The sequence below is a fragment of the Loxodonta africana genome, chromosome 11 (assembly GCF_030014295.1).
Source record: "Loxodonta africana isolate mLoxAfr1 chromosome 11, mLoxAfr1.hap2, whole genome shotgun sequence".
Taxonomy (NCBI): Eukaryota; Metazoa; Chordata; class Mammalia; order Proboscidea; family Elephantidae; genus Loxodonta; species Loxodonta africana.
Window position 1 is genome coordinate 45,777,242 of NC_087352.1, and position 144,179 is coordinate 45,921,420.

At 41.9% G+C, this 144,179-nt stretch overlaps 1 protein-coding gene across 1 annotated transcript; it reads left to right on the plus strand.

The window, feature by feature from the left end:
* Positions 1-45,683: 45,683 nt before the first annotated feature.
* Positions 45,684-108,328, plus strand: RNF152 (ring finger protein 152). Its single transcript, XM_064294452.1, has 2 exons — positions 45,684-48,247; positions 99,732-108,328. The coding sequence occupies exon 2, from the start codon at positions 99,887-99,889 to the stop codon at positions 100,496-100,498; it is 612 nt and encodes a 203-aa protein (XP_064150522.1). The 5' UTR covers positions 45,684-48,247; positions 99,732-99,886; the 3' UTR covers positions 100,499-108,328.
* The last annotated feature ends 35,851 nt before the right edge of the window (positions 108,329-144,179 follow it).

Sequence of the window (144,179 nt, forward strand, 5' to 3'; positions counted from 1 at the left end):
GGACGGAGTAGAACCGCCCCATAGAGTTTCCAAGGAGTGCCTGGTGGATTTGAACTGCTTACCTTTTGGTTAGCAGCTGTAGCTCTTAACCGCTATGTCACCAGGGTTTCCATACTCAGCTTGGGCTACTGTTATTTTACATGTTGGGGCCTAGAGGGTTGAGTGTCTTCTTATCTCCTTCTTGCACATGATAAAATGACATTGATGTCCACATTGACTCAGTGGGTCCCCATTTGGCAGATGATGAATTGGGGACATTTGTCTTCTCTTGCTATCACACCTGTGGTAATGGGCGTCCTGAATAGTATGAGAGAAGTCCAAGCTTTGTGCATCTCTATTTTAATTTGTTTATATTTTCATTTTACTATTCTCTTGGGAACATTAAATCAATGTGGGTGATTTTTTGAAGGCTGTAATCTAGAAAATTCAATTATTTAGTGCCTAGAAGGGTTTAAAAGATTAAAATCCTGCATAAAAATTGTGTAAGTATTTATTATTAAAATTAAATAAATGCTTCACGAAATTAAATTGTGTTGTCAAAATTGTTGGTATAACTCCTCAAAACACATTTTGTGTTATTTTTGTTTGTCTTTTCCTAATTCCCCCAGGCTGAGTTAGGAACTGCTTTCCAATGTTGCTCCCACAGGTTTGCCCTTTTATCTCTATTTTAACTAGATTTAATTTTATTTGATGTTATTTAGTTTTAAGTAACAGTTATTAAGTGTAAACTATGTGCTAGATACTATGGTAGACCCTGAGGAACAAAAAGTTGAATCGCACCTTCCATCAAGCATCTAGAGTGTGTGTGTGTGTGTATGTCTGTGTGTCTGCGTGTCCATGCATATGTGAGTGAAATAACTAATGCAATTAATTCGGTGGTAAGAACAGAATTCAATGGGGGCAGAGAAGAGGGAACACCTATCATTGTTCTGGGTGCTGAAGAGTTTAAAGGTGAATGATTTGCGTTGCACTGAATTAACTATGATGGCTTTTAGCAAAACTGTGTCCTTTCCTTTTGGGCAGGATTGAAACCCCTGTGGGAGGAAGCGTTTCCCATCGCTTCCTCGGAAAAGGCACAACAGAAAACTATGGCAGCAAAATTTTCCTTTCACTAGTTTTGCCCTTGAACTTGGTAGACACAGTTCTGCAAACTGGAAATATTTCTTAGGTTCCAGGTTGTTCAAATTTCCAACAAGTGTGCCAAGTGTGATAGCAATCTTTTTCCTGTGGTCAAGCAGTTTTCTTCACTTGCTCATAACGCTGGCTCATTTACTGAGGAACTGATCTTGAGCATTAAGACATTGGTATTAAAAAAAAAAATTGGTAAAGAATGGCACAAATCATTATAAAGTCATTGCAAATATAAGTATTAGAATGTCGAGATTTTGGCCTAGACTTAAGGAGTATTATAAGAGATTTTAATGGGGAAGGACATTAAACTAAACCAAAAATAAAAATTAATTAATTAAAATTAAAATACAGAAAGGCAAGATGACAACACAAACTGTTTGCCTTTATTAAAAAAAAAACAGATACCACATTCTATAAAACAGAATTACCCACATTATAGATACATATTGGAACTGTGGCTTCTGAGAAGGATGAGAAAAGACCTTCCTGTTTACTTCTGATCTATAAACATGATTCACAACCTACTAAAATCTCCTTAGAAGCATGTCCTGGGTTGAATGTTGTTGTTGTTAGGTGCCATCGAGTCAGTTCCAGCTCATAGCGACCCCATGCACAACAAAACAAAACGTTGTCTGGTTCTGCACCATCCTCACATTGTTGCTATGTTTGAGCCCATTGTTGTAGCCACTATGTTAACACAACTCATTGAGGGCCTTCTTCTGTTTTGCTGACCCTCTACTTTACCAGGTATGATGTCCTTCCCCCTGATAACATGTCCAAAGTACATGAGATGAAGTCTCGCCATTCTCACTTCTAAGGAACACTCTGGCTGTACTTCTTCCAAGACAGATTTGTTCATTCTCCTGGCACTCCATGGTATAGTCAATATTCTTTGCCAACACCAAAATTCAAAGGCAGGCATCAATTCTTCTTCAGTCTTCCTTATTCATTGTCCAGCTTTCACGTGGATATGAGGTGATTGAAAATACCATGGCTTGGGTGCGGTGCACGTTGGTCCTCAAAGTGACATCTTTGCTTTTTAACACTTTGAAGAGGTCTTTTGCAGCAGGTTTGCCCAACACAATACATTGTTTAATTTCTTGACTATTGCTTCCATGGGCATTGATTGTGAATCCAAGTAAAATGAAATCCCTGACAACTTCAATCTTTTCTCTGTTTATCATGATTTTGCTTAATGGTCCAGTTATGAGTATTTTTGTTTTCTTTATATTGAGATATAAAAACCCAAAAACCAAACCCGTTGTTGTCGAGTCGATTCCAACTCATAGAGACCCAATAGGACAGAATAGGACTGCCCCAAAGGGTTTCCAAGGAGCAGACAGTGAATTTGAACTGCCAACCTTTTGGTTAGCAGGGGAGCTCTTAACCACTGTACCACCAGGGTTTCATATTGAGGTATAATCCATATTAAATGCTGCAGTCTTTGGTTTTCATCAGTAAGTGCTTCAAGTCCTGGACTGGATAGTGTTCTCCAAATTTTATGACCTTCCTGGAACCTCAGAATGCAATCTTATTTGGACATGGGATCTTAGCAGATACAATTAGTGAAAAACAGGTCACACTGGAGTAAGGTAAAGCATAAATCCAATGTGACTTGTGTCCGTATAAGGAGAAAAGATGAGACACAGGCACACAGGGAGAATGCCATGTGATGAAAGAAGCAGAGACTGGAGCAGTGTGTTTCCAAGCCAAGGAACACCAAGGATTGACTGCTAAGCAAAGGCATGGAACAGATTCTCCTCTGGAGCCTTGGAGGGAACATGGCCCTGCCAACACCTTGATTTCAGACTTCTAGCTTCCTGAACTGTGAGAATAAATTTGCCTTCTTTTAAGTCGCTTGGTTTATGGTAATTTCCTATGGCAGCCTTAGGAAACTGATAGTATACAAAACAAAAACATTTTTCAAACTATTTTGGTGCAGTAGCACATTGAATTAGAATAAGGTTAACTGGGTGTAAAAGAGCCATAAAATAAATAAATGATGACAGATTGGGGCAAAAGAAAGTGAAGAGAAGGTTTTAAAAATAAACAGAGTCATTTATATTTTTTACATGTGCTAGAACAAATTAGAACAAATAGTGGCCCTATAGGGGTCGCTATGAGTTGGAATCAACTTGACAGCAGTGGGTTTGGAACAAAGAATTAAAAAGAAACAAACTTGTTGTTGTAGACTAGATACTGACTCATGGTGACTCCATGTGTTTCAGAGTAGAGCTACTCTATAGGGTTTTCTTGGCTATGATCTTTGTGGAAGTAGATCGCAGGCCTTTCTGTCACGGAGTAGCTGTGTAAATTTGAACCACTAGCTTTAGGTTAACAGCCTAGAGCAAGCCATTTGTGTTACTTAGGAATCTTGGCATAAACTGTAGTGGATGTGAATTTTCATTCTTTGAGAATTTAAAAGAACATATTAGCAAAAAGATCTGATTCTAGGTCTTTTTTGGGAACTAGTCCTTTGACTGTTTTTTTTTTAAAGTTTATTTTATTGCTCTTACTGTAGCATATTTTTCTATTTCTGGTTTCAATTTTGGAAATTTATACTTCTCAGAAAATTGCCAGATTTTGAAATTTATTAGCGTAGAGTTGAACATGGTATGTGAATTGCATATACAAATCTATGTAATATATTTAAATTTCCCTCCACGTTAGTTTTTCGTACTTTACATTTCTAAATTTGTTTCTGCTATTTCTATTTTTCCTTAATTTAATTTTTCAGACATGGCCTATTTCATCAATTTTTCCTCAAATACTAAGCTCTTGAATTTGTTGAGCAATCCCTAATCTTCTTATTTTGAGATTTTACTTCTACTATTGTTTTCTTTCTCTTTGTTTTAGGTATCTATGGTCTTTTTCTAGCTTTGTGTGTGTCTGTGTGTGTGTGTGTGTGTGTGTGATAAAAATGTATATAACAAAATATTTGCTATTTCAACATTTTTTACATGTACAATTCACTGACATTATGTTTATCATGTCGTGCAACCATCACCACTATCCATTTCCAGATTTTTCATCGCCCTTAACAGAAACTCAGTGACCCTTAAGTAATAACTCTCCCCTTTTTCCTCACTCCTACCCTTGGTAACCACTAATAAACTTTGGTCTCTATACATTTGTCTCTTCGAGGTATTTCATGTATGTGGGATAATATGTGTCCTTTTGTGACTGACTTATTTCACTCAGCATAATCTTTACAAGGTTTATTCAGGTTGTAGCATGTGTCAGGACTTGATTTATCTTTATGACTGAGTAATATTTCATTGTACAGATGTACCACGTTTTGTTTATCCATTCATCTGTTGATGGACATTTTGGTTGTTTCCACACAACCTTTCTTGAATTACAGTGGAGGTTTTCGAAACAAACTATGAATTTGTTTCTGGGTATAATTTTGGCCAAACTCCTTAAGTTTTAATATGTTAGGTTCTAATAACTGTTACTTCTAAGTAGTTTGTATTATTATGGTAATATAGTAGCATGTGTACCAGTCGTCAAGTGTTTAGTAGAAGTGTTTTTTTTTCTTATTTGTATTAATTGTAATTATAAGAGAATGTGACCTACACATTTCTTGCTGTCTTGAATTTATTACAGTTATCCTTTTCTGCTTATAGACATATTAGTCAAATATGTAGCTCCTAGACTTCTTTCTTAACTCTAGTGTCTCCTTCCTTCTCAGTATACAAATACAGCCTTACAAATTCTTCTCTCAGTGTCACTCCTCCCTTCAAGTAGTCCTGGCTTGGTCTTGCAGATTGAGTAGAAGTTTGCCAGGTATAGATGGAGACAGGCTTTAAGGACATGTCAGGGAGGAAGAAAATGTGCAAACGCATAGAATCATATGAGCTAGCACTCGTGAGAAGTCTCCCTAGCAAGATCAAAGACTACTTAGGATGGAGGAGGAAAAGGAGTGGAGCCTGGATGTTGAAGAGCTTGAACACCAAACAGCAGGAATGTGGGGGTGTAGCAGTGGGGTTTAAGGGGAGAAAATCCCACTTTTTCTAGTCACAATATTTTATAATAACACATCTCTACTTGAGGAGGGCTAGAGAAATAAATGTTGTATTATAGACTGTTGTATTTGCTGATCATAAATTAGAAAAATCTTTGAATTACATATGGGAGAGTTCCGTAGTCACTTAAAATATTTGGGATCACGTAGGGGCTGCAAGACCAAGCTCCATTCAATCTCCTGTAGGAGTCAGGCCTCTTTTGAATAACACAGGTAGACACCAATCTCAAACTAGCTTTACAAAAAAAAGTAACTAAAAATTCCCAAGATACCATGGCTTTAGACACAGCTGAATCCTGGGGCTCAGGAGGGGTCATAAGGACAGGTTTGCTCCCCATTTCCACTCCCTGTTGTTTCAGCCTCTTCAGGTCATGGTAAAGATGGTGGCTGGCAGCTCCAGGCTTCCATGTCCATCTCAGGAGGAGAGAGGAACGCTTTCCTATTAATTCTACCAAATGTCTCTTAGGGATGGCTCACATTGGCCTAGCTTGTGTCGTATGACCCTCCCTGAGACGGTTACTGTGGCCAGAGAGATGCAATTCTGTGGTGGGGGGAAGAAATGACTTCCACCAAACAACACAGAAAGAGGTGCTCTGTCACCATAAGAGAGGGGAATGGGTGGTGGGTACAGAAGCACCAAAGATGAAACCTTCTCTGACTCCCTTTGACTTAGTTACTTCCATCTCTGGTCTCCCATTTTGCCTTCTTCATTTCTTTATTATGGCACTTACTGCATGGTATGTTGGGTGCTGTCGAGTCAATGAATAGCAACATCTATTTGCTTGTCTTTTTTTGCCCTTTGTTGAATTAAGTACCGGTTGTCCATATTATGTGTAGCCAGCATAGTGCAGCACACGTGGTAGATGCTCCATAAAGGCTTACCAAATAAAAACATAAATTAAAAGACATGAGTTTGAAGATAGGGAAGATTATGGTAAATTGCAGGTAGTGGTTTAAAATATATCCACAAATTCTTCAACGCTCTTCCCTAATTCCCCTCCCCTGGGGGCTGGACTTAGTGACATACTTCAAATGAGACTAGGTCATAACAGACTCTGTGGACGTGAAGACCATGTTCAGGGAACAGTGATTTGCATCTACTGGTACAAGTAAACTGGTGGGGGATGAGGCAGAAAAGAATTTGAGAGCAAAGTACCTTGTATGGTTCTTTCTCGCCAAAACTCTTAAGTACAGCTATTCTTCAAGTCTTTGTCCTTGGACTTCTCTTTCTTCACTGTGTTCTTCGGTGATCTCATCTACATCTAATATTTTAATTAATTCCTACTTGGATTGCTTTAAAATCCAACCTGGACCTAATATCAGTGATTCAGTCTCACGTCTTCACTTGCTTGCTGATCTTCTCCATCTGGATATGCTACCAGCATTGCAAATACTTTGTCTCCTAAATTTATCTTCCCTCCAGCCACCCTCCCTTAAGTTCCTTAAATCTCAGTCATGGCACTGCCACCATTGGCATCACGCAGGTTGTTTTCCCATGGGGACTGTTGGAGGAATCCATGAGGAAAACTCTCTCATCGAATTATCCAAGGACGTAATTTATGACTGAATGGAATCCAGAGGAAGCATTGCCTATATTGCTACCTTCAGAGTTAGCCATTCCCCCACATACAAGTGTCATACACATACTTGTTACTGCCTATGGGATGACTCTCTTAGGTCACACTGAAAGCATTAATATTCCTTTTATTCTAACCCTGAAAGCAGTTGCTCCCAGGTGTACTTAATCTATTCTCCTCCGATGAGATGAGCTTGTTAGGGCAGTTGTCTGTAGGCTAATAACTTTGCCCTCACAGTCACATCTCTATGCAATTAGCTATCAAGTCTTATCAGTTCTGTCTGGGTCTTGTTTTCAGCCTCTCCCGTGCAGTCAGGATTATGGCACAGCCCAGCGGTTTCCAACCTGGCTGCAAAGTAGAATCCCCAGGAGCTTTTAGGTCCCTGGGTGGTGTATACTGCTTGTGCTCTGACTTCTAATGTAAATGTTGGCAGTTTGAACATACCCAGTAGTGTCCTGGAAGGAAGGTTTGGCAATCAGCTTCCATAAAGATTACAGCGAAGAAAACTCTGTGAAGCAGTTCCACTCTGTAACACATAGGGTCACCATGAATCAGAATCAACTCAACAACAATGCAACAGTTTTCTTTTTGTTTGTTTTGGGGAGCTTCTAAAAACTCCCTTGTCTGGGCCTCACCCAAGACAGATGAAACCAGAGTATCTAGGGTAGAACCTAGACATCAGTATTGTTTCAAAGTTTATCAGCCCAGCAATTCCCCTTCTAGGTATTTACCCAAAACACTTGAAAGCAGGGACTCAAATAGAGACTTGTACTCCAATGTTCTTAGCAGCATTACTTAGAACAGCCAAGAGGTAGAAACAACCCAAGTGTCCATCAACAAATGAATGGATAAACAAAATGTGGCATATCCATACAATAAAATATTATTCAGCCATAAAAAAGAAAAGAAACTCTGATACATGCTATGACATGGATGAACCTGGAAAACATTATGCTGAGTGAAATTAAGTCAGACACAGAAGGGCAACTATTGTATTATCCCCATAATATGAAATATCTAGAATAGGCAAGTGCGTAGAGACATATTTATTAGTGGTTCTCAGAGGCTGGGGAGGACGGGGAAGGGGGGAGGTTATTACTTAAGGGTTACAGAGTGTCTGTCTGGGGTGATGAAAAACATTTGAAAATGGATAGTGGTGATGGTTATACAACATGGTGAATATAATTAAATGTCATTGAGTTGTACACTTAAAAATGGTTAAAATGGCAAATTTTTTGTTATATATTACCATCAAAAAAAAGTTCCTGAGGTAATTCTAATGTATAGTCTGGTGACACTCCACTGGTGGATGACAGCGTTGCCAGTGGGATCTGATGATGACCTGGTCTGGCTATAATCTTTAATTACTGTGACCTGGGAAAATAGTTCACACTTTATGGGAATCAATTTTCAATTCTATAAAATGTGATAACACTTTCTTAGCAGGATTACTGAAGGAGCAAATGAAACAGTGGTGTGAAAAGCTGTGATAACTCTAAAGAATTGGGTTTTATTTTGAGATGAGCACACCCTTACTGCTACCAGTTTAATTCTTTTCAAGGACCAGAGTAATAGCTCTTTAGCTGGGCTCCTGGCCTCCAGCATCTCTGCTCTCCAGTTCATCCTCTACACCGTGGCATTTCAGCTCTGCTAAATCACTCTTTTTTTTTTCCACTACTATTCTGCTTTTCATTTCATTCCAAATTAAGTCCACTCTAAAACTAAACCAAACCAAACCAAACCCATTGCCACTGAGTCGATTCCGAGTCACAGTAACCCTATAGGACAGAGTAGAACTGCCGCATAGGGTTTCCAAGGCTGTTTAAGGAAGCAGACTGCCATATCTTTCTCGCACGTAGCGTCTGGCTGGTGTGTTCAAACCTTCAACTTTTCAGTTAGCAGCTGAGTGCTTAACAACTGCACCACCAGGGCTCCTCTAAGTCAGCTCTAGACCTCCTAAAGTTGGAACCTAGACTGCTTTTTGAGGCTTATCTTCTATTTCCTAAGTACAGTCCATAGGCATCCAACCGTTACCCACCTAGCCTGTCAACCAACAAATGTTCGAGGTCCTATCATGTGAAAGCATTGTGCTAGAGGAGAAAATGCAAAGATGAGTCAAATGTGCATGATCCAAGAAAGCGACTAGCTAGAAGGATGTAGAAATGATTCATTTTAGTTCAGTTTAATCCCTGAAGACACCTTTAATTTCCCCATCTCTTTACCTCTGTATTCTCTAATGCAAAGATGTGCAGAGTGGACATTAGTCCTCAAATAGTTCTTGGGTAAACTTTAAAAGAGGACTGAACACAATGTCATTATTAATCAGTAGAATAACTCATGTCTATTTCCCATGTTTTTGGGGATTGCAGTACTTGGCAGGGCTTGCTTCAGGGGTGTGTAACCTGTGCAGTCGGTCACACAGGTCCCCATGCTCAGGAGCTTCCCATACTTGGTTTAAGGCTGTGTTGTCACCATCTTGAAATTCTTAATAATTTTTAGGCAGGGGTACCCAATTTTGCATTTTGTACTGGGCCATGCAAATTATGTAGCCAGTACACTTATAGTGGGTGATAAAGTTTGATAATTCATTTATTTTTGTTTTAAAAAAGATTTTAGGCAGCATAAAAGATAACTACAATGGAGAAAGATTAAATAAAATTTAAAAGTAGCTTTATAATGAGGCAAAGGGAGAATAAGTTCAGAAAGGTCAGATGGAGCCAAGGCTGAGTTTATTACACTAGAAGGCATGTCAACAGGTCCAATTCACCTGTAGAAATAGCAGCCATTGTGAGGAGGAAGAAACCACAAGATTTAAGATTGACAGTATTCATGATTAGTAGCTAAGGAAGAAATACAAATATCCCCAGTAGGAGACTAGAGGGAAATGTCTCTCATGGGTCCTCATGATTGGTGAACTGTACAATGTTCTTTAGGGAACCATGCCACTGATGACACCTCCCAGTGAACCCAGCAACATGAGTCACAGGGCCAGTTCTTTTCATGTTCCTCACACCAGTGGTAACACAGAATTCACTAACATTGTTTAGTGCAGGGGCTTGCACACAGAAGGGGCTCAGTACATCTGTGTCGAATGAATGAATATAGGCAGATAACATGAATCAGAACAGGCATCTAGCTTTAGTGATCTGACTTAATTCAGGGATACACAGATTTTAGAGTATTTTGGAGACTGGATGGGCTCCATATTCAGAGAATTCTCCAAAAGAAATATTGTTTCTATCTGTTGGGTCTTTGAAACTCTGCATGGCAGTAAATTCGATGTTATTAGTTTCTAATAATATGATATTGAAAGACTACTCTTATTGCAGAAAATCAAAGCATATTTATAGCTGGTATATCAGGATGATTTCAGCTCCAAATAGCAGAAAACAAAGCAAAATGGCTTAGGCAATAAGGAGACGTATTACCTCCCAAGATGAGAAGAATGGAGGAAAGTGCTTTAGGGGTTGGTTAACTCTAAGGCAATGATGTCATCAGGCCTGGTTCCTTTAACCTTCTCATCTGCCTTTAGCGTGTCCTCAGGGAATCTTCCCTCCTTGTTACAAGATGGTTGCCACCATTTTGACATTATATGCAGATTAGGTAACATCCAGCAAAAGAAAAGGAACTCCTTTTTTTTTTTTTTTAATAATTTTTATTGTGCTTTAAGTGAAAGTCTACAAATCAAGTCAGTTTCTCACACAAAAACTTATATATACCTTGCTACATACTCCCAGTTCCTCTTCCCCTAATGAGACAGGCTGCTCTCTCCCTCCACTTTCTCTTTTCGTGTACATTTTGCCAGCTTCTAACCCCCTCTACCCTCTCATCTCCCCTCTAGACAGGAGATGCCAACATAGTCTCAAGTGTCCACCTGATGCAAGAAGGTCACTCCTTACCAGCATCCCTCTCCAACCCATTGTCCAGTCCAATCCATGTCTGAAGAGTTGGTTTCGGGAATGTTTCCTGTCCTGGGCCAACAGAAGGTCTGGGGACCATGACCACCGGGGTCCTTCTAGTCTCAGTCAGAACATTAAGTCTGGTCTTTTTATGAGAATTTGGGGTCTGCATCCCACTGCTCTCCTGCTCCCTCAGGGGTTCTCTGTTGTGTTCCCTGTCAGGGCAGTCATCGGTTGTAGCTGGGCACCATCTAGTTCTTCTGGTCTCAGGATGATGTAGTCTCCAGTTCATGTGGCCCTTTCTCTTTCTTGGGCTTGTCATTACCTTGTGTCCTTGGTGTTCTTCGTTCTCCTTTGATCCAAGTGGGTTGAGACCAATTGATGCATCTTAGATGGCCGCTTGCTAGCGTTTAAGACCCCAGATGCCACTCTTCAAAGTGGGATGCAGATTGTTTTCTTAATAGATTTTATTAAGCCAATTGACTTAGATGTTCCCTGAAACCATGGTCACCAAACCCCTGGCCCTGCTACACTGGCCTTCAAAGCATTCAGTTTATTCAGGAAACTTCTTTGCTTTTGGTTTAGTCCAATTGTGCTGACCTTCCCTGTATTGTGTGTTGTCTTTCCCTTCACCTAAAGTACTTCTTATCTACTATCTAATTAGTGAATACCCCTCTCCCACCCTCCTTCCCTCCCCCTTCTAGTAACCACAAAAGAATATTTTCTTCTCAGTTTAAACTATTTCTCAAGTTCTTATAATAGTGGTCTTATACAACGTTTGTCCTTTTGCAACTGACTTTCACTCAGCATAATGCCTTCCAGGTTCCTCCATGTTATGAAATGTTTCACAGATTCGTCACTGTTCTTTATCGATGCATATTATTCCATCGTGTGAAATACCATAATTTATTTATCTATTCATCCGTTGATGGGCACCTTGGCTGCGTCCATCTTTTTGCTATTGTAAACAGTGCTGCAATAAACATGGGTGTGCATATATCTGTTCGTATAAAGGCTCTTATTTCTCTAGGATATATTCCAAGGAGTGGGATTGCTGGATCGTATGGTAGTTCTATTTCTAGCTTTTTAAGGAAGCTCCAAATCAATTTCCAAAGTGGTTGTACCACTTTACATTCCCACCAGCAGTGTAGAAGTGTTCCAATCTCTCCACAGCCTCTCCAACATTTATTATTTTGTGTTTTTTGGATTAATGCCAACCTTGTTGGAATGAGCTGGAATCTCATTGTAGTTTTGATCTGCATTTCTCTAATGGCTAATGATCGTGAACATTTCCTCATGTATCTGTTAGCTTCCTGAATGTCTTCTTTAGTGAAGTGTCTATTCATATCTTTTGCCCATTTTTTAATTGGGTTATTTGTCTTTTTGCAGTTGAGTTTTTGCAGTATCATGTAGATTTTAGAGATCAGGCGCTGATCGGAAACGCCATAGCTAAAAACATTTTCCCAGTCTTTTATAGGTAGTCTTTTTACTCTTTTGGTGAAGTCTTTGGATGAGCATAGGTGTTTGATTTTTAGGAGCTCCCAGTTACCTAGTTTTTCTTCTGCATTCTTAATGTTTTGTATACTGTTTATGCCATGTGTTAGGGCTCCTAAAATTGTCCCTGATTTTCTTCTATGATCTTTATCATTTTAGATTTTATATTTAGGTCTTTAATCCATTTTGAGCTCATTTTTTGTGCATGGAGTGAAGTATGAGTCTTGTTTCATTTTTTTGCAGATGGATATCCAGTTATGCCAGCACTATTTGCTAAAAAGACTGTCTTTTCCCCATTTAACTGTTTTGGGGCCTTTGTCAAATATCAGCTGCTCATATGTGGATGGACTTATGTCTGGATTCTCAATTCTGTTCCATTGGTCTATGTATCTGTTGTTGTACCAGTACCAGGCTGTTTTGACTACTGTGGTGGTATAATAGGTTCTAAAATCAGGTAAAGGAAGGCCTCCCACTTTGTTCTCCTTTTTCGGTAATGCCTTATTTGTCCGGGGCCTCTTTCCCTTCCATATGAAGTTGGTGATTTGTTTCTCCATCTCATTAAAGAATGTCCCTGGGATTTGGATCAGAATTGCATTAAATGTATAGATCGCTTTTGGTAGAATAAATATTTTTATAATGTTAAGTCTTCCTATCCATGAACAAGGTATGTTTTCCCACTTAGGTCTCTTTCCGTTTCTTGCAGAAGTGTACTGTTGTTTTCTTTGTATGAGTCTTTGACATCTCTGGTAAGATTTATTCCTAAGTATTTTATCTTCTTGGAGGCTACTGTAAATGGCATTGATTTGGTGATTTCCTCTTCAATGTTCCTTTTGTTGGTGTAGAGGAAGCCAACTGATTTTTGTATGTTTATCTTGTATCCCAATACTCTACTGAACTCTTCTATTAGTTTCAGTAGTTTTCTGGAAGAGGGCTTTCTGTGTATAAGATCATGTCACCTGCAAATAGAGATACTTTTACTTCTTCCTTGCCAATCTGGATGCACTTTATCTCTTTATCTAGCCTAATTGCTCTGGCTAGGACCTCCAGCACAATGTTGAATAAGAGCAGTGATAAAGGGCATCCTTGTCTGGTTCCTGATCTCAGGGGAATGCTTTTCAGCCTCTCTCCATTTAGGGTGATGTTGGCTGTTGGCTTTGTATAAATGCCCTTTATTATGTTGAGGAATTTTCCTTCTATTCCCATTTTGCTGAGAGTTTTTATCATGAATGGGTGTTGAACTTTGTCAAATGCCTTTTCTGCATCAGTTGATAAAATCATGTGATTCTTGTCTTTTGTTTTATTTATGTGGTGGATTACATGAATTGTTTTTCTAATGTTGAACCATCCCTGCATACCTGGTATGAATCCCACTTGGTCATGGTGAATTATTTTTTTGATATGTTGTTGAATTCTACTGGCTAGAATTTTGTTGAGGATTTTTGCATCTACATTCATGAGGGATATAGGTCTATAATTTTCTTTTCTTGTGGTGTCTTTACCTGGTTTTGGTATCAGGGATATACGGTGGCTTCATAGAATGAGTTTGGTAGTATTCCGTCCTTTTCTATGCTCTGAAATACCTTTAGTAGTAGCGTTGTTAACTCTTCTCTGAAAGTTTGGTAGAACTCTGTAGTGAAGCCGTCTGGACCAGGGCTTTTTTTTGTTGGGAGTTTTTTGATTACCTTTTCTTTTGTTATGGGTCTATTTAGTTGTTCTACCTCTGTTTGTGTTAGTTTAGGTAGGTAGTGTGTTTCTAGGAATTCATCCATTTCTTCTACATTTTCAAATTTGTTAGAGTACAATTTTTCATAATAATCTGATATGATTCTTTTAATTTCAGTTGGGTCTGTTGTAATATTGCCCATCTCATTTCTTATTTGGGTTATTTGCTTCCTCTCCTGTTTTTCTTTTGTCAGCTTGGCCAGTGGTTTGTCAATTTTGTTAATTTTTTCAAAAAACCAGTTTTTGGTCTTGTTAATTCTTTCAATTGCTTTTCTGTTTTCTATTTCATTTAGTTCAGCTCTAATTTTTATTATTTGTTTTCTTCTGGTGCCTGTGGGTTTCTTTTGTTGCTCTCTTTCTATTTGTTCAAGCTGTAGGGATAATTAATTGATTTTGGCCCTTTCTTCTTTTTGGATGTGTGCATTTATTGATATAAATTGCCCTCTGGGCACTGCTTTTGCTGTGTCCCGAAGGTTCTGATAGAAAGTGTTATTTTCATTGGCTTCTCTGAAATTTTTTATTCCATCCTTAATGTCTTCTATAATCCAGTCTTTTTGAAGCAGGGTGTTGTTCAGTTTCCAAGTGTTTGATTTCTTTTCCCTGCTTTTCCTGTGATTGATTTCCACTTTTATGGCCTTATGGTCAGAGAAGATGCTTTGTAATATTTCAATGTTTTGCATTCTGCTAAGGCTTGCTTTATGACCTAATATGTGGTCTCTTCTAGAGAATGTTCCATGTGCACTAGAAAAGAAAGCATACTTGGTTGCTTTTGGATAGAGTGTTCTGTACATGTCTATGAGGTCAAGTTGGTGGATTGTGGCATTTAGATCTTCCTTGTCTTTTTTGAGCTTCTTTCTGGATGTCCTGTCCTTCACTGAAAGTGGTACATTGAAGTCTCCTACTATTATTTTGGAGCTGTCTTTCTCACTTTTCAATGCTGATAGAGTTTGTTTTATGTATCTTGTGGCCCTGTCATTGGGTGCATGAATATTTAATATGGTTATATCTTCTTGGTGTATTGTCCCTTTAATCATTGTATAGTGTCCTTCCTTATCCTTTATGATGGATTTAACTTTAAAGCCTATTTTGTCAGAAACTAATATTGCCACTCCTGCTCTTTTTTGATTGTTGTTTGCTCGATATATTTTTTTCCATCCTTTGAGTTTTAGTTTGTTTGTGTCTCTAAATCTAAGGTGTGTGTCTTGTCAACAGCATATAGACAGAACTTGGTTTTTAATCTATTCTACCACTCTCTGTCTCTTTATTGGTGCATTTAGTCCATTTACATTCAGGGTAATTATGGATAGGTATGAATTTTTTTTTATTTTTTATTTTTTTTTATTTTTATGAATTTAGTGCTATCATTTTGATGCCTTTTTTTGTGTTTTGTTGACAGTTTCTTTTGCTCACTTAATTTTATGTGCTGAGTAGATTATATTGTCCTTTCCTCATATTTGTTGTTGATGATTTTGTTTCCGCTGAGCCTCTATTTTTTTCTCATATTTTATTTTGATGAGTAGGATAGTTTGTCTCCTTTGTGGTTACCTTATTATTTACCCCTATTTTTTTAATTTAAACCTAACTTTTATTTCTTTGTATTGCCGTATCTTCCTCTCCATATGGAAGGTGTATGATTACATTTCTTCGTCCCTCTTTATTATTTTAATGTTGTCTTCTTTTTTATAACATCGCTGGTACCCTGTTCTGAGCCTTTGAAACTCAGAGCTTCCAGCTTGTCACAAATATACTCGTTTCACTTGTTTTTTTGGGTCTTTGTTGTAAAGAGGGCTTGCCGGAAACGTCTGTCTATTCTGCCATCTTGGCTCCACCTTAAGGAACTCCTTCTTTGTGCACTTCTTTTTGATAGTGAAGAACCTTTTCTAGAAGCCCTCCAGGTTTCTGCCCTTATATTTCATGCCCTGAAGTGGGCCACATACTCACCCCTAAGCCAATCACACGCTAGAGAAATAGTACCACCGTGAGTGATTGCAGGCATAATCAGGATTTGTGCAAGTCATGAATGATGGAATAAAAGAAGGGATATGCCCACATGGAAAAAGAGTAAAATGGCTGTTTTTATATGTGACCAGTAGGTCACAGCAAAGCCTTGAATCTTATTAAAAGTATGACCTAAGCAAAGCAAATAATATCTCTGAGCCTCAATTTCCACAGCGGTGAACTTCAGGTAACAATACCCACCTCGACTGGGTGCCTGTGAGGATTAAGTGAGATATTTGCAAAGTACCTGTTGGTGGTGTTAGGTGCCCTCAGGTAGGTTCCAATTTATAGCAACTCTACGTACAACAGAATGAAACACTGCTTGGTCCTGCACCATCCTCAAAATCGTTACTACGTTTGAGCCCATTGTTGTAGCCACTGTGTCAATCCATTTCATTAAAAGTCTTCCTCTGTTTCACTAACGCTCTACTTTACCGAGCATGATGTCCTTCTCCAAGGATTGGTCCCTTTGAGGGTTGGATTAACCAGCAAGCAAGGTACACACTCTTAATTGTGTTTACTTACTAAGCTGTAGTCCACAATTTCACATGGGTTTCACCACATCTTTAATTTTTGATGTGGCGAAAAACAGGTGAAACTGTGCACTACAGGTTAGTAAGCGCAAGTAAGCCTGTGCATACCTTGCTTATTGCGTAATCTGTATATCGTCCTTTTGATAAGGAGCGTTCTGGCTATACTTCTTCCAAGACAGATTTGCTCATTCTGCTGGCAGTCCTGGTTAAAAAACAATGTTGTCACTTTGAGGCCTAAGGTCCACCTGACCCAAGCCATGGCATTTTCAATTGCCTCATACGCGTGTGAAAGCTGGACAATGAAAAAGGAAGGCTGAAGAAGAATTGACATATTTGAGTTGTGGTGTTGGCAAAGATTATCGAATATACCGTGGACTGCCAGAAGAATTCAAAGCACCTAGTATACTGCTTTATACATATTACTGCAATTAACATTTTCTTATTAGTGACATACGTAATACATGCTTCATAAGTGGTAGCTATTTTGAGTATTTTTCTTTTCCCAAATGTATAAATGCACAATGGCTCAATTACCTTGTGTTATGGATTGAATTGTGTCTCCCCAAAATGTGTGTCAACCTGCCTAGGCCATGATTCCCAGTATTGTGTGATTATCCTCCATTTTGTGATCTAATTTTCCTATGTGTTAAAAAGCCTCTATAATGTTAATGAGGCAGGATTAGAGGCAGTTATGTTAACAAGGCAGGACTCAATCTACAGGATTAGGTTGTATCTTGAGTCAATCTCTTTTGAGATATAAAAGAGAGAATGGAGCAGAGAGGAGAGGGACTTCATGCCACCAAGAAAGGAGCACCAGGAGCAGAGCAAATCCTTTGGACTCAGGGTCCCTGTGATGAGAAGCTCCTAGACCAGAGGAAGACTGAAGACAAAGACCTTCCCGCAGAACCTACAGAGAGAGAAAGCATTCCCTAGTAGCTTGTTCCTTGAATTTGGACTTCTAGCCTCCTAGTTTCTGAGAGAATAAATTTGTTTATTAAAGCCATTCACTTGTAGTATTTCTGTTACAGCAGCACTGAGGCACCTTTTTTAGTTTATCCATGCAGATAAGCACTTAGGAAATATAAGTATATAGATAAGCCACCATGGGTTGAGGAATCCAATTCTATGTGAACAGAGGTCCTAAGGTAGGGAACCCTTGGGTAAGGATCCATACTGGAAAGTCCATATTCTTTAAAGCTCAGAGTGAGAATTCTCATGTCACATATCATAAGCCTTTACTCCATCCACACCCGCTCTTCCCAACGTTTTATTTGCAATGGTTTTGGAAATAATCCTAAATCCTACTCTGGCTGCGTTGAAGTAACTGGGTTTGTAACAGATTTGTGAAGAAATGACTTAGAGATAATTCCCTGAGAGGGGAAAAGGAAGTATGACCCTGGAAAGGAAAATAGAAATCCCTGATTGATTATTTCAAATGAAAATTAATTAAGCACTGGTTGTGTGCAGGGCATGAGCACGTTATTATGCAAGACTGTGTGGATATGGGTGTGGGTATGTGTGTAGGAGGTGGGCGAGGTGAAAAAACAACAGTGTTAGCTTTTAGACACGTATTGATATCACAGGTATGTGAACAGCTAGCTATGACATAAGGCAGAATGCAGTAAGTGCAAAATGAAAGAACCACCAATGGGTGATAATAGTGCAAAGAAGGTAAAAATGGACTGGCTAGGGAAACGTGAGTGAGCTTCTCAGGGAGAGAAGTTCAGGGTGAGAGGCAGAGATGTAGATGCCTTTGGAAGCTTTGAAAGTACCAAGTCTGTGGGGAATGACAATTATAAATGTACATCATGTAGCTGCATAAGGTATAAAGAAACCATGAGAGCAAGGATTGGGGAGTAGATTCAGATGAAATCTTGGGGGAGATCTGTGACCCTACAGAACTGTGAGCCACAACGTCAGACTTAGAGGACACTTTCTGGGCTAAAATAGGAAAGGTTTGGGAGAGACTGAGATGTGCTTTAAACCAAATCAAGCTGAATTACCTGGATACTGAGGCCTATGGGAGGAATCTTAGAGCAGTGATGAAGGGGAAGTGCTTTGGGTTCGGTGACCTAGGTCAAGTCCATGTCCACCATTGACTGATCCTGTAAAATTGGGCATGTTGGTTAAATTCTCTAGGCATCAGTTTCCTCATCTGTAAAATGGGGATGATAATATTACTTCTAGAGTTCTTCTGAGGACACATGAAATAGTGCAGGTAATGGTTAGCAACACTATTTGGTAGACAGCCTCAATAAATGTTCACTAATAAAAAAGAAATTATTCTCATTTATTCATTTTGATCATAGTTGATATCCTGACATCCCCTTGTCCTGTAGTAGAATGATTTGTGTTTGTTAAAAGTCCAATATATGAGCATGCCAAACTACTCTGGACACGCAGATGAGGAGTTATGAAGAAGTTGTGAATCGAGTGGGAGAAATTTTACTCCATCCCCCCTCTCAGTACACTCCACCACCTGGGAAGGGAGGGAAGATATTCAAGCAAGAAAAGGTGGAAAATATATGGAGAGCCTCCTGTTTTCTGCTGCCCCAGCAAAATCTTCTACAAGGGCCTGACCTTAGATGACTGCCAGAGGTTGTCACCTCTCCTCCTGACCACCAGAGTGTGCCCTGACTTGATCCTCTAGATCCAGAAGCAACAGAAACAGATGTTTGGTTCCTTTGAGTTTGAATGATTAGGGCAGATGGTTCTGAGAGCAGAGACAGTGGCGAGAAAAGGTTGGATTAAGCCAGGTCTGGACCAGGGGCAGGGACAGGGGTACAAGATCATCTTGTCTAAGGTGCAGACTAGGGATGGAGTATAGAAGAATGAATCCTGGAGAGACTGGGGCCAGCTTCTGGGCAAAGCATTGGATTCTCAACCCAGGTCTTAAAAAAAGGCTGTGGTACCTCCTTGTTCTTTTGTTCCTTCTCTCCTGTCTCTCTTTGGCAGCTAGGTCAGTAGGTTTAGTGGTCAAATAGGAGAGAAGCCAAGTACATGCTAGGACTCTGACATCTGATGGGAAGGAAAGATAGCGAGGGCAGTAGGAACTGGATGGGTGAATAAGAAGGTAAGAGCACACTGGAAGGAAAGAGAGTAGGAAGGTTAATTCAGGTAAGGGCTATACATTCCAGTCCTTCCCTGGCTGATCAAAATGTGGTCACAATTGTACAAGGAATGAAGTTCAGTTCATAATGATTTCCCTCTACCATACTTACAGCAAAGACACCGGCAATGTGCAGACGGATGCGAAGCTGTTACTCAACTCCGAAATGTACAAATTTGATGAGAATACAACAGATAGCTGCTGTTGAGAAGGATGTCCAGAGGAATTCGGCGTTATAGTCTAAGCTGATTTGCATCCAGGACTCACCAGAATGGCCATACTGATTGTTGAGAGCCATCATCCAAACTGAGGGCGGGATGCCCATGCCTACAAGATGTTAAGTGGTGTTGACTATCATCCCTGACTATGATCACATAATTCTAACCAGCTGTTTCAGAATGTGTGTTGTGCTTATCAAAGATAAGTTACAAAAGTTTGAGATGGTTTTGGTCAATCCATCCCCACTGTTAGCAGTATGGATACAGTTCCTATTAAAATCCTAAGGGGCACATGGATGAACCTCAAAAGCATTATGCTGAATGACATAAGTCAGATACAAAAGGGTAAATATTGTATGATTCCACTTATATGAAATCTCTAGAATAGGTAAATACATAGAGATAAAAGGTTATTAGTGGTTACCAGGGGCTGGCAGAATGGGGAGCTGTTGCATTTAAGGGGTACTAAGTTCCTGTTAGGGGTAATGAAAAACTTTTGGAAAATAGATACTGATGATGGCTGTACAACATAGTGAATATAATCAGTGTTACGGAATTATACTTAAAAATGGCTAAAATGGCAATTTTCTGTTATATATATTAAAAATCATTGAATTTATCACCATAATTTAGCTTTACCATGCAGTTTTATGTAAAATCCAAACATGTTAAACAGAAAACACATCTGCATTATGGGGCTAGATTAAGATCTTTTGGGGGTCTTAAGCGCTGAGCAGGGTTTGCTTAGTTTCCCTATCCCGTTTTCCTTGTCTCTTCCTTCCTGCTCCCTCCTCTCCTCTCCTCCCTTTTATTGGGGTGAGATGCTAAGGGTGCAGAGTTGAAAGATGATCTCTGCCCTCATGATCTAATAAGAAAGACAGTCACAAAAAGAGAAAGGAGATCATTACATCCTTTAGTAGAAGTGTCATCTCTGCTAGGGGGGCTGCCCTGTATTATGGGATCACATTTATCTCAGCCCCACCCCAGGCTCTCCAGGTTTAACAGGGCTCAGCTCAATAAACATTCACTGGGCATCTGTGTGTGATGGTTCGGGTACAAAGATGAATAATAACTCATCCCTGCCCTGATCTAAGCAGCTTTCATTCAACCTCAGGTGACTCGGTGTCAATGTTGTTGGTCTAACTGACCCTGTGATCCAATTCCAGTATCTGGAACTTTGGCCCTGGTTAAGTACAGATGCCCCTCTTGTACCCTCTCCTGATAATTAGGGTGTTCCTTCCTTATTTGTTGAGATTACATGCTCCCTCACTTCCTTCAGGTCTACTCAAAAGGTACCTTCTCAATGAGGCCCATCCGGGCCACCAATCTAGAATTTCAACCCTCCCCCAACACACAGACTTCATAGCCTTCTTCCCTGCTTTATTTTTAATCCTAAGCATTTGCTATTCCCTAACATATGATTTATTTTGTCTATTGTTGACTTCCTTCATTAGAATGTAAATTCTGTGAGGGCAGAAATTTGGGTTTGTTTTCCTCTCTGTCATAACCCTAGGGCCAGGTTCCCAGTAGACAGTCCATATCAATGAATATTTGTTGAATGAATTCATGAACATCTGGATCTTTATCTTGTTCCCCAGTGCCAGGGGCCCACCCTGATAACCTGGTTCTTCAAAAGCTAGAATGTTCTATCTCATTCCCACATAAGTGACTGCACCTCAGTCCCTGGAGGTGGTGACCGATTTGGGTACACCATCTTGCATCTCTAAACACCACCTGGTCTTAGCTGCTGTGCTCCTGGAACTGCCTCACTCAAGAGAGTCAGTTCCTACTTGTTATCACCTATTCTTCCACCGACTCAGACTGTTTCTACCATCCCCAGCACTGTTCCCCAAATGGTCTTAAGAACTGGCCTATCCCAGTCTGCCCTAGTTAATTAACCTTCTCTGTGTGACAGCTTTACGAGACAGGACAGAAAGTAGAACACCCATAATGTGACGTGAATAAAACACCAGCCAATGGAAATGAATGACTAAGTATGGGAGAGTTTATCCCACACCATAAAAAAAACTGATGCTCAAATCCCCCAGAGAGGTGCTTTGAAAGCAGCTGAAAGACAGTTTAAACATTTGGAATAATTACTAAACCCTGAAATTAGCTTCTTAAAAGTAATCTTTGAAGTCACTGTTTTTGCATAATCATAATATCCAAGGCTAAACTTTCTGAGTAAAATGGTGGAGTGTTATAACTCATTTCCCTTACTCCAAGTTCCTGACTAACATCAGAGTTTTTAATGATCCCATGAGCTTCTCGATTAAAAAAAAAAAAAAGTTTTTCTCGCCCTAAAGTTATGACTGAAAACAGAGAATCTTGAAGTAACCACTGCAAGATTATCTTAGGCTTTTTAAACACAAAATTCTGAGACAGCTTTTACTCCTGTCACATGTACAATGGAGGCTGTAACTTTGGGGGAACAAAGGGACAGAGATTAGCCAAATGACTACAGGAGGCAACGCTTTAATTGGGATCCCAGAGAAGACTGACACCCATCAAGCTTTATCTGTCACCTGGTGACTGATTTTCTGTATATGCTTAGTGACAGCATCTTTGGAAACACCGCCAACAGGTTGTATTGGGGGAGGGGGCAGGACAAGAAAGGTCAGCTGAGAATGCTCTGGAGTTCGGTAGGTCATCCTGAGCCCCTAGGGTTCATAGGGCTGCCTTGTTCTTTTAATTATCTTGGCAGAAGCATTTCAATAAACTATTGGGGTAGGGAGAAGGGGAGTTCGTGCCTTGTGGATCCAAGACGTAGGCCATAAAGAGAGCTCAGTCCCAGCAGGCAGTAAGTACTGTATGCTGTGCTGGATAACTTGGGGTTCATTCCATTGAACCCTCATCCCGGAGGCCCTGGGAAGCTGGCAGGCTTACCTTTACTAGAGTCACAACAGGGTTATAGGTTTACATTCTGCATCACTGCCTTGGAGTCGACTCCGACTCATAGGTTCCCTATAGGGCAGAGGGTTCCCCCATTCCAAGGCTGTAATCTTTATGGAAGCAGACTGCCACATCTTTCCCCTGCAGGGCGGCTGTTGGGTTCGAACCGCCAACTCTCGGGATATATCCGTTGCGGTGGAATCGATTCCGACTCATGATCTTCTGCATAAGAATCCTTATAAAGGCACCCAAGGGCACGGGCACCAGCCTTCGCCAGCGACATTTCTCCTCCATTCTCTTGTTCTGCAGTTAACTCAAGAGGCAGGAAACCGTTTCTTTAGATTTTCTTGGGGGAATCAGACATTCTAAGCTGTCCATAAGGTTAGAATTAGGTTTTACTGTGGTGAATGAAATGGGGCGCGAGACCCCGGTGGTTCGCACTCGCACTTAATCTCGAGGACTTACACCTCCCTGCCCCCCTCTTTCCCGCACCGCGTACGAGAGAGCAGGTGGTGGGGATGTCCGTTTAGGCCTCTTTGGGTGCACCCTCCCCTCCAAAAACGCTGGACCCCGCCCTGGCTGGGCTGCGTGAACTCTGAGGGGCAGCCGAAAAGTCTCTGCTGTGACGCGGCCCCAGGGCCCTTTCTGTAAAGGTGGCGATCTAAACTCCTCCCTCGCTGGGTCCTGGGTCCAGAGCCACGGCGTTCCCCCGCCCCTCCTCCAGCCTCCTTTCACACCTGGTTGCAGCGCAGGTCCGATTCCCGCGCTGCAGGCACAGCACGGCCGGGACGGCCGAGGACCGGCGCCTGGGGTTGGGCCGCGGGAGCGCGCGGGAGGTCGGCTCTTCGGGGCCGACAGACCGACAGACCGACAGCTGAGGCTAGCGGGGCGGGGGGGTGGGGGACTAGGAGGTGGAGCCCCGGGAGGGCGGGGCCGGGAGCCGGGCCAGCCTCTGTCTGCGCCCCTTGGTGCTCCGCTCGGCGGTGACACACGCTCCCGCTCGCGGCCGAGCGCAGGGCGAGGGCTCCACCGGAGCGCGGCGGGCAAGTGGCGGCGCTGCCCGCGGCTGGCAGGAGCGGGGCTGCAGGCCGACTGCCCGCGGCGGCACTCGGGGCACCCCGCCCTGCGACGCTGCCGTCGCTGCCGCGGTGGGGGCAGGTCGGTGAGTTTCGGGTCGCGACCGGGAGAGTGGGGATGTCTGCGCCCCCAGAGTGGCTCCACCGGAGCAGAGGACTTGGGACAGGGAGCTAACGCCGGCTTCACTGGGGCGGCTTTGGGATTGTGGATGGGGTGGCGGGTCCCGGGGAGCCGGGGCAGTGGCCCCCGGAGTTGCGTGCCCCTGGAGTTGCGTACCCCCGGAGTTGGCGGGCGGCGCGTCGCGGAGTCCTCGGATGGCCCCTGGAGCTCTGGTCCCGGGAGCCAGCCCACGCCCGCGCAGCGCGCACCCGCGGCACTCCCACCTGCGCCCTTTGCGAATCTGCTCCTGGCCCTGGTCGCTAGCCTCCCTGACGCCAGAAGTGGCCTGCACGCCCCTCTGCAGCCCCGGACACCCCCGGGAGGAGGTGGCGCAGCGGCGGGCCAGATGCTGGGGGTCTCTGTGAGGCCACGCGCGCCTGGGGCGCTTGCTCCGGGAAGGACAGGGCAGGACAAAGCGGGCTGGACTCGTGGGGCGCTGCTGGGGCAGCGGCAGTCCCCAGGTCCCGCCCAGGGTGGGGGCGGGGTGGGGGCGCGCCGCCTGTTTCAGAAAGAGTAGAGACGTCTGCAGAACACAGTGATGGTGACTTGATGAGGCGGAGGACAGAGGCAAAGCAGAGAAGGATGCCGCCGAATGCAGCGCCGGCGTGTGTCTCTAGGCGAGGAACCAAGGGCCCCGCTTTTCCATCTAACCGGCTTCACCTAGGCTACCTCGCTGGTGTATATTTGTCCCCAAGGTGTGATTCTCCACCTTCTCCGCTCTCTTTTTGAAGGATTTCAGTCCTTAGCAGAGACTCTACCACCAGAGGAGAATTTAGGGGCGGAGGAGACTGCGGAGGAGGGGGAGGTGGCTATTTATCCGATTGAGACAATTAGCAAGCGTTCCGCCCCCTGCTCGGCAGCCAGCCCTCCGCCCCCCGCCGTCCCCTCCAGCTCGCCCAGTGCAGCCGCTCGCCAGCGAGGCTACCTTGGTTTCCTTTTCTGCTGCGCGTGTCTAACTCTTACTGCATGTGTCTCACTGCAGGCTGAACAAAGCTCAGTCTCAATTGTGTTTCCTGCTTGTCAGCCTCTTGCCTCCCAAAAGCGTTCCGTTTCCACTTGATGACATCACGCAGAAGGGGGTGAAAGGGACACGATGACAGATTCAGGTAACCCCTAATAATCTGGGTAGTCTTCTGGGTGTCTCTCGGTCATTTGGGCAAACAGTGCTTGCACCGGGCTGTTTGGGTGGCGTCTGCATCGACACCGTTCCTGTTTGTGTGAAGAAGGGATGCGGGCTGCCCAAACTCCCGGCTCCGAGAAAGAAATTGCAAATGACTTTAGACCTCCCTTTTGAGGAAGTCATTGGGGGCAGGGTGACCTCGGGGTTGTATAAATTCCGGCTGGGAATTTTAATATCATCAATACATAGGCAAATGTGAGTTTGGATAGATGCCTGCTTTCTTATCTGTAATGTATTTTGGCTTCCGTTTGTAGGAGGGTTATTGTTTGTTGAAAAAGGTATCATGTTAAGGCTGCTTATAAATTTGACCAGTGCTCAGTTAGGGCATTGATCAAATAAGCGACCTTCTTATGAAATAATATGTCTCCCCCATCTCTTCATTGTAATAGTGTTTGCAATCTTAAGAGAGCCGTGCTAGGGTAAGTTAATGGGAGGTGGAAGGGAGGGTTTACCAGGAGCAGAAAGAGACTGAACAGAGCTTTAGTTAAGTTTCCATTTATATAGCCATGAGCCATTAGGCTCTCATTCTGCATTTTATCTTTAGGTTGGTTCTTTTCCAAAAACTCTGGCTTACTCTTTTCTTTCCAAGGATAGTTCTTTTTTGATGTCAGCTAGATCTGGGATTATCTTGATAGGCAGGGCTCAATGAAAATGTAACCTTGAGACTTATCAGGACACTGGCATTGACATTTTGTCTTGGAGGGCAGAGTCCTATGCATCCTACACAAGTAGCAGGGAATAAGAATGGTTATGGAAATGGCCCCAACGTTTTTCTTGTGTGAAGACCAGGAATGCTGAGGGCCAAAGGTTCCTGGTGCTATCTCGCACTGCCGCAGCTGCATCACACACAGGGTCTGTGGCAGATTTCTGACCATTTCTTTTTTCCTCCAAATTCTTGCATAATAAGTTTAACAACTTGAAAGATTGGTCATTCACCTCTAGGGTTGTTTTCTCTTGAAAGACGTCTTTAAAAAACATGACACTAGCATTTCTCCTAGGATTCAAGAATCGCTAGAAGTAGATGAGTTATCTAGTCCCAGCCGAAACAAAGGCCAGTGCTCTGGAAAGATCAGATTTGCTATGTGAATAGAGGTATAGCATAGAAGTATCTGGACAAGTAATTTTTTATATCAGCAATAATGCAGGGTGTACACTGTGTTGCTGCAAGAAGAAAAGCCACGTGATGGGATAATAGGGAGTGTATTTTTTTTAGTAATGCCATAGAAATAAAGGGTGTGGTTTTTTTTTTTTTAATAGAAAAAAAAAAATACCTCACACAAAATTCCACATGGAAAAACAGCTGCCTGCACATGTAAATGCACGTCCAAAACACAAGGATAGCCACAGTGCAGGGTTAGGTTTCGTTGTGGGTTTAAACAGTGTACAGTAATAAATCATAATAAAGTGTTGTAGTGCATTATATTCTTTTTTTCTTTTTTTTTTTTTGAGAAGGAAGCTCCCCACCCCCTGATGTCTCCTCCAGTGTGTTTGGTTGGAGAAGACCTTGAGGTGATTTAGACGGACCTTTGCCTCCAGTGGCTGAGTCCTTTCTGCAGTGTTCATTCTGCAGATGTTTATCGGACACCTGCTAGACAATGGGCTCTGTGATAGGTGTTAAGGTGTGCGTGGGTGGGGTGTGGGTGTGGGGAGAATGACATGAAAATGAACCACCTTCAGGGCACTTACATGGTGACGGGGAAGTGAGGACCTGATCTAATTCAGTTCAGTGGAAGCCAGAGAGAGGACAAAGAGTGACATTGGACTTCTGAGAGGGAGACACACCTGCCATATATGGTCACCCAGCCTCAACTTGAATGCCTCTGTCATCAGGGAGCTCATTATTTTGTAAATAGCCAGGCCTGTGGTCAGAAGGGGGCCTTTTCTTCATCCTCTTTAAACTTTCAGCTGAGGCTTGAACTAAATTGCATATGAATGGTCAGATTCCACCATTGTTGAGGTCATTCTGTTTTCCTTCTTCCCTCAGAGTTGTTTGAACCTATCTATCCTCCGCACTCTCCACTTAGAAACTACTGGGCGGCTCATACTTGCCCTTCAATGTTATGTAAATTTGCTCTCTCTGTGAAATGATCACAACAAATTCTTCATCTTGAAAAGGCCTTTTCTGGCACTAAAAACCCGGTCCCAGTGCCATTGAGCACTAAAGTAAGGCTAAATAAGATCCGTGTGCACCTGTTCTGACTTACCTACAAATTCCACTTAAAGACACACTTAGGAATGGATCTCTTTTGTAACCTGGGGACTGCCTGTATTATCAGACTTAAAAAACAGTTGTGGGAGAGACTTGTGTAGCCTTCTCTCTTTTTGAACAGTGATGTGTCAGCAAGCTAGGTTAGGGTATGCTGCAGTAACAAATAACCTCCACGTCTCAGTGGTGAGATGCAGTTAATTTATTTCCCGTGCTGCATGTCCAACGTGGTGGGCCCTACCTAATCTAGTCACTGAAGGACCCAGGTTGGTGGAAGCTTGGTCTTGACCTGTGCTTACAAGATGACAGGGGCGTGGAAAGGAAGCTCTGGAGGCTTTTGCTTTAGCAGTTACATGATCTGTTCCAGAATTGACTTATGTCGCTTTGGCCAAAAATCATCATATAACCCCATTTAGCCACAATTCAACATTTCTTGTGCTGAAAAAGGAGAAACAGATGTAGGTGAGGAGCACTAATGACTTCCACAAGTGATGAGGCCTAGATGAGGTTACCAAGTGTGTTCCTACAAGGCCTAGTTCAGTGCTTTATAGGTATTAGGTGTGTTGCGTGAGTATTTATTGAATGAATGATTTATATCTTAAGGAATCTGGTCTTACTCCAACCTTTCACATACTAATATATCAGTATTACGTTTGCTAATGTGATTGTGAAGTCCCTGGGTAACACAAATGGTTAATTGCTCGACTAGCTGAAAAGTTGGTGGTTTGAACCCACCCAGGGGCACCGTGGAAGACAGGCCTGGCAATCTGCTTCTGAAAGGTCACAGCCTTGAAAACCCTACTCTGTACACGTGGTGTCACCATGAGTTGGAATCGACGTGACGACAACTAAACAACAAAAGTATGATTGTACACTGGTCATCAAATAAAAAAAATATAATTCCATCTCTTTCTGCCTGTTTTGAATTCTTGTTTACTTTAAAGTGATAAAAAAATCAAACCCTTTGCCGACGAGTTTATCCTGACTCATAGTGACCCTATAGGACAGAGTAGAACTGCCCCATAGAGTTTTCAAGGAGCAGCTGGTGGATTCAAATTGCCAACCTTTTGGGTAGCTCTTAACTACTGTGCCACCAGGACCCCTCTAAAGTGATAGGCAGTAGATATTACCAAGGCTGATTCCAGGAGGCTCCATGGTCAGTATTATGTAACGGAGAGGTATTACTGACAGAACTTCTGTCCTTCGCCCTCTCCTTGTCTTGGATTTTCTGAGCTTGTTTGGGATGGCCCAGGGTAGGAGAAGAGTAGCAGTGGCCCTAGAGTCACTCAATAGATGGCACCCTGCAGCAAAGACGGTAGACTAACAGATGAGTTCTAGAGGGGACAGGGATTTAGGTAGCCTTGGGTCACCTGCTTGCTCCTTTGCCGTTTAGGTAAAGGAACTTAGACCAGAGCCTTTTCTGATCACAGAACTAATACAACACCCAGAGAATTGTGGGACATTTGTGCTTTTTTAAATAGATTTTACTTTTTTTATGGATTCTATTTTTTTTTAATCATTGTAGAAATATGCATAACAACATTTGCCAATTCAACATTTGACATTTATGCTTTTATAACAACCATATTGGCCACCAGGGTGGTGAGTTATAAAGCCTGCCTTGCTGTACTTCCCCTAAAAGCAGTTGGTGGCTCATAGAGAGATTTTGCTTTGGGAAGTGCTGGTCACTCAGATATCTTCGTTCACTGTGTGATCAGTGCAGACATACATGACTTCAAATTTTAGGATTTGATAAGTACTTTAAGCCTGAGTATGAAATTTAACAAAATGGTATTGCTTCTGGCTGAATAATCATCTTCTAGAAGCCATTATTATAAAGACAGCTGTCCATATGTAGAGGCGACGTGGTAAACTGTGTTAGTTCCCAGGTCACAGGGACTGAAAAGTCATCAGTATTGGCCAAAGAATGAGCTTTGGTGGTGCAGTGGTTAAGTGTTCAGCTGCTAACTGAAAAGTCAGTGGTTCAAGCCCACAAGCTGTTCTGCAAGAGAAAGGTGTGGCAGTCTGCTTCCGTAAAGATGACAGCCTTGGAAACCCAGTGAGGTAATTCTACGGTGTCTTGACTCAACGACGCACAACAACAGCATTGGCCTAAGAACATAGAGGCTGCCTTTGGGTCCAGCTTCACTCGAGTGATAAGATGTTGTACCTAGAGGGGTCCTGAACTGGGTGATGAGCAGCTGGGACCACCCAAGATGTACAAAGTTAGGGTGCCTGGCGTTGGGCTGACACTGAGGGCCAGACATAGATGGAGGGAGAGGGAAATTTAAGCCCCAGGGGTTGGTCTTGAAATATATTTGGGAAGCTCCAAAATACATTTTATGGATTTTGTTTGGCCTCTGAGTCCCTACGGCTTTACTTCCCCAGCGAAGTTGTCACTTCAGGTACAGGACACTTGTGAAGTGAATGGTTCCTGGCACTGCTCATTACAGTGTCATAGAAACTGGAAAGTAGGAGTGCGTTGGCTTTCCTGCTCCTTCCCCCCAGCTTTGTGAGTTTCACTGTGTGTTCCAGCAGCCTGGCTCAGTGACTGAACTCACATTGGGATAAAATAAGTACTTATTTTATGTTTAAGGATATTCTATGGTGATTGATTTACTGCCCTCAAAAGATTTAAAGAGAGGAGGACTCAGGTAGTATATGTGACTTGCATTTTCTTCAACTGGCTCTCGAGGCCTGTATTTCCTGCCTGGATCAGATATGACTGCTAAGACCTGGAGTACCTTGTTTGTGGGGTCATGGGGGGCTGCTTGTGATCTGAAAAACAAGTTGCCATTGAGCTGATTCAGTTCTGGCTGATGTGAACTTCGTGTGTGTCAGGGTAGACTGTGCTCCATAAGTTTTTCAGTGGCTGATTTTTCAGAAGTTGTTGGCCAGACCTTTCTTCTGAGGTGCCTCTGAATGGATGTAAACCTCCAACCTTTAGGTTAGCAGCCGAGTGCTTTAATTGTTTGCACCATTCAAAGACTACACTTGTGATTTGCTGTCTAATCTCAGGAATGGAGAGATGAGTAGGAAAAGACACCTTATTTACCACTTGATTTAGTAATTTCTGCATAGAGAAAACTCACTGCAGACATGATAACAGTTATTCTAACTTCACATGAGCTTCCTGGGCTATCAGACTTTCAAACAAAGAAAGGATTGATGGAATGAAGGTCTGCCACTGGTAGAGGCAAAGTTAGGATGAAGTGGAATCTACTTTGTTCTGTGTATGTATTCTCTTTCCTCTTTCTCCCTCATATTTACCTACCAAGGAAATGTCACTTTCCTGGCTCCATTCTCATTTATAAATCCAGATAAATACACTCATGCCTTGCTGAGGTTCTACAAAATTGACGAGATTTTGGTAAAAGCTTTGACAGATACTGTGGAAATAGGCAACGTTATTACTGCCATGGATTGAATTGTGTCCCCCCAAAATATGTGTCCACTTGGCTAGACTGTGATTCCCAGTAAATCCTAATCTCTATGTGTTAATAAGGCAGAATTAGTGTGGGGTGTGACTTGTTTACAAGAGATAAAAGGAGAGAAAAGTGAGCAGAGAGGTAAGAGACCTCATTACCACCAAGAAAGAAGAGCCGGGAGCAGAGCTTATCCTTTGAACTCAGAGTCCTTGTGCTAGAACCTCCTAGATCTAGGGAATATTGATGCTAAAACACATGGAGATCTCCAAGGAACGTCAGGTCCACAGATGTTGAAGGGAGAAAAGGACCTTGCCCGGAGCCGACAGAGAGAGAAAGCCTTCCGCTAGAGCTGGCGCCCTGAATTCTAGCCTCCTAAACTGTGAGAATAAATTTCTGTTTGTTTAAGCCATTCACTTGTGGTATTTCTGTTATAGCAACACTAGATAACTAAGACAATTACTGTTTCTGTTCTTCTTATTAACAGGTTAAGTGTCCCTCCTTAGTGATGGTTCCCACATCTTAGTTTCCATCCCCACTGTCACATCCTGGCTAAGAATCTTATTTTTCACCTGTGGCCACTTCACCTCCTGGCTTTACCATCCCCAAGCCATATTACAAAATACTGACCCTCATAGGACAGTTGGCTATTTTAATTATTCATTCCCTTGCTTAATATACTTCAGTGGATCCTGCTTTTTAGGGGGTGGAGTTCATATTTTTAAAACTTCCTTTTAAAGTTTTCTCCAGCTTGACTCCAAACTTCCTTTCCAACCTTGACTTTTGCTCTGCCTGACTTTAAAACTCCACATTAGGTGGGATGGTTCACATACTATTCCTAAAATGCTTTGCATAGCCTCTTTCTTAGTTCTTGCACATTCTGTGGGTTAGAATCCCTTTGTGCCCCAACGTTAAAGACTGAGCTCATCTCTGAACGCTTCTAAAATATTTAACTCAATTGTTTTAGCCCATAACAATCCTTCACTTCTCCTAAGTTCTCTGGCAAAATTGCCTCCATTTCTCATTTCATTTAACAGTCATTCATTCATTCCTTAAGGGCACTTATTGTTTTGTATCATCACCTAAGATTGAAGTCTTTTTCTTTTTAATTGCAAAGAACAGAAACCCACGCAAGCTAGTTCACATAAACGGAGGTGTACTGTAAAGACGTCCTAGCACGTCTCTTGTCATCAAGCCATAGGGTCCCTCCCAGTGAATGAAATCCTTACAGGCAGGTGCTTACTCTGGACCTGCTTAGCTGGCGGGGGTTAGGGCTGGAGGTACAGTTCCCTCAAGGGGGTCTGTGGGCTGGCAGATGTAGCAACTGACACCTCTTGGTACTCTTGCAAACTCCTTAAATATGAGGACTGGCGGAGGTTTGACTTCTGAGTTTTATTCCCCACTGTAGTACTCATCCACTGATGAATCTTTTTTTTTTTTGTACTTTAGATGAAGGTTTACAGAACAAACTAGTTTCTCATCAAACAGTTAAGTACACACATTGTTCTATGACATTGGTTAACAACCCCACGACATGTCAACACTCTCCCTTCTCAGCCCTGGGTTCCCTATTGCCAGCTCACTGATGAATCTTTGACTACACAAATGATTTTTAGCTACTGTGATAAAGGAATTATAGATGCTTTGGCCTGCATTCTTAAAGGAAAGTAAGAGACTCATTTTTAAGACCTTCTTCTACTTGTAGTATAATTAAATCTTTTAAAAGTGGAATAAAACTGGAGTTGCCAGACAGTACTTCATACCCGCGAATGAGAGGTAAACCTTGCCACTGAAGGTCATCATTGTAACAAAATCAGCTGTTTTGTCAGTCTTTTCTGTTTTTCAATTTCTATGTTTCAGCTACTTCTAAAAAAAATTAATAATAAATTTCTCCTTGGTGATATTTAACAAGCAGCATTAGAAATTCCCATCCCACCAGGCCACCCCACAATCTAATGAAGTAGGGCTGTGCTATTTGTATTTAGCAAGTCTGGGTGACCACTGCCCATCTCCCTCATAATTGCGGCCCCAAATGCCTCTGTGGCAGAAACCTGTTTTACCTCACCTCTTTTGATTTTGGAATATTCAGTGACACGATAGAAACTCTTCTTCGACACTGGAACACGCTTTATCGTTATGGATGGTGTTATTATGAAACAGAGAAATGGCTTTAGTTGCTTGTAGAAAATGGCCAGGAATACATTAACATTGAAATAATCCGCTCATTTCGACTGAGAGGGAACTGAAGCTGAGAGAATCATCTCAAAAACAAAGTATTTGGTGTTATATTCTTTTGCAATTGTGTTGCTCTGAGGTAGGTTTGCAAATTGCTTCTTTACAGGTCAATGTTACAAGCAGTCCATGGATTGTGAATGAGTTCTATTCCAAAGTCTGTCTTTAAGTCAAATTCATAGGTGACAACTCATCAGACATGGAAGGGACTGGACGATGAGTAGGAGAGAGATGCTGATGAAGAGTGAGCTACTTGTATGAGGTGGACACTTAAGACTGAGTTGGCATCTCCTGTCTGGAGAGGAGATAGGAGGGTAGAGAGGGTTAGAAACTGGCAAAATTGTCATGAAAGGAGAGACTGGAAGGGCTGACTCATTGGGGGAGAGTAAGTGAGAGTATGGAGTAAGGTGTATATAAGCTTATAAGTGACAGACTGACTTGATTTGTAAATGTTCACTTAAAGTTCAATAAAAATTATTATAAAAAAAACTCATAGGTGAGTCAGGACAGTTAGGTACGGGTTTGTATCTAACGTCAGTCAACTGTCTTGATATATAGTGTATCTTTTTATGCAAAAAAATAAAGCACTTCCAGATACACTAAAATATCTTTAACATAATAATACAGTAATTATAATAATGTTTTGATGTGCCCTGTCACCCGTTTGTTATTATGAACCATTGAGTGTACCTTGAATTTTTAATATAACAGGCTTTACAGGGGTTGGTTCATAACTACGGGTCGTACGTAAGTTGGACATTCACAACCCGGGGACTGCCAGTATATTAAAAGCAGTTGGAGAGTTTGCCCCTTTGCTGCATGAGACAAGAAGCCCTATGGCACACAGGTTAAGCTTGTGGCTGATGAACTTAATGGTCGGTGGTTCGATCCTACTAGTTGCTTCACCGTGGAAAGACGTGGCAGCCTGCTCCCATAAAGATTGATAGCTTTGGAAACCCTATGGGGCAGTTCTGCTCTATCCTATAGGGTCAGTATAAGTCAGAATCGACGCCACGGCAATGGGTTTGGTTTTCTGATTTGCAGGAAATAGATGGATCACTGTCAAAAATGAATGATTGCTCATTCAACCATGCAGGTAGAGAGCCATCCTTGACCAGGGTGAGTTACCTCTCCATTCACCCCTCCCTCACCCTGACAGCCTCAGAAACATAAGATAGCAAGCAGTCCATCCACCTACTTATGGTGGTAGGTAAGAGAGCATTTGCAACACTGAGCAACCGTATTCTAAACTGTATATTGGGTTTAAGCCAAAAAAAAAAAAAAGCATTTATTAAATTTATTGAACAAATATTGAATGCCTACTATATGCCAGGCACAATTCTAACAAAAATCACAGCCTTGTTGTAGCTTATAGCCTAACGAAGGTTAACGTATGTACTTCCACTACCACCACGATCAGTTGCCGTTGAGTTGATTCTGACTCTTGGTGACCCATGTGTGTCAGAGTAGGACTGTGCTCCACAGGATTTTCAGTGGCTGATTTTTTTCAGCTGTAGATTGCCAGGTCTTTCTTCCGAGGTGCCTCTGGGTAGACTTGAACATTCAATCACTGGTTAGTAACAGAGGACATTAACCACCCAGGGACTCCAAAGTATATTCTTAACTCATACTTAATTTAATTTTTTGCTTTTTTGGTAAGAGAAAAGCTAAAAAGGAAGAGAATAACAGAAATGTATTTGATACTCTTTTCTCAATTCCTGACCCCATACCATATGCCCACTTTACTTGGTCCTTATTCATTCGAGTGGTTAAAAACATAAAATTTTTGAAGTGAGGCAGGTTTGGGTTCAAATCTCAAATCTGCTGTATCACCTCGAGTAGATAACATTTGACTGTGCCTTGGTTTCTTTATTTGTAAAATGGGAGAGAAACAACCTTATTGGGTTATCATGAGAGTAAAAGATACTTTATATAGTGTGTAGCATGTTGCCCTACACCCCAAAACCACCAAATGCATGGCTGTCGAGCCAATTCCGACTTATAGTGACCCTATGAGGTTCCCAGAGCCCTGGTGGTGCAGTGGTTAAGAATTCAGGCTGCTAACCAAAAGGTTGGCAGTTTGAATTCACCAGCCGCTCCTTGGAAGCCCTATGGGGCGGTTCAGATCTGTCCTATAGGGTCGCTATGAGTCAGAATCGACTTGATGGCACACAACAACAACAACATAGGGGTTCCAAGCTGGTAAATCTTTATGAAAGCAGGCTGCCACGTCTTTCTCCCACAGAGCGACTGGTGGGTTCCAACACCAACTCTTTTGGTTAACAGCTGATCATTTTAACCATTGTGCCATCAGGGCTTCTTACCCTACACACACAGTAAACACTAAATAAATGACTAAACACCCATTTTACTTAGCATTTACCATCCAGCAGTCATTGTGTCAGAACTACAAGGATGAACAGGTGTGGTGTAACTTGAAGAAGCTTCTCAGCTAGCCAAGGAGATTAACAACAGAACCAAATCAGTTGCTGTTGAGTCGATTCCCATCACGGCAACCCCGGCAACCCCGTGTGTTAAAGAGTAGAACTGCTCCACAGGGTGTTCGTGGCTGTATTTTAATCTTCTCAGAGGCCAAAGAGATATCCACAAATCACTGTAGCCTTGAGGATTTTTTTTTTGTCATTGTAATTGGGGTCTTACCATTGGAAAGTCTTTGTAAAGCTTCGCCTAAGTGGTCTGAAGTTTAAGATTACAGGCCTTAAGAGGAAGTCAGATGTAGCTGAAGGAAAGGAGTCTGAGAGGGTCTGAGATAGCCCAGGGGCACCCTGAGCCTCCGCAAAAAACCGGTACCAGATTACTTTCTCCTACGGCCTCACCCTTCCCAGGACATCTTGTAATACAGCTCTCTTTCCTAGGGCCTGGTTTCTTTGGAGTAGGGTAACCAGCCCACTCAGTTTGCCCAGGACTATGAGGATACCTGGTTTGTGAGACTTGTAGTTTAAAAACCAGAACAGTCCCAGGGAAACCAGGATGAGCTGGTCACCCTACTCAGGGGTCCTGTTCTTATTCTGTGATCATTGTTTGGCATCCAGAAGCAGGCTTTGTTGACATTTAACATGGTCAGAGATACAGCCATCCTAACAGAGGCAGGAGAGAGCAGGGCCACATCAAACGAGAGAAGGCAACTTGGCTTTGTCTATCCCTTTATTTCTGAATCTTTTTTTTGGAATGAGATCTTATTTTAATTTTCCTTAAACAGTTGTGGTTGCTATGCTTGGTATGTAGTAGGCACTCAGTAAATATTTGTCAAAGGAACGGTGTTATCAATTTATTTAAAAAAACAAAAAAAAAAACACTGAGAACTGCGCAGAGAACTGGGAGAATCTGAGACCTGGGTTCCCACTGAGGGCGGGTCACTGGCCATTGTAGGATTTGAACCAGTCTCTGCTTTAGTCTCTCTGGGCCCTTCCGTAGCTAATTTGATGACTTATAAATCTAGGTAGGCTCTAGGTTCCTTGTTGTGCTGGTATATGGAGCATGTTTATGCATGCCCTTACTACATAATCTTCTTGACTTTTTATCCTTCTTGGCAGATTTACATGACACTAGCAGATGAGGTACCTTGTCCTTTGTACATAGCCATAATGCTTTGGAAAATGTCCATGTTGTAAAGCATGACTGTAGTGTGGGTGGTGGAGGAGGTTATTTGTGTACATACAGTACTCAGGGCTTTCCTCCCAAAAATTCCAGAGGGATTTAGTGAGGAGTCTGGGAATCCAGAATGGGGTAGGGAGAGGAAGCGTCCTGGCTCCACACGCCACAGTGTGTGTCTCATGGGCCTCAGCTCCCTCTCTGAGTCTCAATTACTGAAACGTGGGGTTGATGGAAAAGATAAGGCCCAGGGTTTGTTCTGGTTAGAACCCCCGCTGAGAATTTTTGTTTCCACCCCAGATGTACTGAATCAGAATCTACATTTTAACAAGATCCCCAGGTGATTCTTATGTATACTAAATTTTGAGAACCAGTGCTCTACTAATGGGTCTCAGAATTGTTCCCTAACTAGCAGTATTAGTATCTGGGAACTTGTTAGAAGTGCAAATACTTAGCAGGGGTTCCAGCCTGAAGGAATGGATTCTAAGCCCTGATAAGGCCCTTAGAGAAATTACAGATTCTTACAGTCTTTTAGCTAATGCTTCACATGATAACCCTTTGTGTTCTCTTTCTCCCTGGGAAGGGTAGCTGTGGATCTATGAATGTTAGGTTGGTGCAGGCAGGGCCTGCACCAAATCCCCAGAAACGGTCATTGGTTTCCTGGTTGCCTACTTTGCAAATCCATGGCAGGCATTTATGTCCCCCTTCCAAGTTGATTCCCATGTAATCATTATGTACACCAAGATAGCGTCTTCACTTACATTCCTGATCAGCCAGACCTCTTCGTGGTCTATTCACCTAAGGAAAAGGTGAATAGCTTCTCTGCAGAACAGTAACCTTGTAGGTAACCAAATTTCATTTAATAAATTGCCCATTTTTCAGCACACAGAATGTTGGATTTTAGCTCAAAGAATTAGTGTTTCTCCCTTAGAGTTAGTACTTCACTTTTTTTTTTTTTTTTTCCAACAGTGGAGTCAGATCTATTAAAAAATCATCTGGCTTTGCAGGTTTATAACCATAAATACAGTATTTGAGAATTATATTTCAAGGTGGTCATGGTTCCCTTCCAGAAGTTTGTTAGTTTATAAGGAAGAATGTTTTTCCTAAGAAGGAAGAAAGAGCATGCCACATTTCACTGCAGACTTATTTTGCCTTATTTGTAAAACCTGTCCAGGGAGATGCCCAACGTTCTCTTTAATGTGTTCCTTAAAATAACATCCAGTTGGTGTCAAGGCCAAACCGTAGTGAAAATTGAAAAAAGGGACACCGTCCAGACAATTTAGACTTCCCAGTAAATTAGGGGCTGCAGTGATAATCAAGTTTGAAGTCTAAACCTGATTTGCCTCAAGCTTTCGTCTTGTTCTGTGCATTATGGATAAGGGCAGTGCCATTAGACTCTGTTACACTGTTAGTAAAGGTGACCATGGTTTTGCTTCGATTCACACCCCAGCACTGGGTGGTTTGCCCAAAACTGGAGTTTGTGCGCACCCACAGGAGGAAGCGGTTTTGAGCAGACTGTCTGGTTCCGGAGTCTGCTTCCCTCATTTTAAGTTCTCCCTTGAGTTCCTGACTTGTAAAGAAATAAACTTCTTCCTTTTATGAGGCTTTCTAGTGCTTAGGTGACTGGTGTTGTTTAATATAATCTACAGTACTTAACAGCTAAATGCACCTTGTTTTCCCAAAGCCGATCAAAATGTAAAAGTGAAAAGTAGAGAGAGACACTGAATTGAAGGAGGAAAAGTGAGTATGGAGAACAAAGGGGTGGATGGTATTTTCTAAATTCAACTGTAGCTTCAAAATCAAGAAGAACTGTTGTTTACATGGTGATTTTGGCTTCTTAATTAAAAACATCTTGCCCAGAGCAAATTGAAGCAAATTATTAACAATGTTCTACAAAATGACATAGAGATCTATCAGACATTTTTCTTCCCAAACTATGCCTTATTCAGGACTTCAAACCCTGCTGAGAATGTGCATTTCTAATAAATTCCCAGGAAGTTATACATAAGAATCACCCGAGGATCTTGTTAAATGGTAGATTCTGATTCAGTATATCTGCAGTGGATATGTAAATTCTCAGTAGGGAACTTGCCTCAGTAGGGAATTTGCATGTCCACTGCAGATATACTGAATCAGAATCTACCATTTAACAAGATCCTCAGGTGATTCTTATGTATAACTTCCTGGGAATTTGTTAGAAATGCACATTCTCATCAGGGGTTAAAATTGGAATGAACTGGTTTGAAGCCCTGGTCTTATTACACAATGTATTTCATGACAACTGAAAGATGATTTTTTGGGTGTGGAGAGATAAGTGTAGTTCAAAGATGATGTTGTTAGCTGCCATTCAGTTGACCCCCAACTTATGGCAACCCCGTGCATAACAGAATCAGACAGTTGTGATTCATAGGGTTCACTGGCTGGTTTTCAGAAGTAGATCACAGGGCTTTCTTTCTAGTCTTAGTCCAGAGACTCCACTGAAGCCTGTTCAGCATCATAGCAACATACAAACCTCCACTGACAGGTGATAGCTGTGCTTGAGGTGCATTGGCTGGGAATCAAACCCAGGTCTCCCTCATGGAAGGTGAGAATTCTACCAATGAACCACCAATGCCCACACTCAAATATGATAAGTAGCATTTATTATGTGCTTCGGGTGCTGTGCTTTAGGTTCACTGTCTGAGGAGGCAGGAGAAGCTGGAGAGGTTAGGTGACATGTCCAGGACCCTTGACATGAGCCACATCCACATCTGGGATTAGGAATCGAAAGAAGTGAAAAAAAGTATTTTAAGAAGCCATTCAGGATAATACGATTTAGGAAGAGGTATGACTTCTACATGGTCTAGTCTTTGGGAATAAAGATGGATAACATCTGCCTCAATCAGTTTTAATGTTGACTTTGCGGCAGCATTGTTTGAAAGAGCTGATGATGAATTGTTTGAGAAATTTGCACTGAGATTTCATGCTATTACCCGAGTCCTGGGTGAAAGCTTTGCCTTGTGCTAATGTAGGTTTCTGTGAAGTCTGGTTGTGTGAATTGTTTACTGAAGAGCTGTATGACCAAAAGCCAGGGTCTGTAGCTGCATGAGAGATTTGGCGAGATGCTGAGGGTTTGGCTTTCATGAACACATTCCTAAAAAGCTATGTTTCAACAAAAGCATTTTTACACCCCTCCTCCTTCAGTTATTGTTTTCTCTGCATCAGAAAGTGGGATAAATCATATCCTTTCATATTCTCATTCTTTTGTTTGTGCAGTTCCGTTTTCCTGGGACACTTTTTCTTCCTGCTCCTCCCCACAAAACAAACAAAAACAAAAAACCCACAACATCTTGATGAAAAGCTGTATTTGCTGCCTCTAAGACTTCATTCCCATTTCAACTCTTCTATGGATCCTCCCCCAGTTATTTCAGGCAGAATTCCTCTTTGTTCCATTTGTTCTTTTTAATCCCATTTACACCTGTGTATTATGATCCTCTAAGAGCCCCCATGGCACAGTGGTTAAGTGCTTGGCTGCTAACCAAAAGGTTGGTGGTTCAAACCCACCAGCCATGCTGCAGGAGGGAGATCCAGCAGTCTGCTTCCGTGAAGGTTACAGCCTCGGAAACCCTGTGGGCAGTTCTGCTCTGCCCTGTAGGGTTGCTGTGAGATGGAATTGACTCAACAGCAATGGGTTATATGACTGTATATATGGTTACCTCCCTTGCTCCATTGTGAGTTCTTTGACTGTAGGGACCTTGTCTTGTTCAGGAGTTTGGATGAATGACTAGGTGAACAAATAAGCAAATGAATGAGTAAACTGTGGATACATGGGTGTATTGGTGTTTATTAGCATGGGTGTTATTGTGCAGTAAAGTTAGGCCAAGCATTAACATGCTGTGTGATTGTGGCAGAGACTGGCTAGATGCTCACCCAAACCTCAGCATTATTGACATTTGGGGCCAGACATATTCTGTGTTGTGGGGGCTGTCCTGTGCACTGTAGGATGTTTAGCAGTATCCCTGGCCTTTGCCCACTAGATGCCCACAGTTATAGCGATCAAAACTATCTCCAGACATGCCCCCCCGCCCCGGGGTGGGCAACCACTGCATTCAACAACCACTGCACTAGACCACTTTCTGCATTTTGGTGGTACCATGTGACTAGTTCTCACAAATGGGATGTGAGTGGAAATGAGAGGCAGTAAACTTTCAGATCAGCAGTATATATAGCTACCACTTACTTTTTTTTGTACCTTTGGGGTTCAATGGGAAGCTCCTGTCCCACTGACAGGACATGCTGCTGGCAAGCAGGGCCCTGCATAACAATTTGAAACAGAAAAAACAGACATGTGCCTCAAATTACTGTTTTTACAGGGCATTATCTGAGGTGGTGCCAAATCATTGAATTTTTGGTAGAAAAACATGAATTTAATTTGGTATACATAGGTACCTCTGGACTGGGGGTAGAATTTTGTGTTCACAGAGGATATACATATATACCTCTAGACTCTGAGGGTATGATTTGTGGAATAAGGTATAAAACAAAAACCATATTACCTATCAAAAATTCTGAAACACTCAATGATTCAGCATGCCCTCCGTTACTGAAAACATATAGTATCAACAAAAAATTAAAAGGGAAAATATAATTGGGTCATGAAAGGGTTAAGAGTGAGTGTGCCTTTTCCACATTCTGCTGCTCAGCTGGAGGGGAGGGGGTCTAGTGGAGAGCTCTGAAGCCCTAGGGTATAATGGAGCCACAGGGTGGAAGGAGCCTAGGTCCTTGAGTGATCATGTGGAGCAGAATCTCCCCTACCAAATTGCATTGGACTGTAACATGAAGAGATAATATGCATTAGGCCACTGAGATTTAGGGTTGTTTCAGCAGTCGCCTAACCTTGCCTGACATTTGGGGTGAAAAGACCTTGCTGAAGTTGCCGTGCCCCTATTCCAGGTAGTGAGTAAAAATACATATTCCAGCCATGGAAAAAAGAGACTTTTTTGTTAGTTGTTGTATAGCATCCAACAGTCTTATTGCTATAATTCTTGTAATTTCTATATTTTACCAGAAAATAAGATGATGATTTGTAATTCCTACCACTCTGATAGTGTTGACATGTGAATAATGAGCAGCTTTGAGCCATAAATAACTTTGGCAAAAAGTAATAAAACGTCAAGTGTCCCAGCAGTTTTCATTTCACCGTGTATGTATATGTACTCTGTAACACAAGCTCAAGTTGAGATATTTGTGGCAATTTATGTTTTAATGCATTTTAACATTTTCGGGGCAAAAAATGACAGATGTTGATCCCCTGCAGTCACAGCTGCACACCATTAATGAATAAATCATTATATGCTATGATGGCTATTGAAACACTCACATATGCTTAGCCCAGCTGCATGCATGGATTAGTGTCCTTTAAAAAGCTGAACCCAAAAGCTTGCTTATCACACTAAATTCATGGCATAGTTCTAGGTTTCTTTTGCAGGCATCAATTGTGTTTGAGATTGTGTCGATGCAGAGCCACTGACCAAAATGCGTAAGTCGTACGGTTTTGTTTGGCGCCCATCTGGATGACAACAGCAGAGTTGTTTGTGGGAGACAATGGCTGTTTGTGGATGAGCCCTTGGTGGCTGGAAGCTTTTTGTTTGACTCAGTGGTCTTGTGTGCCAGCTCTGTTTGCCCAGGCATCAACCCGTTGTTCAAAGAGCCATGCCCAGTGAATGTCACCCTACCTGCCACTCATTCAGAGAGTCCATGTTAGGAAATCTAGCCAATTTAGCTTAATGACTATAAGATGGCAAAGTTTCTTTTTCTGGTAAAAATCGTGCTAGGCATTTTAACTGCCAAGTATTTGATTCTAGTGATTTTTTTTTTCCATGTAAAACCTTTTCACAATTATAAGATTGGTTAACACATTGCACTGATTATGTGCCAGATTTTAAGTGTTTTGCATATTATAAATTTTAGTCCTCACAACAATCCTGGGGGAAAATAAAAAACTAAAATACTATTAATACCTCGATTTTACAGGTGAAGATATTGAGGCACAGAGAGAGGTTAAAAATGGCTTGCCTAAGGTCACACAGCAAGTAAGTGCCAGAGCTAGGATTTGACCTCAGCCATAAATGGCTCCAGATTTTATACAATAAACCACAGCAGTGTGCTGCCTCAGATTTTTCTTTCTGCTAACGATATTCACTCTCTCCGAAATCTCCTGTGTTTTCATGCCTTTAGCTAACATCTGTATGTGATGATTTAAAAGAGTTATTGATATCATTTCTTTATTTTTGCGTGGGTTGAATCTATCCTTTTCTCCAACTATAAGCTGTCGGCTGATGCTCTTTTGGGTCTTCCATAACTGTTGGCACAACGCTTCCATGGAAGAAGGTACTAAATTAATGTGCTGATTTGGTTATTTTTATACAGAGACGCTCCTAAGAGGTTACCTCTTGTAGGAGAGAGAACACAAGGAACTCAAATGCCAGGTATTTGTATTGGATGAAGTGGTATTGGAGTTCTGAGAGGGAGAGATTACTTCCTGCTAGAGTATCTAGGGAGTGCCTGGGTGGTGCAAACAGTTAACATGCTTGACTGCTAATTGAAAGGCTGAAAGTTCAAGTCCAGCCAGAGGGACCTCTGAAGAAATGCCAGGTGATCTGCTTTGGAAAAATCAAAAATTGAAAACCTTTCGGAGCACAATTCTACTCCAACATATATGAGTTTGCATGAGTTGGAATAGACTTAGAGGCAACTGGTTTAGAATATTTAGAATGGCTTTACAGGAAAAGTAGCAATTAACAATGTCCTCTAAGGCTAGGCAGTAATTATCTGGATTTGTGGGCAGGTGGGAATGGCATTCCAGTGCAGTAACCAGATCAGTAAGTGCATGGTGGTAGGGAAGGGCAGATCTTGTCTTATGGATTGCAAACAACGGTTATGGCTGAAGTATGGAGCATTTGAGCAAGAGTAGACAGAAGAAGGACTATAAAAGTTGGTTGCAGCCAGATCGTGGAAGGCCTTAAAGCCCAGGCAAAGGACTTGGGGATTTATTTGTCAGGAAGCCATTGGTGGTTTGGAATTGGGGAATGACGTGAATATAAAGCTCTGCTTTGGGAAGCTTAATGTGGCACTGGTCAATTTGGACTGGAGCAGGAGGGAACAAAGGTGGGGAGACCAGAGGAGACGAAGCAAAGACCTGAGCCCTAGGGGAAAGTAGCAGGAATGGAAAGAATGAATGCAGGCAGAAGACATTGCAGAGACAGAATAAGTAGAATTTTGGTGACTTATTGAATGAGGGCTGGGAAGTAATCGAGTTTTTATTGTCCAAAGTATTGGGTGAATAATGGTAACAAATATGAAAATGACCAGACTTGGGAAAAATCTAGAGTTCACTTTGGAAATGGCATTTAGCATGCCCAAGTGGTCATTATGAATCTGAGTTGAACCATGTTGCCAAGAGGGTGAGAGAGCCTCCAAAGATCTGGCTGTGAATGGATGTATGTTGAAACGTGGTAGGAACAAAGGAAAAAAAATGTCTTCAGGAGAAGAGAGCACTTGCATATATTGAAAATGAAAAACATGTTACTTAATACTAAAGTATAGCTTAGCTCCTTATTATTCCCAAATTGGTAATGAATTCTTCGAGATTTAACATCTTTAAAGATCTTTCAATATTAAAAAATATTGGAACATTTTAATTTTATGATATTTATAAATATTTTTATATTTTATATTCATGACCTAAGTGTGTGAGATATATCTGAAGACTGTTCCATATGAGATCCTGTCTGGAATATTGGGAATCTGCTTGGAAGAACCCTTCCTCTCAACCAAACTGGTTAACTGAGCAGCTCCCAGATGTGCCTTGGGGCTGGCCTGCCTCCCTGACTTTTTCCAGGTTGTTGCCTAGCTTAGAATGCCTGCCTTCCCTTTCTTCCTTCTGTCCTCCTATTCAAATCCTACTCCTTCTTCAGTATCCCACTCAAATCCCATCTCTGAATCTCTGGTAATCTCCGCTGAAAATGACCTCTCCTGGATTGGCCAGCTGCCTGCCCTTGGTAATAGATAAGGGCTTTTTGAAGGCTAGGCCCCGCCTTGCTCATCTTTATATCCCCAGAGTATTTTGGATATGGTAGCTCTTCAATGGTACTGGCTGGTTGATTAAGGGCTGCGTGAGCAGGAAACTTTCTCTCTTTGTGCACTGCATCTTGGTAGTGGAATCCTGTACCTGCAGTCATAAGTGTAGCATGTTGGTCATCACCATTAACTCAGTGTATAATTGCCTACTATTCCAAAGTCATGTTGACTGTCTTGACTGGAGTCTTTTCTTTGATCAATTAATGTGCTGTTGAACAGTGTGGTAACAAGGAAATGGCACTGAGGCAAATTTCCATCAAGGTTTTGCCTTTGGCTTTGTGTAAGATCTTGGGTTAGTTTTTCAGGAACCAAAATAAACTCAGAGCCCAAATGGGTGAAACAGTAGTAGGAGCCTGAAATTAGTTTTTGTGTTTCTAAAATTAAATCAATTAGACAAAATTCACTTAGTATGGTATGAAGAATGATAATGAATAAATAGAATGAAACTACAATTAAGATGGATTAGGAAAATACTTTGGGGAGTGCAGCAGCTTTCATTTTTCTTTCATGAGGTTGTTTACTAATATAATCTCAGCTCCATCAGCCTAAAAAAACTCACGGTCATTAGTACCAATTAGTTAGGATTCATTGTTCTAGGCTGAGGCCTGTTGCATTTTTTTTTTTTTTCCAGAAAAACAAGTCTACTTCCTTTGGGTGGCTGTTGTTAGGTGCCTTTGAATCAGTTTCAATTCATAGCGACCCTATAGGACAGAGTAGAACTGCTCCAAAGGGTTTCCAAGGAGTGGCTGGTGGATTTGAACTGCCAGCCTTTTGGTGAGCAGCCAAGCTCTTAACCAGTATGCCACCAGGGCTCCTTCTTTGGGTTATGGAGAAAGAGTTGTATTCCTTCAGAGAATGTGTTAAGTAGACTGATGTTCGTGACTGACTTGAATTATCAGAATTTAGTATGTTAGCAGAACAAAAAAGCAAATGGTGGTGGTAGCTTAGGGTACTGTATGGTACAAGAGCAGCTAGTTTTTAAGTATGGAGATTGCAGAATTTTGAGTAAAACTTTAAATATTCAATACCTTTCCATTGGCCTTGCACTTTTTTTTTGTTAAAAAAAAATGCTTGCACTTTTTAACTTGCACTTTTATATGTTAAAAAAAAAATTGCTAACATATGTTTGGCAGTAACTACCAGAAGGAGCCCTGATGGCACAGTGGTTAACGCACTTGGCTGCTAACCCAAAGGTCAGCAGTTCAAATCCGACAGCTGCTCCTTGGAAACCCTATGGGGCAGTTCTACTCATCGTATAGGGTCACTGAGTCAGAATCAACTGGACGAGTTTGGTTTAAATACCAGCAGAAGTCACCGGGTGGTGCAAATGTTTAACACGCTCAGCTGCTAACTGAAAGGTTGGCAGTTTGAGTCTACCCAGAGGCGCCTTGGAAGAAACACCTGGTGATCTACTTCTGAAAAATCAACCACTGAAAACCCTATGGAGCATTTCTACTCTGACACACATGGGGTTGCCATGTGTCGGAATCCAGTATTTTGTGAAACCCCTTACCCAATTTAATTCTCACAATAATCTAGGAGTAGGTTTTGGGGTTTTTTTCTTAAATTTTGTTGTTGCTGAGAATATATACAGCAAAACATACACCAATTCAACAGTTTCTACATGTGCAATTTAGTGATATTGATTACGTTCTTTGAGTTGTGCACTCATTCTCCCCCTACTTTTCTGAGTTGTTCCTCCCTCATTAACATACACTCACTACCCCCTAAAGTTCCTGTCTAATCTTTGGACCTGCTGTAGTCAATCTGATCCCACACAGATAGTTCTTAAAAGAACATAATGCTCAAGGCAAACCTTTTTAAGCTAAGCTATTGTTCGGTTTTAAAATGACTTCAGGGGGTATTTTTCGTTTAAGGTTAAAAATTATCTCGGGGAAATACTGTCAGAGGTAGGTTCTATTTTGATCCCCATTTTTTGGATGACCAGTCGGAGACACAGAAAAGTTTATTAACTTGCTCAAGAGTACACTGTTACCAAGGACCGCAATCCAGAATTGGACTAATACTGGCGTGAATTGGTCAGTCCATTACGATGCAATGGTTTCCCAGAACTTTGTAGTAGTAGTTACTGAAAACTACTAATAAAAAGAACAAGCTGCTCTCAGAAACAAAATATACTAACAATAAGCATCTTACTATAGTGATTACTAACTGCAAAGATGAACATGGCTTTAAAAACGAAATACTAAAAAATTTTGTGTTTTAATGTCAACTATTCTATGCGTTAGTCATAATAGAGTTGTAATTAATTCCTTATTGTGGCTATTTTGTTTCTACATCAGAAATTTGTCTGGAAGTTATAGTTCAACAAATAGCTGCTGAAATCACGATGATGGTAATTGTATCAATGACATAATTTTGGAAGTAGATAATAATGAGGTTATGTTGAGGGAAGTCCCTGCTTTAATAGAATAGCGAATGCTTTTAAAATGTAGGGCAAGGCAGAAAGAAGGCATAATTAGAGATTTATTATGTATAATGGGAATGGGTGGGTTTTAGGAACATTGTGAAGATTAAAAATTGGACTACTCAGAGTTAATTCTGAATTTTTAACCAGACATTATCAAAGTCATTAGCAACAGTTTTGGCTCTGATCGTAAGTTTTCTTTATAAACATCATTAGTTTCTAGGCTATTGTTCTATGAAGTCTCCATTTATAGTATTGCAAGGGGCGTAAAACATTCAAACCCTCCCTAATGCAGAGTTCCCTTTGGCAGCCTCCCTTATGAGAGGTTGTAGATTTTGCCATGAACGTGTCTAGGTATCAAGAGCTTGTTGTTGTTGTGTGCTGTCGAGTTGATTCTGACTCATAGTGACCTTATAGGCAGAGTAGAACTGATCCATAGGGTTTCCTAGTATATAATCTTTATAGGTGCAGATCGCCGGGTCTTTTTTTCCCGCAGAGCTGCTGGGTGGGTTCAAACTGTCGACCTTTAGTTTAGCAGCTGAGTGCTCAATCACTGTGCCACCACGGCTCCTTGTCAAGAGCTTACCACCTCCCAAATAAATTGCCCCTCATTTCAGAGTTGGAAAAATCTGGGCATGAAGAGGTGACTTGCACTCAGTGGTGAGCCTGGAGTTAGCCCTGATGGAACATGCTGTCCTGTTCAACCTGGGTCATGCTCCAAGAATCGCCTTTGCCCACTGAGCCATCTAGCCTTCCCTTCTGAAGGTATGCCATCAGAATACTATGGGACCCTTCAACGCAACCTCACTGTGCAGGCCTGCAGTGTCCCTGGTTTACCGTTAGAGATTCATTCCTTTGGGAGGCAAGGCAGCGTAGCGAAAACAGCATGCATTTGGGCGCTTGGACTGAAGCCTGTATCCCTACTTTGCTTCTTTCTTATCAGCCTTGTGATCTCAAGCAGGTTACACAGCCTTTCTGAGCCTCCTTGTCCTCGCTTAAGATGAGCCCATCCATCCCTATTTCGAGAGGTCATGGCCAAGGTTAATGATGACTGATGTGTGTGCAGCACTTGCAGTGTGCTATTTTAAGTATTATATATGTGTTGTCTTATTTAATTCCAGAACAATGCTCTGAGGTAGGAACCGGAGGCAGGCCCAGAGAAGTTATGTGAGTTGTCCGAGGTCCAAAGCCAGTGCATTGATACTTCAGTGTAAGTTCATTCCCTTCCCTTTTCCTTTTTGAGTTGTATGTTCTTGAGTCTTATGTTAAAATGTGAGTGGCCTTGTGAAGGGTATGTTCTAACCTCCATAAGGTTGTAGTGGCTGGTCATTTTCATTAGGGGTCTAACAGCCCCTGGGAAGCAGGTATAGGGCCTTGGGGTAATGGAATCCAGAATGGGGGTAAGGTTGATAGAGGGAATGTGAAAACGAGAAAATCAGAAGTTGTAACACTATCTAGATAATTATCTTGTTGTGTGCGTCGAGTCAATTCCAAATCATAGCAACCCTATAGGACATAGTAGAACTGCCCCATAGGGTTCCTAGGCTGTAATCTTTACGGAAGGAGGTTGCCAGGGCTTTTCTTCCGTGGAACCGCTGATACTGCTGATGGGTTTGAACTGTTGACCTTTCAATTTACAACTGAGCACTAAACCATTGCACCACTAGGGCTTATTTAGATAGTGCATTTCCTCTCACTAAAGTTCTTGGTGCTAAACTTGGCTGCATCATTTATTGAAAGTGTGAAGGTAAAGTAAACCCAAAAGAAATGAGAATAGTGCAGACTAGTTTGTGTTTTTATTCAGTGCCTCTGCAACGATGGGTTTAACTCAGTTACTTTGTAAAGCAGGTCTCTCTACACATTCACTTCCAGTGAGGACGACAGTGACAATTCCACATTTAGTTCCTTCCATTGATGAAATCTCTAGCAAGGGTGAGGAGACAGTATCTCCATGGGCCTCGTGTGTTTGGAGGGTAGGGGTTGTTCTTCTGTATCCCAAAGGCTGTATTCTTACTGGCGACCAGTTTTCTTCCAACTCTTTAGTTAGAAATGTGTGCCGAAGAAAGCCCCTGACACCTTTTGGCGCTAACTAGTAATTGCTTGTATAGTTAAATCAGTTGCTGTTGAGTCGAATTCTACTCGTGGAGACTTCCTGTGTGTCAGAGTAGAACTGTGCTCCATGGGGTTTTTGATGGCTGATTTTTTTTGGAAGTAGAGCACCAGGCCTTTCTTCAAGACTCCTCTGGGTATACTCGAATTGCCAACTTTTCAGTTAGCAGCCAAGCACATTAACCATTTGCGCTGCCCAGGGACTCTGCTTGCATAGTTAGCAGCTGGAATTTCCTGTTTCTTTAGATTTCACTGATTAGGATTTTGTGGTAATTAAAATCGTTGAGACTGGAGTTTACTTTGGTTAGTCCTATGTAAAAAGGAAGAGTGCGTTTAGGAAACTCATGGAGCAAACAAGATTGCTGGCAAGATGTCAAAGGAATGTTGTACAAGTCTTCACTGAGAACCTCAAATGCTTGTGAAAGACCTGTGTTCTTACAAATGATGAATACTCTTTAGCTGTTCTATTTAATCTATTTAGGAAACACTAAGAACCTCAGGAAACCCTGGTGGCACAGTGGTTAAGTGCTACGCCTGCTAACCAAAGTGTCGGCAGTTAGAATCCGCCAGGCACTCCTTGGAAACTCTATGGGGCAGTTCTACTCTGTCCTATAGGGTCACTATGAGTCAGAATCGACTCGAAGGCACTGGGTTTGGTTTTTAAGAACCTCAGGTATAGGCAGTTCTTTATCAACATGGTTTAAGTAATGTGTGATTAATTGTGTATGTTGTTGACGTTTTTATACCCCATCTGGGCTATCCTACACACTTTTCTGCTCTGCCTCTTACCTCCACATAACTGAAAGATAACCCACTGCTTTGTGCTTTTTATTCATTTAGTGAATGACTTTGAAGTTCCTTCTAAAGCCCATACTTACTCTAGTGACTTGTGGTGGCCTTTCTGGATACTCAATGCAATGTGAGTGCCCTTTTGGGTCAGCTGTGGGAATGACTAGGCTAGACAGACCCCTTTCCTGTGGTTGCTGATACTGTGCAAGGGCGGCTTGTTGAAACTTTGACTAAACTGAGAGGAAAAGAGAAATATTGGGTCAGCCGGCCTTTTCAGGATGCTTTTCCACTGAGCGTACCACAGATACGCGTCATAAGCCTCCAGCAACACTCGAAGGCCAGCCTCTGGAGTCAGCAACTTGTTCTGACTGGAAAAGTGTGGGAGGGAGAGGAAAACCCAGCTCCTCATGCTCCCATCTGTTTCCTTGGAGGGTTTTGTAAAAGAGGAGCTGGGGCACCCCAATCTCCCTAGAAGGTACGGTAAGTTCCAAGGAGGTGAGCAAAACGGATTTAATCTATTTCCTTAGCTAGCGTATTCGTTTAAGGTGAAATTTACGCAGTAGTAGAGTTGTGTTTTTATGTGTGTTTTGTATATTTTTACAGGATGGTGGGGGGTCCTCATAGATTTTGTGTGCACTGGACATTTGTGACATTTGTTTCTGTTTTATAGGATTTAGGAGCATTATTTTACATCTTTAATGCTTTTTGTGAGTTAGGTGTTATCTGTTTTTCATGCTGCTTTGTTGATGGCATCTGGGCTTATTTGAGGCTGAGTTTATGGTCAGTGGTATACCCCCTGATTGTAAGATCCGGTGCTATGGGAAAGTCCAGTTTGGCTTGTATACAGTTCACCCAGAGTTAGTTAGGGCTGCCAGACAGTTGCTGCGATAGTGGGTACAGCCTTCTTTAAAATAAAAACCCTGACTTCTTTCAAATGTCTTTGTGCCCCTCCCCCTGCCAAGAAAAAAAAGGACAATGAAAACCCAGTCTGAGCTGAAGATTCCCTTTGGCATCTCTCTGCTTTTGTGAGGCATCGGTAACTCTTGAGTTCCCACTCAGGATTCACTCTTGCCGATTTTAAATCGGAAACAGTCTTGCTTCATAAACCCAGTAGCTGGGGAGCATCTAGGTATTCTCCCCCTTGCTTTGTTGCAATTTTTGATTGCTTGATTGAAAAAAATCCCAGACCGGCAGAGCTGTGAAAGCAGCCACCCTTCCTGGTCTCCGCCCAGCGCCTCCTTCCCCAGAGGAACCTAAGGGAATCAGCCTGGAGCCACTCCTAAGTCTGTCTTTTGTTTTTGTTTTTATTTTTAGTTTCACTGATGATTTGTTCTCGTGCATTCATTAGTTCAGAAGATTATGGACCATCTAGCCACCCCTTCTAAGCAGTGGGGATACAAGCGGAATAGTTAAAAAGCCGTTGCCTTGGAGACGGTCACAGACTCAAGGAGGAGGCACGCCTACACCCAAATTCCAGGAAAAAATTATAAGGAATTGAATAAAGGAATAAACGTGGTACTTCAGGAGCACCCAGGAGGAAGAGACACCTGGGAGTCATCCTGGAGAGGGGAGGGAGAGGAGAGGAGCAGCATTGCAAAGGGAGAGACAGCAAACAGTTTGGCGAATGGTTTGAAAACGCTTGAGTCGGGGTGGATGGAGAAGAATGTGTGGTCATGTGGGGCTGGAAATGTTACCAAATTATGAAAGGACCGGTAGACGCTGGTGGAGTGTGTGGGACTCATGATCATCAGATGGTGCAAAGCATGGGCACTTGGCAGAATGTTTGGGTTTGAACCAGGCCTCTGGCACTTACTTGCTCTGTAATGCAGGGCATGGGCCCATGCAGTGATTCTAGCAAGTGACTTGAGAGAATTTGTAGGAGGACCTGGGCTTGGTGAAATTTGGGAAGCATTCTATTATCCTGTCTTCTGGACAACGTGGTTCCTCTAGTGCCCAGTTGGTTCAGAAGGGAAACATGTGATTGAACCTAAGCCAGCTATCATTCCTTGCAAATAAAAGAAAATGGCTGTTTTTAGAGTTTTATGCAGGATTCTTTGCAGGGGGTGGCAAGGTTGAGGACAGATATCATAGGGAGATTTGCCTTCCACCATTTAAAATTAGTTTCCTTGAAAGTCCACTGGTCTAGACGTCTAAATCTGATGTTGACAAAGCTCTTTTCTGTGGCTATGGTGTGATGATCACTTTTTCTGGCCTTTCTTGCCATGGTCTTTTAACTCCCATCCTAGCGATTGGGTGGAACTGAGCAAATAAGGTAGTTGTGGCCCACCAAGTGGTTGGTCAGTTTTGCCATCCCGCTAGGCTTAAAATGAGCCATTCCAGAGGTGGGAAGAGAAGAAGAAGAGCAAGCGCGGACCTGAGATTCCTGTACTGACAAACTCCTGGAACCAGGAGACTGAAAGAGAGAGAGAGTTGTAATACTAAAGATGGCAAGAAGCCGTGGCAGGAGACAGTGTAGTGGGTTTCCCAGCCCATGGAATAAGAAAGCTGAGTGCCTTTGCAGAAGGCTTGCTGGCAGAGTAGGGTGCCTCTGGGCTTTTGGTGGAGCTAGGTTTGTGGACCCGGGAAGCTACGGCTGAGCGTGCCTTCAGACTGAGGCTTACTGGTGGAGTGGGGTACCTCTGGGCACTTACCTGCAGAGGTAAAAGAGTTTTGTAACACTTGCCTGAGCAGCTCAGAGGCTGAGGGGCTAGAGAGAGGTGTGCCTGTGGCCATGGTTGAAGAGTCTGTTCTAATGCAAGAAGTGTATCTTGAGCTTTCCTGAACCTGAATTGTAACCTGTTACAATTCCCTAATAAACCCAGTAATCGTGAGTATTGTCTGTGAGTTCTGTGTGGCCACTGCAATGAATTATCAAACTCAGCAGAGAAGTAGAGAGTGTCGTGGGAGGGGCAGTTGGTGTCAGAATTGGTAAAGATGGTGGAGAGAGGAGGCATGCCTGACCTCCGCCTCATAGCAACCAGCTTTGGGCTGTTGATTTTCCTTCCTTGTGAAGTTAGAGGTCAGACGCCTCTGCCATGCCATTTTTACAGTGGTAGAAAGTATTAGTCCATTGTGAACCTCTATGTGGAAACAGAGACTCTAAGTACTAAATTCACAATGGAATGGAGGCTGCTAGTAGGGGATTATCTAGGACTTTGGTTTAGGCAGTTTGCAAAACAATTCAGCAAAGCATTTAAAGGTACATGGAGGAAAATAGTAATGCTTTTTTGTGCTGCCAACCAGGTTTGTCACATGCATTAGTAATTTAAGTAGGAATAGCCATGAATCACACTGCTTAGAGTTTTGCATTTAATTTTATCCTGGAAGCAATTTCCTTTCAAATTCTAGAGCTGTAGTTATCATTAATGAATTAAACATTACTAAACCCAGACAACTACTAATTCATTTTGAAACAAGTAGATGTTTAAATCTGAAAAAAGAAACCTTAAAGTTTTTTTCAGTGTCGTTTAATATTTTCAAGCTGATAAAATCTAGAGTGTCATCTCAGAGATGTAAATTCCCAGAATGGTTAGTGTAAGGCATAGCGGCTTGTGTGCCCCTATGCCTTACACTAACTTCTTGGCCACAGGTTTTAGGGGTATGAAAGATTAAGCGAGGGTCAAGTTTTCTTGGTGACCAGTAACTGGGCGTTTTTCAGAAGGGGAAAGATTAAAATGTATGGAAAAGGTAGCTGATTAGAGCTGGAGCTCTCCACCCAGGTTTCTTATCTTCAGTACTTTTCCATTTAACCCCTTTGGCTCCATTCTTTCCTGGGACACCTACCACCCCTCCCTAGCTCTGCCCTCTTTCCTCTTATCAGATGTTGCTTCTGGGAAAGGATTTATTGAGTCTTCAGAGGTTTGTCAAGCATGTCTATAGATGCTCCAGCCTCTCAACCACACACTAAAGACCAGCTCTGGGAAAACGCACCCTTCTACACCATGACACTTGTGAAAGAGCCATTTGGTGACATGGACACTGCTTGAAGATTTGGAAGTCCAAAATGAGATAATAGAATAGAAAACGTGTTCAACTTTTTTCCCAAAGATACTTTAGTAAAAAAGCTGGTAGGAGAATCTGCAGATTGCTACTGCACGGCAACATTGCCTGGGTGGACAAAAAAGGTAAAAACAAAAAAAAAGCCCATTGCCATTGAGCGGATTCTGACTCATAGTGACCCGATAGGACAGAGTAGAACTGCCCTGTAGAGTTGAAAATGGTAAAGGGGCTATTTTTGAAGAGCCAGTTTTCAAATGCCAACAGATATAGTTTGTTTTGGACATGGATGACTTCTATAACTTTCATTCAACCTTTTTTTTTTTTTTTAGACAATATTTAGGGCTGTTTTTTATACATACACACACAGCCCACTTTTTAAAAGTGTCTTACCTTTTCAATCACCAGAAGTTCCTTTCATGGTGGTCAGCTACGAGCAGCCTCTTACCCTGTCTGAATCTCAGTTTCCTGGCCTATATAGTGGGATGGTAATCCCTGCCCTCCCTGCCTGCCATGCAGATTTTGAAGATTAAATGAGATCGTGGACATGAAAACACCGTACCTATTATGGTAAAACCTGTGAAAGCTGGGACCTGTGTAAGGCGGAAACTTATCAGAGAAGGAAAACTCAAATATTTTCCACTAACAGACCGCACCCTGTCAAAGGTGGAAAACTTGCCGGACCTGGAAAAACGAGACGGTCCTGTCAAGTTCCAGCTCTCACAGGTCTCACTGTACCTTCCTGTAAACTCATGAGGCAGAAAGAAAATAGGGGAATCAGGATGGAAGAGGCAGGAATTTATATAAGAAGGCCTCCATTCCTACTACTCCCACCTCCATCCCTTCCCTACATAGGATACGAATTAATTAAATGAATTAATTAATCCAGCTTCTTGCAGGGAAGAAGATTCTTTTTGAGGGGCTCAGGGCCTCGCTTTCTTCCTCCAGTCAAACCAGGTTGGAGGCTAACTGGTGTGGAAGATACTCCTGAGCATGATATAGATTTTCTCTGTCCTATCTGTTCATTCTTCTCCCAAATGGAGAGGTTTTGGTGACTCCTCAGTTCCTCATTTTCCCCTCACCGCAGGTGGTTTGATACTCATTCACAGGGTAGCTTCAAGCCCATTTTTAGAGGAGTGATCTATGCGTCCCTATTCCTGTCTACAGGAAGCTGCCCCCCTCTTCCCAGAATGCTTTGCTGTGCCATGGTGTCTCTAATGCATGTATCACAGAGCGGCTGGAAACGTGGTATGTTAAAGTTATGCAGACCTCACAATAGCCAGTAAGTGGAAACAATCTAAATGTTCATCTAGATATAAATGGATAAACAAAATATGGTATATCCATACAATGGAATATTTTTTAACTAATAAATAGATCACAGCCTTCAGTATGAATTACACCTCAACATAAAGAGAACAAAAATCCTCACAGCTGGACCAATAAGCAACATCATGATAAACAGAGAAAAGATTTAAGTTGTTAAGGATTTCATTTTACTATTATCCACAATCAACACCCACGGAAGCAGCAGTCAAGAAATCAAACAACACATTGCATTGGGCAAATCTCCTGCAAAAGACCTCTTTAAAGTGTTGGAAAGATGTCACCTTGAAGACTAAGGTGCATCTGATCCAAGCCATGGTATTTTCAATCGTGTCATATACATGTGAAAGCTGGACAATGAATAAGGAAGACCGAAGAGGAATTGACGCCTTTGAATCGTGGTGTTGGCGAAGAATATTGACTATACCACGGACTGCCAAAAGAACGAACAAATCTGTCTTGGAGGAAGTACAACCAAAATGCTCCTGAGAAGCAGGGATGGCGAGACTACGGCTCACATACTTTGGACATGTTGTCAGGAGGGACCAGTCCCCGGAGAAGGACATCATGCTTGGCAAAGTAGAGGGTCAGCGAAAAAGAGGAAGAGCCTCAACAAGATGGATTGACACAATGGCAAGAACAATGGGCTCAAGCATAATAACGATTGTGGGGATGATGCAGGACTGGGCGGTGTTTTCATTCTGTTGTGCATAGGGTCGCTATGAGTCAGAAGTGACTTGACAGCACCGAACAACAACAGCAATAAAGAGATACATGCTACAACATGGATGAAACTTGAAAATATTATGCTGCGTAAAATAAGTAAAAGGGGAAGTCTCATCTTATCCCACTTATATGAAAAGGCAAATGTAAAGAGAGCAGTGTTGATTAGTGGTTTCCGGAAGGTGTGGGGGGGGAAGGAAGAGTCATTGTCTAGGGGGCACTGAGTTTCTGTAAACAGTAGTGGAATAATTTGGAAAAGGGTAGTGGTGATGGTTGCACAACATGATGAACGTAATTGATGTCAATGAATTGTTCATATAAAAAATGTCGAACTGGCAAATGTTTTGTTAGATGTATTTATCACAATTAAAAAAAAAAGTTATGCACCCCTTTTGGAGCAACAGAGTTCAAATTTGCACCAACACAGTTCCCTCATGATTTGTTGCCTGTTTCACTTATGCCAACTAAGCCTGAAACCAAGATGCTTAGATGGGGCTGGGGAAGTACAAAAGTCCTTCCAGTTTTATTTGAAACAATTGGTTTTATCAGAAGTACTGAGGTGGGAATTTGAGCCAATGTGTACTCTGGCCTATTCTGCGAGGTGGAATGAGTACTTAGTGGCTTCTGAGTGGTGAGTACACAGTGTCGATGACTGGATCTTGGAGAGCCACTGGCACCCCTCCATCTACAGGACAGCCACAGCCAAGCCCAGACAGTGGCTGAGGGAGACTAGATTAGCCCATGTGCCCCCTCCATCCTCCTGTAGTTGACAGCTGGTATAACCAGTGCATGAGAAGCATGGAGTACCCCCAAATATGATTCCTAGAGTCAGAAGGAAGCCAACACATAGGAGACTCAGAGTTTAGTCCTGGTTTTGCCTCAATCTTGCTGAGTAAACTTAAGCACATTTCTTATTAAAATAGCATCTTGGTTTGCCTCGTCTCTGTATAAAAATCATGAAATTTGCTGCATCATGATGTCTGCAAGGCAATTAATAGGTTGCTGTATGCAAGCTGCTGGCAGACCTCATGTAAATAGTGAAGGCTGATAAATGAAGACAGCCACTCACTTGTTTCATCTCCCTGGAATGAGGAGATTTTAGGCTCGGACAGAGATATTTAGAGGAGAATAAGGGCTAAAATAAGAAGGGTCAGTTGAGCTGCTGGCCGTCTTCTCGAGGCCGGCCACGCCTAGGCTGAACCCTGGGTGGAGACCCACCTGCCAGGTAGATGGAGGGGCTGCAGGAAGGTTGGGCCACCACCCACGAGTAGCATCCGAAAGGCCCCTTGTTGAGAAGTGGTGCATCTCCCTGAGTGACAGGTTGCAATGGGAAGTCTAGGGAGACGGTATCAGGAATTGTTCTAGAGGTGACTGAGTTGCAGGGATAGACTCATGCTAGGTATGTATTGTAAGTGAGGCAGGTCCAGGTGGTCTGGGGGAGGGGCTGGCAGGAGTACAGCTGAGCCTAGACCTGGAGGACTAAGGAACTAAGCAAGGACTGAAGTGTAGAAGTCACAGTTAGCCAGGTTGGTGACACTTGGCCTGGAGTTCAGAGGGTTGCACTGGGACTATATAAATGTCTCTCCCTAAATTTGGGCTAAAGAAGCCCTGGTGGAGCAATAGTTAAGCACTTAGCTGCTAACCAAAAGGTTGGTGGTTCGAACCCACCCAACGGCCTTACAGGGTCTTAGCCCTGCTTCATCTATTTCTATAGTACCAGAGAAGTTCCAGAAACAAAGCTAACCTCATCCCCACTATCTCAGCATAAGCTAGAGTCTTTATGGTTGTTGTTGTTTTAGTTAGCCGATTTGTCCTGATAATCACAGGACAAATGCATTTTATGGAAAACACTTTTGGGTGTAGGTGATTATACACTTCCATGACAAATTTACTTTAAACGACGATTGTTTAACAGGGCTGAGGCTGAAAGGTGTTTTGTGATAAGAGATCATCTAAAAATAGAATGTACAAAGGCCTACAGTCATGGTTTTGATTGCTGGCCAGGCCTTGGGAAGATGTGGGACTCAAGAACGGAATGATTTGCTACTGATGTGCCCCCATATGATCAGAATATGGCCAGGAAACATAAGCTTGGTTTGGTATTTAAAAGAAGTACAGTAGGTTAGGAGAAGTATAGTTGTAACAACAGACTGGGGGACATTCTTTTGCCTGTTGCTGATTGTAGAGCAAACATGGTTGTTGTGGCTATTGAAAATTTGCTTCATTTTGCCAGGATTCAAAGCAAAAGTCTTCTGAGGCCTTAAGAGTTCAAAAGCAAGTCCTAGGCAAAATGTATGACAGCTTTTGATATAAAAAATACTTTAGTCTTACCATGAAAATTGTATCGCGTGGGTAGTGTGGTGGCCTGGAGAAGGCATTGAATATAGATTTTGGTGATCTGGAATTTTATCCTTACTTGATTTTGGGCAAATCATTTAATTTCCTTAAGTCTCAGTTTTCGCATCTGCAAAATAGATTAGTTTCTACACTTTGTCCCTCTTACAGTATTGTTGTCTGACAATGTCGTTGGTACCATTGAGTCGATTCCGACCCATAGCAACCCTATAGGACAGAGTAGAACTGTCTCATAGGGTTTTCAAGGCTATAATCTTTATGGGATCAGGTTGCCAAGTCTTTCTCCTGCTGAGCTGCTGGTGGGTTCCAACCACTGACCTTTCAGTTAGCAGCCAAGCACTTAACCACGCACTACTAGGGCTCCATTCCCCACATCAGAGAGACCTTAAAACCTTTGTAGGGCCCTTGGTGGGCAGAAGGACCTCAGCTATGACACTCTGTGTGGGATCTTGAGTCCCAAGACTGTCCTTCCTCCCCCATCCCTGCTGCACTCTGAGTGCCAGTGGTGGGAGGAATGGAGAGGACTCTCTTGTAGATAAGTGATAGCACCCAATATTGTTAGTTGCCATCAAGTCAGCTTCGACTCATGGCAACCTTAAGTATAACAGAATGAAACATTGCCCAGACCTGTGCCATCTCCACGATCTTTGGTATATTTGAGCCCATTATTGAGGCTATTGTATCAATCCATCTCATTGAGGGTTTAAAATAAGTCCTCACATGTTACTAGTGAGCACCTCAGTGGTGGGACCCCAAGCCTTTATAGCTTTCTCAGGAGAGAGACCTGCTGTGCATTTCCCCATGTTGTTCTGCAGCTTTTAGTTTATAAGAGTCTTGAATGTAGGCTACATAGTTGTCACTTTTACTCACCAACTCAATTAGAGCCTAGTTTCAGATAAAAGTCAGCCGGTAAATTTTGTTAATGGATCTTCTGGAAGCTTCTAGAGTCAAAATTGGAAGAGATCTTGGAGGTCATCCCATCCAGCCCTCTTACCTTACAAATGAGAAACCTGAGGCTCAGAGAAGTTGAGTGGCAGCTTATTAGTGGAGGAGCTAGGACTAGAACCCAGGGCCCTTTAAATATGTGGATTTAGGGAAACACCTAGGGGTCACATTAAAGGTCATGGGGTAATGAATGCTTAGCAGGTATATCTTCTTTTAATTTAGCCATGTAATTTTTGAGGCTGTGATTTTGCCAAAAGAGTGAATTTCATGGAACAGAACATCCTACTTTTATCACACTTTTGTGGTTGAGTCTTGGTAAACCAGAATTCCTTTTTGATGCCACCCTTGTTTAAAAACTTTATAAAATGTATTGGTTTACTTTTCTGAGTTAGGGGTTGTCTCTGGCTGGATTCTCTAGAGCAACAAAACCTATGAAATACGCATGTATGAATGTATGTGTAGAGAGAAGGATGGAGAGAAGAAGAGATTTAATTCAAGGAAATGACTCACGCAGTTGTGGAGGCTGACAAGTCCCAAATTTGTGGGTTAGACATCAGGCTGGAGGCTTCTCCTGACTCACATGGTTGCAGGGGCTGACGAACCCAAAATCAACAGGTCAGTTGACAGGCTGCTGGCTCACGGGGCTGCAGGAGCTGGCAAATTCCCAAATCTGCAGATCAGATGGCAGGCTCGTGTCCCAAAAACTGGAGGTCAGAGGATGACAGGCCAGGTGCAGGATCAAGAGTGAGCAGGTGTTGCCAGAACATCTATATATATTGAGTGCAGGGCACACCCCCAAGGAAACTCCCTTTTCAACTGATTGGCTGCTCACATCAGATCACAAAATAGGGGATGATTATATCAGATTCCAAAATGAAGGATGATTGCATCATTTTATAACTGCGAAATTACATCATTACGTAACTACCAAACTATATCATTACATAACTGCCAACCCACTGAGAATCATGACCCAACCAAGTTGACATACAACATTAACCATCACAGTCCATCCCTTGTCAACTTGGTACCTGTACACATTTCCTTAAATCATACGTAATCTTTAAATCAAGATGATTACAAAGTCATACTTGTGCCTAACATGATACAACTAACATGCATACAACTGAAAATGCACTAGCCCCATTTACATCTTATATTTTATAATTAAAAAAAAACCAAACCCGTTGCCATTGAGTCGATTATAACTCATAGCGGCCCTATAGGACAGAGTAGAACTGCCCCCATAGAGTTTCCAAGGAGTGCCTGGTGGATTCAAACTGCCAACACTTTGGTTAGCAGCCACAGCACCTAACCACTACTCCACCAGGGTTTCCATATTTTATAATAAGTAATGGAATAAGGGGGGAAAGAAAACAAAGATATTTGCTATACATATGCAGACACACACAAATACATGTATAACAAAGCAAGGAAGAAATACTGAAAACAATTACAGTCTTCATTTCTACAACTGGTCATGTGGTCATAGCTTGTATTTAGAACTGTCTTCTTTCACCATCCATTCCATATTCCCTCTGACCTCAGCAGGCTCCTCAACTGGTTGTGGTTCTTTGCCTGATGGGATGACCCAAACCTTCATTCCGAAGGATCTGGGCCATTAGTAGTCATGTTGGAATTGAGTTGTTGTAATTTTCCATTGACTTTAATCACAGGGCATGGTAATACTAAGAAATATCCTAAGAGATAACCCTGTATTCCAGACATCCTCTTCTTTACCTCCATTATGTAATATCAGTCCTATTTTCCCTTGGTAATCAGGATCAATCACACCAGCCAATATGGTAACTCCCTTCTTTGTCTGTTGATCCAAAGGTATGAGGAGCCCAAAGTGCCCAAGTAACATTCTTAACTTCTAGTTCAATGGAATCAGTGTTGTGTCTCCTAGTGGGAACATTTTTCCCTTTAGAATTAAGAACTCTAGATACTCAGAGCATAAGATTGCGGGGACAGGAAGCAGAAATTTTGTGAGTGGGTCACTAGGGGTAATAGTGAGTGGTGCCACTCCCATTTCCACCCCTTGAATCCTGAACCCATGAATCCCTGGTATGGAAGAAGCACCACTATACTGGTTTATAGGATATACAGCCTCCTGGAGAACATTGCCCCAACCCTGCAAAATATTGCCACCTCCCTGGCACCACAGTTGTGTCTTTAGAAGGCCATTCCATCATTCTGTCAAGCCAGCTGCTTCAGGATGATGGGAAATGTGGTAAGACCAATGAATTCCATGAGTGTTGGCCCATTGCCACACTTCATTTGCTGTGAAGTGAGTTTCTGGATCCAAGAGAATGCTGTGTAGGATGCCATGACAGTGGATAAGGCATTCTATAAGTCCATGAATGGCAGAACCATTGTATGTAGGGAAGACAAATCTGTATCCAGAGTTAAGTGTCTGTCCCAATATAAACAAAACAGTACCCTTTCCATGGTGGAAGCAGTCAAATGTAATCAACCTGCCACCTGGTTGTTGGCTGATCACCCCTAGGAATGGTGCCAGTTTGGGGACTCCATCTTGGTCTCTGCTGCTGGTAGATTGGGCACTCAGCCTAATCTAAGTGCCCAATCTGTGGCTGTAGCCAGGTCAGCCTTGGTGAGTGGAAGCCCATGTTGCCGAACCCATGTATAAACCTCCATTCCTGCCACTGTGGCCCTATTGAGCAATGACAGGAGTGGCTGGGGAAAGAGGATGGCTGGTTTCCACAGAAAGCATCATCTTATCCACTTGATTTTTAAAACCCTCTGCTGAGGTCATGCTTCAGTGAGCATTCACATGAGACACAGATATCATCACTTCTTTGGTTCATTCAGAGAGGTCTATCCACATAGCTTTTCCCTATACCTCCTCATCACCAATTTTCCAATCATGTTCCTTCCAAGTTCCTGACCATCCAGCCAAACCATTGGCCACAGCCCGTGGATCAGTATACAGTAATGTATTTGGCCATTTTTCCTTCCAAGCAAAGTGAAGAACCAGGTGCACTGTTTGAAATTCTGCCCATTGGGAGAATTTCCCTTCACCACTGTCCTTCAGGGAGGCTCCAGAAAGGGTCTGCAGCACTGCCTCCGTCTACTTCTGAGTAGTGGTGCCTGCATATCACGCAGAACCATCTGTAAAGCAGGCATGAGTTTTCCTCAGTCAGCTAATCATAAAGAATTCCCATGAGGCCATAGGTACAGACTGAGAGAGGGAATGTAATGTGACAGGAGTAGAGACCACGGGCATCTGGGTCAGTTCCTTGTGTAACTTGTGCCTTCAGGTCCTACTCGAGCCTAATCTCGTATATACCACTTCCATTTAATGATGTAATGTTGCTGTGCACATCCAACTTTTGACTCTGTGGGTCAGACAACACCCATATCATGATGGGGAGATTGGATTATCAGCTCATGAAAGTTTCCTGATGCGGAAGATTAAATTACTGGAAGGAGTGTGGAGAGCAACACACATTCAAAGCAGCGTATTGGTCTCCATCTTTGAGCAGGGTACCGCTGTTTCTACTTTGTGCAAAAGGCGATGCACAAGAGATTTGATTGCAAATCTCTTGTATGCTGCCCTTGTTTCTGTCACCTATGACTGAACCCCTTCGAACCAGTTCCAAGCCCTGCCTTATTTCCGTGGGCCATGACTGAGCTGCTTAGAATCAGTTCCAAGCGCTGGTGACCTTACTAGTAAAAGGGATTTTTTTAGAGGTATTAAGGGTCCTGAGATGGGGAGATTATCTGAGATTGTCCAGGTGAGCCCAATGTAATACAAGGGTCCTTATAAGGGGGAGGCAGGAGAATTGAAGACAGTTACAGGGTTTGTGATGATGGAAGCAAGAAATTGGAATAAGGTAAAGAATGGGATGAGCCAAGAAATTCAGGAGGCCTCTTGAAACTGAAAAAGGCAAGAAATAGATTCTCAGACCCTCAGAGCCTCCAGAAGGAACCAGTCCTGCCAGCACCTTGACTTTAGCCCAGACAGATTAATTTTGGACTTCCTGGTCTGAAAGGTAATACATTCATGTTGTTTTAAGCCAGTAAATTTGTGGTAAGGCATCTTGGCGGAACAATGGTTAAGTGCTTAGCTGCTAACTGAAAGGTTGGCGGTTTGAACCCATCAGCTGCTCAGTGGGAGAAAAGACCTGGTGATCTGCTCTCCTAAAGATTTCAGTCTAGGAAGCCCTATGGGGCAGTTCTCCTCCACCTTATAAGGTCACTATGAGTTGGAATCAACTTGACTGCACACAACAAACAATAACAAGTTGTTACAGCAGCAGTATACTCACCCACCTCACTGTTTTTGTAATGGTTAAATGTGACATTACATCTTACATATTTTTAAGTCTCAAAGTACTGTTTAGATGTTATTACTCTTAACGTGGATTTTTATGTTCATGTGGATTTCCAGGGTAAGATGTGTCAGCAAGACAAGCAAAACAATGAAAAGGATTTCTCAGTTATGCAGTGACAGACTGTCTGAAAATGTTAACAGCGATTGCAGTGGACAGCCGAGGCTGAGAACCATTGTAGAGGTGTGGCGTGTGCTCAGCAAGTTTATAAATGAATTCTCTTTGGAGACTCTGGCAATGTAGATTTTCTATTGAGTTTTTTTCAAAAATGCCTTTGTCTCCTTTCAGTGATACACACAGCAGTTCATGAGCTATGGTATATTTCTGGCAAGAAATCAGGGCTTTGAACCAGTTCATTCTGATTGAAACCCCTGCTGAGAACTTTCATTTCCACCCCAGATATACCTCATCAAAATCTACATTTTAAGGAGATCTCCAGGTGATTCTTAGGTAGAACTTGTTGATATGCAAATTCTCAGCAGGGGTTCAAACTGAAAGGAACAGGTTCTAGAAGCCCTGCAAAAAATGCCAATTTAAAATATGGATGCAACGTGTTAGTTAGCCAGCACTCCTCAGCATGGCTAGCAAATTAAAGTGCCCTGACCACCAGTGTGATTTACTGCCCAAAGCTTGTCAATAGCCATAGCGAGGCAGAGTGAAGGACAATGTTGAGGAGGACTTCCTCTACAAATGGTTGAGCCCCTTGAAAACTGACAATTCTTGTTTTTACTTAGACAGTGGAGGAGCAAACGATCGTTTTGAAATTTCTTCCTTTGGGACCACTCTTGCCAGAAGCTTTGGTCTTTGAAAATCGCTGCTTGCTGCCTTCCTTGTAGTTCTGTGGCCAGGCCTGTGTGCTTGGAGCTAAGGCTGGCTCTGGGATATGTATCATCGAAGGGCCTTGGGCCCTGGATGGCAGGTGATGGTATCTGCCTTATATATGTTACAGGGAGGGCAGTGTGGGTGAAATTGTTTTTCTAAATCACAAGGTGCTATGCAGATGTTGTTAATATATTTTCATGGGGAATTGTGGGCCGAGGTTGGAAAGATGTGGTAAAAAGCCTGTAGACTTAGCTTGTTATAGTCAAGCATAAGAACAGATGCGGGTACTTATGTTCTAGGTTTCTGAGGGAGAAACCAAGAGCTACTGGCTCTAGCACCATGTGACTTCTTACTGGTCATTTAACCAACTGAGTTTAATTTTCTCATCTTTATTAAATAGATACATTAGTACTTGGCTTTCTTAAGATCACCCTAGTTGTACTTGAGTGTAGCTCTGGATTATGTTGTCTAGTTAAATCCTGGCTCTGAAACTTACTGTAAGGGGGATGCTTGGGAAGTTATTTATTAACCTGTCTGTGCCTCAGTTTCCTCATCTGTAAAATGGACGGATATCTTCCCACAGGCTTGTTGTAAGGATTAGACAAGGCCCACTCTCCCACTTCCTCATGCCTAGGAGCTTGGGTAAGTGTTCCCTCCTCTTCTTTCCTCTCTCTCTTTCCTCCTCCCCACTCTTTCAATAAATATTTATTGGGCACTTTCTAGTCATAGAAATTATGCTGTGGATACAGTGTTCATGCAAAGTAGACACTTTTGTCAAGAATTTGAATAGTTTGGAAGTTTGATATAAAATATGGAGGCAATGTGGTGACGGGGAGAGTTTGGGTGAGGAAAGCATTGCTGTTTCTGATAGACCAAAAATGTATGATGGAATTTCAAATGGTTTCTTTGCAGCAACCAGAATAAGAGTGTAAAATGTTTCATATAATTGTGGATAGGTGGTCATTGGGACCAGGCAGAGAAAGGTCCTTGGCATGTCGCTGATGCATCGAATGGCATCCCAGGGTTGTGGACGGAGTTCCCTGATCTTGACTGGCAAATACAGTCCATCACGTGTAAAGCGAATGTTTATTGCATGTGTCCCTATGCCCGGTGCTGTGCTGGCTGTCCCTGCCCAGGTGGAGCTTACTGAGTCCTGGAGGCCTCCCAGTCTAAGAGTTAGGTACTCACAGTGCCCATGCTGGGTAGGACCAGATCCCTGAACTCAAAAACCCATTTTGGGTAAACCATAATATTGTATACTTTTTAAACCTCCCTGTTTTTAGAGTGGAAGCCCTGGTGGTGTTGTGGATAAGTGCTACTGCTGCTAACCAAGAGGTCCGCAGCTGGGACCCGCCAGGCACTCCTTGGAAACTCTATGAGGCAGTTCTACCCTGTCCTGTAGGGTTGCTATGAGTCGGAATCAACTCAACAGCAGTGGGTTTGGTTTTTGGTTTTATTTTTAGAGTAGCATTCATGAACAGGTTTACTTTGCTGTACCATCATGAATTTATACCTTTTCATAGGAAATGACCCCAATTGAAGTCCCCTTTCTCCAAGATTTCCTTGGTCTAAATTTCTTATACTTGTTTTATATTTATGTATATATTCATTTATATTTGGCTTGGGTCTGCCTTTCAGTAACTTCAGCTTTATAAGCAATTAGAACTATTCCCAAGTTTTGTGGTGGTCATAACAGTCATTTGTGTTATTTTTAACTGTACTTTTCAAGATGAAAAAGAATTCTATGTCCTTAAAATAATTCTAGGCATTGCTCAAAGAAATTTTGTTCTTTCACCAGTTTCACTTAAAGCTGCATATGAGAAGTGACAGTGAGGATTATAATGATGATAATTATAGCAGTTTGCTTTCAGTGGTTATTCTCTGCCAGTGTGCTAAGGGCATCGGGTGCATATTTTCATTTTATCACTCAGCAGCTGTGTGAGGTAGTGCTCTTTTGGTTTTCACATTTCACAGATGAGGCACACAATGCACAGAGAGGTTAAATAACTCACCCAAGTTCACACAACTGTCTACCACTTGAGATTCTGGATAATTCTGACCTGTGCCTGCTTTTAACAATGCTGTATTGTTGCTTTGGGCCAAATCCACAGTCAGGAGGTTGAGAGAGAAGAACCCCCAAAAGAGCCAGAGGAAGACTATATTAGCTAATTCATCCCAACCTGTCCCTGACAGATTTGGATGAGGAGGCATTATATTTATTTTAGGGACAGGGACAGTGAGCTGCTAAGACATTGAGATTTGCCTTGGGTCCCAAAGTAAGTTCTTGATAGAGCTTAATCCAGAAGCCAGGTGCTTCTTAAACTCATTTGACGGAGACTCCATCAATAACACTGCATACTTCCAAATCAGTCGATGAAGAGAAAGTCATTGTGCATTGTCATTGTTAGCTGCCATCACGGCAACCCCATGCGCAGTGGAACCATCCTGCACCATCCCCATGCTCAGTTGCAGATCAGACCATTGTGATCCATAGGGTTTTCATTAGCTGATTTTCAGAAGTAGATTGCCAGGTCTTTCTTCCTAGTCCATCTTAGTTTAGAAGCTCCACTGAAGTCTGTTCAACATCACAGCAACACCCAAGCCTCTACTGACAGAAGGGTGGTGGCTGCACATGAGATACATTGCCAGGAATTGAACCCGGCTCTCCCGCATGGAAGGCAAGAATTGTACCACTGAACCACCAAGGCTTCCAATTGTGCTTTAGGCAATCTGAAACCATAGGTTTATGAACTTTTGATTTTGATTAAATTCTAAAATTTCTTTTTACGTGTCTTAGAAAACTGCAGAGGCTTTAGCATCAGCTCTTTGGTCATGTTCGAGAGATTACTTCTATTTACTACAATTGCTATAACTACAATTCCTCTTTGTGTGCCATTGGGAGCAATGATGCTAAGGCACCTAAATTTGATAGATATATTAGCTATAATAACTCAATGCTTGGTCACTTATTATATATTTGAAATAACTTTAGAAAAGGGAGCCAGGTTCTAAAAATTGTAATTATGGGTTGAGGGAAAATACCTCAAGGTCAACTTCAAAGTAGCAAAAGTGGAGATTTCACAAAAAGGGAGACTCTCTGGCCATACAATATAGCAATCGAATCCCAGATTTTATATATGTTAGAGACTGGAGGCTTTGTGCTTTGGAGAAAGGAGTTAGTACTTAGGTTGTTGTTGTTCTTTGCTGTCTAGTTGACTCTGACTCATGGTGACCTTATGTATAAGAGAATAAAACGTTGCCTGGTCCTGCACCATCTTCACAATTTTTGATATGTTTGAGTCCATTTATGTGGCTATTGTATCATTCCATCTCGTCAAGGATTTCCCTCCTTTTCATTGGCCCTCTAGATTAAGAGTTTACTTAAGGTATGTGATGGTTAAGATTGTGTGTCAACTTGGCTGGGTCATGATTCTCAGTAGTTTGGCAGTTATGTAATGATGTAGTTATCCTCCATTTTGTGATATAATGTGATCACTTCCATGTTGTGATCTGATGTGATCAGCCAATCAGTTGCAAGGAGAGTTTCCTCAGAGGTGTGGCCTGCATCCAGTATATATGGATATTCTAGCAAAGCTTGCTGGTTTTTGCTTGCTCTGGATCCTGCATCTGGCTCATCGTCATCTGACCTCTGGTTCTTGGGACTTGAGCCAGTGGCCTGTTGTACTGGCTGCCAATCTTGGGATTCATCCAACTCCGGAGCAGCATACCGCCTGACCTACCAATTTTGGGTTCGTCAGCTCCTGTAGCTACGTGAGTAAGGAGAAACCTCCAGCCTGATGCCTGACTCACAGACTTGAGACTTGCTAGCCTCTACAACTATGTGAGCCATTAAAAAAAAAAATGTGAGCCATTACTTTGAGATAAATCAACGTCTCTCTATCTATCCATCTATATACACACATCACTGGTTTTGCTTCTCTAAGGAACCCAGCCTAAGACAGGGTGAAAGCTGTTAAGCCCCTTTGGGGAGGACTTCCTTGATGTTTCATCTGTCTCCTGTCAACAGAGTGAGGTGGTCTTAGCACGGGCCAACACAGACAACTCTGAATCCCAGGGGATTAACAGCTAACAAGGAACAAGTGGAAGAAAACACACTGTCCTCTCCATGCTCTCCTCCCAGGTGCTTCCTGGGTCTGACCAAGATTCCAGATGACCACTGACTAACAGGGTTGCTAGATACCCTCCATTCATCCCACCACATCCATTCATTCTCTAGTCTTTAGACCCCTGTGGCCTGCATCATCTAGGCTCCCTTGTCCTCTTGCTTCAGGCTTGGTTTGGCCACTGGCAGGAGATTAAAGAATAAGAGAAGAGAGAGCACAGAGTATTCCCCTCCTCCCTTACCCCTACTGCTTCCCTGCTGAGCCACATGTCCTTACCTATCAGCCCTGTTGGGCAGACCCTCTTCTGTGGGCATAGGTTTTCACTGACTCTGGTGACAGTGTCCTTCTCTTGGCCCTTCAGCCTGGTGTTTGTAAGGGCTTTCCACTGTTGTTAGTCCTTTAGTGCACTTGTAATACCTTAACCATGTGCACACAGCCCCTTCCTTAGACTCTCTTCAAATGCTCCTGTGGATGTAACTTTCCAGCTTGGACCAAGTACAGAATGGTAAGCACATGGTTGCTGCTTGCGATTCTCTTACTGACTTCCAAGCTTTTGTTGGGGGAAAGTCCATGGTAGAGGAGTAGTATTAAATTTTTTTCTATGACCATATCCGATTTGTAATCTTATAGCTTCTCTCTTAGGGTATTGAATTGCTCAAATATGTGGTGTAGGTATTACATCAGAAAAGTTGTAGAAGCATTGATAACACTTGCAAAAGTATTGAGAAATCTGGAAGACTTGAGTGGGACAGAGAGAGACATGGAGGACAGTGTTAATAGCGCCCTTTTTTCCTACTATGCCGTAGGGCTTCAGCTGGCTGATGTGATAGAAGCCCAGAAGCAGTGCTTACCTCAAGTGTCTACTGTGTGCCAGGCATAGTTCTAGATGCTGGGGATATAGCACTGGATAAAATATACATGGGCCTTATGTTCTTGAGAGGTAGGAGGTGACACTAAGCAAAATAAAATAGGTAAATTGTAAGGGTATTAGAAGATGATATGTATCTGGAGAAAAATAAGAAGGGGAAGAGGAGGGGTGCTGGGGAGGTGTTACAATTTTTTTAAAGGCAGTTAAGGAAGGCCTTCTTAAGAAAGTGACATTCGAGCACAGATTCGAAGAAGAAAGATACATAAATATCCAAGAGAAGAGCATTCCAGGCAGAGAGAACAGTGAGTACGAAGGCCATAACTTGGGAGGGTGCCAGTGTGGCTGGAGCGGAGGGAGCAAGGGGGAAGCAGCAAGTAGTGGAGGCCGAGAAGCCCAATGGTGCCAGATGGTGTGGGTTTTGTGAAGCGGGTTCGAGAGGGGCAGCATGCTCTGACATGGTCACTCTGGCTGCTGTGCTGGGAGTAGACTGTAGAGGGATAAAAGAGCGGGAGCAAGGCCCTAGGTAGCAAGGATCTTGCCTTTAATCCTGGTGAGAGGAATGGTGGCTTGGACCAGTCTGGGGGCAGTGGAGTAGGGAGAAGTGGCGGGACTCCAGACGTTCCTAAGGTGCAGTGGTGGAAGAGATTGACCACAAGGTGTGAGAGAAGGAGGAGCGACAGGTGATTCTGCAGTTCCTGCCTAAGCAGCTGGAAGGATGAAGTTATGGCTAACTGAGATGGAGAGGACTGTGGAAAGAACAGGTTTGGCAGTGGGTTGTGGGAGACCAGGGTTCCATTTTGGACATGTTCACTTAGAGAAATCTGTTAGAAACCCAAGTGGTAGTCTCAAATGGGTGACTATTGTCAAAGTTTCAAGCTTCCAATTATATCACCCTGAGTGACTTGCTTTCTCTGAGATGTATGTTTTAAGAACAAGAAATGTTTACACCATGGTTGTTGCAGTGATTTTGAAAGTAAGCCTCAAGGCAGAATACACAATGCCTATATTTTCCACTGATTGAGAACCACCTTTGCATAGTTAACAGATTCAAGGACACTTGTGGGAATTTTTCTGAGCTAAGAGACTTTCACCACTGTTTTACCAGCTCTGAATGTGATTACACCAAACCTTTTTTAGAGCAGAGCTGCGTGTTGTGGCATCATGCAATGAAGGTTTCAAATCACCCACAAACTCAGACCCTTTGCAAACAGAAATATCACATTTAGCAAAGCCCTGATTTGCTTGTGATAAAACTTTGCTCCCCTTTTTATATATTTTTTGCTTTTACACTTTATTCTGTTACCTCTTTCTTATGCTTTTTCTTCTTTATTTTTATTTTTTTCTGAAAGTTGTTTTCTTGTTGGCAATGTCATAGTTGCTCCCAAGAATGAAGATAAACTATGTATGGGGAAGGAACACCAGTGTTGATTGAGCGACCGTCACAGCCATCGTGTGCTGGTTACTGGGCTAGATACCTTACTAGTCCCAGGAAACTGACACTTACTAAGATTAAATAGCTTGCCTAGAACCACAGAGCTAATCAGTGATAGGAGTCAAGATTCATATCCAGGCTAATCTGTTTCCGAGCTCCAGGGACTTGGCTCTGCTCAAATAAAGCTCTCCAGGCAGTTTAATGCTTCTAGATGTGAGTTCATCAGTTTGCCTGGTTTTCTTACTATTGAAAGAGAGCATTATTAATATTTCCATGCTTGGTATTTCTTTCATAGACACTTCTACAAGTTTACCAGAATATGTACATGAAGGAGTCCTGGTGGTACAATGGCTAAGCACTCAGCTACTAACTGAAAGGTCAGCAGTTCAAACCCACCAGCTGCTCTGCGAGAGAAAAGACCTGGCAATCTGCTCCCATAAAGATTACAGCCTAGGAAACCCTATGGGGCAGTTTTACTCTGTCCTATAGGGTCATTATGAGTCAGAATTGACTCAACCGGCACAGGCAACAACAACATCTGGAATATATAGAACGCCTATTGTGTGCCGAAGGTGCCCTAGTGGTGTAGTGGTTAAATGTTTGGCTGCTAGTCAAAAGGTTGGTGGTTTGAACTCACCAGCTTCCATAAAGATTACAGCTTCGGAAACCCTACGGGACAGTTCTGCTTTGCCCTATAGGGTCACTATGAGTTGGAATTGACTCATGGCAACAGATTATTGTGCGTCAGGTATTTGCTCAGTGTTGAGGCAGACAGCAGCAAGTACTCATGGGGCTTACACACTCTAAAAAAAAAAAAAAAAAAAAACACACTCTAGCAAACATTAAATAAAGAATGACAAGTGAAAAGAGTGTGAGGAAAAAGAAGGGCCAAGTGCTCTGCAAGCATGCATCAGTGGGCATGGGATCGCATTTCACTCTACCTCAACCTCTAAGCCAAAGAATTGTCCAGGCCAAGGAGCAGGGAACTGCTCTTGGCAGCAGGAACATGAAAAAAGTTCTGAGGTAGAGATGTGACTGAATTAGATGAGTTTGCATAGGTGTGGTGGGTAGAATGAGAAGTGGGCCTAGGATAGCGTTCCACTGGGTTAACAAACAACTGCTGTACCTTGTCTTTTTATTTTGTGATACCATAGCAGCTCTCCAAGATAGTTTTTTATAGAGATTGTTTAAAAAAAAAAAAAAAGGAGAGCATGGTTGAATTGAGAATTAAGAATTATAAACTGCTTTGGCTAAATTTTGGAGCATGCTTACTGTCAGGTTCATCAAATGAACGTGATTACAGGGAGGAAGGTTTTAATTGCGAGAGCTGTCCGCTAAACTGGCTGTGCTTTGGGAAGTCTGTTTCTTGAAGAGTGTGGAGTGTGAGTGCATTAAACCAAAAACCAAATCCACTGCCATCCAGTTGATTCTGACTCATAGTGATCCTATAGGGCAGAGTAGAACTGCCTATAGGGTTTCTAAGGAGCAACTGGTGGATTTGAACTGCTGACCTTTTGGTTAGCAGCCAATTGCTTAACTACTGTGCCACTAGGGCTCCAGTGAGTGCGTTCAAAACCCAAACCACACCCATTGTCTTTGAGTCAATTCCGACTCATAGCGACCCTTTAGGGCAGAGTAGAACTGCCCCATATGGTTTCCAAGGAGCACCTGGTGGATTCAAACTGCTGACCTTTTGGTTAGCAGCCGTAACTCTTAATCACTATGCTACCAAGGTTTCCAGTGAGTGCATTAGAGGAGAGTAATCCATAGCCTTATTTTGGTGGAAGATTGACTTGACATAAACTCAACACAGTTTTAAGGTACAAATGTATCTACCCATTCAAAATGAAATGATTTAAAAAACAAACAAACCTTAACACCTGCTGTTATGATTGAATTTTGTCCTCCAAAAAGATGTGTTGAAGTACCTGTGAATGTGACTTTGTTTAGAAACAGGGTCTTTGAAGATGTTAGCAGTTAACAGGAGATTTTACCCAAGTACGGTGGGTCCTAATCCCATCTGAGTGGCATCTTATAAAAGGGAATGCTGTCGCTGTTAGGTGCCATCAAGTCGATTCCGACTCATAGCAGTCCTACAAAAACCTGAGGCCGTGGAGTCCATTCTGTCTGACTCACAGGGACTGTATAGAACAGAGCAGAACTGTCCCATAGGGTTTCCAAGGAGTGCCTGGTGGATTTGAACTGCTGAACTTTTGTTTAGCAGCTGTAGCTCTTAACCACTATGCCACCAGGGTTTCCATAGTGACCCTAAAAGGGAATACAGACACAGAAATAGAAGACACCATATCATATGAAGATTCCATCTCTAAGCCAGGGAATGCCAAGAAATGCCCAGGGCAGCCAGAGCTGAAAGAAAGGGTCTTTCCCTAGAGCCTGGAAAAAGAGTGTGGCCCTGCCAACACCCAAATTCCGAATTCAGCCTCTAGAACTGTGAGACAATAAATTTCTGTTCTTTACAGCCACCAATTTTGTGATATTTTGTTACTACAGCCCTATGAAACCTGCTTTCAGAGAATAAACCTTTCCGACTATAAACTTTAAGCATCAGCAACTAACCAGAAGAAACATTGATGTTTCCTAGCACCACAGCCCCCAGATGGTCGAGTTGTTTGGACTGGTGACCTGAGGGACAGCTGGTGTGGGCCAGTGCATGGAGCTGGCTAAAGTCTAGCACTGAGCAGCGGCCTTTCTTCAGAAAATAGCACCTATGGCAATGTTTAAATAGCTGAGTGATCTCTCATACCTGAGGCTGGAAACTGCGATGGCCAGTAGAAACTGCTTATTAGCGCCCCGCCTCAAGCAGCGCCCAGGGCACGCGCCCTACCTGCCATACCTTAGTTACACCCCTGACTGGGCCGTCTTCATCGTTGAGCCATGTTTTATTGGAGATCCCTGACATTTTCCGTCCTACACAGCACAGCCAAAACTGCCGCCTCTACAAGTGAGTAAGAAAATCATCTTAGGCCAGCCTCCCTACTAGTATACAAATCTTACGATGTCGCTGCCATTTTTCATGTCCTCATGCCCACATGTCCACTTATGACCCTTGGGAGAAACCGTGGGAATAGAATGAAATAGGCCCTTTGTTACTTGCCCTACATAAATTTTAATCACTAGGGTGAGTAGGTGAATAAATGCCTTTTTGCAAGGCCACTGTGAATATCTAAATGTCATCAGAGCCTTTATAAATTGGGTTAAAATGCATTTTGCACATTCTCTTGAGAAATCAAGTTCACTGCATCTTATTCCCTTCCTTGGAGATAGAAATTTAAAGCACATACCACCTACCAAAACCAAACCCACTGCAGTCTAGTCAATCCGGACTCATAGCGTCTCTATAGGACAAAGTGGAACTGCCCTATAGGGTTTTCAAGGCTGTAATCTTTCCAGAAGCAGACTACCACATCTTTCTTCCACGGAGTGTCTGGTGGGTTCAAACTGCAGACTTTTCAGTTTTAACTTAGCCTCTCTAAGCACTTTAACCACTGTGCCACCAGGGCTCTTTATACTACCTACAGACCTATAGTATTGTTACTTTTATTTTTTCATAACCCCCAGTTACTGAATTGAAATAAGATGAATAATTTATTGGCCTGTTGCAGCTAACGATTTAGGAATGGAAACTTACCTTCTAGATCACAAACGCTCCTGTGAATCCTCTACAGCCCTAAACATATTTCTCACACACAAGCAACACTAAAAACAAGCACACAAAAACACCACCCAGTGTGGCCGACTGCTTGTGATTGAAGGTAATGAATGGTTTCTTTTTGCCATGATGAGGGATGGAGGTTGTTGTTAGGTGCTGTCAAGTTGATTTCAACTCATAGCTACCCCATGAGACAGAGTAGAACTGCCCCATAGGGCTTCCTAGGCTATAATCTTTACGGGACCTGACTGCCAGGTCTTTCTCCTGCAGAGCTACCAGGTGGGTTCCAACCATCAACCTTTCAGTTTGCAGCCAAGTGCTTAACTATTACACTACCAGGGCTCCTTAGGATGCAGGTAGGGTTTTTGTTTGTTTGTTTGTTTTTTCTGATTTCCTAACATATAACTCAGGTTAGTTGTGTAAGACTTCATAAAAAAAAAAAAAAAGTTCATGAATTTGACTTTTGGCTGTTGTACAAAATGATTAGCATGATTTGTACTCTGTAGAATTTAAACTTGGTACTTTTCTAAACACCTAGGTACTATATGTTTTTAAGCAATAGCAGACAATCCTGAGGAGTCCCTGGGTGGTCCAAATGGTTCACGCATTTGGCTGCTAACCAGAATGGTTGGAGGTGCCTCAGAAGAAAGGCCAGGTGATCTACTTCTGAAAAATCAGCCGTTGAAAACCCTATGCATCACAGCTCTCCTCTGACACACAGGGGTCTCCATGAGTTGGAACTTACTTAACAGCAACCAGTTTAGGCAATCCTGAAAAAAGTTAATATCTAATTTGGTGAGACTGGACTTGAGAAACCAATGAAAATGGCTAGAAACATACTATCAATCTAAATCATTTCTATCAATAGGTGGTCTTTTTGTTAGGACATTCATGAGTTTCAAAGAAAATAGATGGCTCGCTCCTCAGGTGTTCCTGAACCTCCCTGCATGGGGCATCGAACCCGTTCCCACAGGGCAGGTTGGCAGGTACCTGACCAGGTCTTAAGTTTAAACTGCAGTACACTTGGGAGGAAAAGTGCATCTTCACCACTTCCAATTCTGTGGAGTCAGGTTGCTGTGGTTGAATGGGGCTGCCACAGCCAGCCGTGAAATAAGAAGTGACTTGGTGAAGCTCACCAGGGAAAGCACTCAGTATTCAAGCGTTTGACCTTTTACCATGGAGGAAGGCACAGGCCAGGGTAGAGCCTGGTGAGGGTCCTAATTTTTGTGAAAACACGTCTCCAGCGATACAAAGCCCTTGTGATTGTTGGCCTGAGTCTGACAGCTGCCAGGCTTGTTAGAGAAATGATGGGCTGGCTCCAGAAGAGAAACTGGCCTCTTGGGAGAGGAAAGAATGCGTTCTGTTTTTATGTCTGGTATTATGTGGTCAGCTGTCAGTTAATAGAACTGTGCTATGAGTGAGAAAACTAGGCCACAAAGGATCTTTCAGGAAATGTTTGTAATGTGCAATGATTCTGACCCTCATTGTGTTGACTAGAAAATGCAACAATGGCTTCTTCATAACAAATTGTTCAGTAGGAAAAAATGTAATAAAAGGAACTGCTGCCTGTGTAAATAACAAAGTGAACAGGATAAACTTGTGGTAAAAATAAATGTGACCCCTTTAAAAAAATCAGAACTGAGTCGAGTGTTGTGATTTGATGTTCCATTCTATGTGCTAGCTTAAAAATGATAACCTTTCTGGTACAGTCCTCGGGCCAAACCCAGCCCGCCATCTGGCTTTGTAAAAAGCTTTATTGGAACACAGCTACATCTATTTGTTTACATGTTTTTCATGGCTGCTTTCTGCTACAATGGCAGAGTTGAGTAGTTGTGACAGATACCGTGTGCCCATAAAACCTTAAATATTTACTATTTGTCCCTTTAGAGAAAAAGCGTGTTGACCCCTGTACTAGTACCTTGCCACTCAGAGCAGCATTGATATCACCGAGGAGCTTGTTAGATATCACCGAGGAGCTTGTTAGTAGGGCCCACCAGACCTACTCAGTCAGAATCTGCATTTTAAGAACTCATGAACACATTAAAGTTTGAGGAGCACTGACCTAAGACAAGGGTTCTTACCTTGGAATTTCATGGAGAGGCTTCAGTGATTGAACTCCATGAAATTATATATGAAATTGTGTATATATGTGCATTTTTCTGGGTAGAGTTTTCATACCCCTCATTTCTTCCTCGGAATGGTTTGTAACCTCAACAAGTTGACAATCACTAGGCTAGAAAATAGAAGCCTTGATTCGGAATGGATTCATGCTTGAAACAGAGGTCGCCAAGATCTCACTACAAGAAAAAGCCAGACCAAGCTCATGCTCATTTATTTATTCTTAAATAAAGAATACAGGATTTGCAGTACACCACAACTGTAGAATGTAACACTTTGTAAGTATTATTAATGGATAAGGGACTGTTTCATGGATATTCGTTCCTTGAGCCTTAATAGCTACTGTCATATCACGTTGCGGGTCTGGAGATATTTATTACACGCCTCTCCCACCTTGGGAAAATGAAAGCGCTAAGGTCCAAAATTTGTAGTGGCTTTGTAACGACCTTTTATGGTCACCCACTAGAAATTACTGCTAGTTAGCCTGACATCATTATTAAACATCCATCATGTATGGAACCTATAGGGATTTCTAAAAGGCAGAAGATGGAGACTAAAATGGGCTGAGTCTGGCTTTGATCACCTGCCCCAGGAATGATTCCATATGTCCTCCGTGAGCCTTTCCCACCACATACCAGTCTCCTGTACTAGGTGGTAGCAACCAGAAGATTTATATGTGATCTCTGCGTTCCCTAGGTGGATACAGGATTCTGGGAGTGGAAGCTGGGTAGAACAGTAAAGGGAAGAATAAATTTAGAAACTGTGGTTTCAGAGGCAGAGATAGGAAGAAGCTCAGGAATGCAGGACTAGCTGAGGAGGACCACCCTTGGGTCCAGAAACCTAAAAGGGTCCACATCACTTTGCTACACAACCTAAAAGACATATTTCATCCATTAGAGATTGATGTGTAGGGTAAGATGGGCTATCACTGTTAAAAATGTAAATACTTTTTGGTGCTATTTCTCAAGGGGAGAATTCCCCTTGGGCACAGACAGAAGCCAGGGGTGCTAGGCCTGTACCATCCTGGGTCCTGGGTTCTGGAGCTGGGATGGAGTTGTACGAGGGGCAGGACTGAACTGTTGGACCGCCTGGAACCCAGGAGTTCTGGAAGTTCTCTTAGAAGTCAGAAGTTAGAAGCAAACACATCAAGGAGGACATACTTGCATAGAAGGAGGGTCCCCCCCAGAGCAGAGTGTGTGGCTTTGGAAGAGGCTTTGTAGCCAGAGCCCTTTTGGGCCATGGGGTTATAAAAAAAAAAAAGACAGAGACTAAGCTGAACTGTGGGTATTGAATTTTCCCTGCCCTAGACCTAGAATCAGCCATTTCCCCAAGGATTTCTGATTCTGTTTAGTGGTAAATAGTATCCAGAAACCAAGATCTGGGAATGAAGTATGCTCATTATTATGCGCTGTCATTGTTTCTAGGTCTTTTCAATGGGCAAAGCTTAGAAATATATGTATTAATGTATGAGTGTATTCTGATGGTTCCAATTTAAATTCAACAAGACTGTTCTTCCCTCTCCCTCATTCCAATATTTATATCTCCCATCAGAATCGACTTGACGGTAATGGGTTTGGTTTTGGTTTTTCCCACAGTGAGAAAATCTTGTTTCCTAACACCAGTATAATTGCTTATTTGTTTAGTATATTAAAAATTCAAACCAAACCTGTTGCCGTCAATTCCAACTCATAGCGACCCTATAGGACAGAGTAGAACTGCTCCGTAGAGTTTCTAAGGAGCTCCTGGTGGATCTGAACTGCTGACCTTTTGGTTAGCAGCCGTAGCTCTTAACCGCTTCACCACCAGGGTTTCTGTTTTAGTGTATAATATATAGTATATAATATTTTTTTAATAATATAATATATAGTATATAATATAATATGGAGCCCTGGTGGTACAGCGTTTAAGCATATACAAATGGTTAAGTGCTCTGCCACTAACTGAAAGGTTAGCACTTCAGACCACCTCAGAAGAAAGGCCTGGTGATCGGCTCCTGAAAGGTTACAGCCATGAGAACCCTACGGAGCGCAGCCTGCTGTGCAACACACAGGGTTGCCATGAGTTGAAACAGACTCAACAATAGTTGGTTTAGTGTTTTATATACAAAATAAGAGATTTTACTGATTTTGAGGCCTGCCTCCTTCATGGGAGCGATGGTTTGGGCATTGCCAGTCTAGCTCGTTTATTTCCTACCTCTGTCCTCTGATAACCTGGGAGCAGTGATAGCCCATGGCAAGGTGCACATCTATTACCCAGATCTTCATTTCTGAATACCATTCTTCACTAATAGAAACGAAGACTCTTTGGAGAAATGGGTGATTCCAGGCCTGAGGCAGGGAAAAGTATAAGGTGTATATCTTTATATGCCACAAAGTAAAGAAGTGCTCCAAGAGTGAAGGGGACATGTCAAAAGGACACAGAAGCCAGCTTGAAGGTGCTCCCACTGGCCAAACTTGGAACATTTTCAGCATTAAAATAAATACAGCAGTAACAAGTTATAACTCGTTGAATATTACAAAACCCTATGAGTCCATACTAATATAAATAAGTGAGGAAAAGAGAACATTCTACCTTCAATAGAATTCCAACTAATAAATGTAGAAGAAAGGATGAAATTAAAAGTATTTGGCAGCCATCATAGTTAAATTAACTCAGGCAAGAAATTGTGAAGCATGCTAAAATTAGTGGGCAAAGATTTGATGAGGAGCAGAATATTTACATAGCCTTAGTGTATCTCTCTACAAAATACTTTTAAAGAGTAACTCTACAGTGGAAAAACCCCAGAGACACAAGTGATCAAAGTTAATATAATGCAGCCACCTGATGGGAAGGAATGAGAAAATTACAGCATCACTTCTGTAATATTCCTGCCAAAAAAACAAAAATGTACAATATGAATCTATTCCTGAGAAAACATCAGACAAACCCAAATTGGGGGACATTCTATAAAGTAATTTTCAAAACTGTCAAGGTTATAAAAGCCAAGGAAAGACTGAGGAACTTCTCCAAATTGAAGAAGAGTAAAGAAACATCACATGTAAATGCAACATGTGACCCTGGATTCTATCCCTGTGGCAAAATTTGGGTGGGGTCTGTGGTAGTATACCAATGTTAATTCCAGATTTTAATGGTCGTACTGCACGTATGTAGGAGAGTGTTGTTTGAAGGAAATACACACCAAAGCACACAGAAATAATGTGGCATCGAGCCTCCAACTTACTATCAAATGATTGGGAGGGGGGTGGTTATGTGTTTTTTGCCAACAAAGTGGGAGACTGTGGGTCATCAGCATGGTTATGGAAGTTGTAGAAGATGATGGCAAAGGTCAGCTTGGGCTGCGAAAGTGAGAAGGTGAGAATGAATTGGCAGCTTGTGTTGTCTTTAGCAGAGAGGCAAGTTCTAGTAGGGCCAATGAGGTTTATCGTAAAGGAGCATCAACCTACAAAAGGGCAAATGTTCCTCAGGATAGAGTAAGTGGGGGGCTGGGAGTAGAGTCATGGGAAAGGATAGGTTAAGACTCTTATAAATCTGAATGTTGAGGGGAAAGCAGGGGCCTCCAATGGGTCTTGGATGGCAGACTTGCAAAGATTGGTGTGTGCCGTCCTTTGCTGGACACTCCAATGCCACCCTGATAAATGGCAGCATCCATTTCTCCCCAGCTATGAGTGTTTAAGTGCTTTCTGGGGAAGGTCTGAGGCTATCTGCAGATCCAATGGGGAATATGTAGGCCGAGTGGGGGTTGCTGGGGACTTCAGAAGAATGATTATTATTATTGTTAGTTGCCCTTGAGTTGGACCTGACTCATGGAGACCCCATGTAAAACAGAACAAAAGCTTACTCAGTCCTGTGCCCTCTTCACTGTTGCTCATATGCTCAAGTCCATTGTTATGGCCATTGTGAGTGCCTTCCAGCCTAGGGAGCTCCTCTTCCAACAATCTTGTCAGACAATATTCCATTGTGATCCATAGGGTTTTCAGTGGCTAATTTTCAGAAGTAGATCACCAAGCCTATCTTCCTAGCCTGTTTTAGTCTGGAAGCTCCACTGAAACCTCCCCACCATGGGTGACCATGCTCGTATTTGAAACACTAGTGGCATAGCTTCCAGCATCATAGCAATAAGTAAGTCACCATAGTACAACAAGCTGACAGATGAGTGATGGTCAGAAAGATTGTGGTGGTTTATTCTAGAAAGGGAGGTTGGTTTAAGCTCACACTGAGGTGCATTTCATTTAATCTTGGTTCTCTGAGATTCATTTCTGCTACTGCAAATGAAAGTCTAGCTGGCTTGAAGTACAGGCTCAAATTACATAAGTATTATTTCTTAGGTTATAGGGCTAATCTTTATAGAGTCCTTTTTGGGATTTCTGCTCTGGTCTCTTGAAATGCCAAGCAAATGAAAAGCCAGAAGAAGTATCTGAAACTGAGTATATAATATTGCTTGTGTTCTATATTAATTTAATTCACCAAAGGTATGAATGTCTAGCATGTGCTTAGATGCTGTGGTTTACAGAGATAAAGAATGTGAGTTTCCTGCTCTAGAGGAACCAAAGTCTTTTGGGAGAATTGTGAGTGAACAAGTAATTACAATACAATGTAGGAAGAGGTTTAGTAGGTGCCGATGGAGGGGTGAGGATTTGGGAAGGAAGGAGCCCCCAACTTTGTAAGGGATTGGGAGACAAGCCTTCAAGTCAAAAGGACGGTGTGTGTGTTTCTCCAAAGAAGGGTACAAAAGCCAGTGAGCAGGAGTTGGATGGTGTCCTGGTGCTTCAGGGAGGGTAGGAGGTGGCTGTGTGACTGTCAGGCCCCTGTGTGCCATTCCCAGGAAGTCTGGAGGAAAGAGTGTATTTGAGTGCCGTGAGCCAGGAACTATGCTAGACACCCTGCCTGTGCAAAATAGAAATTTGATCAAGAAGAGAACAAAGTCAGGAAGTTTTATTTTTATGGATCCTCACACAAGTTGTTTAAAGGGCTATCAGCAGTTCTTACAGAGGCACGAGAGTCCATATTGAGGGTTTCTCTTGCCTATAAACCAAAACCAAACCAAACCCAGTGCCGTCGAGTCGATTCCAACTCATAGCGACCCTATAGTCTTAGAAATAAAAAGAATAACTAAGCAGGTAGAAAGACATCTGTGTGAAGTATTTTGCTATGTGGGGATGCATGGGTATCTATAATAAATTTATGTCTTAACTTCAAATCTACAAAAAGTGGAAAGAATGGTACAAAGTCACCAACTTCAACATGTTGAGGCATTTACAGGCGTTGTGACATTTTACCCCTGAATTCTTCCAACATCTCCTGAGAACCAGGACACTCTCCTACAGAATAACAACACTGTTATCACACCTAAGATGTCCTCCATTGACTCAATAATACCATCTAATATGCAGTCCATATTCAACAATGTCTTTTATCACTGGATCCCCTCATGATCTGTACATTGTATTTGGTTACCATGTCTCCTTAGTTCTTATAATCTAGAACAGTCTTTTTGCCTTTTTCCTCCTTTCTGTGCCATTGACAAGTTTTAAGAACTACGTATCTTGTGTTCTTACAATTAGAGTCAAGATCAACACTTTGGCAAGAAGACCTGCTAAGTGATGTTGTGTTCTTCCCATTGCATCTCACCGGGAGGCACGTGGCATTGGTCTGTTCCATTATTGGGGGTGCTAAATTTGATCCTTGGTTAAAGTGATAACTTCCAGATGTCTCAACTCCAAATTGACATCAGAATCATTTGGGAAGTTTTTGAAGATGTTTACATTGGGATCCCACTCCCAGACTCTGATTTAGTAGGTGTTCAGTAAGGCATAATGGGACATGGCTTCAAATTATTTCATAGCAATGCTAGTTTAACATCTAAGTTTAGTTATGTACACAGTAACTCTTTCCTTTAATTAACTTACCATTCTCAGAGGAGGTAAATGAAAGCATATTGTTAATGCACAAATCTTGTCACACTTGTGATTTCTGGATCATCTAAAGGTGGTGGTTGTATAGCCTTACTTTTTTAAAAAATGGCCTGATTTCAATTCTACAAACAGTTATTGAGCAGTTACTGAATGCCAGTCATTGTCTAGGTGCTGAGGACTTACAGGATCTAAGATGTAGTTCCCTGTTTTTAAGGTCTTCATTCTAGTGGGTGGAGATGCAGATCAATGAATCCGTTGAAAACCTCAGTCTGACAAATGTTGGGTGTGTCTGTAGGTTCCTGCCCTTAAAAAGCTCATTTTCCAGTGGGGGAGACACAAACAGAATATGACCATTATAGAAAAAAAGGGGTCATAAGAAAACATAGAAGTGGCACCTAGCCCAGCTAAAGGGGCACCTTCTTGGAGTAGGTGGTGGACATTTGAGCTGAATTTTTCCAGGCCACAAAAGGGAGGGACAATATTCCAGGCTAAAAGAACAATATACACAAAGGCTCAGAGGCAAGAGAGGCAAGTTGTTTTTAGAGAAGGGCAAATAACTCAGAAAGGCTGGACTGTGGGATTCAAGTTAGGGAGTAACAGAAATAAGATCAGACAAGTAACCAGGGGCCACATTATTTGCCCAGTGTCTGGTGTATAGTGGGTACTCGATAAATTGTTGGATGATTGATTGAATAAATCACGGCTTGATGGTTGTGAAACAGAGCAGCTTTGATTAGCTTTTTGCTAACCACACTCATAACTAAAGGAGTTGGTGTACCCACTGTATTTGAATTTTTATCTTGGATAAAACTGATTTTTTTTTTTTAACACAAATAGTAATCAGAATATGAAAATAGCCATAATTGAGAGAGGTCATTTGGGGTCTCATATCATCCCATTCTAGAATAATGGACAGAACGAAAAATCTCTTCAAACTGTTGTCACAATTGTTTCTGTCTCTTTATCTGCTTATTATAATCCAGCTTCAGATAGAGATGACATTTTAAAAATGAATAGTCCTTTTGGCCCTGAGAGGCCTCATAATATTTCCCATCAGCTAAAGACCAACAGACAGCCCTCAAGCTCGGTTATGCTAGATCCAGGATCACTTCCCTCAAGAAGTCACCTTTGTGTGTGCGTCTGTGGTTCTGTGGTCTCACCGATAACTCCGTTAGATGAGAACACAGAGGAGTTGCGACAATTAAAATGATCATTTGAAGGACGTGACTTCCTGGTGGAAGCTTGGAATGGAATTTGCAGCCGCAGCAGCGGGACACCATGAATCACCTTAGATTTGAATGTCTTGAGCCTTTGCTACTTCATCCCTCCTTTTAGTGTAGGTTAAATTTGACCTTGTTTTATTTTCAGTTACTCAATAACTTGACAGCATTGGAGAATTATTTTCAGAAATAAACTGGCTGTCTCGATAAGCCAATTTAATCTGATTCCAGTGACCTACATCAGCTAGTGCTTTGTGAGAAATCTATTTCCAATTAAACTTGTATTTGTTGTTTTACTCCCATTATTGCTACATTACTATGAAAATATCAGGTGCATAAAGCCAAAATGCAGTTGTTTTCTCTGTCGGTAAAAGTCTATGAATTTTAGTAGAAACAGAATCATGACGGAGAAAAGCACATTGCCGTTGTTTAACTGGCAGTGACTTGAAGTATGCTTTGTTTCTTCTGCTTCGATAAATAAAAATCTTGAATTTAGCAGATGTAGATTTTCCACCTCATTATAGGTACCCATAAAATGAGAGCAGACTGACAAAACTGAGTCATTTCTGCAAATGGAGCGAAGGTGATGACCTGCAGAATGGCAAAATGTATTCTCACCAAATTAATAGTTGGTGATTAAAAACACATTCTTTGTACCTGGCCAGACCTAAAATAGGTAGGCTTTAGGGTGGCTTTTCAAATCCATCAATTTTATTTGCTGGCCAGAAAGATGGTGTTTTCATCTTACAAAATATGTGCTTGTTAAATTATAAGACTGTTTTTAAAATTCAGAGGTAGAATTGGGGCAATTTAAAAAATAGTCACTTACTGTCTTTAGGTACACTTTGTGCCTATTCTAAGAAAGTTATGTTATTGAGAAATTTTCTCCCCAAAGGTCTTGACCTTTGAGCTTTAACATTTAACATAAAAAAAGGCATTTATGTGTAAGTTTTTTAATTAATAAAATGAATCATTGGCTTTTATCCAGCTTAGAAATTGTATTTTAACAACGTTTTTTTTCTTCAGGAGGTAATTGGTGAGAGGAGGGGTAAGCATTGTGTCCTCAGCAGTTTTTTTCTTACAGTTTAAATACTTCATACATAGTCTTAAATATGAAATTTTGAATAATATTTATATTATTTATAAATCAGATTAAAAGCAATGATTCATTTTGAGAAGAATTTAAGCACTTTTAAGGTTTAATTCCTGTAAATTAAAAAATATGGTTCACAGTCATCCTTCCCCCCCTTGTATTTGCTAAAATGCTTTAATGAAAATATGTGTTTGTTGTCTAATAATCCACTTATTAGACATGGCTTCATAGAAATAAAACTACGTGGTAAAGCTAGTTTCCCGATACTAATCTGGATTTCACATAGAAGTCAGGACGTGGGTAGCTGGAAAATTCAAGATCCAGAGTGCTGACCACCTCCCCCCTACTCAAAGTCCCTAGATTTGCTCTCCTGCCTTTCCCTTTGCCTTCATCCCCATTCCCTTCTTTCCAGCTTTGCCCATCTCTCCCCTTAAAGGCTGGCTTTGCCCCTGAACACTGGCCAATTCATTTCCCACTCTTCTCTCTGCCAGAGGAGCCTTAAAGAATAAAGCAGTTGTGACTACTACCCTTCTCCCCATTGAAGTTTTCATAAGCCCTATTGCCTACAGAATCAAATCCCAACTCTGAGTAATAAGAAGGGAGGAGCCATCCTCTTCCAGTCCTAGATTCCCATCTCCTTCCACATCTACTTCCATCCTGTCCCACAAGATTTTGGTTTGTGTTCCCCCACCCTTTTTCTTCCCCCCTTACCTACTGCACTCCACCCCACTACTTCACCCACCTTTGGGGTCTGTTTTCCTCTCTGGTCCTGCTGCAACCTAGTGACCTCGCCTCTCCCAGCCTGCAGGGAAGGCTTTGGCCTTGGGGCCAGGCTGTGTCCTCCAGACCTGCTTGAGAGCCATGCTTTAACCCCTACCCGTTCCTTTGCTTCTACATTGGGCTCCAAGTGCAGAGGTGAGTGGACCCCTGAAGGCACAGTGGTTAAGAGCTTGGCTGCTAAACAAAAGGTCAGCAGTTCAAATCCACCAGCTGCTTCTTGGAAACCACGTGGGGCAGTTCTAGTCTGTTCTATGGGGTCGCTGTGAGTCAGAATCGACTCGACGGCAACAGATTTTTTAGTTGGTAAGTACTGCTCAACCCCACCACCCCATCTTCTCTCACCCTCCTTCATTTAATGGAGATATTACCAGGAATTACCATTGACTGACTGGTAACCATGTGCCAGGCAGGTTTTATTGTGGTTGTTGCTGTCAGGTGCCATCAGGTTGGTTCTGACTCAGAGCAACCCTATGTACAACAGAACAAAACACTGCCAGGTCCTGCACCACCCTCACAATCATTGTTATGCCCACTGTTGCAGCCAGTGTGTCAATACACCTTGTTGAGGGTCTTCCTCTTCTTCAGTGACCCTCTACTTTACCAAGCGTAATGTCCTTCTCTAGGAACTGGTCCCTCCTGATAACATGTCCAAAGTACATGAGATGAAGTCTCACCATCCTTGCTTCTAAGGAGCATTCTGGCTGTACTTCCTCCAAGACAGATTTGTTCATCCTTCTGGCAGTCCATGGTGTATTCAATATTCTTTGCCAACACCATAATTCAAAGGCGTCATTTCTTCTTCAGTCTTCCTTACTCATTGTCCAGCTTTTGCATGCATATGAGGTGACTGAAAACACCATGGTTGGGTCAGGCATACCTTGGTCTTCAAGGTGGCATCTTTGCCTTTTAACAATTTAATGAGGCCTTTTGCAGCAGATTTGCCCAATGCAATAAATCTTTTGATTTCTTGACTGCTGCTTCCATGGGTGTTGATTGTGGATCCAAGTAAAATGAAATCCTTGACAGCTTCACTCTTTTCTCCATTTATCATGATGTTGCTTATTGGTCCAGTTGTAAGGACTTTTGTTTTCTTTATGTTGAGGTGTAATCCATAAAATGAAGGCTGTGGTCTTTGATCTTCATCAGTAAGTGCTTCAAGTCCTCTTCACTTTCAGCAAGCAAGGTTGTGTCATCTGCATATCACAGGTTGTTAATGAGTCTTCCTCCAATCCTGATGCCCCATTCTTCATATAGTTCAGCTTCTCAGATTATTTGCTCAGCATACAGATTGAATAAGTATGGCACACCTTTCCTGACTTTAAACCCCACAGTATCTGCTTGTTCTGTTCAAACCACTACCTCTTGATCTATGTACAGGTTCCTCATGAGCACAATTAAGTATTCTGGAAATCCCACTCTTCACAATGTTATCCATAATTTGTTATGATCCACACAGTTGAATGCCTTTGCATAGTCAATAAAACAGGTAAACATCTTTCTGGTATTCTCTGCTTTCAGCCAGAATTCATTTGACATCAGCTATGATATCCCTGGTTCCATGTCCTTTTCTGAATCTGGCTTGAATTTCTGGCAGTTCCCTGTCAATGTAGTGCTGCAGCTGCTTTTGAATGATCTTCAGCAAAATTCTACTTGCGAGTGATATTAATGATATGGTTCAGTAATTTCTGCATTCTGTTGGATCACCTTTCATTGGAATAGGCATGAATATGGATCTTTTCCAGTCAGTTGGCCAGGTAGCTGTCTTCCAAACTTCTTGGCAGAGACGAGTGAGCACTTCCAGTGCTGCATCTGTTGGTCGAAACATCTCAGTTCCTGGAGGCTTGTTTTTTGCAAATGCCTTCAGTGTTGCTTGGACTTCTTCCTTCAATACCATTGCTTCCTGATCATTATGCTACCTCCCAAAATGGATAAACATTGACCAGTTCTTTTTGGTACATTGACTCTGTGCATTCCTTCCATCTTCTTTTGATGCCTCCTGCATCGCTTAATATTTTCCCCGTAGAATCTTTCAATATTGTAACTCAAGGCTTGAATGTTTTCTTCAGTTCTTTCAGCTTGAGAAATGCCAAGCGTGTTCTTTCCTTTTGGTTTTCTAACTCCAGGTCTTTGCACATGTCATTATAATACTTTACTTTGTCTTCTTGAGCCGCCTTTGAAATATTATGTTCAGCTCCTTTACTCATGTTCAAGGGCAAGTTTCAGGGTCTCTTCTGACATCCATTTTGCTCTTTTCTCTCTTTCCTGTCTTTTTAATGACTTCTTTCTTCCTGTATGATATTCCTGATGTTATTCCACAACTTGTCTGGTCTTTGGTCATTAGTGTTCAGTGTGTCAAATCTATTCTAAATTCAGGTGGGATATACTCAAGGTTGTACTTTGGCTCTCATGGACTTGTTCTAATTTTCTTCAGCTTCAACTTGGAGTTGCATATGAGCAATTGATGGTATGGTCTGCAGTTGGCCCCTGGCCTTGTTTTGACTGATGATATTGAGCTTTTCCACAGATGTAGTTGATTTGATTCCTGTGTATTCCATCCGGCAAGGTCCACATATATAATTGCCATTTATGTTGTTAGAAAAAGGTATTTGCAATGAAGAAGTCATTGGTCTTGCAAGATTTTATCATGAGATCTCCAGCATTGTTTCCATCACCGGGGCTATATTTTCCGAGTACCGATCCTACTTCTTTGTTTCCATCTTTTGCATTCCAATCACCAGCATTTATCAATGCATCCTGATTGCATGTTCTATCAATTTCAGACTGCAGAAGTTGGTAAAAAATCTTCAGTTCCTTCAACTTTCGCCTTAGTGGTTCATGAGTAAATTTGAGTAGTAGTTGTACTGGTCTTCCTTGTAGGTATATGGATATTGTCCTATAACTAGCAGTGTTGTACTTCAGGATAGATCTTGAAATGTTCTTTTTGAGGAAGAATGTAATGCCATTCATTCCCCTTCAATTTCTCATTCCTGGCATAGCAGACCATATGATTTTCTGATTCAAAATGTCCAATACCAGTCCATTTCAGCTCACTAATGCCTAGGATATTGATGTTTATGTGTTTCATTTCATTTTTGGCAATTTCCAATTTTCCTAGATTCATACATTCCATTTTCCAATTAGTGGATGTTTACAGCTATTTCTTCTTATTTTGAGTCATGCCACATCAGAAAGTGAAGGTCCTGAGGGCTTGACTCCATCCACATCATTAAGGTCAACTCTACTTTGAGGAGGCAACTCTTCCTCAGTCGTCTTTTGAGTACCTTCCAACCTGAGGGGCTCATCTTCCAGCACTGCATCAGACAGTGTTCCTCTGCTATTCATAAGGTTTTTACTGGCTAATTCCTTCCAGAAGTAGAGAGCCAGGTCCTTATTCCTAATCCGTCTCAGTCTGGAAGCTCGGCTGAAACCTGTCTGCCATGCGTGACCTTGCTGGTATTTGAATGCTGGTGGCATAGCTTCCAGCATCACAGCAACGTGCAAGCCCCCACAGTACAACACACTGAGACGCGTGGGGGCTAAGTGCTTTATGTGTGCTAATGATAATGCATTTAACCTTAACAACCCTATAAGAAGGTACTGTTATTATCACCTGCCTGCAGAGAAGTTCCTGCTCCTAACCATCACACTGGACTGCCTCATCTCCATCTTTGTGCTTTTGCACATAGTAAGTCCTCTGTTCTGTCTTTCTACCTGGCAAACTCACCATACTTGACGTTAAAGTGCCACCTTTTCCTGAAAAATCTTTTCTGACTTCCCCAGACACACACACAGGTGCTATTTACTCCAATTCTACCAGATACTCTGCCATTAAACCTAGATTACATGGTGCTGTGGTTATTCACATGGTTGTCTACACTCCCCAGCCCACTCTGCAGGGGAAGACTCGTCTTTTTCTCTTTAGAAGACACCAAGCCTAGAATAGCACCCAGTACTGGGTAGATATTTGAATGACTACATTCATAGTAGTATTTGTTACTCCAGGGTTTTCTCTGGGAAATATGAATGTGAAGTTAAATGAAATCTTTATTTCTAAAAACACAATCCTAGCTCATCTGAAAGTACATTCAGAATACTGCCACTTTTCCCTAAACCAGCACCTATGGATTGGATTTTAAAAACATAAGCAAATTCAAAGAGAGAAAGCAGAGTGGGGGCTGTGTGGGGGCAAGGAGAATTGACTGGATGAGGGCAAGGGGACATTTTTGGGTGATGGAAATAGCTTGTTCGGGGTGTCAATTCCTACTTATAGTGACCCTATAGGACACAGTAGAACTGCCCCATAAGATTTCCAAGGAGTGGCTGCTGGATTCAAACTGCTGACCCTTGGGTTAGCAGCCAAACACGACCACTGTGCCACCAGAGCTCCAGTGGTTTCATGGTTGTGTATATCTGTCAAAGCCCACGAAACTACACTTAAAATAGGTGCATTTTGTTGTTGATAAATTTTACTCAGTGTCTTAGTTATCAAGTGTTGCTGTAACAGAAATTCAACTGGGTGGCTTTAACAAATAGAAACTTACTTTCTCACAGTTTAGAAGGCTAAAAGTCTGAATTCAGGGTGCCAGCAATAGGGGAAGGCTTTCTGTCTCTGTGGGCTATGGAGGAATGTCCTTCACCATCCTTGTCTCTTTGAGCTTCTGCTCCTGGGCGATCTTCATGTAGCCTGGCATCTCTTCCCCCATCTCTGCTTCCTTCCATTGCTTATTTAACCTCTTTGTTAAAAATCTCAAAGGGTTGACTCAAGACACACCCTATTCTAATCCTGCTCATTAACACAACAAAGACAGACTATTCCCAAATGGGATTATAACCATAGGCAAAGAGGTTAGGATTTACAGACACTTGTTTTTGGGGCTCACAATTCAATAGATAACACTCAATAAAATTGGCTTAAAAAATAAACTTAAGAAATAAAGATTGGAAATGTTTTGGAGTTATTGTTCAGCTAGGAAAGATGGATTAATGACGGACAGCACTTGGCTGCACTGTCAGTTGGAAACCCTGGTGGTGTAGTGCTTAAGTGCAACAGCTGCGAACCAAAGGGTCGGCAGTTCGAATCTGCCAGGTGCTTCTTGGAAACTCTATGGGGCAGTTCTACTCTGTCCTACAGGGTCGACTATGAGTCGGAATCGACTCAATGGCACTGGGTTAGGGTTGGGTGATCAGTTATCTACTTTGCAGGTTTATACTTTTTTCTTTCCTTCTCACCTTGCCTAAGGAGTGCTGGTGGCACAGTGGTTAAAGTGCTCAACTGCTAACCAAAAGGTCAGCAGTTTGAACGCACCAGCCACTCTATGGGAGGAAGATGTGGCAGTCTGTTTCTGTAAAGATTTACAGGGGGACCTCATACCACCAAGAATGCAGCATCAGGAGCAGAGTGCATCCTTTGGACATGGGGTCCCTGTGCCTAAGAAGCTCCTCGACCAGGGGAAAATTGAGAACAAGGACTTTTCTCCAGAGCTGACAGAGAAAGCCCTCCCCTGGACCCAACGCCCTGAATTTGGACTTGTAATCTTTGTTAAAGCCCCCCCTTCAAAAAAAAAAAAAAAAAGATTTACAGTCTCGGAGACACTGTGGGGCAGTTCTACTCTGTCTTATACGGTCACTATGAGTTACAATCAACTTGATGGCGGTGGGTTTGGTTGGTTTGGTTACTTTGCCTAAATGGAAAACCAGCCCTCATTGAGTTACTGCAGCTGGAAGTAAGAACAAGCAGAAGTAATGAACAGACTGACAGCTGAATCCCCATGGTGCTTAATTTTAGTACGGATGCCTTTGGGAATTCTTTGCAACTTCAGTTAGAGGCTTAACTCATGCAAGGAATCATCAATATTGAGGATAGGTAGGGAAATTGCAGCAATAAACACTCTCAGCTCAAAGAAAATAATCTTATGAATGGCTTTTGAATAGGCTTGCTTGAAGAGATATCCATAAAACCCACTAGGTTTTTAGGTTGTCATTGTTTCCAAGTGTTTTAATACGGAATTTTCTCTGGATAGTTTGAAGGAATTTTAAAAATATATCTATTTTTAATGTGTGAAAGTAGATGAGTCTTAACAATTAGGTTTTTTTTTTTATTGCTATTTTTGTTTTCTAATTGAGCCAATGAGAACTTTCCCTCCCTGCATCTCCTTCCAGCCTCATATAATGGAGCTTTAACCCAAAAACCAAACCTGTTGCCGTCGAGTCGATTCGGACTCATAGGGACCCCGTAGGACAGACTAGAACTGCCCTATAGAGTTTCCAAGGCTGGAAATCTTTACAGAAGCAGACTTCCACATCTTTCTCCTGATGAGCAGCTGGTGGGTTTGAACCACCAACATTTTGGCCAGCAGCCAAGCACTTAACCACTGCGTCACCAGGGCTCCTTGAAGCTAATTATTGTTGTTGTTAGGTGCTGTTGAGTTGGTTCTGACTCATAGCAAGTGACCCTATGTACAACAGAACTGAAACACTACGCAGTCCTGTGTCATCCTCACAATCATTATTTTTAAGCCCATTGTTGCAGCCACTATGTCAGTCCATCTCCTTGAGGGTCTTCCTCTTTTTCAATGACCCTCTACTTTACCAGGTATGATGCCCTTCTCCAGGGAATGGTCCCTCCTTATAACAGGTCCAAAGTATGTGAGATGAAGTCTCCCTGTCCTCACTTCTAGGGAGCATTAGGGCTATACTTCTTCCAAGACAGACTTTTTTGTTCTTCTGGCAGTCCATGGTATATTCAATATTCTTCGCTAACATCATAATTCAAAGGCATTGGTCTTCTTTATTTATTTTCCAGCTTTCACATGCATATGAGGTGATTGAAAACACCATGGCTTGGGTCAGGTGCACATTAGTCCTTAAAGTGACATCTTTGCTTTTTAACACTTTAAAGAGGCCTTTTTCAGCAGATTTGCCTAATACAATTCGTTGTTCGGTTTCTTGACTGCTGATTCCATGGGAGTTGATTGTGGATCCAAGTAAAATGAAATCCTTGGTAACTTCAATATTTTCTCTGTTTATCATGATGTTGGAACTTTAGTCGTCATAAATCATACATGCTCTGCAGTACTTTGAAGGAATGCTCAGTGTGTTTGAGAATCCATCTGATGCTCCTTCTCAGTAAAGATGAAGCTCGGTAAGATGTGGCTGTATAGATAGAGCCCTGAGATTAACCAGGCCAAATATAAATTTGTTTAGCTCCTTCATGACCTGCCATAACTATGCAAATAAAACCCAAAATTGTGTCCAAAGTGCAGACCATCAGGAGGCATTGATCATCGTGTCTCTGTGAAGTTCTGCCAAAAAAGAAGATGCCCTTTTTTTTTTGTCTCCAGATGTTCATCTGGAGCTATCACAATGAACTTGGAGTCTCTGGACCCATGTTTCTAAGTGTGAAGAAGCCTGCCTGTCTGTCCTCACTAATGGCGTTAGTTCTTGCTGTTGGCTTGACAGGCAAGTATTGGTGACTATTAATGTCCAGAAAACTCTGGTGGTGCCCTGGTTAAGAGCTATGTCTACTAACCAAAAAGTTGGCAGTTCGAATCCACGAGGCACTCCTTGGAAACTCTATGGGGCAGTTCTACTCTGTCCTATAGTGCAGCTGTAGGGTTGCTATGAGTTGGAATTGACTGGATGGCAATGGGTTTTTTGTTGTTTGTTTTTTTATTGATGGCCGTCACTAAACTTTCTTTCCTCCTGTTATCTGGAAATAATTTTTAAAGAGACATTGCATCTGGAAAACTGATAGTCTCTTATCTCCCTCAAATAATTAGGAAAATATTTTGTATTCTTTAGATTTACAGAAAACTCAGCTAAGGTAACGATCTGTGGAGCAACAAACTGATTAGGGGATAGATGTCTCTGAAATAACATACTGATTATCATGGTTTAAGGTCAGAGCCGATAGAGAATGACCCACTGGCCCAATCCAGCTGTGGCTTATATTTTATAAATGCAGTTTTTCTGGAAAACAGCCTCACTCATTCCTTGACGTATTGCCTGTGACTACTTTCCCACCTCAGTGGCAGAGCATGGCCCTCAAAGCCTAAAATCCTTACTACCTGTTTCTTTACAGAAAAAGTCTGCATACCTCTGATATAGATAAATATAGTGGGAAAGCATTTTTAAAAAACAGATTTAAAGTTAAAATTTAGTCTGGCTGAGACTCTGTTTATTGTGAAAGAAAATCTGGCAATGGCTATTGGTAATGATTGCACAACATGATTGATGTAATTCGTGTCATGGAATTGTACACCTGAAAAATGTTACCTTGGCAAATGTTGTGCTATCTGTGTTTTTACAACAATAAATGAATTTGGTCTGCAATTTGTAGTTGGGTAAAACACAGGAGTGCGGAATATGGATGTGTGGTTCATATTATAAGAATATAAATGTATATGTAGGAAGTTTGTTTGGGGCCTTCTATGGTTCTTTGCACCCTGCATGTGAAGAGCAGGGGTAATGGAAGCCCAGAGCAGAGAGGGGTCCTTGATCTCCAGGGAGGTTGCTTTCTCAGAGCCCCTTGTGTTCTTTAATGCACTGTTCCCAGCCCTAAAACCTTTAACCCCCAACAGTGACTTAATGGGTTTCCCTGGCTTTGGGCTGGCTGTCTTTTGACTCTGCCTTAAGATGCTACCATGAGTGATGCTTGATCAAATAAAGGATATTTCAGGTCCTTCCCTCAGACTTGTCTTGCTCTCTAGTGCCTCTGGAGTGGAAAGAACAATGGATCAGCTTGTAAGATCTTTGGGTTCTAGTATCCTTTCCCATATCCTGCTCTAACAGGTGATGGTAGTTGTGGTTTTGTCCAATCCCAGTAATGATGAATTGAAGAAGAGTCCCCTTTCAGTGTGTGTCTACCTTCCTTCTTGCCTGTGGTTCTTCTCTTTAAATTATTCTTTCCTTTGGATTTCCCATTGAGGCTTCTTGAGGGCAGGGGCCCTGTCTCATTTGCCACAATAGCTCCAGTACTTTGAAGAACACTTGGCACATGGTGGGTTCCCAGCAAATGTTGGGTGATTGAGCTTTCCCTTTTCTCAACCCCCACTACAGATTTTGCCTTAGTAGATGTCCAAACATTGATGAGACAGGATTTCTGTTGTTTTTGCTTCTTTGATTTTGCCTATGTGCTTGACTTGTTAGTTCCCTCAACTCTTCAGAATTGTAGCAGTTGGGGTAGTGGATCATTTTCCATTTCCTTTGCTTGCCCATCTGTCTGCTGGAATCACTTATCAACCCCTCCCTCCAGGGAGCTGGGGAATCCCCTGACAGTCTTTTATAACTCTTCCCTACTTTTATGATCGCCAGCAACTTTTTCCTCACCATCACTGGGTAATCAGAGCAAGTGAAGACAAAGCAGTGTGTCTTAGTAATGCCAGAGGGAGACACCCTTGGCCTCCTGTGAGAGGTGGAGGAATGCTGGGTTCTCTTCAACAGAGTTGGGACCACCCTCACCTGTTAACAAGTATGGGTCATACAGGTATCTTACTTGACCTGGAAAGGATGCTGATTAGACATAAAATAGATTTTCTTTTCTTTTGAATGGGGGAAGACTTTTTTTTTTTTAATAAAATAGTTTTTATTTTGATGCTAAAATTGAAGTTGCAGGTATATCTGATAGATGTTAGCTTTAGCTAACCAGCTGCTATTGAGTCAACTCGGAGTCATGGCAACCCCATGTGTGTCAGAGTAGAACTGTGCTCCACAGGGTTTTCAGTGGTTTATTCGTCAGAAGTAGATTGCCAGTCCTTTCTTTTGAGGTGCCTCTGGGTGGACTCGAACCTCCATCTTTGGCTTAGTGGCGAAGCATGTTAACCGTTTGCACCACCCAGGGACTCCGGCTCCAGCCAGAGTCACTCATTAAGCCAAAGACCTAAAGAAAGATTTCTAACGTTAAGCTGCCTCCCATTTTGTTGAGATGCTCACTTCTCAGGTAAGTGTGCATTCTTGTGAGATCCTTAACAAATGGTATCAATAGATGATCTGTCAGGCATACTAAGCACTGGAGGTTCAGCCTGGCGGCAGTGTGCTCAACAGTTACTTATTGTTGTTGGGTGCTGTCAAGACCATAGAATATTTTTACTAGAAAGTACTTTAGAAGATCATCTAATCCAGACTTGCAGTTTTACAAGTGAGAAAACTGCAGCACAAGAGTGCGGTGATTTGCTATGGTAACCCATCTAGTTAAGGTCAAAATTAGAGCTAAAATCCTTGTCTCCTGATTCCTACCAGTACTGACAGTCTGATAGATATTAAAACAAACCAAAACCAGTGGTTGGCATCACTCATTGCAAATCAATACTGCAATTTGGGCTTTAGTCCTTAGAATTTTCTTGATTCCAATATATTTTTATTTTTTAGATATGCATTGCCGAACTCTGGATAGAGTGGAATTGAGAAACAGAGACATCAAGGTTATGTGTACACTTTTGAGATCAAGTTCATGAGTCTTTTTCCAGTTTGTATAATAATACTGAGACTTAAGTGAAATGCTCTATGGCTAAATAAATACACCTCTGGTGGCTGTGGTTCAGTTGTGGCTGCGTGGTTAGTTGTGTTTTTGCAGACCGGTGGAGCATCGCAGCAGCTCTGGAGCAGGCATGCCCTTGGCTCTATGTTGCCTGCAGACCAGGGCAGCACCCAGGCTGTAGCCAGTCCTGTCAGACTCATTCTTCTCCCAGTGGGCAGTGGTGGCAGGGCCATCCTTTGGTTGTGTGGTGAGTCCCTGGTGTGACCTTGGCATTCTGGCTGCTGGCCTGCTGCTCTCTCCCTGTTCAACTATCTATGCCAAGGCCAGCCTGCCCGTAGCACTGCCACCACCTCCTGCCTTCTAGGTCACCCAAGACTTTTAAAGGACAGTTTTCATTCTCTGGATCCTTTGCATTGTCAAATATGGCAAACCAATATACTCACAGAAGGAAACAGGTCAGGTATAGTTTGGGCCAATAGAATTCTTAAGTGAGATTTGTCCGAGTCCTGGAATCCACTGCCTTCTCCAGTAAAACAAAGACTGTAGTCACATCAACTGGACCATAAATGCATTAGCAATCGTGTCCCGAAATAATTGCTCTCTGCTACCAGAGGACCAAAGTCAGTGACAACAGCTGCCACCAGCCAGGCCATTCTCATCTTTGCAAAATCAGAGTGTTTGTGAAGGTCCAATATAACTAAGTGGTTTTGCCAGCTGAAATACTGAATTAAATGGAATTGTAATTATTTTGTTTAATCCCATTTCAAATATTTATTATATTTTCTTGAAGAATTAAGTAAATGACCTGTATTAGAAAGAGATGCTATTTCAGTAGAAAAAGAAAAACAGTACAGTATCTAGTTTAATCTCTGACTTTGAGATTCCTCACCGAGCAACCGTTAAATTTAAGGTCCTTGAGTAGACTGTCAGATGGAACAATTCAAGGTCAATCAGATGTAATCGATATTGAACAATGGCCACAGTTGCACAGAAAGGCTTCACAATGCAACTGCTGAAATGTAAATCAGGAACGTTTGGTGATGCTTAAGAGTACAAGCAGGGTAAAACCATTTAGATTATTTATTTCATTGACTTTTTTGTCCTCAGGTTCATTTGCCTAGACTTCTAAAGCAATTGGGATTATAAAAATTCAATGTTGGTGACCTTTGTTATCTACCACCCACTAAATTTATGGAAAGCACTTTACCACACCTATTATAAAGATACTTAAAATTATATGTTGCTGTTGTTAGGTGCTATAGAGTCGATTCCAACTCATAGTGACCCCACGTGACAGAGTGGAACTGCCCCATAATGTGTCCTAGGCTGTAATCTTTATGGGAGCAGATCACCAGGTCTTTCTCCCACGTTGCTGCTGGGTGGATTCGAACTGCAAACTTTTCAGTTAGCAACCAAGCGCTTAACCATTGTACCACCAGGGCTGCTTTAAAATTATGTTGTTAAAAAAAGAAGAATATTACTTTGCGACAATATATTGATGTTGTAAACCAACTCCTCCAAAGCAACCACAGCAAAACACACACATAAATACACACATACCTTTGATTTGTGGCATTTTTCCCCCCCAGTCACCCTTCCCCCATATACACAAATCTCAACCCATTTTTAAAAAATATTTTAAAGCCAAGGCACACATTAGTATCGAGTTCAATGACTATTCAAGGCTTTTGATACAAAATGCCTTTCATATGTATATTGTACAATTTATATTATTTATGAAAATAAGTTCTGTCTTACAAACCATAATTATTTTGAGAGTTCCCTCCCTTACTGGCTATTCCTTTTTCTGTAGTCTGTTTGATCTTTATTTCAGATTTTTTCCAAATAAATTGTAGTGACACTTAAAATGTTCCAGTATATTTCAGTATATATTTATTCTTTTGTATCCTACCAAAGTATTCTTACCTTTTAAAATTTAATGAGTATTTTATTTGAGCATCACATCTTGTTCCTATAAGGCAAGGGACACCAAACGTAGGTTGCTAAAGCAATCACCACATTGAACTTGTATATAATACACTTGACAAGGAATTTTTGAGTTTCTTTTCTACCCTCCGTGGCCCTTGCTGCCTTTCTCTTTCTTCTTATAGTTGATGCATATATTTTGAGTTTATGATGAAAGGGGGAAAGAATGATTTACTATTAGTCCTGGTCCACAGCCTCATAAATCTCTTCTCTGTACCTAACTAATCATCACCATTACTAATTACGCTCCAGAAAATAAACTGGAATGCAGTACAAGTCAGTGTGTAAATCAGGAAGGCTGCTGTCAAGTGAAGCCCTGAAAAGAGGGACTGTTTTCCCATCCTGCTCTTGTGTTCAGCCAGGTAGTGTAAGGCCTAGAACTTTTTTGGGCAGAGTTGGAATTGGAGTAGTATAACCTCATTTTAAGGGAGCTTAACATAAATTAAGTGAACATTACTTGGAACATAAATCATGAATAAAATTGCATGTTGGTTTTGTTGAAAAATGGTAGCATGGCCGGTCTTGGGGCTGGGCCAAGGTAGAACACACACACTCCTCTCCTCCTCCCGAGCTGTTCACAGTGGTGTTCGTAGTGGCTCTGGGCAGAGCAGCACTGTGCCAGGTCAGGAGGAAGGAGAGAACTGGCACTAGCGCTCTCTGGCCCTTCCCTACATGGCAGTACGGGAGCACTTGGAACTCACTGGCCTTTACCATCATTCCACCACCCTGTTTGGCAGGGGAATGGGCAGGCTCAGAGAAGTTAAATGACTTGCTTAGCTGGCACAGCCAGTTAGTGACAGAGCGGACTCGAACCAAGGTTCTTTGAGGCCACAGCCCCTATTCTTTCTACTCTAACACTGCTTTCCTATTTTTACGTGTGTTGTCATTGTTAGTTGCTGTCGAGGCAGCTCTGACTCATGGTGACCTTATGTATAACAATGAAATGTTGCCTGGTCCTATGCCATCTTCGTGATTGTGGGTGTGTTTGGGTCTGTTGTTGCGACTATTGTGTGGTGTCTTCCAACCTAAGGACCTCATCTTCCAATGCTATATTGGACATGATTCTGTTGTGATCCATAAGATTTTCAGTGGCTGATTTTTGGAAGTAGACCATGAAGCCTTTCCTCCTAGTCTGTCTTAGGCTGGAAGCTATGCTGAAACCTGTCCACCATAGGTGACCTTGCTGGTATTTGAAACACCTGTGGCATAGCTTCCAGCATCAAAGCAACACACAAACCATTACAGTATGACAGATTAATAGACGAGTGGTGAGTTTTTATATATAAAAAAAAATTTTTTTTTTTCAAAGGTAGGTAAATAAATAACTTGTGGTCACTGTCTCAATATTGGTATATCAGTTTCTAGGGCTGCCGTAACAAAGTACCACAAAGTGGGTGGCTTATAAGAACAGAAACCTATTGTCTCACAGTTTTAGGAACTAGTGGTCCAGATTCAGAGTGTCACAGGACTGTGTTCTCATGGAAGACTCTATGAGAAGATCCTTTTGTCTCAAGAAAGCAGGGGTACAAATCCATTAGCTATATTAAGATCTGAGCTTGTTTGAAATTATTAACTCTGCATTTTTTGTCTCCTCCAGAAATGTGCACACTCAAGTATGCTAGATGCCTGTGAGCCCCTGGACCCCCTCCTGGCACTGGAACAGCAGGAAGAAAGAAGGTGCAGGCGTGGTGGGCGCTGAGGAGAAGCCCCTGCCCTCGGCCTGGGACTTGGCCTTCCTGCTCCCTGTCCACCATGGAGACGCTCTCCCAGGATTCTCTGCTGGAATGCCAGATCTGCTTCAATTATTACAGCCCACGGCGCAGGCCCAAGCTGCTGGACTGCAAGCACACCTGCTGCTCGGTGTGCCTCCAGCAGATGAGGACCAGCCAGAAGGACGTGCGCTGCCCCTGGTGCCGTGGCATTACCAAGCTGCCCCCTGGCTTCTCTGTGTCGCAGCTCCCCGATGACCCCGAGGTCCTCGCCGTCATCGCCATCCCGCACACCTCGGAGCACACCCCGGTCTTCATCAAACTCCCCAGCAATGGGTGCTACATGCTACCCCTGCCCATCTCCAAGGAGCGCACACTGCTGCCGGGAGACATGGGCTGCCGGCTGCTGCCTGGGAGCCAGCAGAAGTCGGTAGCCGTGGTGACCATCCCCGCTGAGCAGCAGCCTCTGCAAGGCGGGACGCCCCTGGAGGCCACGGAGGAGGAGCAAGACAGGCGGGGCGTGGTGAAAAGCTCTACCTGGTCCGGGGTGTGCACTGTGATCTTGGTGGCCTGCGTCTTGGTCTTCCTCCTCGGCATAGTGCTCCACAACATGTCATGCATTTCCAAGCGCTTCACTGTGATATCCTGTGGCTGAAGGGGGCTGCAGAGGAGCGTCTCTTGTGGGTGCCAACTTAGGGGGTGAGCAGGTGTTGGTGATGGGATCCGGGTGAGAAGAGGGGGCAACACTGACCTTTGGGTGCCAAGCACTGGCCTCTGGGTTGCCATTGATTAAGCCGAAGATAGCCGTGAAGGGTGGAATGGAAAGTCTTGACAAGATGCCAGGCAAATTGTTCTGAGTGTTGACGGCAACGGCTTTGAAGATGATTGCATGTATCCTCATAATCATTTAGTAAATGGACTGTAATTTATGATTTTTCAAAATCATGCTACAAGATAGACATATTCTATTTAGGTGTCAAACTGTACTAAGTGCATACAGTGTGATCTTGTCTAAATGCGGTAGATTGAAACAAAGACGCTATGTACACAAGTAGAATTAAACATGAGAATCCATGTAAAATTCAGTGGAGATAATGCCATGCTGTTTTTTTTCCTTTTTTCTTTTTGGGAAACACTGCCTTCCTTTAGCGCCTAAGGCTTTTTATACATTTTGAATTGCACCAAATTAAAATAAGTTCCATGAACAGTTTTTGGCGGGGGGGGGGGGGAGCGGGAGAAAACATTTGAACAAGTGTATCCAGTGTGTTGTGTTTTGTCATGTACCTTCATTTTTCTTCACTTGTAATTAGAGCTCGCTACGTGTTTATTAAACTGAAAGCCCAACAGGGGAGCAATAAACTGAGTAATAATGAGAAATACCTAATCCCATAGGAAACCTGTATGCCAATTTTTCTCAAGCCATCTCACAAAATAAGAATTTAAAATGTAAATATTGTGTGTTTGTGTGTGTGTGATTTGATTTACCTCAGGTCTTTAAGTCTCTTCGGAAAGAATCCTGGGAGTAAAACGTCGTGGGCGTGAGTCAAGTGTCGGAAATGGTGACTGTATGTGGGCACCTGGACCCTCCCAGTGAAGTGCCAAGTATATCTCCTTCAACATTCCCTCTTCTGTGTATTTAAGTCCTGAATTGAAAAAGGGTAAAAGTGGTGAACAACAAGAGTCTGTCTTTCCTCCCAGTTTTTGGGTATTATAATAACTATGAGTACCATTAATCAGTGGCAAATGTGGGCATGCAATTTAGTAGACAGGCCATGATTATTTCTGGAAAGATGTTCCATGGGAGCTAAACCACTTAGTAGAATTCCAGTTTCTTCTTGTTGGTATAAGCAAGAAAATGTCTTGTACTTCAGAATATGTTTGTTTTTTTTTTTTGAGAAAAGTAGTAAACTAACAACTGATATTCCCATTTCAAATGGACCTGTTCATCCTAAGTTCTCACATATTCCTAAACCTAATGGTCTATAGATGCTAGTGAGGAAAGATCCACTTGTGTTAAATGAGAAATTCCTGTCACTGGGCATGTGTGCATCCAGAAATAGCCGTGATCTTTACAGTTCTTTTCTAATTTCTTTTATGAAAATCATGAAGCAAGTGGTGTGTGACAAGGACGCCACTCAAAAATTCTTCTGTCTTTATGTTCCATTGAATCCATGGAAATGGGCAGGAGGATAAGCAGTGCTTGGTTCCAAAACGCAGGGCTGGAAAATAGCACTTTAAAATTGAGACGTAATTTCATTTACTTATACGCTATCGTCTTCAAGCAGCACAAAATAGGCACATGAAAGTAATGGGTTTTGTATCAAAAAATATAAAGAATAGAATACAAAGCTAAGACTAGTTAATTGACATGAAGATTCGATATGAAAATATGATTTTTCAAATCTTTCAAATTTGTCATTAAGACCTTTAGAAAATTTATTTGAAAGCTCAAACTAGAAATTAGATTGAAATGCCATTTTATTGTGTAAGCTACTGGACATTATTCAACAAATAATTTAGGATTTATTTGGTATTAATAATTTAGGTATCAGATTAGCTGAATAATATCCTCTCTTATGTAATGTAATATACGGCTGGGTTAGTGTCAATTTCTCAAAAGCTTTCCCAGGCTGCTGTAATGCATGTCTGACCTAATTTTTATTCCTCTTGGGGGAAAAAAATACAAAAAACAAACAAACAAAAATACTCCACAGAAATGCTGCTTTATGAAGGCTACATTTCACATGGACTTTAACCTGGCAATTTTAAGCCATGGCATATTCAAGTTAATTTTCTGAGTGATATCTACATACATTAACATACAGTGTGAAATGACTGAACCGTAGCATAGTGTGTGGTAGAAGTTAAGTAGGTTATATATAGACACTCGCGGGAGAAACGATGCAGCACACTGTGTCTCCCCACCCAAGGCCCTAGAGTAAAACTGCTCTGTGACTTTTACTTAAAAACAATCCCCTCCTAGATCTGCAATTAAACAGTGTAAAGTTAATCAGCTCTGTGATAGATGCCTGACCTTACAACTTAACACAGTAGCAACCCAAATCGGGATTTTTTGTATGAGTGTTATTGATGTAAGACACGGTGTTTAACTGGATTCTGCCTAGAGTTACTTGAGCACCTGTTTGTGAGGATGTGCTTTCGTGTGTGTGTGTGTGTGTGTGTGTGTGTGTGTGTGTGTAGGGTTAGGGATCAGTCTGCCAAGTAGAATTTTTATAGGCTGAATGATGTGATTTGTCATGCCATTACTCTGGCCCCTTCTGGCATTTACCCATGATGCTAACAACTCATCTACCCCAAGTGACAAGAGTCCAGTAATGTACTCGGCAGAATTCACAATTGCACATCATTTAAAAACCACAACTGAAAGGACTAAAAGCACAGAAAGTTAGAGCTGAAAGCAACCTTTGGTAGCTCCATTTTGTAGATGAGTTCACTGAGGCTCACCAAGGTTCGCAGCAGCTTGTAATTCTGCAGCAATTGGGGGTCGGCAACTTCCCCTTACTGTCTCACTTTCCCTTCCCTTCTCCAGCCTGTCCACATCGCTAGAACCCTTTTCAGGATTGATAAATATCCTATACTAACTTGGCTATTGCTTTAGGAGTTTTGTTTTTTTGGGGGGGAGGGGTAGATTTATAGATTCATTTTAGTTAGCATCTACCTCTGGGAAACAGAAGGAGAACTGATTTAGGGATGGGTATAGACATTTCGACTAGAGGGCACTGGATGTTGGGTGGGTATAGACATTTAAAGAAAACTGTCAAACCATGCGATTTGGACTGTGAAAGTTACAAAACATTGATTTTTTTCCTCCCCTTATATGGACAATGAGTGTTGTGTAAATAGTAAACTATAAGAAGCATGAATTTTCGTCTTTATTAATGATTTTGACATTAGCAAGAGGATGCTTAACACGTCAGGTGGAGCCAAGTACTCTACCAAAAAACATTGTCTTTGGAAATTTTTTGTATAATGATCTGGGGCATAAATTGTGATGAAAAGGCAAATTGGTTCTCAGTTCTGGTCATACTTTATGATCAGTAAGCTATTAGGTATTTTCTTTCAAAATATAACTAAACTTAATCTTGTGCATGATTTAAAGAGTGGGCCCCTGGAAGGTTATTAAGTCTAGATCAGTGCTGTTCAGTAGAACTTTCTGTGATGATTGAAATGTTGCATAATCTGTGCTGTCCAGTACTATAGCCACTGGCCACAATGGCTATTGGACAATTGAAATGGAGTGAATGCAACTGAGGAACTGAATTTTTAATTTTAGCTAATTTAAATATCCACATGTGGCTAGTGGCTGCCATATTGGACTCCAAAGTTCTAGATGGTTGTGCACTGGAATATAGCATTAAGGTGTGAATGGAGTAACAAAGTGAAGGCAAAGAAGAGAGTTTGTAGTCTAGTAACATGCAGTATTTCTGGACTAGCGTATGTGACCTCAAGTATGACAGTAAAGTTCATTATTGCCCTTTGGGGTTATTACCTAGATACTTTGGACCAAGAGATGATCAGTGAAGCTTAAAGAGTGCTTTATTAAGCCCCTTTTCTGGGGTTGTTAGCTGCATGTGGATCTATTGTCCAAAAATAGTAGTTAGACAGTAGTTGTAAAATGTTTGACTTGCAAGATATGCATGACCTGTGCTGTGAAACTGTGTTTAGGGTCTTGTGGCCAAAAAGTAAGTGTTACAGAAAAAAACGTTTTAAAAAGCCTAATGAAATCTTTTGCACTTCCAACTTCATCTTACCCAGATTTCATCACTGCGTTAGTCAGATGTGAAATATAAGAGCAAGCATGTTTTGCAGTGTTCATAGATAGTGTTTTTGTTTGCTCTTGAATTTTGCCAGCTTGTCTTTGTATTTGGTGTGGGCATCATTTTTCAGATGCCAGATTAAAAAGTAGGTACTATTTTTAGAGTGAGATTTGACATTATTCTAGTCTTGTTTTTTATTGTAGCGATTACTGAAAGAATTGAAGAGTTGAAGCCTTGCACAAAGGCATTTTTTTTAACAGTAACAGGCATTGTCAATGAAATTAAAAAACTCGAGGGTTATTAAAACTACTAGGATTTCTTTCTAAGTTAGCTTGAGATATATTTTCATATATAGATCAGGCTCTTCGTGATAATCCAGTATTTATTCCAGTCTAGATTTTGGTTTGAAAGAAAGAGTTCCTATACTTTTATTTGAAAATCTATGTCATATAAAAATTGATTACACTGCTTTTCACTTTTTTCCAAGTGTAATGTAGACCAAATGCATTTGCTTCAATTTAGTGGAATTGGGTTGATTTTTTTTTTTCTTTCTAAAATTCGTCAATGGGCAAGACCATTTTTCTTAGCTTGTCTTTAAAAATTATTTTTAAATTTTTGCAAAAATGGTAGTTCTCCTTTAGGTTTAAGAGGAGGCTGGGATGCCCAATGTTAGTCTGTTTAGGATGCCCAAGGGTTGTTGGTATGAGAGGAGTGATAAGCAAAAGATTTTGGTTTCTATCTTTCCTTAGAAGAATGATGCTACCAAGCAGACAGTATTAGGTTTCCACGCCTGAAAGGTCAACAGCTAGTTGATTTGTCATCACTGACCTAGATGGAGAAGCTATTCCTTGATATTTTCATCATTCTCTGTAAAGCATCACCAACACAACCTTTAGCAAAACAGCAACTCCAGAGAGTAATGAGGTAGTCAAGGTGATTCAGTAACTGTTTTGAAAGTAGTAGTCTATTTCAAATGCAATGATGATCTGTTGCTGAATTTTGTTCAACCTGAAACACTTCTAAAAGACAAGTGGAAGTTCATGCCACTGATTTTTCTGACAATTGATTCACAATATATATCTGCACATGACTTAGCTGTAACTGTCATTAAAAATCAAGTAACGTTAGTCACGTTTCCCATTTGTGGACTATACAATGTTGAATTTATATGTTAGTTTCTTAACAAACCTACGGTCTTTGGGAGTGTCTAAACTCTTGAGACCTTTCAAATATATGAAGATGTGTGTTCTACTGTATACATTTTATTGGAAAGCCATTGATCATTGGAGAATGTAAGCAGGTGGGTCATTTAATTTCTGTCTTCAAATGGCTTTTCTTTTTTTTTGGCTCTGCTCAACTGGTTGGGGTAGAGGACCATTATTTCTGAAGTGTGGCTCCAACGTTTTGCACAAGTTTCCTCTGTCAGGTTAATGATTTGTTTTCAGGATTCACTGCCAGGGGTATCCCACTATGTATATCTCCCTTATGATGTAGTGGTGCTTGAAAACACTCATCTTGTTAGCTGGACTTTATTATTCTAATCTAAGGTTTTTTATACTATTCATATTATGATGCTTTTAGTGACAATCAGTATTATTTGGGGCAAAGTCCTGAGGGCCCTCCTGAAGTCTGCACCAGCATGTGTTTTCTTTGTGTTTGAGGGACTGTCCCCTTACAGCTGTCTCTCCTTCTAGAACATGCTTTAAGTCCATCACTATGGAATTTAAGGCTAAGAGCCCATGTCAAAGTCTTCTGTAAGGGTGTGAGGTATTGGGTTATTCTAACGAGAGTTTCCTAAAGTGACACCCAATTTTTAATTTGGCCTTTGTTCTTTGAGAATCCAGAAATAGACATTGGGTATGATGGTGGTGAAGGAGCATTGGCTGTAAGAAGAAAACAGGTGAGTCCAATGTCCCTTAAAGGGGAACAAGTTGGTATTTATGTGGTCGCATCTGAAGTAGCCACAGAACACAGTAGCTGGTGTCTTACAGTGTGCTTCAGGAAATTCCTGGTAGGGTTTTCCTGGCTGAGAAACAACCCAACTACCGAGTAGATCCTCTGTGGGAGAGGTGGAGACATGGACTGGGGCATCTATCAATGGATGGGAAGATAATGCTCTGACAGTGAGAAAGGAAAGAAAACCTGTTATGGGATTATAGTTACAAAACAAAATGAAGGTCACTCATGTCAGAAATCCGTGGAAGAAGGAAGCACAGGAAAATTAGAAATAACTTAGTCAAGCACAATCGGCCATTCTAGTATGGACCTCCAAATTCTTAACTTTGGGATATTTAAGTGGAAAGCATAACAGGGAATGTGCTCAGCTGATGAGGGGATCCAAGGAGGCCCCGTTTTTCCTATCTTTTCCTCTAAGCTTTGCTTAGGTTGTCAGCACACTAGATAATTCTAGAGCCGGTTCTAGAGTCAATTGCTGAGATCAGTACAGACAAGCTTTTCTAGCATCTTCTTAACTGTGGAATGCAATACCTGCTCCTGTGGATCTATCCTGACTTGAGGATACTAATCCTGTTGAGAAAACCCTAGAAATATTTCGGTTTATATTCTGGTTGTTGTTATTCATTATGTTTTTTATTCCGCCACTTCTGCATGTTTGCCTCGCTGGACGGTTGTGGGTATGGCCACTGGTTTCAGCTTGGGGAGGTTATAAACTCCTAACATAAGCCATGCAGCTCCCATGCAGGGTTCCTTCCATTCTTACAGCCCCACTGGTGGGTTCCCTGGCCCTGATGATAACAAATACTCCAGTCAAATGGCTAGATTAATGCTGCTCAGAGGCTGTCAACTCGAGACCTTGACATGTTTCATTTATAATTATGTGGATTATTTATTTTAGGAGCTTTTCTTTTAAAGGGCCAAGTAGCCCTACAGATAAATGAGCTGCTGGGCTGTGTAGAAAATATTGTCCAAATGTTGCCAAATATTGACTTCGTAAAGGGGCTATCAAGCTGCTGTTTATAAATCTGAATGTCTTAAAAGCATTCTTGCTTGCTCTCTTATAGATGGTGTCTTAGTGAGTCCTGAGTTTTTCCAGTGAACCCAATTTTAATATATGGTATTTTTGTATGCCAAACTGGTGTCTTGTCCTTTGTACATGTGGTAATGTTGATTTTATGACTACTGTTAAAACACATTTGCTATAATTAAAATTCATAAAACGATTTCAAATGGACTCACGTGTTGGGTTTTTTTCCCCCCTCCACCTCAAGAAGGAAAAAAAAAGTTGGCTGGAATTTTCATCATCAGTTACACTAAGGATTTTAATCGACTTGGGTAATAAAGCAACAATAAGCTCTTGAGCCAAGGATTTGAAGTGATGACTTTCAAGTGGCTCCTCCGAGAAGCCCAAGAATGTGTTTTTAATCAGTAAGCCCAAAGATGCTTTTGCAACTCAGTTTTGTGTGGTTTCTGGTGACCCTACCTTCATCCTCCACTGTTCAGAGTGGCAGTGACATTGCATCAGAACCCAGGTGTACGAAGTATAGATCAGCTTCCCACCAGCCCCCAAGCAGCGGGAGGCTGAGTGCCCTGGCCTCCCTGGCTCTGAGTCAGAAAGAGGATCCTGTAATAGATGCGCTCACCAATAGGGCAGAGGGCATTTTCGAAAGCCTTTTTTGATAACACTGTCCTGTCTTTCAGTAATTCTTGATCACATCACCAAGCTTCAATTTTCGTTTGGCAGGTGGCCTGTTCCTAATGAAGGGGTTATCAATGACCTGACTTGTGTGGGTGCTAGGGTAAGCAATGCTCTGGCTCTGGGAAATGAAAACAATCCCCAGGTTCTTAACAGTGGGGGGCGGGGGGCGGGGGGGGATGTGTGACTGTCATTCAGTATTCATCTCATACCAAAAAGTAAGTTTGTACTGGGGAGACCAGATGTTCAAAAGTGTGAAATTTATTTAGCATATTTAATATTTTCTTTTTTAAAATAAAAAGACTAGTAGTAAATTTCCCTGGTCTTTAAAAGGTAGGGGTGTGTGTGTGTGTGTGTGTGTGTGTTGAGGGGAAGGGGGTTGGGGTTACCTTATTGTTAGAGCTGCTTGCCCATGCTTGAGCTTTTGTATCACTAGAGATGGAGTGGTGCAAATGGTTAACACTCTCAGCTGCCTGCAGAGAGGTTGGAGTCTACCCAGAGGTGCCTCAGAAGAAAGGCCTGGTGATCTGATTCCCAAAAATCAGCCATTGAAAACCCTGTACAGCACAGTTCTACTCTGACACACGTGGGGTCACCGTGAGTTGGGATCATCCAGACAGCAGCTGGAACTGGAGAAATGGAGTGGACTGGAGGAAGGTGGAAAAGCATTTAAGGCCTTGGCTCCTTCAGGTCTTGGCTCCTCCAGGTCTTGGCTCCTCCAGGCCAGGACTGGATCTTATCTGTAGACTTACTTACAGACTTGTAGTCCTACCTATAAATTTGATGGAGAGCAGGGTAAAGGAGAAGGGATTATGAGTGAGGCTATCGGTGCATCTTGCCAAGGGATGCTCCCACTGGCAACCTCTTCAGACGACACTCTTCTTGGGTAGCACAGGTGTAGATCTGCCCCTAGGTGTAGGGCTGGAAGGAGAGGGTGAGACCATGTCATCTCCAGGATCCTTACCATTCTGGCTCCTTGCAAACGGCGAGTGAGTGCAAACAGCTGAAGGTCTAGGAGGGGGATAGTGGAGGGTGCATGGGCGAATAAGGGTGACCAGGCCTCTGCATTTACTGTCAGCCACCCTCACCCTCAACCCTTACATCCACATACCCCTTCCTATAAAAAACCCATTGCTACTGAGTCAATTTCAACTCATAGCAAACCTATAGGACAGAGTAGAATTGCCCCGTAGCGTTTCCAGGGCTGAAAATCTTTACAAAAGCAGACTGCCACATCTTTCTCCCGTGGAGCAGCTGGTGGGTTCGAACTGCCGACCTTTTGGTTAGCAGCCAAGCACTTAACCGCTGCATCACCAGGGCTCCTTCCCCTTCCTATTCTTGGCCAAATTTCCTGAAATGAAAGCCTGTCTATCTGCCAATGCATTATTTTTCTTAATGCTTTTGTTTCCAGTGATACTTCTTAGAAGAGAAACCCTGTCTCACTGAACACAGTGTAGCACTAGGCTGGGTAAATGGCAGATGGGGAAAAGAAACTGATCCTAGAATTAGACTGAGCCTCTGCCTTTCTTTTTATAGGTTTGAAAAGTTTTGCACAATTCTTCTTGACCCAGAAAATGATACAGCAGTAATTGGATTCAGCCTCTCAGTCCCCAAACCTCCTGCTCTCCATATTTCCATCTCTTCACACTATTGCTCTTGACAAATGATTATTTGTTGAGCTAGAGTGAGTGAACGTATAGATGTACGTGTCTGCATGTGTACATGTGGTGTGTATGTGTGTGTGTATGTATATGCAGATAAGTGCTCACATAATATACACATATATAAACATTCTGTGGACTCTTGGCACATATTTTTAAGTATGGTAAAAGGGTGAAGATCTTTACAAGAAATCCAAGTGAAGTACTCCGATTTGGCTACAAGGAGAGGGTTATTTACATAGAATCGTGAGGAAAATAATGGAGGAAAAAGCTCCTCTTCAATCCTTCATTCCTTCCTTGATCATTAGGCAGTAGAGGCTGCTGAGATGGACAAGATGGAAATGGCCCCTGTCCTTATGGACCTTCCAGTCTTGTAAGAAAGACACTCCTTAATAAATAAACAATTTTTAAGTCTAATATAGAAGCACAGGCTGTTTGAATATCTAAAACAGGGAAGAGGGTGGGCTTGCCTGCTGGGTTCAGGGTAGGGGATACAGCCAGCAAAGGCTATCTGGAGGCTTCTAGGATAAGATGTGAAGGATGAATTGGGGTTAGTAAGTACCGTTTGCAGAAACATTCAAGAAGGGACAATAAAAGAGAAAGGCATGGGGCCTTTTATCAAAACAGACAGTTTGCTTTTCTTGTTAGGCTCCCTGCCATCCATACATGGCCTTGTGCCTGTTATGCTGCGATTGATGATATTTCAGGATTGCTCCCCAGTCTCAGAAATACCCTTAAAGGAGCATTTTACAAAAGCACGGTTATGTGGTCTATTTCACAGGTATATATCTTTATAAGACATCACTAATATGACCTGGCTCCGCATGAACATTTTCCTCACTGTCCTGGTATAACACGCAGTGTTGTTTTCTGCATGCGCTGCGTGCAGAAGGAAAGAACACGTGGAAGCTTTTGTTCCAACACATGTGCTATTAGTTTCTGAGTCAAACAGATTCAGAGCTGGATATTGCTGACACAAGCTACAGAGAATCCTAAGGTACAGTCTTAAGAAAAGTATTTCCCAAGCTATTATTTTGAGATATTTGTAAGTATTATATGAAAAAGTGTTTTGTGGTAAGTAAACTGGGAAAACACTGGGTTAAAGAGGTTTTTTTTTTTTCTTCTTTAATTGCATAACTTTTCAGAGTCTTTAATAGGGTGAAAACCCAAACCAAACCCACTGCCCTCAAGTCGATTCCGACTCACAGCAACCCTATAGGACAGAGTAGAACTGCCCCATAGGGTTTCCAAGGAGCGCCTGGTGGATTCAAACTGTTGACCTTTTGATTAGCAGCTGTAGCACTTAACCTCTATACCACCAGGGTTTCCTTAATAGGCCAAAGGGCCTTGCAAATCTCTAAAAGGGCAACATAATATGCATTGCTTTTATGTATACATATAAAACATGTAGGGTAGCTATGAGTTGGAATCGACTCGACGGCAATGGGTTTTCAGATAAATCTTGAGCAGCCCTAGTGGCACAGTTGTTAAGCACTCGGCTGCTAACCGAAAGGTCGCCAGTTCAAACCCACCAGCTGCTTCACCGAAGAAAGCTGTGGCAGTCTGCTTCTGTAAAGAGTGTTGTTGTTGTTAGGTGCTGTCAAGTCGGTTCCGACTCATAGGGACCCTCTGCACAACAGAACAAAACACTGCCTGGTCCTGCGCCATCCTTACAATCGTTGTGAAGCTTGAGCTCATTGTTGCAGCCACTGTATCAATCCACCTCTTTGAGGGTCTTCCTCTTTTCCACTGACCCTGTACTCTGCCAAGCATGATGTCCTTCTCCAGGGACTGATCCCTCCTGACAACATGTCCAAAGTATGTAAGACACAGTTTCGCCATCCTTGCCTCTAAGGAGCATTCTGGCCGCACTTCTTCCAAGACAGTTTTGTTCGTCCTTTTGGCAGTCCATGATATAGTCGATATTCTTCGCCAACACCACAATTCAAAGGCTCTATAAAGAGGATAGCCTTGGGATACCTATGAGGCAATTCTACTCTGTCCTGTAGGGTCGATAGGAATTGAAATCAATTAGAGGGCAATGGGTTTGGTTTGGTTATTGTTATAGCATGTGAATTGCAACAAAAGATTACACACATTCTTTTCTTCTCCACACAGTACAGGCAGAAACAGACCCCATAGCTGTGCTTTTGTAAAATGTTCCTTAAGAGGATTTCTGGGACTGAGGAGCAATCCCGGAATACCATCGATCGCGGCATCACATGGCACAAGGCAACGAATTTCAGTGAAGAATCCATTAGTTGCAGAATGCCTATTAACATCTGGTAGAAGAGTTTGGGGAATAGACCTTGACTAATACACTCAAGTGATTCTGACTGAAACCTCTGTACCCCATTCATTCCTGTATTGAAGTAATTATCGAAAACTGGCAAAAAGAAAAAAATACATAAGGTACTTTTTAATTATGTAGTAACATTAACCGTTAGCTCATGTTTGCTTTTTATTTTTAAAACAATGTCATGTAAACTTAAAATAACCCAATATTATAACATTTAAAATAACCAAATAATTGTACTAGATTTACCTTGTAGTAGGTTGCCTTGTTGATCCTGTGGTACCCAATTACAATGGAAATTGGCATCGTAAAATTTCACGCACCACACATGGTATCAACGAAACGTTCTCACACAAGCAAATTATGGGGGAAATATGTATACATCTGCTTCAGCAGTAAGGGTATGGATGAGTCATACTTGAATACAGTGTATACATATCAAAGTCTAGTTTGAAAATTATAGCCTAAAAATTCATAAATATTCATTACTACATACTGGGGGGTTAAAAACAACCCACAACAAACTAAATTGATAATGATGAGCAAAACTAACAAGAATTTGCTGGTAAGAGGAAGAGCAGCAATTAAAAACCATGGTCGATTCAAGGCAGTGTCTTGATGATGAATAACTATGTCCTTCCCCCAAACTGCAGGAATTTCAACTATTTCCACAGGCACATGATGGTAGGAGACTTGCAAATAGTAGCAAAATATTGCTGCAATTAGTAAAATGCTGGATTGGAACTATCTCCAAACTCTCTGAATGCTAAAAAGCACTAATTTTAGTAGAGGAATATAAAATTTGGCAAAACATAAATCATGTAGGGTGTTATTCCTGAGTTGCTTTCATTCAGAAGTTTCGGGATTGGCAGGCAGCCCATTAGGAAGCAGCTGTTGGCCCCCAGTGGGGAGAGGGCCATACTATGAGAACTACCACCTAGAGGACTGGGCAAACAAATAAAGGAACTTAAGGGCAAATGCAAAACAAATACAGTAAAACCTGCAAAAGCCGGAGGAAGCTGTGTATGGCAGAAACCTGTCAGAGAAGGAAAACTCAAATATTTTCCATTAATAGAGAGTGATAAAAAAGTGGTAAGACTGCACCCTGTCAAAGGCGGAAAATTTGCGAGACCCAGAAAAGCAAGGCAGTCCTGTCGAGTTCCAGCTTTCGCAGGTTTGACCATAGAACTATTGATTTACAGCGAAACCTGTAAATCAAAAATAAAGCAAATTTACATTTCATAGAATCTCATCTTAATGGAAATATAAAATTTGTGGAATGAAATCAATAGTCGTACAGTAAATTTCTCACCTTTGACAGGGTGCAGTCTTACCACTTTTCTATTGCTCTCTTTTAGAGGAAAATACTTGAGTTTTCCTTCTCTGACAGGTTTCTGCCTTACACAGGTTCCATTCCAGCTTTTGGAGGTTTTACTGTCCTATTTACTTTCAAATATACTCAATAAACAGACAGTATGAGTACTATCCGGCCTTCTATAAATTTCCGTCAGTTTCATGTACTTTAAACATATGCGCTCCCACCATCCATTGGCTAAGTTCCCTATTATTTCACACCACCCCATTGCTCACTGTTTAGGGTAGTCACATGACCTTCCTACCTTAATGTCAGGCAACCAAGAAATGGTCCAGATTGTATCCCATACTATTCTGCTTCAGCCTCCAACCTTTGGAAAGGTAAAATTCATTCCAAAGTAAAATATTTGAGCCTCTTCAAGCTTCAGCCCAGCGCCACCAGCCTTTTCCTAAGAAGGTTTTTGATGGTTTTCATTTTTTACAGGGGCTCGATTTAATTTCAGGATGACTTCAGTTTATATTATTCTGGAAAGTGATGTTTTGCTTAAAAGAAAATCGGATAGATTACATACAGAAATATTGAAGAAAAACATAATTAGTGACTGCAGGGTTAAATCAGGAAGACTTTCTACAAGGGATTTTGAACTAGGTATTGCTGACAGACAGAGGAGTCCCTCAGTGGTGCAAACGAATGCACTAGGCTGCTAACTGAAGCACTAGAGGTTTGAATCCACCCAGAGGCACCTCAGAAAAAAGGCCTGGTGATCTACTCCAGAAAAATCAGCCACTGAAACCCCTATCCAGCAGAGTTGTACCCTGACACGCATGGGGTGGCCATGAGTTGGAATTGACTTGACAGGAACTCCTTTGCTGGTGACTGCTGACAGAGGATCTGTCCCTGGGATTGCTCCCAGGATCTGTCCCTGCAGGACTGTGATCTATCACTGCTTTACACTCACTATTGCATTTCCCAGCACCTAGTAGAGAATTGAGCCCTGGTGCTGCTAACCTAACGGTCAGTGGTTTGAACCCACCAGCTGCTCTGCGGGAGAAGGTTGTGGCAGTCTGCTTCTGTAAAGATTACGGCCTTGGACAGGACACATCTACTCTGTCCTGCAGGGTCGCTATGAGTCAGAATCGACTTGAAGGAAATGGGTTTGGTTTTTGGTTTGAGAAGAGAATTGATGTTCAGTAAATACTTGCTGAATGAATGAGTATCTGAGTCATCTGTCTGAGGAGATAACACAGTAGCGGGAGACTTGGGGATGCACTGACAGTTTGGGAATACATGGGGCAGCTGGGACTCTCTTCTTTGCAGATCTCATCACTTTCTGCACTTAGCTTCTTGCTATTGCTGTGGGGAAGAGTTCGTTTTCTCCTTCCTGCCCATCAAACCCATTTTAATGAGCTGTTCCTGTTCAGCTGTCTTCCTGCAATAAAGTCATTTCCTTTTCCTCAAAACGTTCATGCTCAAAGCTGACTAGATTGGCAACTTCGCTCATTAGTAAGACTTCACTGATGTCAAGTTTAAGTGGACCCTCTCACTTTTGACCATCTACAGATGTTGTGGGTTTTTCTCATAGTTTATTAATTTGAATACATTATCACACTCTTGTTTTGTTGTATTTAATTATGGCATGTGGTATGTGTTTAGGAGAGAGGGACAGGGCCTAGACTAGTGTAAGGCAAGGAAGATGCCCCTGGCAGAACGTTTTAAGGCGGCGCTCACTAAAGACCTCGCTCTGGCCCCAGCTCTGGGAGAGAAAGGGGGAGATGTGTATGTATGCATGTGTGTGTATGAGTGTATATGTGAGTGTGTGTGACAGCGTGATGTATGAGCATTTGTGAGTGTATATGTATACATGAGAGTATGTGTGTGAGTGCGTGTGTTATCTTGACTATAACTGGGTTGAAGTTGAGATCCAGACACACACTGCTGGCTTCCCCAGCAGTTGCCCAGGCAGTCTTCCATACAGAGTACCCATTGCTAAGGAGTCCAGTTAGCAGCCAAGCGTTTAACCACTGCTCCACCAGGGCTCTTCCCATACATAGTAAGTACTCACTAAATATTGCATATGCCAAAGTCATAAAATAATCCAAATTACAACGATCTTCCCAGTGAGAAGATCTAAAACAGAAAAATGCAATTTAGGCTGACTTGCACATACAAGCTTCTGCTGATGCAGGTGTCAAATGTCTACGTCAGATGTGATTTACCTTAATTGCACAACACATTTTAAAATCTTCCCATTTTTTCTATTGGCCTCTTTATAAAAAAATCTATCAGGTGACCTCTAAAACTAGCAGTTTCTTCATATTAAAATGGGGATAATAATAGTAACTGGTTTATAGGGTTGTTGTAAGGATCAAAGGAGTTAACACATATGAAGTACTTAGAACAGCATGAGCTCCCAACAAAAGACTGCTCCACACATACGTCTGTGTGTGTGCCTGCATGTTTCTAGCTCATGTGTCTCACCCAAGTAGAACTTGGTTCAAAATATGTGAACATTATAATAGAAAGACTATAAAGATTAAAATTAAGGCCACTTCCTCCCTTCTGAAGGATAACTTTTTGAGGGGAAATAGCCTTCCTTCTCTTTGGGCATACACAGTCAAATCACAAACAGTCACTGACTCCATTTTTTAAAAGACTTGCATTCAGATCTCACTCGAGGATTCTGGGGATGTAAGGTGAATTGAGGCCATAGAAAAAGGCAGTTGGGAGACAAAGCCTCAAAAATAACAATGACCAGCTCTCTGTGCAAATATAACTTCCTTTACTTCTTCAAATTTTCATGCCTTTTGAGTGAGTTTTTTTTTTTTTTTTTTCCTCTTCTCTTGCTTGTCCTACAAAAACGAGCCTGGCTGTCATTGCATTATAGTCTCCACTTTGCTCTTCAAGAATGAATGGCTTTAGATACATCTAGTTCAAAAGGATTTATGTGAGAAGCTCAGGAACTAATTTACTTATTCCATTTATTTTTACAACATGTCCATTACCCAGAGATTTTGGGCACATATAAATGATCCGTTTTGGAATGGCAAACAAGAACTGGTGATAGATGGCTAGCAAGCAAACTGCCTAAAAACATTAGTCAAAGAACTTGTTCCTTCTAGAATGCTTGGTTAAGCAAGTTGCCTTTGCAGTTTTCTTGGATCTTGACATTTTAGATTCACACCACTTGCCTTTTTACATGATGTACACAACAGAAGGAGAAGAGTTCCTAAGTCACTGGGCGAGGGTGGGACGATCAGAGGGGAGCCTAGAGCCAGGCAGCGAGGAGGGGATTGGGAGGCAAGGGGTGCCCCCGTTTGTCCCCCAAATGGTTGTTTCCCCTGGAGGTCTATCAATTTTGTGATTCACAAAGAGGAAGGACCTGAGGCTGATGACTCTGGGTGTCCTCGAAAGCAATCCACTGCTTAAAATCTGGATTTGCAGGAGAAAAAGAACACTGGTCTCCAGTGAGTGGAGCTCAAGGAGGAACGAGATGGAGAGGAATAAAAATGGAAGGGCTTCAGAAGAAGGTCTTCCTGTGACCCAGGAGAAAACATTAACATCAAAACTAACCGAAGAAGAGCCAGAATGCCACCACCATTCCTTCCCTTAAGTTCTTCCTCAGCTGAGGAGACCCAATAGGATGTTACGCTTCTACCTGTCACTCGTGCGGACTTTGAGCAAGCCAACCAATCTCTCTGGGCCTCAATTTTCTAATCTGAAAAATGAGGAAGCTAGCCTGCAGTAGGGGTTTTCAAAGGACGTTCCTCCTTAGGGGCCACCAGAGCAGGAGAAGGGGAAGGCTGAAGCCACTCCAACCAATCCAGCATATATTCTTTCTGGGTAAAAGGAGTTCCAGAGTCTCTCAGTGGTGCAAATGATTAATTAATGCACTCAGCTGCTAACCAAAAGGTTGGATGTTTGAGGCCACTCAGAGGTGCCTCAGAAGAAAGGCCTGGTGATCTACATCCAAAAATCAGCCACCAATAATCCTGTGGCGCACAGTCCTACCCTGACGTGCATGAGGTCATCAGGAGTCAAAATCGACTGGAAGGCAACTGGCTTGTGTTTCCTAAAAGGAGTTCCACTAAAACAAAAACAAACAAAAAATGCAGCAACTTGAAAGTCATTCTTTTTGATGATTTCAAAAGTGCGTTCTAGTCCTACTGTACTTTTTTCCTACTAGTCTTTTCCCATGAATTTGGTTTACTCTAATCTGGGTCTAAACTCAAGGTCTGGGCAGCCTCTCCCGTGACAGTTGAGGAAACAAACCGCCAAAATAACCTTCTATGAAGGCTGTCCCCGTTACCGGATGTTTTTTGACCTGTTCATCATCTTTATAGTCAAAGTGCCATGGAATGAAGTGGCTGATTTTAAAAAGGCAGCTTCAGAACAATGTGGCTTTAAATGGAGCTCTGAGCCCGAAGTGCTCTCTAAATGGACAATATTATTACGGCAGCAGTAACCTCTTTTTCAGCAATAAAATGCAGACCCAGGCATATAAATGTATTTGCGGAATCAGTCAGATTTAACTCTTAATGGAAACGTTTTTCAACAAGTAGATTTGGGGACGAGTAAGTGATGTACTTAGCAAGAGGGGAAAGATGTGACCTTACCTTTTTGAAGGCACTAATGTTTGGGATGCAGGATAATGGAGACACCAAACAAAATCAGTGTACATTAATGAGCTGAACAACAAACCACCTCCCAGCTCCCACAGACGGTAACCAAACCAACCAAACCAAACTTATTGCCATTGAGTTGACTCCAACTCATAGTGACCCTACAGGACAGAGTAGAACTGCCCCTTTGGGTTTCCAAGGAGCACCTGGTGGATTTGAACTGCCCACGTTTTGATTAGCACCCATAGCTCTTGAACACTACGCCACCAGATTTTCCCCCACAGATGGCAGAGAAGCCTAAAAGCAAGTTAAGCCTAAATGTGCCGCCAAATGCCTTTTGGTCTTCCTTAGTGATAAGACAGATCTTCATGGCCTGTTTAGCCTTCCCATCCCACTCAGAGGTTGTACCCTGGCAGCCTGAAGGAGGCAAAGGCACCCTGTCAGGCATCCCTTAAATCCTCATTATTAACACCTGCAGAGTCGTATGTACGTATAAGTGGATTCACTGACTATTTGACAAACCAGAAACAGTCCTGCATTCCCTCCCATTAGCTAGGTCAATGACTCTGAGAGTTCTACAGCCTGTTAGAAGTTTTCTTTGAAATTTTTCATCACCGCGACTGATAGCGCATTGCCAAGCAGATTCTCATTTCCTGGAAATGCATAAGCAGGGAAATTGTTTTGAGCTGATGAGATCCCAAGGTGGGAGTGGAAACTATAGTGGACTGGAGTAAGGAAATTTGGATCTAAATTCAGGCTTTGCTACTTGTTATCTGTGCAGCTATCTTCTTGTTATCAGTTTCTTTGTGAAGTAGGGGTGATAAAACCATAAGGTGATGCTTGAGAAAATACTTCAAAAAGCTTAAAAGTACAGCATATATGAGTGAACCGCTTCTGTTAATAGTGAATGCTCATTGAATATTTGTTGAACGAATGCCTATAGTGATTATAAGGAGTAATAAAAGAAATACATTTATTTTTTCTTCTCCATCTTTAGGGCCACTATCCTGGTTTAGATGCCCATCGGAGATGCTGATAGCCTCTTGACTAATGACCCTGCCCTCTGTTTTATCCCTGTTGTTGTTAGTTGCCATCGAGTTGGTTCCAACTCATGGCCACCCCATGTACAACAGAATCAAACATTGCCCGGTCCTGTTCCATCTTCACGATTGTTGGTATGCCTGAGTCCATCGTTGGAACCACTGTGCATTTTGAGTGCCTTCCAACCTAGGGGCTCATCTTTTAGCACTATAGCAAAAAATATTCTGTTGTGATCCATAGTTTTCATTGGCTAATTTTGGGGAGTAGATTGTCATGTCTTCTTTCCTAGTCTGTCTTGGTCTGGAAGCTCCACTGAAACCTGCCCACCATGAGTGACCCTGCTGCTATTTGAAATACTGATGGCATACCTTCCAGCATCATAGCAACATACAAGCCACCACAGTACAACAGACTGACAGACAGGTGCTGGGCTTTATGTCTACCTCCTGCTTTTCATCTTCTTCACTAGTGCTGGTGTGTTCTTTCAAAAAGCACTACTCTGAGTATGCCCCACCCCTGCCTAATTCAGACCTTTACTGGCTTCCTCCCAGAGCCCTGGTGGCAAGTAGTTAAGAGCTATGGCTGCTAACCAAAAGGTCAGCAGTTCAAATCCACCAGCCACTCCTTAAAAACCATATGGGGCAGTTCTACTCTGTCCTATAAGGTTGCTACGAGTCAGAATCGACTCAATGGCAACAGGTTTGACTCCCTGCCATCAATAAGACCGTAGCATGACATACAGGGTTCCTCATGACCCACTCCCTTACCACCTCTCCAGTCTGTCTTTAAGCTCCAGTGGTGCTAAATTACTTTTAACCTTTGCTGAATGCATTTGTTCAAACACTATCACTTTCTCCCCGTCAATCTGACCTGACTAGAAAACTCTTTGATTTTCAGTATCAAGCGCAGGTGTCATATACTCCAGGAAGCTTCTCTGACCCTGTCAGGGAGTGTTTCCCAGCACTCTTCTGTGGTACCCAGTATTAAGGTACTTGTATCCCTATTTTTTTTTTTTTTATCCCTATGCTTATCACTCTGGTAGGACTGTTTTGCTTACATGCCTCTCTCCCCTACTCTTTCTTACCATAACAGTTCTCTATCACTAGTTCTAGGGTCCCTGGCTATGTTTCAAGAAAATTAAATTCCTAAAAATTTTCTGACTAAACGGCTGTGTCTGTATTCATGTACTTGCATGTTGTACACAACAGTGGATATTGGCATGCATCAGAATTGCTACCCTGGATTTCCAAATGAGGATGCTAAGGCACATAAAAGTTAAATAACTTTTCTGCGGCCATAAAGGTGGAGCCAGGCAGTCTGGAAACCACAGATTGGGGCCAGTCAGGGTTCTTTCTTTATAAGAGAATTAAAGCTTCAAGTGAAGTATAATTAGGTGGTTTTAATGCTGAAAGCAACTTTCCTTTTTGTATATATTTACCATCAAAATAGGAAAAGGGGTGGAGGAAAGGTGCTAAATAAAAAGTAAATGGGGAGGAAAGTTATTCTCAGTAGTGGTCTTGTAGTCTGGGCAAGAGTTTCCTCCTGAGGCGGCTGAAGAGGCGTGAGAGTGATGGAGGGCCTGCCGTTTGCTCTCAGCAAATACAGTTTAATTAATCAGGACCAACCTCTCTTCAACATCTCTTACAGCGTGGCACAGGCTCAGGACAATTACTGTCGACAGAGTGGAATTACGTGGAGGGGGAAAAGATCTTAAATTTCCTCTCCCAAATTAAGGAATTATGCAAAGTAAATGTACTATGTCCAATATCAATTTAACTCAGGTCAAATATATTCTACATACAGTAAAACCCGAGAAATTTGAAATGCAGGGGGTTGGGTGAGAGAGGAAAAGAAACAAAAAAAATTTCTTAAACTGCCCACCTCGTCAGAGTTGCAAAGACGTGGTCCAGCTCAACCATATGCTGTTTCGTTTGGCTTGCACAGTGTTTATATTAGTGGCCAATATTTAAAAATCTGGCTTTTTCACCAAAATATCTGGACTTCTAACTTTTCTCAAAAAAGTAGGGTCTGTGCCAAACATTTTGTGTGATTTAACTTATTTAACCTTCAGAATCACTGAGGGTGGGTACCTCATTTTTTAAAACAAACAAACATGATCTGTGACTCAGAGAGGGTAAATGATCCATTCAAGGTAATACAGTCAGGAAGCAGCAGAGCCAGGGCTGAAACACAGTTCTCTGCCTCTAAAGCTATACTCTTAACCATCATGCCTTGTGGACGCCTTTGAATAAATATTGTAACACAGGTTTAACTGTAAGAAGGGAAACCAAGGAAAGCTTCTTGGAAGAAGTGGCATTTCACCTGGACCTAGATGAATTAGGGAGCTCTGGTGGTGCAGTGGTTAAGCATTCACTGCTAACCAAAAGGTTTGCAGTTCGAATTCACCAGCCACTCCTTGGAAACTCTATAGGGCAGCTCTACTCTGTCCTATAGGATCGCTATGAGTTGGAATTGACACAATGGCAACAAGTTTTTTTTTTTTTTAAAGATGAATTAGTAAGTAGGATTCCAGGAGAGGGCATTTGAGGACCTGTGAAAGCTGGAATCCACATAAGGCGGAAACCTGTCAGAGAAGGAAAATGCAAATATTTTCCACTAAAACAAACGGTAAGACTGCACCCTGTCAAAGGCGGAAAACTTGCAAGACCTGGAAAAACAAGGCAGTCCCGTCGAGTTCCAGCTCTCACAGGCTTCACTGTATAAACAGAGTCATGGAGTTAAGACACTCAGTTTAGGGAGGACACCCTATTAGTATCTGGCTGGAGCACACAATTGGTGGATAGAACAGATGGAAATAAGTTTGTAAAGAAATTTCGAATTCATGTCACAAAAGGTCTTCAAAAGAAAAGGAATTTGAACCTTGTTGAAAAAGCAATAGTAACTATTGAAACTTTTAAGCAGAGAAGTGGAATGAGGAAAGGCCATGTCTTAAAATGATTAACAAAACCCAAATGTAATTTTGACTCATAGCGACCCCATCAAACAGAGTAGAACTGCCCCTTGGAGTTTCCAAGGAGTGCCTGGTGGGTTCAAACTGCCAACCTTTTGGTTAGCAGCCGCAGTACTTAACCACTATGCCACCAGGGTTTCCTTAAAATGAGTAAAAAAAATAGGGCCATGCAAATGTGGGAAGGGTGGATCTGAGCAGAGACTGTCCCGTCAGGGAACCCAATCAGAAGCCCTGAAAAGGGCAGCAGCAGTGGGATGGAAAAACATGAAATGAGCAGACATTTTAGAAGTAGAAAGGATAACATTTGGAATGAAAATAGCAGGGAAGGGTGAGGCAAGAGGGAGGAATCAAAGACAACGTGGTGAAAGTCTAGGTAATTCTTGATTTTCCCACAATTTACACTTTGTTTCTGCTCCTAACATTTATCTTTGATCCCTAGACAGGAGTGGGGAAACACATTTCACTGCAGGCGCCTTCTGAGCAATTCAGTGAATGCCAACGGAACAAAGCGACTTAAATCACGGGCTATATGGCCTCAAATCTCTTCTCCCAATGAAAATCTCATTACCCTACTATTTGAAAAGTAGCACATTCAAATCTGACTTTGTTTGACTTGTATGGTTTGATCTCTTTAATGTGATAGTTTTTGAGGAGGTGGCAGGAAGCCTGAAATTTCAATTAGATAAGCCAGAGGTTTACCTGGTGGAGGAGAGAAGGTATTATCTTCCTGTTGCTAGGTGATGGGTCTCTAAGGCAATAGTTCAGTCTTAACAGGATCAGAGCTCTGTTCAAATTCCTTTTCTTTTGAAAACAAACACTAATTTAAAACTAACCCCAAATGCCCTGCCTGCTCTAGTGCTGTAAGGACTAAGACAAACTGACTGCCATAAATCTACCAACCTGCTCACCCCTTCCCCAAACCAGGTGGTCCAATTTACCTGAACAATCCGTCTTCATCTATTAAAAAAAAAAAAAAACTCATTGTCATCCAGTTGATTCTGACTCATAGCAACCCTATAGGATGGAGTAGAACTGCTTCATAGGGTTCCAAGGCTATAATTTGTTTGCATTTTATTTTTTTTAATTGTACTTTAGATGAAGGTTTACAGAGCAAACTAGTTTCTCATTAAACAATTAGTACACATATTGTTTTGTGATATTGGTTGCCAACCCTACGACACGTCAACACTCTCCCCTTCACGACCTTGGTTTGCCCGTTACCAGCTTTCCTGGCCCCTCCTGCCTTCTTGTCCTTGCCCCTAGTCCCGTTTTGTTTTATGGGCCTGTCTAATTTTTTTTAATCTTTGGCTGAAAGGTGAGCCCCAGCAGTGACTTCATTACTGAGTGATAAGGGTGTCCAGAGGCCATATTCTTGGGGTTTCTCTAGTCTCTGTCAGACCAGTAAGTCTGGTCTTTTGTGTGTATGTGTGTGTGAGTTAGAATTTTTTTCTACATTTTTCTCCAGCTCTGTCCAAGACCCTCTATTTTGATTCCCGTCAGAGCAGTTGGTGGTGGTAGCCAGGTACCATCTAGTTGTGCCGGGATCAGTCTGGTGGAGGCTGTGGTAGGTGTGGTCCATTAGTCCTTAAGACTAATCTTTCCCTTGTGTCTTTGGTTTTCTTCATTCTCCCTTGCTCCAGAAGGGGTTATACCACTGGAGTATCTTAGATGGTCGCCCACAAGCTTTTAAGATACCAGATGCTACTCATCAAAGTAGAATGTAAATTTTGATATGCCAACTGAGCTAGGTGTTCCCCGAGACCATAGTCCCCACAGCCTTCAGCCCAGTGATTTGGTCTCTTAGGGAGCTTGGATACGTCTGCGGAGCTTCCATGACCTTGCCTTGTACAAGTTGTGCTGACTCCCCCTGTATTGTACTGCCTTACCCTTGACCAAAGTTACCACTTTTCTTTTGTCTATCTAGTGTTTTTCTCATCTACCCCTCCCCTCCCTTGTAACAATCGAAGATTGTTTCTTTTTGTATGTAAACTTTTTCATGAGTTTTTATGGTAGTGGTTTCATATAATATTTGTCCTTTTGTGATTGACTCATTTCACTCAGCATAATGCGCTGCACATTCAACCATGTTGTGAGATGCTTCACAGATTCATCATTACTTTTTATTGTTACGTAGTATTCCATTATGGGTATGTACCATAGTTTGTTTATTCATTCATCTGTTAGTGTGCACGTAGGTTGTTGTATCTTTTTGCTATTGTGAACAATGCTGCAATGAACATGGATGTGCATATGCCTATTTGTGTGACAGCTCTTATTTCTCTAGGATATATTCCTAGGACTGGAATTGCTGGATCATATGTTATTTTTATTTCTAGTTTTTTAAGGGAGCACCATATTGTTTTCCAAAATGGTTGTACCATTTTACATTCCCACCAGCCGTGCATGAGAGTTCCAATCTCCCCACAGCATCTTCAAAATTTGTTATTTTCTGTTTTTTTGATTCATGCCAGTAACGTCAGGGTGAGATGGTATCTCATTGCGGTTTTGATTTGAAATTCTCTAATGGCTAGTGATCTCAAGCATTTCATTATGTACCTGTTAGCCACATGAACACCTTCTTTGGTGAAGTGTCTGTTCATTTCCTTTGCCCATTTTTTAATTAGACTAGTTGTCTTTTTGTTGTACAGATGCTGGATTTTCCAGTAGATTTTATAGATTAGGCCTTTGTCACATTAGTCATACCAAAAAATTTTTCCCAGTCTGTAGGTCCTCTTTTTATTCTTTTGAAGTCTTTTGACAAGCGTAAGTTTTTAATTTTTACAAGATCCTTGTTATCTAGCTTATCTCCTGGAGTTTTGCGTCCTTAGTTATGGTTTGTATCTTGTTAATGCCATGTATTAGGGCCTCTAGTGTTGATCCTATTTTTAATTCTATGATCTTTATAGTGTTTGGTTTTATATTTAGGGTCTTTGATCCATTTTGAATTCATTTTTGTGTGTGGTGTAAAGTATGAGTCTTGTTTCATTTTTTTTGCAGATGGACATCCAGTTTTGCCACCATCATTTGTTAAAAAGACTGACTTTTCCGCATTTGATGGCTTTGGGCCCTTGTCCAAGATCAGGTGACCATAGGTGGGTGGATTTACATCTGGGTTCTCAATTCTGTTCTGTTGGTCAACATGTCTGTTCTTGTACCAGTACCAGGCTGTTTTGACTACTGCAGCTGTATAGCAGGTTCTGAGGACAGGTAATGCGAGTCCCCCCACTTTATTCTTCTTCTTCAGTAGTGCTTAACTTATCCAGGTCTTCTTCCCTTTCCATATAAAGTTAATAATTAGCTTCTCCATCTCCCTAAAGAATGTTGTTGGTATCTGGATCTAGATTGCTTTGTATTTGTAGATTACTTTGGGTAGAATCATCATTTCTACAATGTCGAGTCTACCTATCCACGAGTATCATATGTGTTTCTATTTATGTAGATCTCTTTTGGTATCTTGCAGTAGTGTTCTGTAGTTTTCTTTGTATAGGTATTTTATATCCCTGTGTAGATTTATTCCTAGGTTTTTTTTTTTTTTTTTTAGGGGCTATTATAAATGGTATTGTTTTCCTGGTTTCCTGTTCATAGTTCTCTTTATTGGTGTATAGGAATCCAACTGATTTTTGTATGTTTATCTTGTATCATGCTACTCTGCTGAATCTTTCTTTTAGTTCCTATAGTTTTCCTGTGGAGAATTTTGGGTTTTCTGTGTACACTATTGTATTATTCACAAATGGGGCAGTTTTACTTCTTAACAATTTGGATGCCCTCTATTTCTTTTTCTTGCCTTATTACTCTAGCTAGGACTTCCAGCACAATGTTAAAAAGGAGTGGCGATAAAGAGAATCCTTGTTTTGTTCCTGTTCTTAAGGGAGAATGTTTTTGGCCTCTCTCCATTAAGAATGTTGTTGGCTGTTGGTTCTGTATAGCTCACCTTTATTAAGTTGAAGAATGTCTCTTCTATAAGTATTTTATTGAGAGCTTTTATCAGGAATGGGTGTCGGACTTTGTCAAATGCCTTTTCTGCTTTGACTGAGATGATTATGTAATTATTTTATTTATATGGTGGATTATGTTGATTGATTTTCTAATGTTGAACCATCCTTGCATACCTGGTATGAATCCCACTTGGTTGTGGTATATTATTTCCTTGATATGATGCTGAATTCTATTGGCTAGTATTTTGCTGAGAATTTTTGCATCTATATTCACGAGAGATATTGGTCTGTAATTTTCTTTTTTTGTGGTGTCTCTGCCTGGTTTTGGTATCAGGGTTATGCTGGCTTCATAGAATGAATTCAGAAATATTCCTTCCATTTCTTTGTTCTGTATTAGTTTGAGTAGTACTGGTGTAAGCTCTTCTGTGAATGTTTGGTAGAATTCTCCAGTGAAGCCATCTGGGCCAGGGCTTTTTGTTGTTGTTGTTGTTGGGTTTTTTTTGTTTTTGTTTTTTTTACCTTTTCAATCTCTTCTCTTGTTATGGGTCTGTTCAGATTTTAAACTTTAGTTTGTGTTAGTTTGGGTATGTATTGTGTTTCTATAAATGTGTCCATTTCCTCTAGGTTTTCTAATTTGTTGGAGTATAGTTTTTCATAGTATTCTGCTATGATGCTTTTTATTTCATTTGGGTCTGTTGTAATGTCCCCTATTTCATTTCTTATTTGGGTTATTTTTGTATTCTGTCCTGCTTTTCTTTTGTCAGTTTGGTCAATGGTTTGTCAGTCCTTTCAAAGAAGCGATTTTTGGTTTTGTTGAGTATTTCTGTTGTTTTTCTATTCTCTATTTCATCTATTTCTGCTTTGATGTTTATTATTTCCTTTCTTCTGGTGGCCATGGGCTTCTTTTGCTGTTCTCTTTCTATTTGTTTGAGTTGTATAGCTAATGTTTTGACCTTATCCCTTCCTTCTTTTTTGATACGTGCATCTATTGCTACAAATTGACATTTGAGAACTGCCCTTGCTGTGTCTCAAAGGTTTTGGTATGATGTGTTTTCATTCTCGCTTGACTCTAGGCATTTTTTGATTCCATCTTTGCATCTTCTATTACCTAGTGGTTTCTAAGCAGGGTACTATTCAGTTTCCGTGTATTTGATTTTTTTTCCTTGCTCTTCCTGTTGTTGATTTCTACGATGGCGTTGTGATCAGAGAAGATACTTTGCATTATCTCAATGTTTTGGATTTTGTTATGTGTTGCTTTGTGGCCTACGATGTGGTCTATTCTGGAGAACATTTCATGTGCATTGGAAAAGAATGTGTACTTTGCAGCTGTGGGGTAGAGTGTTCTATATATGTCTACGAGGTCAAGACTGTGGCCCTTAGAGCTTCTGTATCTTTGTTGAGTTTCTTTCTAGATGTTCTGTCCTTTACCAAGAGTGTTGTGTTGAAGTCTCCTACTATTATTGTGGAACTATTGATTTCTCTTTTCGGTGTTGTTAGAGTTTGTTTTATGTATTTTGGAGCCCTGTCGTTGGGTGCACAGATATTTATCACAGTTATGTCTTCATGGTGGATTGTCCCTTTAATCATTATATAATGCCCTTCTTTGTTATGGTAGATTTTGTTTTAAAGTCTGTTTTATCTGAGATTAGTATTGCCACTCCTGCTCTTTTTTGGTAGCTGTTTGCTTGATATATATTTTTTCCATCTTTTGATTTTTAATACACTTATGTGTTTGTTTCTAAGGCGTGTCTTTTGTAGACACCATACCGATTGGTCCTATTTTTGTTTATCCATTCTGTCACTCTGTCTCTTTATGGGTGCATTTAAGCCACTTATGTTCAGTGCAATTATTGATAGGTATGAGTTTATTGCTGTCATTTTGTAGGTTTTTTTTTTTTGTGTGTGTGTGTGTGTGTGTGGTGCTGAAGTTTTCTCCTGTGCTGAATTCCTTTTGTTTGTGGATTTTCTTTCCATTTCTTTCATTTTTGTAGATTTTGTGTTTACTGAGACCTTGTGTATTTCTTCTTTATTTTGATGAGAAGGTTTGTTAACTTTCTTTGTGGTTACCTTGAAATTTACCCCTATCTTCCTAAGTTTAAATCAGTCTTTTATTATTTGATAACGCCTTTAGCTCCTCTCTGTTTGAATGTTCTATTCCCTCTTTTATTGTTCTGACGTCTTGTCATTTTACAGATTGACGTCTCGGATTCCCTGCTGTAAATCTTTTAGTTTTGTTTTATCCTTCAGAGTTCATTACCTAGGTTGCTATCTGGCTGATGCTGTCTTATGTGCTAGATTCAGGTTGTTGTCTGATGTTGTTGGTTTTCTAACCAAAGGAATCCCTTTAATAATTCTTGTAAGTTTGGTTTGGTTTTTACATATTCCCTTAATTTCTGTTTACCTGGAAATGTCTTAATGTCACTATCATATTTGAGTAAGAGTTTTGCAGGATATATTATTCTTGGTTGGCAGTTTTTTTTCTTTCAAGATTTTATATTTGTCACCCCATTGACGTCTTGCCTGCATGGTTTCTATCGAGTAATCAGAGTTTAGACTTATTATTTCCCCTTCATATGTGACTTTTCTTTTTTTCTTGAGCTGCTCTCAGGACTCTTTGGCTTTAACAAATGTGATTATGATATGTCTTGGTGTTTTACTTTTGGGGTCTATCCTATATGAGGTTCATTGAGCTTCTTGGATAGTCAGCTTTTCATCTTTCATGATATTAGGAAAGTTTTCTGTCAGCAAATCTTCAATGATCTTCTTTCTGTTTTCCATTTTCTCCCCATTTTGGAACTCCAATCACTTGCAAACTTTTGCTTTTCGTTGTATCCCACATCATTCTCAGGGCTTCTTCATTTTTCTTCATTCTTTTCTCTGATTTTTCCTCAAAGTGCTATCCAAGGATTTGTCTTCAATTTCACCGATCCTGTCTTCCATTGTTTCAAATTTGCTCCGAAAACCTATCACACTGTCCATTTCCGAAATCTTGTTGCTTATCTTTTGGATTTCTAATGGTTGTTTTTGTATGATTTTTAGTTGTTTATTTATTTCAACATTCTGTTACTGTATTATTTTCCTGATTTCTTCCATTGTTTTGTCTGTCTTTTCCATTATTTTCCTTATTTTTGGCTGCATTTTCCTTCATCTGTTGGACAACCCTAAATATTAGAGTTCTAAATTCCCTATCTGGTGGTTCCAGTGCCTTTCTTCTAGCAGAAAGTCATCTGGTATTTTTTTCTGGTCGCTTTCTGGAGACATCTTCTCCTGTTTTGTTTTTTTTCTTCTTATTATTTTGTATGTTTTGATATTGTCTGCTGTTTCTGGGACATTCTTGAATTATTTTCTTCATGTATTGATTGTAGATTTTATTGTTTCATCCTTTTTTTGTTGTTGTTTTAGTTGGTTATGTCTGGGCAGGCAGGCTGGGTGTGTTTTGTTCCTTGCTCTCCTGTGGACATGATACTTCTCACTACCTTGTCCATACAGGCAAGGCTGGTTACTTAGCTATGGTGCAGCAGGGCAGGCCCAGTGGGGGTGGAAGGGTGAGGATGGGTAGTTTTGGGCATGAACTGGGAGTGATGGGGTGGGGCTGGGAGGCAATGCAGAGCAGGGTCTGGGGGACCATTTCAGTACCACTCAGTGGTGTGGCACTCAGTGCATGGTGCAGATGGACAGGAGGGAAAGGAGAGGATGTAATGTGCAGAGCTAAGTGGGTGGGTAAAAGAAAAGAAAGAAGAGGGAGAAAAAAAGGCCAAAAAATTAGGTAAAAAAAGAAAAATATACGTATTAAAAAAGTAAATAAAATGGCAATGCAATAGGATTTAGAGAGTGAGGTCGGGGCAGACCCAGCGAGGCCATGTGCTAGCGGTGTGGCTCAGCCTGATGAGAAGTGGTGTGGGTGATGCATAGGACTAGGTGGTCAGGAGAAAGGAAATGAAAGAAGGGAAAGAGAGAAGAAACCAACAACCAAATTAAGAAAAAATTAAAAAAATTAAGAACAACAAAAATACATGGTGGTGGGGTGTGGACCATTGGGGGTGGGGAGGAATTGCGATAGCAGTGAGCTGATGTCTCCCTCACTGGATAGCACAGCATGGCTCATTAGGATGGGGTGGAGGCAGCACAGGGCCTAGGTGGGAGACAGAAAGGAAAGGTGAAGAAAAATAAAAAATATGGTGCTTAGGGAGCTGGCCTGTGAGGGCGGCACAGACCCAGGGAGGCCAAGTGCCAGAGTCCCTCTAGCCAAGTGGTACAGCACAGCTCACCGAGAAGTTGGGGGTGGTACATGGGGCTGGGTGGGTAGGAGAAAAGAAAGTAAGGAAGGGGGAGAGAGAGAGAGAGAGGAAACAATAATAACACAACACACACAGACACATGAAACAAACAATAAATAAATAACTAAATAAAATGGCTCTGAGGGAGCCATTCAGTGATAGCAGTGCAGACCCAGGGAGGCCACACACAGTGACTCTCCAAACAAGCTGTGCAAGATGGCCCCTCCTAAAGGGGCAGGCACAGTGCACAGGACTGGGTGGGCAGGAGAAAGGAAAGGAGAGAGAGGAAACAGAAAGAAAAAAAAAAAACAAAGGAAACAAACCAAAAAATCACGGCCCATAAAGAAGGGGAGGGGATGGCACACAGGGCTAGCTGGGCAGGAGAAAGGAAAGGAAAAAAGGGAAAGAGAGAGAAGCAATGAAAAAAGGCCAATAAATAAATAAACAAACGCCCCAAAAAAGAACAAAACAAACAACCAAAACACCACAGCCCATCAAGAAGGGGAGGGGATAGCACATAGAGCTAGCTGTGCAGGAGAAAGGAAAGGAAGGGATGGAGAGACAGAGAGAGAGAGAAGCAACAAAAAAGGACCAAAAAAAAAAAAAAACTCTATCAAAAAACAAACAAACAAAACAAAACACCCCCCCCCCAAAAAAGAACAAAGTAAACTAACTAGAAAAATCACAGCCCATCAAGAAGGCGAAGGGATAGCACACAGGGCTAGCTGGCAGGAGAAAGAGAAGGAAGGAAGAGAGAGAGAGAAGAGCAAAAAATAAAAATTAAAAAAAGCAAATAAACAAAAGAAAACAAACCACACACACAAAAGAACAAAGCAAACAAACCAAAAAAATCACAGCCAGTCAAGAAGGGGAGGGGGTGGCACATGGAAGTAGCTGGGTGGGAGAAAGGAAAAGAAGGAAGGGAGAGGGAGAGAGAAGCAATAAAAAAGTCAAAAAAACATATCAAGAAACAAACAAAAATACAAACTAAAAAAAAAATGGTGCTGAAGGGGCTGGCTAGTGGGGGCAGGGTGGACCCAGGTGGCAGTGAGCTAGTGTCTCTCTAGCTGAGCAGGCAGCAGAGGCTGCATGGAAGGGAGAAGGGTTTGGGGGGGGGTGAGAAAGGGCGTACCCCTGGTTACCGGATGCTCTTTCCTGCTGGAAGTTGCATGGAATTGCCTTCCTGTACTCTTTGTTTGCAGTCCTTGGTGGCTGAGGTCCAAGATGGTAAACCCCAGAAACAGCGAGCTGGTATCTCTGCAGCCAAGCGAATGTGGCCCATTGGCTAGCAGTGGAGGTCTCGTACAGGGAGGAAGGATGGCGGCGGGGGGTGGGGAAGCTCCATGATGTTGCCTTCCCATACTCCCTATCTGAGATCTTTGGTAGCTGTAGGCCAAGATGGTGAATCTGGCCACAATAGCTGGTATGGGACCTCTGTAGCTCTCCTCGTTTTCTGTTATCTGTCAGTTTCTTATTCCATTAGGAGCTTCATCTATTTCTTTATTCCTTCATTTGGTACTTAGGGTTCCACGATTGATGTTTCCATCTGTTTTACTTAGTTTTGGGGGGCTTTGCTGCAGAGGGACAACATGATGCTTCCGTCTATAGCACCACGTTGGCTCTGCCTCAAAGCTGTAATCTTTACGGAAGCAGGCTGCCACATCCTTCTCCCTTGGAATGGCTGGTGGTTTCAAACCGCCAAACTTTCGGTTAGCAGCTGAGCACTTTAACCACTGTACCACTAGGGCTCTGCTATTTATAGAGCATGGGTAATGATACTGAGGTGAAGATGAATGCCAGAAACCATCCTCATTGCTTTGCATGTATTGTTGCACTACAACAACGCTCTGAGGTAGGTGCTATTTTTCTTCCCTTTATTTGATGGAGAAACTGAAGATTATGTAGGCTAATGTGTCCAAGGCTACACAGGTGGAAGCAAGACTTGAGGGAATTCTGTTTGAAGAGTTTGCTCTCCTAATTGCTAGAATATACTACCTCCTGCACAAAGATGAACATTCTATGAATCACAATGGTCTGATCCATAACCGATCATGGGGATGGCACAAGATCCCCAGCATTTCCTTTTGTTGTGCAAGGGGTGGCCATGAGTTGCAGGTCAGCTGAATGGCAGCTAACAACATCAACAGCACAAGGATAGGGTACTACTCATTGCCATTATATCCAAACTCGCCATCCAAAGCCCTAACAAAACAAACTTTTTAATGAACTTTATCAAATTCCAAACAAGAAGATGTAGGTACTAGAACAGGCTGTTCTAGATTTCTCCTCTAATTATACTTTCTCTTGTCTCTGAGGGAAGAGCTCCAGTCTGATTCTGGCCAAGAAGTATATTCTTCTCTTTTCCCTCAGCCTCTTGCTTGACCCAGTCCCCATGATTTCTGAGTCTCCAGTCCCTACAAGTGATTCTAACAATGACCCATCCATACTTTTGACTCAAATAAGAAAAAGATAGTTTGGGTTTGAGTCCTGGGAGAGAGATATTCACAAAAGTATCACAAGCATTGTTCACTTCTCCTAAGGCCACAGGGACTTGGTCCCCTTGGAAATTAGGGGTATATATAAAATTGGAGTGATCAGAGGTCAGGAGAACACCTTAAGATAGAAAAGCAAAGCCCCCAGAGGTGGAACTTAGTGCCATCTAGGGGGTCTTGGGGATGGAGGAAGTACACACCTCCAGACCCCAGAGTTCCATGAGCAGTAGTGGTGCAGCACTATTGGGCTGTATTCACTGGGACGATTGCAGCTGAGTATACATGGAGGCCAGGACAAAAGTGAGAACTTTTCCTATAAAATAGCAACTTCTGGAAGATTCTTGTCTAAAAACCTGTGCCCTAGCAATGGGATGCTGGGGTAGATTGTTTGCACAAACGGCCACAACAGTTGCCTTCTCTGCCCTTGGGGAAGGAGCCCTGGTGGCACAGTGGTTAAGCGTTTAGCTGCTAGACAAAAGGTCAGCAGTTCAAATCCTCCCCCTGCTCTACAGGAGAAAGATGTGGCAGTCTGCTTCCATAAAGATGACAGCCTTGGAAACCCTAGAGGGCAGTTCTACTCTGTCCTATGAGTTGGAATTGACTCAATGGCAACCAGTTTTTGGTGTGGTCCTCAGGTACACCCCTCATATGCTAACCCTGGGCTTAGCCTTGTATCTTGCATTGGCCAGTGGGACAAAGGCAAGTGTGACACAAGCAGAAACTTGAAAAATGCTTGAGTATTGGGGGTTACTCTTTCTTGCTGTGTTTTGGAAAACTGAGATGATCATGTGGAGAAGCCCAGGCTAGCCTAGTGGAGGCTGAGAGGCCATGTCCAACAGAGATAAGCCATTCACAGCAGGAGGGCCTAGACCAACCAGTCTGCTCACAGCCAGTCATGTGAGTGAGACTGCTGACCTGCTGAGCAGCAGAGATAGACTGAGCCAATCCAGAAGGAACTCCCAGCTGACCCACAGGATGTGAGCTAACTAAAATCGTGTTGTTTTAAACCACAATGTTTCAGGGAGGTTTGCAGCAAAAGCTAACTGAGAGATACCAGTGCCCTTCACTAATTAAAGATACCATTTTCTCCCAGTGAGATCTAAAACAGAAGTATATCAAATTAAATAGACCCAATAGATCCACGAGTTGTTAACCTTGTAAAAGGAACTTAAATTTGTTTCTTTTCTGTACTTTATATGATTTATACTTATATAACCCTATTGTTGGAGCCTTGGTGGTATAGTAGTTAAGAGCTCAGCTGCTAACCAAGATATCAGCAGTTGGAATCCACCAGCTGCTCCTTGGAAACCCTATGTGGCACTTCTACTCTGTTCTATAGGGTTGTTAGGAGTCCGAATTGACTAGATGGCCGCGTGTTTGATTTTTGGATTAACCCTATTGTTATATAGCACACCAATGTCAAAGCATACTAACTTTCTCTAACGTCAAAATTCTACAACTAAGTGCATTTCATAGTGAATCTTGGAGTTTCCTTCGTATCTGGTGACAAAAGGTCATACTAATGTCAATATTAATAATGCTTAGAATTTCCATTTTATTTCACATTTCCAAAATGCCTCACTCTTTCTTGTTAATTAGGCAATTCAAACAGTATTTTGGTAAGTGGAAGAGTATACATTCTAACACGCCACTGACATTTAAGTTCTACAAGGGCAACTCTGTTGTCTGTGTGGTTCATTGCTGTATCCACAGAACCTAGACCTTGGAACATAGTAGGTGCTCAGTAAATATTTTTTTAACGGATGAATGAGTTATTATGAGTCCAAAAGTCGCTGCTGTTAAGTCAATTCTGACTCATAGTGACCCTATAGGACAAAGTAGAACTGACTCATGGAAGCAGACTGCCACATCTTTCTCCCATGGATCAACTGGTGGATTCAAACCCCCAACCTTTTGGTTAGCAGCTGAGCGCTTTAACCACTGTGCCACCAGGGCTCCTTATGTATCCAAAAGACATGGTTAAATGTCAGTTTTTGTTAGCTGTTACCAAATCAGCCCACAATTCATGGCAATCCCAGGTATGGATGAGACCGTTGTGATCAGAAAGGTTTTCATTGGCTGATTTTCAGAAGTAGATTGCCAGCCCTTTCTTCCTAGCTCATATTAGTCTGGAAGCTTTCATCGAAATCTGTTCTATGTCATAGCAGCACAAAAGCATCCACTGACATGTGGTGGCTGTGCATGAGGGACACTGGCTAGGAATTAAACCCAGATCTCCCACACAGGCTAGAGTAAAACATTTTTTTCATATTTTCTATTTCCTGTCAAATGGATTGCTCTCTTCACTGTACTTGTCTTTCCAGCAAGACTCCTAACATTAAAAATATTCAAATAACTAATTTTAGAAGTAATATGTTAATTCCCTGAAATCATCAACCATTCCAAAAGCTATAGACTGCCATTGTTTGTATTATCACTATTTATATTCCTTTTAATCTAACAAGGAAGAGAGCCCTCCAAGACCTGTAATAACTGATAAGGCCTTTCATTACGCACTTGGAAGTCAAAACAGAGCTGGTAAGCAGAGTCATCCTCCTTTGAATGAATGCCAAGTCATGTTCTCAACTCTGGCTGTTACATTAAGGAAAAGTATTGAGAAAATCTGGGAGAGTTTGATCTGTGGTTTAGTTAGGAATTATTAAAGGCTGTTGGATTTCTGCCCTGTAGGCAGTGGTTGCCCTAAAACTGGGATCTCAACCCTGCCTGCACATTTGAATCATTCAAGGCATTTTTAAAAAATATGAATGGCTGGTCCCTGCCCCAGATTAAAGGAATCAGGATCGACAAGGGTGGGGGCCTGGGAATCAGGGTTTTCTTAAGCTTCCCAGAGGCTTCGAAAGTGTACCCAGCATTGTGAAGAATTGCCTTAAAGGTTTCTGCACCTTTTCTGGGTAATACAAGTGGCCCCTGATGGTAAATGGGGAAAGGAGCTTGATTTTGCTTTAAAATGTCTATTTAGATGCTGAGCGGAAATGATGTATAGAGGTGCTACTGGTCCAGAATTGAGCTAGTGTCTGGAAATAGGGAAGCACTCTTAGGAAAGCATGAATCACGCTTGTACTTATGCTCGGATCGCCTGAAAAAGAATACCTTAGAAATCTGCCATCCCCTTATTTTATTAGAGCTTCAGCAACCTGTCTGTGAGAGATAATTGGCTTGAATTTAGCAACTATGAGCACAATGGGTTCAAAGAGATAGCCCCCTTCCCCCCTCCTACTCTCCCCTCCCCCCCGCTCCTGCTCTCCCCCCGGCGCTCCCGCTTCCCTCGCCTCATAGGTTTCCAATGAGATAGCCTGTGGTTTGGCTCAGGGTCCTAATTACAGCAATAACAGAGCATCCTTCGTAATAAACCGCAGGCGGAATCCTAATTAATGAGCTCAATTCATCTGAAGCAGAGAGTCAACCTACTGCGCAAGAGAGACGCAGATCAATCAAGCCCGAGTGAGACATGGGGCCCGGAGAACGTGTTCTATTAATGCTATTTAACGTCTTTTATCAGTGACTCTCAGCACTTTATAAACATTAACTCTCACTGCACTCTTGGGAAAGTTTCTGATAACAGGCTGCCTAGTGCGAGCTTAGCCTCGGGTCAGCGCAGGGATCAGGCTGGTAGACCACAGGAAGCCGGAGGAAGGAATCGAAGTGGTTCCAACGGGACGAGAAAGTGCTGTTAACTGCTGCGTGCGTCTGGTCTCAGTCTTAATTCACACTGGGACCTGGGGCAAATCTTAGCCCCTCTGGGTCTTGAGAGACCCCACTGAGAACTAAGGACGATGCCCCCTTTCCCCTTGCGCAGGGTTGCCTCAAGGTGGGTGCTCTCTATTTCACTGGCTCCACTAACTCCTTCAAGCGCCCGTCCCCCAAACTGTGGTTTTCCCCAAGGCAACACAGTATCACTGTAAAGAGTGTGGAAGCTAGCCAGACTTATGTTCAAGTTCTAGCGGTGTGGCCTCAGGCTAATTACTCAAATTCTCTGATGGCAGTCTTCCTGTGAGGACTGGTGTTATGGATTGAATTGTATTCCTCCAAAATATATGTTGTAAATCCTAACCCCTATACCTGTGGTTGGAAACCGTGGTGGTGTAGTGGTTAAGAACTAACCAGTAGTGGTTGGCTGCTAACCAAAAGGTCGGCTGATAGAATCCACCAGGTGCTTCTTAGAAACCTTATGGGGTAGTTCTACTCTGTCCTTTAGGGTCGCTATGAGTCAGAATTGACTTGATGGTAACAAAGGTACCCGAGGTTATAATCCCATTTGGAAATGGATTCTCTTTGTTATGTTAATGCAAAGTATTAGCGTAGGGTGTGTCTTAAATCAGTCATTTGTAAGATATAAAAGAGCAGATTAAGTAAGCAAGCGCAAACCTAGAGGAAGATACAGGCCACATGATTGCCAGGGAACCTAGGAATAAAATCTCAAACTAGACCAGGACTACCCCCAAGAGCAGAGAGAGAGAGAGAGAGCTATGCACTAGCCTCCCCTAGAGGCACCTTTGGACTTCTAGCCTTCTAAATTGTGAGAAAATAAATTTCTGTTCATTATAACCACCCAGGTGTGGTATTTCTCCTGTTACAGCAGCATTAACTAGATAACAATAACAACTCGTGTGAAGATCACATTAAATGAAGATCATGATCCGTAAGAGGATCTTGCTTGCAATTTTACATGCTATGTGAACTGCTTACGACAATGTTAGGAAGATAGTTCTCAATGTATGTGACTGTTACTGGTAAGGTCGGGGAGACCAGGCAAGATGGTATGGAGGCCTAGGCTGGAGAAGTGGATGGATCTGAGAGAGATTTCAGATGCAGTGAACGGGTTAGGCTGCCCCTGAAATCTGTGCTGGAGGCTTTGGAGGCATCACTCCTGGCTCCTGTGTCTGTCCTATCTAGGGATTCCCCATTGTGCTTGTTTCTTGAGGCTACTGAAGTGTATTCTCTCACAGTTCTGAAGGCTCTGAGGGAGAACCTGTTCGGTGCCTCTGTCCTAGCTTCTGGTGGCTTCCAGCAATCCTTGGCATTCCTTGGCTTACAAACGTATTCCTCCAATCTCTGGCTGTCTTCACGTGGTGTACTCCCCTGTGTGTCTCTCTGTGTCCAAATTTCCTTCTTCCTATCAGGACATCTGTCATTGGATTAGGACACACCCTAATGCAGTATGACATCATCTTGATAGTATTTGCAAAGACCCTATTTCCAAATAAGGTCATATTCACAGGTACTGCAGGTTAAGACTTACAACTTTTTGGAGAACACAATTCAACCCACAAAACCTATTAAGAAGTTTCAGTCATAGTGAAGACACCTTAGTAGCCAACTGTGTAGTTTCATGTTTATGAGTTTTATTGCTATCACTGCCCCCCTGCCCCACCTGGATGCTCCAAGTAGGATGGGAAGGCGGGTCCTTGCAGGTAGGATGATGCAGTCCTTCTCTGGAGGTGCATTTGCTCTGGGTGAGTCAAGTGTTTGAGGTCTGAAGGAGCATCAGAGGGGCTCTGAAAATCTGGGTCAATCTCCTCCAGAAGAGGCCTTTACCTAGCCCTTATAGACAAATTCCAGCTGACTGTTCCCCTTGTGCTTTATCAGGGCTTTGGAGCATTAAACTGATGCCTTATCACTTAACAACAGATGTTAGTCCTGGGGCTTCTAGAAATCTCTCATGGCATTCGCCAATATTAAATACTTACACAGTTTTACAACAGATACAATTCAAATGCTTCAGAAGCAAACTTCAAAGAGCCCATTCAACATCAGGGTTATATCATCTTGAAAGAAACATTACCAATGAGTGTCAATTCATTTGAATATTCAGACACTTTTTCCTAATACACAGATCACACCACCATTAAAACATTTCTTTTTTACACACTTGTAAGCTTAGCGAAATTGTCCCAGCTGAGCACAGCATTATGAAGTTTCTTCTCAGGGGCCCTGGCCTAGCTGGGGATTTTCTAATGCTCCGAGACAGGTATTATCAATTTGATTATAACTGATTGGAGGTGGGTGTGAGAGAGAGGGAGAAGCAAAAGATGATGCTAAATTTTCTGGCTTGGGTATTTGATGGTAGGTGTGCCATTTCGATGAAGGGGATATTGGAGGAGAAGTTGGTATGTATGGGGAGGGAGAGGAGGGAGCAGAAGAGTTCAGTTCTAAACATGCTGAACTTGAGATATGTGTGGGACATTCAAGTGGAGAAGTCCATAAGGCAATTGGCTCTATGGGTGTAAGATTCTGGAGCAAGATCTGTCTTTATTGGAGATGTGGATTTAGTTGTCATTAGCATATGAGGCCAAAGAATAGATCCAGTCACTCAGAAAGTGTGTGGAGTGAGAATAAGAGAGAACCCAGGATGGAACTGGGAAGCACCAGCACTGCACACCCTCTCTGCTTTAAAACAGGTCTGCATCTGAGTCATTGTTACTCCCGTTCTAAAGTAACCTTGCAAATCATGTCAGTAAGCAAAGTTTGTCAGCTTCCCCATGAAAGCAGCATTACCAGTATTGCCATCCCAGAGGAGATAGATCAAAAAAAAAAAAACCAAACCCAGTGCCATCAAGTCGATTCCGACTCATAGCGACCCTATAGGACAGAGTAGAGTTGCCCCATAGAGTTTCCAAAGAACGCCTGGCAGATTCGAACTGCCTACGCTTTGGTTAGCAGCCATAGCACTTAACCACTACACCACCAGGGTTTCCAAGGAGATAGATAGCCTGCTATAAAAATAACAAATTCAGCATTGGTTACAGGTGAGATGAGATCCTCTAATAGCATATTAGTTAATAATGTGTAGGTTTTCTCTAAATGCTTTATTTTCACTCGTCTCTCCTCCACCAAGTAATCACAAAGTCTTAGTTTTCCCCTAAAAAATTGTCAGAGTTCTGCTGCTATTGACAGTATCCCTCAGGTAATAGCACAAAGGTTGCACATTCTAATCCCATCATCCATAAATTTGATGCTACAAATTACATGTAGACTGCAATTCATTCCTAGAAATTGTTGTCATAAAGTGACTGTCATAAAGCAAACTATATTTTCCTGTGGGAACTATGTTATAATTGGGGGTTGCATTTCTGATCCAGAATGCAATACTAGATAAATCATGGATATGCAAAATATGTGCCATAACATCAAATATACAAAACGGTTAACCTTTTCAATTAATTAAAATAGTAATGCCTATCAACTGGGCATAAATGCACTGGGCACATTATACAACAGGCTCCGAATGGGTTATAAAGTACATAGCACATAAAAATTTATGATTGTGCCGAATGAAAGATTTGACCTAAAATAGAAGCTGAAATTAATTTTAAGTTAGCGATACTTTTATGTATCTTATTAGGCTATGGAAAGAAGTTTCTCTGGGTGGATGTTTACACTACAAAATCACTAAGATGTTTTCAGAAAACAAGACTCAGGTTGTGTGAATAGTGGTATTAGCAGGGGGCTTGGTGGGAAGAGGACTGGAGTGGGGTTCACCTGAGTTAAATTCAGTTTTCCTATGAACTGTTGTTGTTGTTAGGTGCCGTCAAGTCAGTTCCAATCATAGTGACCCTATCTACGCACAACAGAACAAAACACTGACCAGTCCTGAGCCATCCTTACAATCATTGTTATGCTTGAGCTCATTGTTGCAGCCACTGTGTCAATTCACCTTGTTGAGGGTCTTCTTTTTTTCCGCTGACCCTGTATTCTACCAAGCATGATGTCCTTCTCCAGGGACTGATCCCTCCTGACAGCATGTCCAAAGTATGTAAGACGTAGTCTCGCCATCCTTGCTTCTAAGGAGCATTCTGGTTGTACTTCTTCCAAGACAGATTTGTTCGTTCTTTTGGCAGTCCGTGGTATATTCCATATTTTTCGCCAACACCACAATTCAAAGGCGTCAGTTCTTCTTCAGTCCTAGGAGCTAGGCAGTATAAAAGATTTTGCTCAGCTGAGGTCTTCGGACCAAACTTCCTTAGGTATTGAATGAGTGTTGGAATAATGACCTGCAGCTCTAAACCTCCACGATTCCATAACTTAGAAGGGCTTTGTGAGGATGACTTGGATAGACAGGTTTCTTGGAAAGCTGTTAAAGGATGTTTGGACTAATATCTTCTGTAGTTTCCTAGATGCATTCACCTTTAGCAAAGTAGAGGGATTTAAAGTCATTCCATCCACATCAGGGATGTCTCAAAATATTTTAATATGTCCCTCTGTGTGGGGGTAGATATGGTATGTAGTTGAGTAGGACTGGTATCTTACTGAAAAATTCACTTAAGATGACAAGAAAGCATAGCCTACCTCCCCTTCACATTTTATATCTCCTTGATTTAAAGCTACACATGCAGCTGCTTAAGATCAAACCAAATAAATGTCACTGGAAAACAACAAACTCTTTGAATTATTTTACTGGACACATGGTTGAACCAAGGCTTTGAACTGGTTCCTTCCAGTTCAATCCCCTGCTGAGAATTTGTATTTCTTACAAGTTTCCTGCTGAGAGTTTGCATTTCTAACTAATTCCTAGGAAGTTATACATAAGAATCACCTGGGGATCTTGTTAAAATGTAGAGTCTGATTCAGTATATCTGGGACGGAAGTACAGGGTTAGGTTTCTCCGAGCCTCTGGTCACAACATTTTTGTCAATATAACTTTATTTTATGTGTATTTCTTTTTAAAGAAATTTTATTTAATATATGTTATTGATTCATTAACTTTGAACTCACAAACAACAGCACTATAATTTAGACCTGAATGCATATTTTTATGAACTTGTTACAGGAAAGAATTTCTTAAGCAAAACGAATATCAAGTTGTGGTGAGGCTATGGAACAATTTGGACACTTATATACTGCTTGTGGATGTATGAATTCTTACAACTACAGTAGAAAATAATTGGTTATTATTTAGTAAATTTGAAAATGTGCATATCCAATAGCTTAGCAATTCTACTCCTAGGTGTATCCCCTAGAGGAATGTTTACATCTATGTAAAGGAAATTCACGTAGCAATGTTCACAGCAGCACTGCTTGTAATAGCAAAAAACTGGAAGCAAATGATATTTCCATTAACGGTAGAATTGTTAAATAAATTTTAGTATATTCATATAATGGAATACCATAAAGCAGTGTTAATGAATGAATTATAGTTACATACAACAATATAGATGATATGTAATACTGAATGAAAGAAATGAAACTATTAATACCAATGTATGATTACATTTAGTACATTAGATAGATAGAAAACATATTGCATAGGTATACAAATAGGAAGTTAAAAACTGTTTTTAAAAAGGCAAGGGAATGATGTACACAAACTTAAGAATAATTATTTGGGGGTGGAGGGAAAGGAATGAGATAAGAAGAGGAGGACTTGAGGTGCTTCACAGGTAACGGTAATGCTATTTTTCTTAAACTGGTTCATGGATTATTGTTTGTACCTTACACATATACTATAAATACTTCTTGGTATATGTAGCTGTTGTTTGCCATTGAGTTGATTCCGACTCATAGCAACCCCACGTAACAGAGTAGAACCTCCCCATAAGGAGCAGATGGCTAGGTTTTTTTTCTCCCATGGGGTCGCTGGTGGATTGGAGCTGCTGACCTTTCAGTTAACAGCAGAACGCTTAACCATTGTGCCACCAGGGCTCATTTTTAATATATAGAAGATATTTAAATTACTTAAAAAAAAAAAAAAAAGACCCAGACAACAAAAATAAAATCTCGCAAATACTTGCCAAGACAGACAATATGCTGACAGACCTTGACTGGTGAGGACATTGGCCTCCATTTATGTATTAAGCTGTTTTTGGCATTTTGACATACATCATTTTATTAAATTCCTATGAAGTCTTTTGAGACATGCATCATGAACCCCATTTTATAGGACAGGAAAACTGAAGCTTAGAGAGGTTAAGTAACTTGAGCGAGATAAGCAGTAAGTGGTGGAAAGGGAATTCAAATCCAGCTCTCTCTTACTTCAAACTTGTATTACAAAATCTCATTAAAGGCTAAATCAGTTGGGGAAAATGGAGACAGGGCCCTCCTTTTGGAGGCTGAGAACCGGGAAGCCTCCTTTGAATCAGAAGAGAGGCCAGGCATAGACACAGTCACTGCAGCCACTGCAAGTGGGGAGTCACCAAGAGAGAAGGAACACAGGGCTAAGAAAAAGGGAGGCCATTTTCAGTCCATGCACCATATGTGCAACCCTAAGAAAAGAAGAACCTGTGGAAAAAATGAAGAGTAGAATAGAGAATGTGTTCTGTGAGGGAGGAAGTGGAAAATGCATCAGGGTTCTGTGAAATTTCCAGGGTGAGTGATTTTGGTCAGCAGTGCTGTTTACATGCCTGGTGTAAGGTGGAGGAGTCAATCCCAGACAAAACCCAGCTGATGCTGCAAACCGACAGACTACAAATTCTGCTCGCTGTACTTAGAGGCTGCTCTCCACAGATAAGGCTGTTAAACAATGCAGACATCCCCCCTACTCTCAGTGGAAGCAAATTAACCTTATTCATTTCAAAGAAAACCTCTTCTCAGAATTTAATCTTTCAATAGTGGGCCAGGATGGAAACAAATTAGCTGAGGTGATTTAAGGCATAAGAAAGAATTGAGCAAGAAGCAAAGATTTCTGATATGGTGTGTTTACCAGAAATATTGTAAATGCTTCTTCCTTTGGATGGGCCTTATTCTGTACGGAAGTCTGCTGTTTCCACGCTTCTTCCCCCCGTGGCGCATTTTATTCCAGTAACCGCCTCTTCTAAATTGCCTTTGCTCTAAGGAGTGGAGGTGTGACATTTCACAAGATCGTGGCCTTTTAAAACACGTTTTGAAATGCTAATTATGAAATACTCAGTGTTGTCTTCCAGCATTACCCGGGCAGTAAGACCTCAGCTTTTATGGTAAGTTGCATGCTCGGATCTCTTTTTACTGTCTCCTGAAACTTCATTCCAGTAAACAACTCCTTCATCCCAGATCCAAGGTGATAGTTAGGTGGCATTCTTAGTTTTCGTCTATTAAGTCTCACTCCCAATGTTCTACTTGCTTCCAAAAATCAGTTTAAAACCCTGGTTCCCCTCGCATCAACCCCCCCAATAGAAAACATTGCTTCACATTACTTCACACTGTATAATGGAACTTTCTGGATGAGAAGTTGCACTTCAGATGTTTAGTCTTGGTTTTCACAATCAATCAATGAATAAATTAAAGAGCCTCACGGCAGCTGTGGTTTCTGAGGATAAGAAGCATTTTGCCTCAGTCATCTGACTTCATTTCCCACCCTTCTCTCTTC

Bases quoted from the DNA above. Each gene is read 5' to 3' on its own strand.
- RNF152 (XM_064294452.1), top strand. From the start codon at position 99,887: ATGGAGACGCTCTCCCAGGATTCTCTGCTGGAATGCCAGATCTGCTTC.